At 32.7% G+C, this 106393-nt stretch overlaps 16 protein-coding genes, 1 non-coding gene and 2 pseudogenes across 29 annotated transcripts; 8 read left to right on the top strand and 11 right to left on the bottom strand.

Moving 5' to 3' along the window:
• Positions 1-2825: 2825 nt before the first annotated feature.
• LOC137812739 (centromere protein C) lies at positions 2826-8116 on the bottom strand. Of its 2 annotated transcripts, XM_068614912.2 has the most exons (10): positions 6056-6437; positions 5727-5944; positions 5554-5642; positions 5343-5457; positions 5086-5237; positions 4424-4942; positions 4233-4342; positions 3507-3603; positions 3321-3428; positions 2826-3105 (listed from the first exon to the last, which is right to left on the bottom strand). In XM_068614912.2, the coding sequence occupies exons 1-10, from the start codon at positions 6197-6199 to the stop codon at positions 2981-2983; spliced, it is 1677 nt and encodes a 558-aa protein (XP_068471013.1). In that variant the 5' UTR covers positions 6200-6437; the 3' UTR covers positions 2826-2980. The 2 variants fall into 2 exon arrangements, with proteins under 2 accessions (XP_068471013.1, XP_090155268.1); XM_090299142.1 differs by lacking the exons at positions 4424-4942; positions 5086-5237; positions 5343-5457; ... (1 more) ...; positions 5727-5944; positions 6056-6437 and adding exons at positions 7621-7693; positions 7801-8116.
• A 914-nt stretch (positions 8117-9030) lies between these two features.
• Positions 9031-11397, bottom strand: LOC150029200 (uncharacterized). The gene is made up of 3 exons (XM_090297967.1): positions 11316-11397; positions 10040-10894; positions 9031-9972 (listed from the first exon to the last, which is right to left on the bottom strand). Exons 1-3 carry the CDS (start codon positions 11395-11397, stop codon positions 9071-9073), a joined length of 1839 nt encoding a protein of 612 aa, XP_090154093.1. The 3' UTR covers positions 9031-9070.
• Positions 11398-12518: 1121 nt separating this feature from the next.
• On the top strand, positions 12519-14443 carry LOC137812738 (calcineurin B-like protein 8). The gene is made up of 8 exons (XM_068614911.2): positions 12519-12609; positions 12937-13019; positions 13211-13270; positions 13584-13692; positions 13794-13846; positions 13952-14032; positions 14129-14241; positions 14316-14443. Exons 1-8 carry the CDS (start codon positions 12519-12521, stop codon positions 14368-14370), a joined length of 645 nt encoding a protein of 214 aa, XP_068471012.1. The 3' UTR covers positions 14371-14443.
• Positions 14444-16084: 1641 nt separating this feature from the next.
• Positions 16085-18784, top strand: LOC137809818 (calcineurin B-like protein 7). Of its 3 annotated transcripts, none has more exons than XM_090299139.1 (8): positions 16085-16213; positions 16314-16396; positions 16708-16767; positions 16930-17038; positions 17119-17171; positions 17252-17332; positions 17444-17556; positions 18377-18784. In XM_090299139.1, exons 1-8 carry the CDS (start codon positions 16144-16146, stop codon positions 18531-18533), a joined length of 726 nt encoding a protein of 241 aa, XP_090155265.1. In that variant the 5' UTR covers positions 16085-16143; the 3' UTR covers positions 18534-18784. The 3 variants fall into 3 exon arrangements, with proteins under 3 accessions (XP_090155265.1, XP_090155266.1, XP_090155267.1); XM_090299140.1 differs by having other exon boundaries at positions 18361-18523; XM_090299141.1 differs by lacking the exon at positions 16085-16213 and having other exon boundaries at positions 16682-16767.
• Positions 18785-19956: 1172 nt separating this feature from the next.
• LOC137812735 (patatin-like protein 3) lies at positions 19957-21893 on the bottom strand (annotated as a pseudogene). The gene is made up of 6 exons (XR_016518304.1): positions 21517-21893; positions 21230-21410; positions 21067-21129; positions 20845-20956; positions 20279-20723; positions 19957-20187 (listed from the first exon to the last, which is right to left on the bottom strand). The product of XR_016518304.1 is annotated as a patatin-like protein 3 (transcript).
• Positions 21894-23333: 1440 nt separating this feature from the next.
• On the bottom strand, positions 23334-29927 carry LOC137812736 (putative RNA 3'-terminal phosphate cyclase-like protein; annotated as a pseudogene). The gene is made up of 7 exons (XR_016518868.1): positions 29650-29927; positions 29169-29458; positions 28928-29069; positions 28649-28827; positions 28398-28573; positions 28068-28274; positions 23334-27960 (listed from the first exon to the last, which is right to left on the bottom strand). The product of XR_016518868.1 is annotated as a putative RNA 3'-terminal phosphate cyclase-like protein (transcript).
• A 2903-nt stretch (positions 29928-32830) lies between these two features.
• On the top strand, positions 32831-35764 carry LOC137812734 (phosphatidylinositol 4-kinase gamma 4). The gene is made up of 2 exons (XM_068614910.2): positions 32831-34652; positions 35160-35764. Exons 1-2 carry the CDS (start codon positions 33318-33320, stop codon positions 35535-35537), a joined length of 1713 nt encoding a protein of 570 aa, XP_068471011.1. The 5' UTR covers positions 32831-33317; the 3' UTR covers positions 35538-35764.
• Positions 35765-39933: 4169 nt separating this feature from the next.
• LOC137809544 (uncharacterized) lies at positions 39934-40740 on the top strand (the record flags this gene model as incomplete). Its single annotated transcript, XM_068610651.1, has 1 exon — positions 39934-40740. A coding segment is annotated over one exon (678 nt), but the record flags the coding sequence as incomplete, so codon positions are not given.
• Positions 40741-43468: 2728 nt separating this feature from the next.
• LOC137812733 (GDSL esterase/lipase At4g10955) lies at positions 43469-45674 on the bottom strand. Of its 2 annotated transcripts, none has more exons than XM_068614907.1 (3): positions 45417-45674; positions 45202-45331; positions 43469-44575 (listed from the first exon to the last, which is right to left on the bottom strand). In XM_068614907.1, exons 2-3 carry the CDS (start codon positions 45261-45263, stop codon positions 43606-43608), a joined length of 1032 nt encoding a protein of 343 aa, XP_068471008.1. In that variant the 5' UTR covers positions 45264-45331; positions 45417-45674; the 3' UTR covers positions 43469-43605. The 2 variants fall into 2 exon arrangements, with proteins under 2 accessions (XP_068471008.1, XP_068471009.1); XM_068614908.1 differs by having other exon boundaries at positions 43469-44592; positions 45417-45608.
• Positions 45675-47055: 1381 nt separating this feature from the next.
• On the bottom strand, positions 47056-53946 carry LOC137812732 (dynamin-related protein 5A). Its single transcript, XM_068614906.1, has 16 exons — positions 53555-53946; positions 53406-53469; positions 53216-53323; positions 52938-53039; positions 52786-52836; positions 52618-52679; positions 52226-52316; positions 50825-50889; positions 50136-50330; positions 49930-50049; positions 49620-49690; positions 49279-49504; positions 48958-49008; positions 47842-48070; positions 47591-47730; positions 47056-47377 (listed from the first exon to the last, which is right to left on the bottom strand). The coding sequence occupies exons 1-16, from the start codon at positions 53681-53683 to the stop codon at positions 47249-47251; spliced, it is 1833 nt and encodes a 610-aa protein (XP_068471007.1). The 5' UTR covers positions 53684-53946; the 3' UTR covers positions 47056-47248.
• A 3717-nt stretch (positions 53947-57663) lies between these two features.
• Positions 57664-58301, top strand: LOC137809543 (uncharacterized). Its single transcript, XM_068610650.2, has one exon. It carries the CDS (start codon positions 57776-57778, stop codon positions 58169-58171), a length of 396 nt encoding a protein of 131 aa, XP_068466751.1. The 5' UTR covers positions 57664-57775; the 3' UTR covers positions 58172-58301.
• A 1973-nt stretch (positions 58302-60274) lies between these two features.
• On the bottom strand, positions 60275-65088 carry LOC137812730 (UDP-glucose 4-epimerase GEPI48). The gene is made up of 9 exons (XM_068614905.2): positions 64533-65088; positions 63894-63943; positions 63608-63743; positions 63015-63116; positions 62609-62836; positions 62060-62138; positions 61667-61749; positions 60927-61018; positions 60275-60649 (listed from the first exon to the last, which is right to left on the bottom strand). Exons 1-9 carry the CDS (start codon positions 64710-64712, stop codon positions 60553-60555), a joined length of 1047 nt encoding a protein of 348 aa, XP_068471006.1. The 5' UTR covers positions 64713-65088; the 3' UTR covers positions 60275-60552.
• Positions 65089-72196: 7108 nt separating this feature from the next.
• On the bottom strand, positions 72197-78415 carry LOC137812729 (Pentatricopeptide repeat (PPR) superfamily protein). Of its 4 annotated transcripts, none has more exons than XM_090299130.1 (12): positions 77787-78415; positions 77545-77705; positions 77318-77395; positions 76548-76627; positions 76181-76287; positions 75038-75457; positions 74505-74612; positions 73669-73736; positions 73429-73516; positions 73230-73301; positions 73088-73141; positions 72197-72743 (listed from the first exon to the last, which is right to left on the bottom strand). In XM_090299130.1, exons 5-12 carry the CDS (start codon positions 76262-76264, stop codon positions 72663-72665), a joined length of 975 nt encoding a protein of 324 aa, XP_090155256.1. In that variant the 5' UTR covers positions 76265-76287; positions 76548-76627; positions 77318-77395; positions 77545-77705; positions 77787-78415; the 3' UTR covers positions 72197-72662. The 4 variants fall into 4 exon arrangements, with proteins under 4 accessions (XP_090155256.1, XP_068471005.1, XP_090155257.1 ...); XM_068614904.1 differs by having other exon boundaries at positions 76181-76265; positions 77787-78371; XM_090299131.1 differs by having other exon boundaries at positions 77326-77395; positions 77787-78336.
• Positions 78416-78652: 237 nt separating this feature from the next.
• Positions 78653-78725, bottom strand: TRNAA-CGC (transfer RNA alanine (anticodon CGC)). The gene has a single exon. It is a non-coding gene; the product is annotated as a tRNA-Ala (tRNA).
• Positions 78726-79118: 393 nt separating this feature from the next.
• LOC137812728 (RING-H2 finger protein ATL20) lies at positions 79119-83231 on the bottom strand. The gene is made up of 2 exons (XM_068614903.2): positions 82107-83231; positions 79119-79665 (listed from the first exon to the last, which is right to left on the bottom strand). Exons 1-2 carry the CDS (start codon positions 82861-82863, stop codon positions 79208-79210), a joined length of 1215 nt encoding a protein of 404 aa, XP_068471004.1. The 5' UTR covers positions 82864-83231; the 3' UTR covers positions 79119-79207.
• Positions 83232-86756: 3525 nt separating this feature from the next.
• Positions 86757-87494, bottom strand: LOC137809541 (uncharacterized). The gene has a single exon (XM_068610649.2). The coding sequence runs from the start codon at positions 87285-87287 to the stop codon at positions 86883-86885; it is 405 nt and encodes a 134-aa protein (XP_068466750.1). The 5' UTR covers positions 87288-87494; the 3' UTR covers positions 86757-86882.
• Positions 87495-91993: 4499 nt separating this feature from the next.
• LOC137812727 (uncharacterized) lies at positions 91994-94053 on the top strand. Its single transcript, XM_068614902.1, has 3 exons — positions 91994-92180; positions 93193-93344; positions 93807-94053. Exons 1-3 carry the CDS (start codon positions 92105-92107, stop codon positions 93822-93824), a joined length of 246 nt encoding a protein of 81 aa, XP_068471003.1. The 5' UTR covers positions 91994-92104; the 3' UTR covers positions 93825-94053.
• Positions 94054-97481: 3428 nt separating this feature from the next.
• LOC137812726 (uncharacterized) lies at positions 97482-100605 on the top strand. Of its 4 annotated transcripts, none has more exons than XM_068614901.2 (9): positions 97482-97710; positions 97806-97902; positions 98502-98863; positions 98970-99078; positions 99166-99248; positions 99656-99719; positions 99828-99945; positions 100039-100193; positions 100374-100605. In XM_068614901.2, the coding sequence occupies exons 3-9, from the start codon at positions 98736-98738 to the stop codon at positions 100491-100493; spliced, it is 777 nt and encodes a 258-aa protein (XP_068471002.2). In that variant the 5' UTR covers positions 97482-97710; positions 97806-97902; positions 98502-98735; the 3' UTR covers positions 100494-100605. The 4 variants fall into 4 exon arrangements, 3 of the variants coding, with proteins under 3 accessions (XP_068471002.2, XP_090155262.1, XP_090155263.1); XR_016518867.1 differs by having other exon boundaries at positions 97554-97710; positions 100025-100193; XM_090299136.1 differs by having other exon boundaries at positions 97554-97710; positions 99039-99078.
• A 1851-nt stretch (positions 100606-102456) lies between these two features.
• On the top strand, positions 102457-105521 carry LOC150029199 (nucleoside diphosphate kinase III, chloroplastic/mitochondrial-like). Its single transcript, XM_090299138.1, has 7 exons — positions 102457-102760; positions 103014-103154; positions 104106-104143; positions 104254-104304; positions 104650-104817; positions 104913-105025; positions 105135-105521. Exons 1-7 carry the CDS (start codon positions 102679-102681, stop codon positions 105256-105258), a joined length of 717 nt encoding a protein of 238 aa, XP_090155264.1. The 5' UTR covers positions 102457-102678; the 3' UTR covers positions 105259-105521.
• The last annotated feature ends 872 nt before the right edge of the window (positions 105522-106393 follow it).

Raw genomic sequence — 106393 nt, 5'->3', positions numbered from 1 at the left:
TAGAAGGTCCTATTCCGGCGTCCGCGGCTACTTCAACCTCTAAGTGAGGGATAGGCTCCACAACTTCATTTTCGGTTTCTGGAACTTCATTCTCAAAACGAGGAGTTGAGCCTCCAGCCTGATTAAACAGCTTAGAAAAATACGCACGATCCTTCGGTTTCGTCGCCGCCATTAAACCTGAACATCACCAACAGATTCAGCAAAGTTAAAATTCTATTATTACTAAAAGAGAGAATCCAAAAGAATCACATACCCATGAAATCTTTTTGGGGTTTATGAGAAACATATAGCCGAAGCAGAGCACGAGTTGGAATCTTATGGGAGAAGTGACCTAGAACCGCAATAACATGCTTCTCTTCGGTAGTCATGGAATGATAAGAACAAGAGTTAAATCTCACAGGAGCACGGGTCCAGTAGAAAGGGAATTTTGGAATATCACCATCAAAGAAGTACTTTCTCCCGGTTTCCTCAATTAGAATTTTAAAGAAACCTCCTTTGAAGTTTTTATACGAAGAAGTAAATGGAGAAAGAAAACACACTTTCGTCTTACTGATCAGGGACAACCAACTAGGTTTCTTACCGGGCCGAGAGCTATAGTAATATAAAAAAGTTTTCGGACTCGGAATTAAAGAAAGGTATCTACACAAAATACTGAAAGCTTGCATATAAGCCCAACCGTTGGGGTGAAGTTGGGTAGGAGCAATATTAAGAAAACGCAGGACACCCATCTGAAATTCACTTAAAGGAAACCGAATATGGAGATCAGTAAAGAGACATTCATAAAAATAAAAAAATTCGTGTTCGTCGCCTTCACGGCCATGGCAAACATTATCAATAGCACAAGTTCGCCGAAAAGAAATGATTTCCTCAGTGGCATCAGGAGAATACACATAAATTTGAGAAAGGAAATTACGAAGGGTTGAGCTAAATTGGTACCGAGAGAAATATTCTCAAACTTTCGGATTAACCCATTCGTACTCGCCCCGAAGGCTTAATTTTTGTTCGGCTATTTCTTCTCTTTCCTCGGCCTCAACATCTACGACATCCTTGCTTGATGAATTCAGACACGAGACCGTTTCAGGTGACAAAGCGGGGTCGGCATTCTTATTGGTCTCAATCACTCTCCCAGTAGATTCATTACTCGTGCTCGAAAATTCCGTAAACTCAGAAGAAACGGAAACAGAACTCGATGAAGACATTATACCTTCCACGAATATTTGCTTCAGCTTTTATATATAATGAGAGGAGAAACTGTGAAATAAGGTGAATAGAAATGAAGATTTATAAAGGTGGAAGAGTGGTGATATACGAAGCGTCACGGCGTAGTGACCATCAGATTTAATTACATCCAATGGTTGCAACTGCTAGCTTGTCCTGTCAAGCAGTCCCATCAACAAGAAGCGCGTAAAACGAAAAGGTCTTTTCGCAGTTAATACACCACTCAGGTTTTCTTTCTTTCTTTCAAAATTCATTTTTCCCCCCAAAATACAAGAGAGGTAACCTTCTATCTTCTCATAGACATTTCGTCGTCTACACCTCCTTATGCCTGGGGGGCTTAGTGTACTGGGCCGAAAGTTTGGACCGAGGGATTGGACCGAAAGCAATGCGAAGACTAAGCCGAGAGCTCAACCCGAAAGTAAACTAAATAAGGAAAGAAATAAAATAGTGTACTTGGCCGAAAGTTTGGACCGAGGGATTGGACCGAAAGCAATGCGAAGACTAAGCCGAGAGCTCAACCTGAAAGTAAACTAAATAAGGAAAGAAATAAAATAGAACGGAAATTATTATTAAGCAAAAGCCCATAAAACTGGGCCCAACTGGGCCCAAATATGCGGGTGTATGTAGTAAATGTCTGATACAAAGAGAAAACGTCCAAATAACTTCTGGGCCCAATAAAAGAGTAGTATAAATACAGGGTCATCCTGAGAGGTAAAAGTAAGTGGAATTCGCTCTTATATCTTGTAAAACTGAATCTAACTTTCGCATCGGAGCACCTTTCAGGTACGCACACCCGTCCGTGAGAGGAAACCGAGACTAGAAACCGAAAGATTAATTGGAGTGAGTTAGAAGTTGACTGGGAAGTCTCCGTCAGGCAATCTAATAAAACGTGGAGGGTAAGGGGAGCCCGAAAGATCACACCGAGAAGGGAGTCCGAAAGCGAAGGCCAAGAGGTCAACGGGTGGAAGGCGAAGGAAGTTTGTTTCTAGGTCCTTGTAAGAACATTTACTATTTTAAAATTTATAAATAATTACATTTATATAAAACACAGCCTAATATCTTTGTTTTATATAAATTTAAATATAAATTATTTAATAATTAAAAAGCATTTATTAACTTTTGAGAATGTGGGAAGCTAAATTATGAACCAATTGAACTTGAAATTCATTTACTGTTTAAGTTTTGAAAAGTGAACCAATTCATTATCTTGTTTGACTTTTTAAGGTTAACAAAACTGAATCAATACGCCACCTACTTTTACCGTTACTCTCACTTCATTATACAGGAATTTCTCTTAATTTATATACTCAGGAATTTCTCTTAATTTATATACTCTGTTTGACCTTTTAGATTCAATATACTAAAACAAATTCAGTTTCACTGTTATTTTCCCCTTTATTTTATATGAATTTCTCTTACTTTTATGAATCCCCTAATAAAAATAGTGGAACAGTTATCTCTCCTAACTCCACTAAGTAACATAACAAGGATTACTTTTAAGTGCATGAACTAATGTAGTTTTTTAACTTCAACAAAATTCACTCTTTTTTTTTGTTGGTACTAGTTAAGAAGACTTAGATTAATTTATGAGTAAATAACAACATAAGGGACTTAACACAATTAATTAATCACTTTAGTTGTCTGGTCACTTTACTGACTATAGCTACAGACAATGTAGTACAATAGCACTGAATAATCCATGGGCAGTGATGTGATAAGAATCGATGTTACAGAAAACAAATCTGAGGAACTTATTTTATATTCAATATAGAGATGCCAACTCGAAAAGCTCTTTGTGTAGATCTGATACATAGGACTTCACTTTCATAGTCGGTTTTCCATCAGTTCCTGGAGACATGCACTTCACCCCAATGACAGTAGCCAAACCTGCAAACATGGCAAGTACAATTCTCTTAATCCTGTGTCCATAATAAAGAACTTCACAATCAAAGTTAAACTTGAGAAAACGGAAGAAACTCCCACTTAAATGGTAGAATTTAAGCTACTGTTACCCTTCAACCAAAAGTTATCAATAAGGGAAAATAGTTGTTATATAACAGTGTGGTCAACAATGACTGATAGAGCAAAATGATTTTACTTACTTTGGTGTACGCGGCCATACACCGGTCTTTCCCCTTTCCAGTATTCCAATGGCCTTGTCCTGATCCTGGTGCTTCTCCTTAATCCATCATTCCATGATGTACCGGAATCTGGGAACAGAGATTAATTATTTCACAACAAAAGGAGTTCTTGAAAATAAATGGATGAGATAAATGACAAGTAGAAACCTGCAAGGCTCTTGCGTTTCGAAACATTTTTTTTCGCACGAGATTTAACTCTCTTTTTTTGATTTTTAACAGGCTCCATAGAATCGTCTGTCTTTTCCTGTATCAGAAGTCACACAGTCAATTCTTTAAAAACCAAACTAGCCTTAAAATTTTGAGATGGTGATTAATCAGACTTGTGTGGAATCATGCCAGGGAAGCTAATCCAAAACTAGTTTAATAAAATAGTAATACAGAAACCAATTTTAAACACGAATATTTGTAAATTTCTAATTATAATTCAATTCTGCACCATCTGTTTACTATCTGAATTGTATGGTTAACTTAATTTTACCTTTTTCTAGTAGGATAGTCAGGAAACTGAAAGTGCATCGATAATTAAGTATGGCTGCCTTCCACCAAGTGATCTAACAAATTACGTTTTATCACATTCAAAGTATGGTAAATTATTCCTACAATAATTTTTTTATCACACGTATTAACAATTTACTGATCCTCTATCTCTATCACATTATGCATCTGTTCTCTTCTTTATGTCATTTATAAATAATAAAAAATATTGAATAAATTAGTTGTATTACTATAATTTTTCTGTATAAAGCACCTTGACTGTTCCCATATCAATTTTCACCATTTAAATTGCTGATATATGATAAAATGATTGAATTATGGCACAAGTAATTTAAACATCGAGACACGTAAGAAAAATAAATGGACAAATCTTGTAACCTGTACAATATAGGCTTGATATTCAGTGGGATTTGATTGATCATCTTCTGATCTGCTGGCTCGTTTATCCACAGCACTGGCTTGATATCCAGCAGGATCGGATTGATCAGCTAAGGCAAACCACAACAGAGTTAGTATGTATGTATCATAAAAGGTACATTAAGGCTAGTCCAAAACCGTACTGGTCTTACCAACTGCAACAACATGTTCAATCATGCGAGTATTCATTTCATTCGGCCTCCCAGAAACCAGATTGGGTTCTGAATTATCCATACTGATTTCATCAAGTGAAAAAGAATCCAGTGATTGCCTTGACCTTGAAATGTGCTTCTGCAGTGACAAAATTGAAGCAAATGGACTTCTTGGAGGGGTGGGTGAAGATAACTGCTGCACAGTGAACTGTTCAGACTTTTTAAGAGGTGTCTTCTTATTCGTAATTATTCCTTTCAACAAATTATCTATGTCGGATAAAGCCTTCCTTGGCTTTGACTTGTTCCCTTGCAATGACTTGTTCCTTTGCAATGATTTCAGATCAGTCACTTGACTATCTGGGAAGATCGGAAAAGAAAATTTATCTACAGCTACGAGTTTAATCTGTAACCTCTCTTGCAAAAGACTAATTGCCCCATCCCCCTCTAGATCCTCAGAATTGCAAGAAAGCAATCCATCCAACAACTCATCAAACTCGTTCCCTTTAATGGCAGATGAATCTGGAGCAAAAATACATAATCAGTGCGTTTGAAGTATTGAAAAAAAGGGGAAGTAAAAGCGCACTGAATAGTCCGATTTTAGGAGGACAAAAATCAGGCCTGCCAGCACACTCATATAGTAGAATAGGGTTGCATTCACTCACCCATTACTTCTTTTTCCGAGGATATCATATAGGCTTCATCTACGTCAATTTTCTCAGCCAGGGGATCAAGAGTCTGAGACCCAAGCGCATCCTGGGAGGACAGAACACTTTCAGAGGTTTCTCGGGGATAACGATGCTTGTATCTGATTGGCCTGGCCATTATGACATTAAGCTCGAGTTAAACAACAGATAAAAGAAATACAAACATCACAGAGAACACAATTTAGACAGGGTATCGTAGTATTATGAGAGGGTACAATTGATCATTCCGCAAAAGCCCAGGTCGACGTTGTCGTGGTCTAGTGGACAAGCTATCTTGATCAGACTCAAACGAGGCACCACCCAGCTGCTTCTGTATCTCCCTTTTAGCATCTAGCCATCAAATGCAAACCCAATAAGACAAGAACAAGCCTCGGAGAACTGAATCTCGTTCACATGAAGAGAAACAAGAAACAAACAGAAACTTACTCTCCAACCGTTCATGGGCCAAGAAGAATTCCGCCGGATCTTTCAAGCTATCAAGGTCCAAAGTTGGAAGCAAACTCTCAACAGAGGGCCTGTAACAAAAATCCAAGTCAACAAAACAATCAAACGCAAAAGACATTAACCGATAAAGTGGTGGTCCGGGCTATAAGCATCACTTTTTAGTAGGCTTCATAGAGAAGCGTGGACGTTTGAGCCCCAACCCAGGTCTCTGTTCCCGACGAAATTCTCCATCCTCTCCTGCATCATTTGTTGTTTGAGAAATTGATGTTGTTTGAGAAATTGAGTCTCGAAAAATCTCAGAGTCGAACAGATTAGGGTCATCATCCAAAGCAAGCTTGGCCTCCTGCACCAGTTTCGCGGGACTTCGCAAGGCCTGTGCAAACACGGTAGCATGAAATGGAAGGCAGTGCTAGAATTAAAGCTAAACGCAAGTGAACTAGTTTGAAACGATAGAAGAGGAAAAAGGGTTACGATAAGAACTCACCATGGATTTGAGGTGAGAGTGGATGGTGTGAAGGTCTAAGTCTGAGTTGTAGGGTTGGGAAGGTGGAAGAGACGGCGAAGTGAAGAGGGAAATTCCCCAATAATTGGCGAGAGGATCCACTAATGCATCACCTTCTTCCTCCATCAAGCATTGGTTTTGGAGAATCGAACAACCAAACCCTAGGTTCGTGTTTTGGTTTTTTCTTTCGATTCAAAATTTGAAAGCTAACGGTGAGCGGGGAGTATAAAAAAAATATATAATAAAAAAAGTTAAAACTTCATATTAAAAACGTGGACGGCAGGATTCGAACCGCCAACCAAACTTGCTCGATTAACATCGCAAAGTATTGGCCGACCGAACGCCTGCTTGCTCGATTAACATCGCAAGTATTTGCCGAACGATTGCCCGCCTGTTCGAATAACATCGCAAGTGCCGGCCGAACGCTCACCAAATTTGCTCGATTAACATCGCAAGTGCCGGCCGATCTCCAACCAAACTTGCTCGATTAACATCGCAAAGTATTGGCCGACCTACTGCCCGCTTGCTCGACTATCATCGCAAGTAATGGTCGGCTGCCGACTACACTTGCTCGATTAACATCGCAAGTACCGGTCGACCGCAACCTACACTTTCTCGATTAACTTCCCAAGTAAGCTGGCCACCTATCCTTAGTTGTTCGATTAAAGATCACAATTAAATGGCCGATCACAATTAAAGATCACAATTACATACATACAGAGTTAGTATGTATGTATCATAAAAGGTACATTAAGGCTAGTTTAAAGAAATATTTTCGGCTGATTTCATAGATCAAGGGCAACTTAAGAGGAGAGTTCAAGACTGTGACATGAATCAATGGGAGGGGTAAACTACAACGATCAAGTCATTTTCATTGAGATATTCCATAAATATATGTTTTGGCAGAGCATTTTCGGGCTTTGCATTCACTAAAAGTATAAGCTGCTCCAAATAGCCTCTACAGTATCACTATTTTCAGGGGTTATGTTCATTAAAAAATCTACATTTGATAATAGAAGCTCTTCTATGACTGTGCTTAGCCTGCCCTCAGCTCTAAACTTCTTTTAAGGAGAAGACAAAACATTTAAGTAGTCTTATATTGCACGTTCTGGAAACTCCCGTGTTGGTTTCTGTTACATTTACGGTAAATGGTAAGAAAGATATAAAATTTACTACGAAATGATCAAATACAACTGCACTCTGAGCAGAGATCAGGAACATGACATCATAGCTTCAGCCTTCAAGTCAGAGAAGCATTAATGCATGCGCACAATTTACCCAGAGATGCAGGTTGAAAGAACTCTCTGCATAACCTTTTAGCAGAAATGCATATCCTAAGCCAACAGATTTTCAATGCAATAAACTAGCCTTGCATATGACAGTGGTGCCCATGTACACACCAAATGCCACTGTTCTTTTTTCTTTTATTTTGGTAATCATGCAAAATGAAGCATTTTGCAGGGAAATACATTCTGAACGTGTTTAGGCATTCTGCTTTCAGTTATTTATTCTGAATATAACTCAGAAGCAGGTGAATATATACATACCTGGTGAACTGACCATGTTGAGATTTGTATCATCAGTTGGAATGGAAGTTGTAAATGTCTGCATATTTCCTGCCTGTGTCAATCAGAACACAAAAGATTGATTAAGATTTTCATTGTTACAACTCTGCAAAAGCCAACTACTTAATTTATGACACTAATTTTTTTCAAAATGAAACATACTTTGTCCTTGGATTGACAGGATTCATTTGCCTCAATATTGAACCTGTCCTCAACGTCATCCATAACCCTTTCACCCATACCACTGCTTTCAACATTTATGTATGTGTCCAATACTGTACTTGGCTTGATAACAGCAACAACATCTTCAACCATCTGTGCATCAATATCCAAACTGTCCTCAATGTCATCCATAACCCTTTCGCCCATATCACTGCCTCCAACATCTACATCCATGTGAACAAGAGGTTCATATGAATCAACATTATCATCAAACCTGAGTTCCCTTGAATTATCCACAATGGACTTTTGAGGAGCACTTGAAAAATTTCTGGCAGTGTCCTCGGCCAAACTTGTCCTACCAACTGTCTTTAATTGAGGACACAATCAGATCATTTGATGACTTCTCATAACTCTCCTCCTTGGAAATATCAGAAGCATGGGTGCAATTTATGTCTGTGTCTAAAACTGTACTTGTCTTTATCCCTAAGGAGGGTTTTCTACCGAGAAGGTTTTAACGAGGCACTTTAAATTACCTACCTTGGTCAGAAATCCAATTATTAAGTAACCGTTCATTCGGTCGGAATTATATAACTACAGTTATCCGAATAATAACTTAAACGTTATTCACCAACCTTGGTCAGAAATCCAATTATTAATTAACCGTTCATTCGGTCGGAATTATATAACTACAGTTATCCGAATAATAACTTACACGTTATTCACCAACCTTGGTCAGAAATCAAATTATTAATCAACCGTCGACTCGGTCGGAATTATATAACTACAGCTATCCGAATCATAACTTCAACGTTATTCACCAATCTTGGTCAGAAATTCAATCATTAATTACCCGGTCATCCGGCCAGAATACATAAATTATAACTTAAACGTTATTAACCAACCTTGGTCAAAACATGACTAATAACCTAAGTGGTTAGCCGTTCGTTCGCACACCTTGGTCAGAAATTAAACATGACTAATAACCTAAGTGGTTAGCCGTTCGTTCGCCAACCTTGGTCAGAAATTAATAATTAAATTATTACTCAACCATTCGTGCGGTCAAAGCATATGACTTGGGTTATATAAGTTAAACGTTATCTACCAAGCTTGGTCAGAACATACAATTGGTAACTTAAGTGTTGTCCGAGCGCATGACTTCGAATACTGACATGATATGTTCAACAACAATAGAAGTGTGCGGAAAAAAGCAAAAACTAAAAGCAGTAAATTGTTCAAACGCCCACAACCCGGGTCCAGATATTTTCACAAATTATACTATTTCGATGGCTTCATCCTGCTGCGGGCCCTCCGACACAGTTTCATCACGATTCTGACATTCTTCCTCCGCCCCCTCTACCTCCTCACCCTCTTCGCCTCCAAGAGGTACTAGGCGGCCATCCACCACATCCATACCCAGGTCGTAACGGCTATCATTAGTCGGCACACCATGGAAGAAAGCTACCTGACGAACGCCCTGGTTAAAACTCTCTTCACTTACACGCAGCATAAAACCTTGGCATTGTTCAATCTCGGCGGTCAAAGACTCCTTTTCAGCCATCAGACCATCTTTTTCTTTCTTTAAAAGATTTCGTTCGGTCGTCATTTCAGCCAAGGCGGTTTTTAATGCTTCTTGCTCTTCCTTCGCAAGCCGGCTATCCTTCTCCCTCTCCCTTTGGCATTCTTCAACAGACTCCAAAGCTCTCTTCAAAGACGTGGCCGAGTCGTCAAGCTTACGCTTCAACTTGGGAATCACGACCGACTCAGCCCTCTTCAACTCCTCACCAATAGCATGGCTTACGACCGCTGCCCGACACTGAAGTTCTACCATTTCCGTAATAAGGTCCAAAGTCGGGACGGCAGCCAATACCCCCTCGTCCTCTGGTCGCAGATCAAATTGCATGGTGGGGGCAACTCGTATCCCAATTCCCAGCATGCTGAGGGGTTTGCCTCCAGAAGAAGGGCCCGCCTCGATTCTCGGTACCTTGGTCGGGCGGCCCCTCTTCTTATTTGCAATAGGAGCAACAATAGCAGTCTCGGTCGGCTCCTCCTCGATAACAGCAATTGGGGATTTCGATTTCACACCAGCAATGGCAGCAACCTTGCTCTTCTTCGCTTGTCTTTTCAAGCTGTTCATGAATTTACTCAAACTCGGATCCATTGTTACGACAATATCTGCATAACACACAGTTAAATAAATGTCAAGTATCAAATCGAATTACCGAAGGGCAAAGAGGCTCACCGTTCAGATCTGCCCATTGCTTGGACGATCCATAGAGAGCTATCAGTTCCCGAGTGGGAAGTCTACACGGCAATTGGTTTATAATCATCAAAATCTCCTGATCAATAGGGGATAAGGATTCCCAAAATCGATTTTCAAGCGTGGCAGGTTTCTCGGTCCAATGAAAGGGAAATTTGGTAGTCCCATCAGCGTTATAGAAAAGATCTCGCCCGTTCGGCTCCACTAAAACTTTAAAATAATAGTCTTTGAAATTTTTGTAAGAGGAGCTAAACGCAGCAAAACGCACATTACCCGGACGACTAGATAGGGATAACCAACCCACCGAATGGCTAGGATGAGTATTATAGTAGTACAAGAAAGACTCAGGAGTTGGCGTAAGGCCAAAAATTTGACAGATAATCCGGAAGGCTTGTAAAATGGCCCACGAGTTTGGGTGTAGCTGGGTTGGTGCAACATTAAGTATCCGAAGGATACTCATAGTAAAATCATCAAAGGGGAAAGATACATACAAATGAGAAAATAAAGTGCTATACACAAAGAAAAATTCGTGCGGAGCATTTTCCCGGCCGTGACACACACGGTCGGTGACACCACATATATCGACGTATAACGCCTCTGCCGGACAATCTGGTGTTAAAAAGTTTTTATGGACAGCAAGAAATTCATCTAATTTATCAGAGGACTTTATTTTACTAGGAATCCTAAGAACAGCAGGATCGACCCAGTCGTACGTTGGGCCTTCCGATGCCTGACTCGCACCGCGAGTCAAAGACGAACCCACAACACTAGAAGACCCCTCGGAAGAAGGCATGACTAACCTTGAGTTGAAGAAGACACCAGCAACAAACTCAACACCTAGCAAACAGAGCAAGCGACGTGAAACTCAGAGCAAGAGAAACAGAAAACCCTCAACTTCACGAATGAAGCACTATTTATAGGAGAAGCAAAACCCCTGCGTTCGTCTACCACCATTAGATCAATTCTAATCTAACGATCATACGCGCTCGGCACACGAAACGGCGCGTAATCCCTACCATTCAATCGATCTAGATGTGACAGCATCCCCAAACGGCGACTCTGCCATGCGTCACATCTCTGCCACACATTAATGATGCCAGCTATCATGCATTGTCTCAAAAACCCCTGCGTCTTATATGACTCTTCGTCCTTCCATGACCTCGAGCCTGGGGGGCAAGTGTACCGGTCGGGACCGGACGACCGCATGGTTCAAATTAAAATTTTCTAAGTAATTAACGTGGTTACACATGGGACTAACGGTTACAATTTCCACTGAGCAACAAATACACGTAAGCAATCCCTGGATTTTCGGGAACATCCCCTAGATCCCAGGAAACCATCTAACACGACCCCAGAACCACAAAACACGTCGCGAACCACTAACAATCCAGAGGGCCCAAGCCCAAGAGGAACATACAAAAGAAGAGAAAGAGAGAGAAAAAGGTATGTTTTTGTTATATGATAAGAGATCCTCACTGAGAGAGATTACTGACTTGAGCGTCGGAGCAGAATCGCAGGTACCCCACTGGTCGACCGAGGACAGCGAAGAAGAAGGAAACTCGAAGGACAGGACAATTAAGAGTGAAGCAGACACCTTGTATCGACGTGGACCAACATTACTCAGTCCCCAATATCCATACAGGTACAGATTCCTTTCACTTTTATAATTTTCTCAGAAGAGTGTGGCAGCAGAGACTCGATTGTTTTACAAACCAATAATTATCTAAAGGAGAAAAAAAATGGTCAAAGATATAAAGTTTACACCATTTTTGTGGTGTATAGATGGGAAGAGAGATAAAAAGGACAAAATAAAGAGTGGAAAAGTGATAGATGACCTGAAAGGAATTAAAGAGATAAATAGAACAGAAAATTGAAAATGGATGTATGAAAATAAATCGTTTTGTTATACACTAAGGTTAACAATATTTGAACTTGTAATTGTACACTGCCTATACATTTAACCGGGTTGACAATTGAATATTTTCTCTTCTTGATTGTAATCAAAAGATTTTTCGACCGTATAGTTAATATAGTGATTAAACTTATCTTATTATTATATAAGAGATTTGTTTATTTATAAAATTTATAATGTACTCTGTCTTTGATTGAACATATTTAATGTGTATCGTAACTTGAATGAAATTATTTTTTGTTGCATATTTTTTATAATATCTTGGTGCATTAACTCTTACCGGTCAAACGGTGTTTGATACCGGATGATTCTGGTGCTGGTTCTGGTTTGTCCTACCGGTAAAGAACTTAAAAATTTTCATAAATTACACGGACTCCCCACTAGAGTTTGCATCAATTGGCGGAAAAAGAGTTCTGGCACATTAGCAAAGTCTTCTAATGATTAATCATGAACTTATACATTTTTTTTATTTTTGATGCAGGCAGGTGCAATCTGTTTCAAAGTGGTGTCTCCGATAGAATTATGTCCTACAATTCTTAAACTGAAATTATGTCCAAGTCTATGAGGTGCTTTTGCTTGAAGAAAGCTAGACCAAAGACTAAGCTAGAGCTATCCACCCTTCTTGCTTCGGAAACATCTTGTGAGTAGAACACACTATTTATTATTTTGAACTCTATTTCTTGGATTTTTCATGAAATGTACCACGATCTTGCTATCATTATCAATATGGTCATTGCCTTTATGTTATAGTTTTTGGCATGCTGCTAGTCAATAGACCTAACTAGCATATACCTCATTCTGTAAGCAGGATTCCATTTGAGGTGTTAGTTCTTGGTTTTACAACTTGTCACAACATTTTGGCAGCATGTGTTATGCACACATGAATTACTCTTGCCAAACATTTGAGGGGATACACATGTGAGTTTTCTTATAGTTTAACTCTCAAATGTCCTTTACTCTTTGACAGTTACTGTGAATGAGATTGAGGCTTTGCTTTGCACGTTTAAGAAACTAAGTAGTGCAATTGTTGATGATGACTTCCTTCACAAGGTATTTCCATTTAAGCTTGTTCTAGTAATAAGGATTCCATATTTTTTTCCTCGTTAATTAAATGAGCTAATATTACCCTGCTCTTCTACTACCACGATCCTTTACATTGCTGAATTGTCATCATGATTTTCTGAGCATTTTGATAGAACGAAAGTTAGAAGTGTTAAATTCTTGAAAAAATTTATCTGCAGGAGGAGTTCCATCTTGCACTTTTTAATAATGGTAGCAAGCAGAATCTATTTGCAGATAGGGTGCGTCCTTGTACATTTTTATTTTATTTTCTTACATCCTGTTAAGTGCGCCAACATGTATCCAAGAAAAATGTGAATAGTACCAGAATGTTAATTACTTTTTACAAAATAGCATTTCTGTTTATATAATTGTAATGATGGATAAAGATATCAACAAGTTTTTGAATGGATCACCCAATATCTAAAAATTTAATTTGTGTATGAAAGTAATCACTTAGGTTTGTATTTCTGTGCATATTAAATGAAGACATGACTCCAGAACTTGCCAAAAATTAGTGCCGAAAATGTCATTATTTTTATCAGCAAAATGCAGGTATTTGATATGTTTGACATCAAGCGTGATGGAGTAATTAGCTTTGGGGAGTTTGTTCGCTCGCTGAGTATCTTTCATCCAAATACCTCTGAAGAGAAGAAAATCGAATGTACGAAATCATTTGTTTATTACATGAATCAAACGTTATTTGGCTAGTATGTTATTTTGGTTATGTGAATTGAGCATAGTGCCAATTTTTCTTTCTAACAGTTGCATTTAGATTGTTTGACCTTACACAGAGTGGATACATTGAGCATCACGAGGTGAGTACGCTAGCTTTCTCTGTGGTCTTTCGTTTACATTTTTTGCTATAACCACTTTAATAGTTTATGCTTCGTTCTTATTCTGTGCTTAATGGTATACTCAAGTTGAAGGAAATGGTGTTGGCTACTCTCACTGAATCAGATGTTACAGTTCCCGATGATGTTGTTGAAGCAATTGTGGACAAGGTTATCTGCTCTCCAATTTCTCTATTTTTTCACTAATCCGCTATTCCAATTCTTTTCCCTTTATTGGTTATTTTCTTCTTGGCTTAATCTCTTCAGACAATGACGGAGGTTGATTCAAAAGGAGATGGAAAGATAGATAACGAAGAGTGGAGAGATTATGTCACAAAAAACCCTTCTCTTCTCAAGATCATGACTCTACCCTATCTAAAGTGAGTTACTTTGGTGGACACTGAAACTTTGACACTTTTTTTTTAGTGTTTGACTCTATGATTTTGTTTATCAGGGATATAACTCTGGCATTTCCCAGCTTTATTTTGCACTCTGAGGTGGAAGACTAGCTACACTAGGCAGCATACAATTGCTCCCTGAATACATTGTATAATATGTTGAAAACACCATTAACCAGTCTAGTGTTCCATGCTTCAATAACACAAATTATACATTACTCTCAAATATTTTCATATTTGTTAAGAAGTTAAATCTAACTCAATTTCAAAAAATCCACTTATAAAGTGAAGTTTGCACTCACTTATAAAGAATGTAATATCTAGTTAATGTTCACGTCGAAGCTATCAACTCGTACGTGAAAATATATATTATGGATGATTCGATAACGACTCGATAACGGGTGGCATGATAGGTCAACAAACTATCGCTATGATAAGTCCGACAAACTTTCGTTATGATAGGCTTTAAATGACTTTGATATTATGTTAAGAAGTGAACTTTAAATCGATTTTATAAGGTTGAGTTAGGTTTGAAATTCATTTCTTAATAATAGTGATATCAAAATCCCTAAACTAGTGAGTTGTATCTTAATTTGTTGTTGAAAAACTATCATGATTTTGTACATGCAATGTACTTCTTGGAGGCCAGAATAAGACCAAATTTCAAGGTGAGCTTGACGGTTGAGAGTAAAATATTGGCTGGTTAAGGTTATTGGATTCCTCCTAGGTAAGCTTTTTTTTTATTATCGTACAAAAAGAATAAATTTTCTTTGCGTCTGCGGAGAATGCTTGTTTGGGAACATAGGAATTTGAATTAGATTCGCGCCTTATTACTGAATTGGGTGCCATTCCACACTGTCGGCGCCACCCATATTTCTTTAAGATGATTCCTTTTAATAAAACAGAATAATTTCATATTTTAATAAAACAGAATAAATTATTTATTTAAAGTGACATGATTTTACTGTGAAAAAAGTTAAGTAAGAGTAGAATCACAATATCATATTATCTTCAAAGAATTAAAGAACGCACGTTTAATTATACTCCAATAAAAAAGTTATAAACAACTGTTACCAATTTATTGTTTTATACATTTTTAATTTAGACTTGATTATAATATATAATAATATTTGTGAAAATAGTATTTTTCATTTTTTTAACAAGAGTTTCCTTATGCGAGCAATTCAAATCTGTTTAAGCAATTTCATTATTATGTAAATACTTCCCAACAATAAAATTGCTTGAAGTAACTCTAAATTTATCTTCTATGGAAGATGTTGTCTTGTAATTTTCCTAACATCAAGCTATTCATTGTGTTTATTTTTCTCTGTCCCACAAATTCCACACATGTTTGGTTGATATCTTTATTTCAAAGTGGTTTTTTTAATAGAAAAAAAAAGAGTGTTCTTACAAAGAGTCTTATCTTGCATTTGGATTAAAAAAATTATAATTTTCATAAAATTCAAATATATTAAATTTAAATTGTTTCACTTTTTTTATTGTTTAACTGGAATTAATTGAAAAGTAGTCTTGACAAATTTGATAGAAAAAAATTGACTAACTTGATTAATAAATAATGTAGTCTTACATTAAAGAAAAATAATTTTAAAAATATGAACCGAAAAATAATTATCAACATCGATGGAAAAAACTCTAATTTATATTGGTCCAAAAATAGTATTAGTGTTTGTGAAAGAACCCATAGGTTCAAAATTAGTTTTGTTAATGTTGACAAAAAAAGTCCTTATACTTTTTTATTTATTATTAATACAAAAATATTCCTATTGTTCCCTGCAGATTATATTTATAGTAATATTTAGTTAAGTGCGTATCAAATTCTCGACCCCTTGCAGAGTGTGGAAACACAGAAAAAAAGTTGAATTGATGGGGTGTTGCTGCACCAAAGAGCGACTTGATCATGAAGATCCACCATTTCTTGCTTCCCAAACCTATTGTAAGCATTCTTTCTAATTTTGGCATCCCTTTTGTATTCTGAGATTTCATGTTCAGCTTTGATTAATCATTTTCTTATTCCTCTGGTTATGCTTGTGCAGTTAAAGTTTCTGACATTGAAGCATTGCATGTTCTGTACAAGAAATTAAGCAGCTCCATGGTGGACGACGGGGTTATCAGCAAAGTAATTAAATTAAGCTCATGAGTTCAGGCTCAACACTAATTAAACACTTCTTGTAATCTCTTGAAATTTCACGCATACCTCTACTCTTCAACGTGTTTGATTATATTCTGCTTCGAACAATTTAAGGAGTTTGTATCAAACACATTATATATATTTCAAATAATTAAAGGAATTGCTGTTCACAACACATGACACACAAGTATAACTCGAAAGAAATTTCAAGAAAGTGGTGTAGTTTACCTTTATTCTACTGTATTTGACATTGTGCCACTTAATTATCAACAGGGTTATATATCTTGAATTTTATGCAGGAAGAGTTTCAGCTTGGCGTACTTGGAAGCAGCAAGAAACAAAGCTTCTTTACTGACAGGGTCAGTTTCTTCATATTTAGCCTTTAGAATTTAGAAAACATATGCATCATGTTACTGTGATAATAAAATATAGGATGATGGTGGCCACTGACCTGTGCTACAATCTTTTTGTGTTCCTTTTTGGAATGAGACAGTGATTCTGTGTACTAAATGTGTTCACAGTTATTTCAATTATTTGACTCAAATAAAGATGGGGTGATAGAATTTGGAGAGTTCATTCGAGGTCTAAGTGTCTTCCACCCATCAGCACCACAGGCACAAAAAGCAGACTGTAAGATTTCCTCTGAAAAGTGTGTGAGTCTGCATACTTTACAGTATTTATATTGAAGTCTTTGGTGTCTAATGTGGCAGTTGCATTTCGACTCTATGATATATGTCAAAGAGGCTTTATGGAACGTGACGAGGTAAACAAAATACTGAGATGATTAAGAAATAAATTAGCATAAACTAGAAGTAACTCTGATGAACATTTTTCAAATGGAAGGTAAGAGAGATGGTATTGGCACTACTGAATGAGTCAGATCTGGTTCTGTCTCATGACATTATTGAGGTCGTAATTGATAAGGTATGATCACTTTCCTTTTTCCTCTCTTTAATTAATATCCCTTAATTAATTATATTTGTGTAAAACATGTGATTAAATATCTAACTCTACCCCTCTTGTATTGTTGCACAGACCTTCGAAGAAGCAGACTCAAAAGGAGATGGAAGAATTGATCCAGAGGAGTGGCAAGATTTTGTTGGTCGAAAACCAATCTTATTGAGAAATATGAATATTCCCTATTTGAAGTAATATGCTCTTGTCCCTTCCCTTTTCATAGCTTTTTATCCTCATATAAACTGAAAGCTTGTCCCAGGTAACAAATTATCAGCAACTTATTGCACAAACCTTTTTGCTAAATAGACTACCACTAATGGAATGGACAATTTAGTTTTTGGTTATGATATATTTTTAACCTCTATATATCATGGGCAATTTTTAATTTGATGTTCACCATATGTTAATATTATAATATTGCAGAATTGAATTTATATATTTCTATATTTATACATCAATATCCTATAATATTCCATTTGATATTTCTGTCATTATATCTAATCGTGAAATGTCAATGTGTCATGCATATATAGTAATAGTAAATGTTAAAATTGGTAATAGTATTTATTTTTTAATTGAAAGAGATACCTACCATAATTTCTAATAAGTGGATAATGGAATATATATATATATATATACATACTCGAAATGTATTAAAATCAAACATTCTATAATTTACATACATGAAACTTCATGAGCTTAATTTTAAACTATTATTGTTTACCAATTTCTATAATATCAACACGTTAAAACTCATCTTAATTATGAGTTTTTAAAGTAATCATCACAAAATTTAGCAACTCTACCATGCAGTTTAAAGTTTTTTTCTGGTAATGTTTTTCTTTATCCACTTCCTTTGTTACTATCAGCCTAAAAATAAGCTTGATTATTGAAAAGATGTTGCCAAGAATATGAAATTATAATTACTCTAGAAAAATATCAGAACTTGCTTTTGCTCCTCAGAGATGATCCAAATTAGTTATAAAACAGCACAGTTACTTATCATTGCAGGGATCTGAATAGACAGTTTCCCTGCTTTAAACAAACATCAGGCATTGAAGACTATACAAGCAGCTCATCCCCTGAGAAAGACAACAGTAGCTCCTTAGAAGGACAATCTCAACAGTGTCAACATCAATATTACGCAAATAAAAGAGATAACCTTTGAACAACATATTTCAAATGTTGTATTTGCCAATTCAGCTTCAATCTCTTTCAAATGTTGCATATGCGCCAGGGCTCCCAGATCAACCCTCTGATATGGACCAATAGGAATCATACTTTTGTTGGTAGAAAAAAACTATTCATGTTATCTGAAAATTGCACAGTAAAAGATTCTGGTTACAATTGTGTCACAATATAATTTTAGAATTGCTTCATCTCTTTACATATATCCATTTTTCAGCAAAATTTTATTTCTATGATGTTCATAAGCCCACACCTTCTTGCATTTAGGAGATCCCAAATTCAATCGGCTCCAGGTATTTTCATGTTAAATTTTGTCTCAAAATCTTTATCAGATAATTTATGTTTATAGTTTATGAAATTTGAGGTTAATTTACTGCTGGTTCTTCAAATTTACAAACAGTTCTTTTGAGTCTTCGAAATTTGAAAAATATGATTTTAGTTTTTAAATGCTTGATTTAAAACAATATATAGTATAGACGACTTAATGAATTGGTTTTAAAATAAAATCTAACACTTTTAGTCTCCGCACAATAAAATTATTATTTTTTAATTTGAAGAACAAAATAAGATATATCCTAAGTTTTAGAAAACAGAAATATAATTAAGCCATAATTTTATCTCAGATTTTATAACTAAATAGAATTTTTATTGAGATAACCTGTATAATATTAATGAAATAATAAGTGAAAATTGTACTGACATGCTGACGTGTCTCGGACACTCTGACCGAAGTGATTAAGACACCACGCACTACCGACAAGAAAACCATTAAATAAAAATTAATTTTAATAATAAAATATAATTAATTATTATATTAATTAAATTAAAGATCATTTTAAAAATTAATTTTTTTAATTTCTAAATTAATTTATATTATTGATAAATAATTTATAAATTTAATCTAATTAGCTATCAAAAATTTTACTACCAAATTTAGAATATAAATAATTAGATAATTGGTAGTTAAAACTTTCTTCAATCCAACCTACTCCTAAAATAAACCCACTGATAAATCTTCATCAATTCTTTCTCTCATGCTAAAATTAATGTTTATTTATTTAATTATGGTATATATGATGTTGATAATAATTTTTTTATAACATTGATTTAAGGTAATTGAAGGTTTATTGATTACCCGGATCAGTCAACAAGTTCTTTTGCTTTGGATCCAGTCATATCTCAAATCTAGGAATGTATACATCATAATTGATTTAAACCTTCATGCATATATATATATAAGGAATTATATAGTCTTTGGTTTTCTATTCTAATAGTTTGTTATATGATTAGTATAATTTTGTTTTACTTTTACTTTTGATTTTGTTTTAGGGTAAATAACAATAAGACGAGGAATTAATCAATAAAGAATTTATATTATATCAGTTTATTAAATAAAGACAAAAGTATAATAATAAAGTAGCCCCTGAATTGAAGTTACATCGTATTCAACAAAATGAATTGAATTAAGAAATGTACAGAAGAAAGTTAAGAGAAAAATAAATAAATAAATATATATATATATATATATAAATATATAGAATGATTAAGAGAACTAGAAGACAACGGGGTTCTTAGTAGTGTGTGGGGATCTCATCTCTCGGAGCCTCCTCTCCTGAGAGAGTATTTTCGCAAACCTGAAATCAAACCACTAATTACAATATATTCAATTAATATAATAATTCTATTAATTAAACCAAAACTAATTAGAGTAATTAAAAAATAAACCTTGTGAGAGCTTGTTGATTAGTTTCCCCGTTGGCGAGTGGCTCAAAGACACCATTCACTAAATTGACCCTAGAAACTGATTTCTTCAACAGATTTTGACCAATCTCACAAAGCTTCTGCAGATTCTCCTTCGTAGCAATGTCGACTGAAGAATCCGTTCCATTCAAGGTATCATCCTGAATTCGAAGGTAATTATCTTCAGAGTGAAGTGCTTGAGTCACAGCAGATAAATGGAAATCAACCATGTATGCACTCGATTGCGTGAAAACGTCTGTCAATGGAGTACTGCCATTGTAGGTTAGCCAATCCAATAACCCCCATTTTGCTGCAATTTGACCATTGATTTTTTCTTCATTTTTTGCTGTTCCAGTGCCTATTGAAATTATCAGGAATCTGAATTTTGCTTCATGATTTGCTTTGTAACTTCGTTCATGGCAACTAGGGTCTGCCTCATCAATTTCCCAGAACAAAACAAGTCAATCATAATATCATTCATCATTATCATTAATTAGTCAAATAAAAGTTTTGAAACAAGAATCAATTTTAGTTTATGCATATATATTTACCGGGTTATTTGCACAGACGCCGCCATCAATGAGATTGAATTGGTGTAGGTTCCCTTGGGAGTCTTGGTTAGTGAAAGTGTGTGCAGAGTTTAGCATCCATGTAAGAACATTTCTTCATCTGCATCAATTCATTTCAAACCTTCCTGTTACTTTCTTTCTCATTCTTTTCATTTAAGAAGTGATGAAAAGAAAAAAAAAAAAAACAGAGGGAGGAAAGTTAACCTGATAAGGAGAAAAAAGAAAGGGTTGCATAGACTTGTTGCTATTATAGTTCCACCAAGCCCACTGCAACAACGCAAAGTATGCTATATATTAACTCATAATTTCTCAAAATGAATGAATGCATGCATGATTTGATCTAGATAGAACATTATGAATGAATTACCTGTGGTGTGGGAAAATCTTAAGACCGTGTTCCAAGTAAAAGGGCTTGATGTCTTTGGCAGCAAAAAGTGGTCGATGGTTGTTGTCTGAGCAGTTAGCATGGCTGTTACAAGACCTCCCGTGCTTGTTCCTGAAATCACGTCAAAGTAATCTGCAAGCCTTGCCTCTGGACCATCCAACTCCTACATCATTTTCATTATCAGTGTTCCATAGTACTACGTATTTAACATGTCTCTTCATCAATGGAATTGGTCAATGAATGAAGTAGGTTTTGGAGCATTGAAATACCTGAAGCTGAGACTCAAGGAAATCAAGAATGGTGGCGGGGATGATGCCCCTGATGCCACCTCCATCGATGCTCAGAATGGTCACTAAGTTTCCGTAAGTTGGAGGCTGAATTTGTTCAACCGATGATTTTGATATCTCCATTGCTAATTTGTTTGTGGACAAAAACTTTGAGAAAATACGGTGTAGTTTGTTTGTGAAGAGAAAGCAATGTGTAAGAAGGAGTAATGGTATGTTTGAATTGTTGGCATGGTGGTGGTGAAATTTATAGTGGGAACTCGACCAATAGATATTGATATTATATTGCAGAGGTTAATAGATCACATTATATTGCATAGGTTAATTGATGAGAATATATTTATTATAATTAAAAAAATATTGATTAAAAAAATATTCATAAACATATATTATTGAATTATAATAATAAATAAATATGTTATTTTAATTAATATTTTTATAATTGAATTTATTTGGATCTTCCTTATTAACAAAAAAAATTATTATTTTTATTAATTTTTGTTTTTAAAGTAAATTATGCAGAGAAATCATCTATCTTTTTTAATAGGTCAAATATGCAAAAATTTAAGTTGTTTCTTAACTAAAACAGAAAATTAATTTCGAAAAGAAAAAAAAGAAAATAAAATTTATAATATATCAAATAAAATTAGAAGCAAATTTTCTAAAAAATACAAGATTTTTTTATTATAATTTTTTTTCCTAATTTTATTTTTTCTTAGCTAACTTGTATTTTCTTCTTATTAGTTTTTATTTATTATAATCTAAAAAAAGAAAATTAAAAAAATATAATATTCAAGATATTCTTTTATCATATCTGATTTTTTTTTTATATTATCATTATCTTATTTTGATTTTATTTTCTCATATCCTTTGTTTTAATTTTACTTTGATTTACTTTTATTTGTATCTTATTTTCATTTTTATTTACTTTTATTTTATTTATTTATATCTGTTATTTTTATCATGTTTTGATTTGTTTTTATATCTTTTATTTTGATTTGTCTTTATTTTATATCTTTTTTTTAACTCCTTTTTTGCCATTTTTTTTTATGTTTTTGGTTTTATTTTTATTGTTATTGTTTTTATTTCCTATATTTTATTTATTTTATTTTATTTTATTTTTACATTTTTTATAACTATTTATTTAGTATTAACTGTAACATTTGCATTATTTTTTTTTAGGATTTTGCATTTTGAGTAGACACTTCAGTTGCTACTCTTTAATTTTTTGAAATTGAAAGCAATTAAGGAAAGACTTGATTTTTAAGTTTGTCTATATGTGATTCACCTCTCTTTCTTAGTAGTTTACTTGATTTGCTTTTAAATTAAAAAAAAAAAATTGCTCTAAGGCGTCTAATAGGTGTTTAAGGCGTCTAATAGGTGTTGGTGTCCATAATATATATCTCCTGTTTTAAAATCTAAAATGGAACCTAAATTAGCTGAAGAAACGCATCTTCGTTGGACTTGTCTATGTGAAAAGGGAACATTCAAAACAATGGAAGTGTTGAAATGATTGTGTAATTTAAATCTTCATCATAAAGCAGACAAGTTCGTGTAACTTACTGGATCCATGTTACCCTCAACCCCGAAAAGATATCTCTTGATTATTCACATTGAGTCAAGAAGAAAGCAAAATGATTCTACTAGGAGTCAGAAAAAGATAATGAAAACCATGTGGTCTGATTATGATTCATTATAGTATACAACAAAAGTTCTTCAAACTCAGTTTGTTCCATAGTAATTTTGCCAATTGCTAATCAACTTTTATGTTGTCTTGTTGGAAAACAAAGCTTGCATAAGCATAGTAATAAAATATGATGAAGCTTTATCAGAGTATTAAGTTTTGGATAATCATAGACACAAACAGTTGCATGGTTGTTATAAACAGAGATTTCTTGTATAACATCGATAATGGAGAAGTGTTTGCTATTCAGGACAAGAGAAATGCTAAAAGAAATAAAATCTATATGTGAAAAATGCTAAAACTGGGTTACAATTGAAACTGAATTGAACTTCACCTCTTCTTTCATTTGGAAAAGAGTACATCATGTGTTGGGTTTGGGCTCACTTCCTATGTGGAGACCCAACTGTGAGTTGAAATTAGGTTAATTTTTATTTGCTTCTAATTTTTCATTGTGTGATAGATTGCAGTCAAGGAGGAATAGAGAGAGCTATCTAGAGACACTCTTGGAAGGAGTCATCAGCAAGGCAGAAACAGCTTGAGTGTGTGCCATCTATAAAGAGTGAAATAGAGATTGAGAGTGAAACAGAGAAAAAGAAGTTAGTTTCGTCAACAACTTTCGACCGTCGTCGCTTTGTTCACCGTTGGATCGGGCTGAAACTTTGACAGCAGGTTCAAAAAGTGAGGTACAACAATCTAACCGTTCGGATATTTGAGAAGTTGATTGAGCAGTGAGAAATCAGTCTCACACCGCAACAACGTTTTTCTTGATAACGAGAATTTTCGGATCGTCGCTGCTTCATCCACCGTTGGATCGAGCTGAAATTTTGACAGCAAATTCACAACTCGTGGATCTTTAATTGGGCCGTTCATATTGGTGAAAAGTCAACGAAACAATGAGTTGTAGGCCGCGTACGGTAACTGCTGTTTATGAATTTTCTGGATTCCTATTCTATAATATTTGGTTGATTATTGAGCACGAGTTGTGCTGTAATTTGAGACTCTCTGTGTAACCTAATTTGATCATAGAGGAGTTTGACTGACTGGCTTGTGCCCGTGGTTTTTACTTCTCACATTGAGAAGGTTTTCCACGTTAAAATTCTTGTGTCTTCCTGAAGTGTATTTTTGTTGCTGCGAATATTTGTTATTTCTCCTCACAGATTCTTGCGAGTTGGGGAAATTATTATCCGCTTCTTATTAACTCTGGTTGAATTGAGTTTTATTGTGTTGAATTTACCATCAGAGTGGTATCAGAGCTCTTTGGTTGGAGCTATTGAACTGCTTGAATGATGGAGGCAAAAACAAATAAGATGGTTTGTTTGAACGACACTAATTATCACTTGTGGAAGGGAAAAATGAAGGATCTGTTATTTGTGAAGAAATTACATCTTCCTGTGTTTGCTACTGAAAAGCCAAAAGATAAGAGTGATGAGGATTGGAAGTTTGAGCATCAGCAGGTCTGTGGTTTTATTCGTCAGTATGTTGAAGACAATGTTTATAATCACATTGCTAATGAGGAAGACGCAAAATCCTTGTGGAAAAAGATTGAGACTTTGTATGCCTCTAGTACAGGGAACAATAAATTATACTTATTGAATTCCTTGATGAATTTGAGGTACAAGGAGAGCACTTCTATTTCAGATCACTTAAATGATTTTCAGGGGCTCTGAGATCAATTGTCAGAAAATGGGCATCAAGTTTGATGACGAAGTTTTGGGATTATGGTTGCTGAATACTCTACCAGATTCTTGGGAAACATTTCGGGTTTCAATTACAAACTCATCCCCGGATGGTGTTGTCTCCTTAGAAAGAGTCAAAGGTAGTGTTCTTAATAAGGATATGAGAAGGAAGGCACATGGTACTTCATCTCATTCCGAAGTACTTGTCACTGCAAATAGGGGGAGAAGCCAGAGAAAGGAACTGAAAGGGAGTAGACAGAACAACATATGTAAATCCAAGTCTAGATACAAGAATGTGGAGTGTCATTATTGTCACAAAACAAGGCACATTCAGAGAAACTGTTTTGTATGGAAAAGGGAGAACAAGGATAAGAAAGGGAAGCAGAAGGAGAAATATCATGACAATGATGATCATGTTTCTACTGCTACCTATGATGATGATCTTGTTATTCTCCGTGATCATGATTCAGTTAATCTTGTATCAGATGAGAGCATGTTACACCAAGGAAGGAGTTCTTCACATTTTACACTTATGGTGATTTTGGAGTGTTGAAGATGGATAATGATGGTGTGTCCAAGGTAATTGTTATAGGTGATGTTGCTAAGAGGAATACAGTTGTTGCTAAGAGGAGTCAAACATGCTCAAAATATTCGCTTTAATTTGCTTTCTGTGCAGATGCTTGATGATAGTGGTTTTGAAAATCACTTTGGTTCAAGAAAGTGGAAACTCTTTAGAGGTAATCTCATCGTGGTCAAAAGGGAGAGAATCAGTAAATTGTATTGGACAAAAGCATTGGTTTCTAAAGATAATGTGAATGTCATGGATATGGACGCTTCTTTGTGGCACTGAAGGCTTAGTCATATCAGTGAGAAGGGGCTAAATTGTTTAGCCAAAAAGGATGTGCTTCCGAGATTGAAGAGTGCAGAGCTGGAGAAATGTTCTCATTGCATGGCTAGTAAGCATACCAGGGTATCCTTCAAGAAGCATCCTCCCTCAAAAAAGTCAGAGTTGCTTGAACTAGTGCATTTTGATGTTTGTGGCCCATAAGGTAAAGTCATATAGTGGTGCATTTTACTTTGCTACCTTTATTGATGATTGTTCTAGGAAGCTTTGGGTTTATGTTTTGAAGACAAAAAGACCAAGTACTAGAAAAATTCAAAGAATTCCATATTTTGGTTGAGAGACAGTCAGGCAAGAAGCTGAAATGCATTCGTACTGACAATGGTGGTGAGTATTGTGGACCGTTCGATGCTTATTGCAAGCAACACGGTATCAGACATGGGACTCCTCCTAAAACTCCTCAGTTGAATGGCTTAGCAGAAAGAATGAACAGGACACTGATAGAAAAGTCAGGTGTATGCTTTCTAAAGCAAAGTTGCATAAGCACTTTTGGAGTGAGGCATTGTACACTGCAGTGCATGATATTAATTTGAGTCCTGCAGTTGCTTTGAATGCTGAGGTGGCAGACAAGATTTGGTTTGGCAAGAATGTTAAGTATGATCATTTGTGAGTCTTCGGTTGTAAAGCATATGAGCATGTTCCTAAGGATGAGAGATCCAAGTTGGACACAAAGACAAGGCAGTGCATCTTCATTGGTTATAGTCAGGATGAATTTGGCTACAAGTTCTTTGATTCTGTAGAGAAGAAGGCACTGAGAAGCCGTGAAGTTCAGTAGCAAACACAAGAAGATGCAATTTCTTCACAAATAACAGATCCTTCATTTTTTTCTTACACAAGTAATAATTAGTGTCGTTCAAACAAACCATCTTATTTGTTTTTGCCTTCATCATTCAAGCAGTCCAACCGCTCCAACCAAAGAGCTCTGATACCACTCTGATGGGAAATTCAACAGAACAAAACTCAATTCAACCAGAGTTAATAAGAAGTGGATAATAATTTCCCCAACTCGCAATAATCTGAGGAGCAATAACAAATAATCGTAGCAACAAAAATACACTTCAGGAAGACACAAGAATTTTAACGTGGAAAACCTTCTGAATGTGAGAAGTAAAAATCACGAGCACAAGCCAGTCAATCAAACTCCACTATGATCAAATTAGATTACACAAAGAGTCTCAAATTACAGCACAACTCGTGCTCAATAATCAGCCAAATACAACAGAATAAGAATCCAGAAAGTTCATAAACGGCAGTTACCGTACGCAGCCTATAACTCATTGTTCCGGTGACTTTTCACCGATCCGAACGGTCCAATTGAAGCTCCACAAGTTGTGAACCTACTGTCAAAATTTCAGCCTGATCCAACGGTAGATGAAGCAGCAGCGGCGATCCAAAAATTCTCGTTATCAAGAAAAACGCAGAAAACGTTGTTACAGTGTGAACGGTTAGATTGTTGTACCTCACGTTGTGAACCTGCTGTCAAAGTTTCAGCCCAATCCAACGGTGAACAAAGCGACGGCGATCGAAAGTTGCTGACGAAACTAACTTCTTTTCTCTGTTTCACTCTCACTCTCTATTTCACCTCTATAGATGGCACACTCCTGGCACACAATTGACTGTTCTGCTGATGGCTCTCTCCTAAAGTGTTTCTAGATAACTCTCTTTACTCTCTCTATGCCTCCTTGACTGCACTATATCACACAATTGAAAAATTAGAAGCAAATGAAAACTAACCTAATTTCACAATGGGTTGGGCCTCCACATAAGAAGTGAGCCAAAACCCAACACATGATGTACCCTTCTCCCAAATAAAAGAAGAGGTGAAGTTCAGTTTCAATTGTAACCCAGTTTTGGTAGCTATATATATATAAATTTTAGCGTTTTTCACATATAGATTTTATTTCTTTTAGCATTTCTCTTGTCCTGAATAGCAAACACTTATCCATTACCGCGCGCTTTATAATACCTTTCGAGAAAGGTTTTTCAGGCCATAACCAACACACTTGAGAAAAACTGACTGTGAGTTCGGCTCTGGTTTTGATAATGAACTTCAAATTTAGAAAATCCCTAATGTTTCTAAGAGTTTCAACCCTGTACTGGGAAAGTTTTCCAACACGAACCTTGGAAACATCTTGAGGGCATAGTGCACAAAGAAGAAATAGCAAGCCCTATAAACCAAAACAATAAAAAGAAAATATTAGGGGAATCCTTTCTAGTATCCATCACTTGACACAAAAACATTAAAAGGGCAGAAAGAAACAGCTGACATACTAACCTGATGTGCTGAATCTACCACTCCACTTTGAGCTATCTCACCAAGTAAAGCATTGGTAGTCCCCACGCCGGAGGCATCAGGTCTCTTTTCGCATCATCTGCAAGGCTAGAAGTATCATCGTCCCTCGCATGAAAAACAGCAGTGTTTGCGAAGATGAAGCAACCAGATGTAGTTTCCGCAACCAGCGAAATCCCAAAACCAGGAGAGCTGCACCAGCAAATGTCCAACAAAAGGAGTTACAACACTATGACTCTTCCTATTTCAACCAAATATATTTTCAAAACTGAAATTCAATATTCAACAAATTTCACTGAATGGAAGGAATCATACTTTCCAGCCTGAGGACCTGATCTGTGATCAGAGAAAATGTGCACATCAGAAACGAGCGGATTGATTATTCCACGGGTTGCTTTAATCATGCTATTTTCAAACTGAACAGACACTCTGGTTGAAAAGGTAGTTCCTCTAATTTTCTTCACAAAACCTTCATCAATCCAACTAACAGCCTGTGAGGAAGTACACATAAGATAACAAACAAATTTAAATACAAGTCGAAATCATCAAAAGAATCAGAAACTTACAGCCAGACTCTGAACAACAGGAAGTGATAAAATAACTTCGCCGCCACCATTGGGAGGTAATCCGCGACTCTCTACTTTAAGCTCCAAGCTTTCAGAGGGAACTCCAAAGCGCTTCAATATGGGTAAAGCAGTAGACTTGAAGGTATCAACCGATGGATCCTTAGAATCATTTGTAATCCCTGATAAACAATATCCCAAACAGTTCTAATTCAAATCATTTTAATACGGTCCTTCTGACATAGGTTTCAAAGAAAAATCAAATTATTATAACTACTATACCTTTGAGCCTACTGTTTGGGAAACAAACACAACACAGTGAGTGGCTCCAGAAAATAGCCAATGGCGGGCGAGACGCCACAATCATGAGCACTGTGTTGCCTGCCACCGATAATAGTTCCAGGTTTGTATTTTAATTTGGTACCTGTTCAACCCAGATAAAATGAACAATCAATCCCTTGGTGGTGGTGGTACTGCAACTAAACTTCATTCATAAAAAAAAAATGAAATTGAAAAGAAATACCTGTTTCGTTGATTTCGACGTGGCAATCGTCGCAGACAGTTTCGAAGAGACGGAGGAGTGAAATCTCATGGTCGCGGAGACCTGGCCAAGTTTCGTCGGCACGAATATCTTCGATGAGAATGGGAGTGGAAGAGAGAGTGGCGAGAAGAAGCCGCTGCCGGAAGTTCTGGCTTCCCAGCAACCTCTTGTACGCCGTTTTCCCCATTCTATGAATACACCGCAGATTTCGATGCCCGGTATCGGAATGCAGAACGGAGGAGTACGGAGGAGTTGCTTGCAAGAGACGTATCCTACAAAAAGAGACGAAGCCAGTTAACTCAGTAATAAACTCGGTTTTTAAGTAAACTCGAAAGAATCGGAGTGAACTCGGTGAACTCGCTCAAACTCGCGAGTCTACTCTTAGATGGCGAGTGCAACTGGGTTTTCGTTTTAACCAAAACGGTGTTCATCTGAATGGGAAAAATAAATGAAATAAACTGACCTTCAAAGTTTCGCGTTTCGTTTTCGTTTTGGTTTCACTTTGCGTCTTCTGTGGAGTGTGCGGAGGTGGTGTGTCTTCTCTAAATGAGTACGGCGGTGGTAGCGATCGAGCGGAGTGTTCGCGCGGTGGTGACGGTTAGGTCGCAGGGTGATGGCGGTTCGTGCGTTCGTGCGGCGATTGCGGTGGTCGCGGGTTGCAGGTCGACGGTGGTGTCGGAGGTGCCGATGGTAGTTTGGTCCATTGTTACGTGGTCTGATCTAGGGAATTAGGGTTCTGTTATTATTTTATTGGGCTGCACAAGATGGGCTCCAAATTGATTTTTTTTATTTAATTGAGGTGTAGATTTTTTTTTTGTTTGGAATGCTTTTTTTTTTAATTGAGAAAACTTGCTGCAAATTTTATTTGTTTTTGACAAAAATTGAAATTGGAGCAGTATATTTTTTTAAATATTTTTTAAAACAACTTGATATAAAAATATAAAAATATTTTTAAAAAAAAAATTAGAATTAAAATAATTTTTAAATTAAAACAAAAATATTGTAATTTGTTAATATATAAAATAATTATATTTTTAAATGATAATATATTAAATTTATTTTCTTTATATTAAAATTAAAATTAATTAGATTTCTTTATTTATTATTTTAATGTTAATTTAATTAATTGTTTATAAATATAATTATTAATAAAAAATAATTATTAATTAAAATTATATAACATATAACTATAATATAATATTTAAAAACATATATGTAATGAATTATTTATCTAAATATGATATTATTTTTATACATAATTTACTACATTATCACATATAATTGATTATATATTATTTTTTATCTACCGAATTTTAGAAAATAAGTAATAACATTTTCTTTCTCAAATTGATAATTTTTATTTTTTATTTTCTCTTTAAATTTTCTTACAAAGTACATACATGCAGTAAAATAAGTAACCAACATGAATCAGTTAACATGGGGTCGACTGCCCTAGCTACCATGTGACCTCAATAAGCTCCTTTATGTTTACTGTGCACTTTAGAAAAGGTAGAAACTCTTATAATAATCATTATTCTCTAAAATTAATATATACTCAAACACCCATTTTAATCAATCATAACAAACATAGTACTAAATTTTTAACTGCAAAATGAAAAAAAAAAATACTTACAATAGGTTTAATGATATGAAAACTATTTAACTCAATTAAAAAGTAATAATTGACAGATGTGGGACACGTTTGGGTGAAAGAGCATGTGAGGAGGAATCATGAGTTCCGGAAACATACATGAATATAAATAAAAAGTTGAATTATGTTGGGAAAAATGAAATTCATTAACCTCTTTTCCATTACTTGAGTGCATTGTTAGTAATAATGTAGATCTCAAAATCATGGGACACCAAATCCCATATTCCTATAGACATAGCTGAATTTTGATGACATTAATTTGCTTATAACAAAAGCTAAACCTATAGTTTAATTTACAAGTTCAAAGTGTTGTTCAATGAATAGGAATGTTTAAGGACCAAAATGAGTGCATCTGAAATTCAGGTGGTGGAGACAAAATAAAACAAGTATCTATGTATCTTTGCATCCTGTTTTTTCTCAATCTGAACCACAACTTTAATTCTAGGGTTTAGGGTTTATCACTTCTTCTAACAACTGATATTTAAACATAATTACAAATTAATATCAAAACTAAACTTCTTATAACAAATTCACATATTATAATAACAATAATAATTATGAATACTGTTAGACATTCATTATCTAAAAACAGTATTAGTATAATATGTGATTTTAGTTTAATTGGCTTTCACAAGAAAGAAAAAAAAAACTGAACAAAACCTTGCAAAAATATTCAATTTTCTGATGATTTCCTTTTTTTTGGCAGATTACAATTAGGTTGCTTAAACATTCCAGCAAAATATGCATTTAAATTTTAAAATTACTACTCTACTCCATTAGCAAAACTTAATTTATTGTTATTTTCTATTATAAAACAGACAAAGAGAACCCTATAAAGAGGTTTAACACTGATTTTGATTTTTTTTTCTAAGAGGAACAATTTTTTTTTGTTAAAGTAATAAAAACCCTTATTTGATAACGCAGTAAAAAATGTTGTATAAGTAAATTATGTTAAAAAGTTATGAAAGTTTATTATACCTAAATATCCTTATTTATATATAAAATGGTAAATATATTTCAAAAAATAGTGTTCGAACATTAAACCAATTATACAACCTTAATTATGTTAACTATTTCTTTTAATTTTCTATTTATATCAACATTGAACTAATTACACGTCATGATCATAGAAATTTCTTTTTAAATTTCTATGAGTTAATTTCTATAGATTAAAAAATGATTATATATTCGAAAAGGAAATTGACCAAGTCAAAATAAATTCTGACACGTGTACGGTCTACAGTACTTGCAAATGCAATGTTTGTAGGATGATCATGTATCATACATAAACTACTGCACTCTCTCTCTGTTTCCACTTTCCAAATTCCAATTCAATATTTTTGTACTAATATACATGTATTTTATCGGTTTTACAATAGTAATAAATTTATTAATTTTATAATAATTATCTTCTTGCTTTCGAAATTCACTAAAAAGTCTTGATGTAGTTTTGCAACAATTAATTGTTTTTGTGAATTTAAATAGTTTTTTAACTAATTTAGATAAATTACGAAAGTTAATTTATTTAATTAATAACATTAAATTTTCTTAAAAAGTTATATTATTTTTCAATTACTAAAAATGATCATTCAAAGGTAGCAATTAATGAAATCAACGTAGAAATTTGTCAATGTCATCATTGCACTTCTAACATAATTTCTAATACATTTAAATTTCATTAAGATGCAGTGCAGTGTTATTAAGATGAAGAAGACTGATTAATTTATTGGTAATATATAAATAAGAATCTCAAATGCAGAAAAATTTGAAACAGAAAAAGTGTTAATATTGCTCTTAATTTGTATAGATTTACACTATACAAAATTTACAATGTGGATTAATAATGGTCATTAAACTCTTAATCGCCGTTAAGGTTGACGGAAGAGGTAGGTTAGAAAGAAAAGAAAAAGATCACGAAAGAATACGACGTTAAGTCTCCGTTATAGCAGCTGGGTCAAAACTGTATAAAAAAGCAACGGCTACGATGCCGTTTATATCACACACTCTTCGTCTTCTCTGCAACATCACTGGTTTATCGGAGCAAAAAAATCGGTTCCTCACTCTGTGTTGTGGTGTGGTAATAACACATAACACACCACAAACATCAATATCGGAAAATGCCAGAATCACATTATTCCTCTCAATTCATCACCCTCTCTGCAACCACCCTTTCCTTTTAAGTTCTTCATTCTCTCACTTTTTCCTTTGGTTCTTTCCTTTTGGTAAGAGGCCCCTCTCGCTCGCTTTCCTTCCACCATTCATTCGAGAGCTATTGTTGTTGTTATTACCATTATTCTTCATTTCATCATCCATTCCCACAACACAATCGAAGTAGATTCCTTTTCGTTTTTGTTTGAGTCCCATTGTATTATATCATAAATAAAAAAAAATTTGGAGTAAAGCAAAAAAAGGGTAAGATAAGGTAAGGCCAATTTGGAACCCGGAAAAAAAAAAGGGTAAAAAGTGATTGACTTTGAAAGATGTCAATTGCTGAGTTTGCGTTGAATACAGTTATCAAAGAGAAAGGGCAATGGGAAGGACAACCGGGACATTGTTCTGATGAGCCAATCTTGATTTATCTCACGGTGGATGGCGCTGTGACCCCAATGCGCGTGTTGGAGTCTGATTCCATTGCTTCGGTGAAACTGAGGATTCAGCAGTGCAAAGGCTTCGTGGTGAAAAAGCAGAAGTTGGTTTTTGGTGGCAGAGAGCTAGCTCGCAGTGGCACGCTTATCAAGGAGTATGGTGTCGCTGATGGCAATGTTCTTCACATGGTTCTTCGCCTCTCTGATCTTCTTTTCATTGTCGTGAGGACCGTTTCTGGGAAGAAGTATGAGTTCCACATCGATAGACACCGAAATGTGGGTTATCTGAAGCAACGCATTAGAAAAAAAGGGGATGGTTTCATTGATCTTGAGGATGATCAAGAGCTTTTCTGCAATGATGAGAAGCTCGATGACCAGAGCGTCTTCCATGACATATGCAAGAGTGACGACGATGTGATTCATTTGATAATTAAGAAATCGGCCAAGGTTAAGGCCACACCGATTCGCAAGGATTTGAAGCTCTCCGTGAAGGCATCAGGTGAGAGAATAAAACTTAATAGGGACAAACATGTTCAGATAGCAAATGTGCCACCAGATGTATGTTTCTGGTTGGAACCAATTATTCTGAATCCCAAGATCAATTTTCTTCCTTTCCTTTGGGATATGATACGCTCCACATTTGAAGGTTTGAAGAGAGGAAATGACCCTATTAGGTCCTCTGAGGGCACTGGAGGGACTTACTTCATGCAAGATTCAACAGGTCAGGAGTATGTTTCTGTTTTTAAGCCAATGGATGAGGAACCGATGGCTGTGAACAACCCAAGAGGTCTTCCAAGTTCATCCAATGGCGAAGGTTTGAAAATAGGGACAAAGGTTGGTGAAGGAGCCTTGAGGGAAGTTGCAGCATACTTGTTGGATCATCCAAAGAGTGGGCCACGTTTGTTGTCAGGTGAAGAAGTAGGGTTTTCTGGTGTTCCCCCTACTGTAATGGTGCAGTGCCTGCACAAAAAGTTTAACCACCCAAATGGATTTTCTTGCTCCTCAAAAGATGTTAAGATCGGGTCACTGCAGAAGTTCACTAGTAATGATGGTAACTGTGAGGACTTTGGACCCTGGGCTTTCCCAGTGGAGGAAGTGCATAAGATTACTGTGCTTGATATAAGACTGGCCAATGCAGACAGGCATGGTGGGAATATATTGATCAGAAAGGAGGAAGGTGGCCAGATAAAGCTCATTCCTATTGATCATGGCTACTGTCTACCAGATAAAGTAAGCATTTATTTTCCTAAAAACTTCAGGTTTCGATTCATGACCAATCATGCTGAAATACTGGCCAATATGATTTTAGATTAATACTCACATGTTTGGTGCTAGGTCGAGGAATTAGTTCTGAGTCCAACATCAAATTTAAATTGAAACAACTTTAGAAAACTTTGTGCTGATGATAAAAAAAATTATATTGGATTTTACTAGCAGCTTGATTTCATAATAAAAAATTCTATCAGAAATCATTTTGACCATAATCAATTTTGTAAATGCTCAACCAAACACATAACCCCTTTTGGCATCCACAGAGCACATCATACCTTACATGTGACACAATGCAGATAAATTATTTACTTTTTGTGACATGATTAATTCATTGAAATATGGAGGAGCATAATTTACCAGTGATCTGTGACTTATTGTTTATGCAAGCTATGTGTGTAGAATAACTATATGTAATTGTTTCTGAAATTGATTGAATATGGAGTAACTTGATTATTGTTTCTGCAGTTTGAAGATTGCACATTTGATTGGCTTTACTGGCCGCAAGCGCGTAAGCCTTTCTCTCCTGAGACAGTTGAATATATAAATTCTCTGGATGCTGAAAAAGACTTGGAGCTTTTGAAATGTTATGGTTGGGATATTCCGCTTCAGTGTGCTAGAACACTTCGCATTTCCACAATGTTGCTGAAGAGAGGGGTTGAGAGAGGCCTTACTCCCTATGAAATTGGAAGCATTATGTGTCGGGAAAATTTGAACAAGGAATCTGTGATTGAAGAGATTATCATGGAAGCCCAAGATTCCTTGCTTCCTGGCATGGAGGAACCAGATTTTCTTGAAGCCATCTCGCGGAGCATGGATTCCCACCTTGATAAGCTTGCAAACTAGACTCTTTTTCTGAGTTATAGGTGTATTTGTATGTATTCAGTGAATGAGTCCATTTTGGGATGGACTGCAGGTTGCATAAACTGTGATATGGCTTCATGTGTTCTTCACATTGGCCTCATCATGTTCTTGTCTATTTTTGGATTCTTTGAACTGTTTTTCAGGATTGCATTGCCGTGCTGAACAGAAAGCAAAGGTCTAAATAAGATGTATTATATACTACAGTTTCATATATCATAGTAGAATTGTACGAGGTGTGACAAAGAACTGGATCTGTCACGTGTACATAATAAATGTTACATGTTAGGTGTCACCCCCTAAAAATGTAACATCTTAGGGGGTTTATGAAATGTATCTTTTACCCATTGCCCGCATCTTCGTTGGACTTGTCTCTGTATGAAAAGGGAACATTCAAAAACATGCAAGTATTGATATGATTGTGCAAATTAAATCTTCATCATAAAGCAGACATTTTTGTACGTGTAACTTACTGGATTCATGTTACCCTCACCCCCACAAAAAAAATCTCTTGATGATTGTGTGGTGGTAGGCATTGGCAATTTGACATCATGATATGACATTGAGTCAAGAAGAAAGCAAAATGATTCTACTAGGACTCAGAAAAAGATAATGACAACCATGTGGTCTGATTATGAGCACAGATTGTGCATAGGAAAGGAGAGACACCAATGAAAGTTTGTTAAGTTACGAAGTACTTGTTATTGCTGTTGTTGTTCGTTAATGGTTGGGATTTCGCCAATGAGAGGAGAATGTGAACATCAAAACACTTGGATAGAAGGTTAATCATACTTTGGAAAAATTTGTTTTGACGCAATATAAGAAAATCTTTAAATAGACATTAATTTTTAAAATTAAAATAATTAATTGTTATTTAATTAAATTAAAAATATTTTATAAACTACAAAAATATTGATATTTAAAATAATTTATATTATTAATAAAAAATTATAAAAAAAATTAAATTAATATTTAATCATTAATTACTAATATTTTAACTATTTACTATTTTATATTCTAAATTAATCTTAGAGTAGAGACTAATTTAAATTCTGAAATATCAAGAGTTAAAATGTTGTAAGTACTTAAATATTAATTTATAAGCTATTTTTTAAATTTATATTAATAATATAAACTATTTTAAATTTTAATAATTTTTTAATCTCTAAAGTAATATTTAATTTAATCCATATATATATAGTGACTAATTATTTTTAATTTTTAAATTTGATTATTATTTAGTGATTGATTTGATTATAACAAAGGTCTCGATAATTTCTTAAATAATTATATTAATTTTTAATTTTGATAATCAATTTAATGGTTAGCATTTTTTTGGTCTCACGTAAACCACTCATAAAATTAGTTGTTTGGCTATTGGAAAGATATTTGGTTGAAGATTGAGAAAGTGAATTAGATAGAAGTTTAGAAATGAAAACACAGTGATTAAAGAAGGTTAACCTTATTTTACAGCCTTTGAATTGAAAAAATAGATATGAAAATAACTAAATTACATCTATATTTATTTGTTTAATATTAAAATGATGAAAAAAAAAATTAAAAGTATTTAATTTTAATGACATTTTTTCTAAGTAAATTTCCTGTGTGAATAGTACTTCTTTGTTTCACACTCTTAATAGCAAAATAATTTTATTTAACAATTTCTTGTAATAATATAATAACATTTTAAATTAAAAAATAAAATAAATATAGTTAAAATATCAATTTATTGAATGTGTTTATTACTAGGAGTGTCAAAGCATCAACACTAAAAGATAAGATATATGTAAGTAACTTTTATTTTATCGATAGTATTTTGTAATACTTATATTTTGTTTTTCTATATTAATGTTAAACTCTTGTCATTTAAATATTAAACATTATATACAAAACTGTATTGGAAATGTAATAATTAAATTAAATAGTATAAAATTAAATGATAACATTATTTATTAGCACAATGCTAAGATAAAGTTAAGAAAATAATAATACATTATATATACGCGTATACTATAAGCTATACTGAAAACTTATTTACTGACACCTCTATTTTAAACAAATTATAAGTTAGTTAAATCCACTCATTGTTATAACTTATCTCCATTTCTTCTACTTATAAATTTTAATAAAAAATAACCTTTAATAGTATATTGTTTATTTTAATTTTCAGTAAGTTTAAAATTAGCTAAAAATCTAAAACTATAATTACCTAAAAGTATACGTCTATCTGTTTCTAACATAAAAATATAACTTATATAAAATAATAATCTTAATAATATTTTTATGACATTTTATTCTTATATTACTTCATTCATCTACTAATTTGACTAAATTTACCAATTTTCACATTTTTCAAAACTTTCACTTAACTTATTAATTATTATTTTTGGCATATATATACTTATAAAGTCTATTAAATAAAATGCATTGTTTATTTGAAAATTTACACAAAATCAATGTAAAAGTGATCAAACAAAAAAGAAAAATGTGTTTTAATGTTAACATTGAATATGATTTTTATACCTTTTTAAATTGAATTTTGTCTCTCAATATAAAAAAAAAAATCACTTTTCAATATTTGTTGTCATTAAGTTTAGAACAAAATAGAATGAGCCCTAAGATTAATTACTATTGTATCAGATACTTTTCAGTTTTTAACATACAAAGAACTCTTTAATTATTATAATTTCATTTGCTAAACTTTTACTTGTACGAAAAAAAAATCAATTATAAAGGTATTTTTTAAAATCAAAGTATGTAAAATATTATAAGCGGTAAATGATAGAAGTGATTAAATATAAAAGTTATAATTATAAGAAAAGAGAAAGTGTTCCAATTATTTGTCAATCTCCTACCTTTCCCTCCATCATTTTCCCGCCACCAATCCACTTTTCCGGTAATAAAAAATTAAACTAAATTGTTTAAAAGAATGCAATTTATAAAATTTAAAATAGAATAGCAAAACAAAATAAAAAAAAAATGATATTGAAGTCAAGTAATGTATAACAGCTAGATTGGGCTTTTGGTACAATTGCTGCCCAATTGTGAAACTCCCAATGTTATACGACTTTGCACACTCTTCAAAAACTATCATATTAAAATATACTCACATTTAACTATTAACCGTTTACCACTTTCATAACTATGATAAGATATAAAGAACTATTAAAATTTTCGTTTTTCTCATTTGGTTGTTAGGATTTCACTGGATCATTTTCGTTTTTGTGATTCTCCTTCGACTCTCAATCTTGGGTGAATGACAAATAAAAAATTTATTTATAAAATGCATAGTAAAACGGGTGATCGACACTCGAATAAGTGCACAGTGATAAATAACGTACATTTATCTTTAAAAATTACATTATCTATATTATTTTAATAGACTTACCTTATTGGATTTGATTAGTGAAATGGATCGTACTTATAACTGCATTACTTAATTCTTAATGACATTAATTTCACTGACCTTAGTTTGACCATGATGATTTGTCTCGATCAGATTTTCTTGAGTTCGATAAGAATGACCAAATCTCGGTCATACCCATACTAGTAAATATGATAATTATATAAATTAAATCTAAATTAGCATATATCTCCAGAAAAATTTGAATGATTTTTTTTTAATTGACATATTCTATACACAACTTCAAAACTGACCCCGTTAAGAATTGCCATGTGTTTACAACATGAATTTCGTTAATTAAACATTATTTCAACATTATAGACTAGATCTAGAATAATTCGTGATTGATAATATTGATAAAATATCTTAATTTGGTAAAGGGTAACCAAGCAGTTTAAAACTAAATTTACATGTTTTTTTTTTTTAAATTTGAAATAGTGAAGGTTGACAGAAATTGCAGAAAGACGCAGTTGGTTATTAATTGAAAAGAATATTAGTGCGGCAAAGGGACCACCACCACCCTCATAGTCAACAACACTGTCCACTTCAAGACAAAAATCTCTTTATTTCTATTAATATTACCAATCCTTCTATTTTTTATTAATCAAAATTTTAAATTCATTATAATTTGTTATCTGTTTCGTTTTGCAATTATAATCCCACTTCACTTAATAATATTTTATATTAAAAGAATACTAATAATTATATTATTTATAAATTAGTGGGAGAAATTGTGTTTTATATTTTGAAGAAAATGAAACGAATGAAAATTGGTACTTTAGGAAGAAGAGGTGGAAATACTAGTAATAGAGCACTTGAGAAATTGAAAAGTAATGTTGGGTTTTCTTGTTTTGCATTTTGCAACAATTTTTATTTTATTTTTTCTCAAATCATGTGGGGTTTTTGTTTTGGTCGCATCCTTAAATTATGCGCATAGGCATCTTTTTCCTCATCCTTTTCCTGCCTTCAACGTAACCAACAACACCCACTTCCACTCTGGCTCTCCCTCTACCACCGCAGGCCGCGGCCGCCGGAGCTGCTCCGCCCCATGTCGCACCGAGGCCGAAACGGCCGCGTCCACCGTCGGGGCGCACCAACCTCGCTTCCTGCGTAGTCGCCACCATCTTCCTAGTCTTCATCATCATCGTCATCCTCATTGTGTACTACACTGTGTTCAAACCCCAGGACCCCAAGATCGCCGTCAACGCCGTCCAGCTCCCCACGTTCTCCGTCGCTAACGGCACCGTCAACTTCACGTTCTCCCAATACGCCGCCGTCCGGAACCCTAACCGCGCCGCCTTCTCCCACTACGACAGCTCGCTCCAGCTCCTCTACTCCGGCAGCCAGGTCGGGTTCATGTTCATCCCAGCCGGCGAGATCGACGCCGGGCGGACGCAGTACATGGCCGCCACCTTCTCCGTCCAGTCCTTCCCCCTCTCCGCGCCCGGCAGAGTGGGCCCCACTCTGGCGAACGGCGACGGAGTGGGCTTCAACTATGGGCTTAGGATTGAGCCCACTTTGGAAATCGAATCCAAGTTAGAGATGGTGGGCCGCGTGAAAGTGTTGCACTTCTTCACCCATCATGTTTACGCGAAAGCCGGTTGCAGGGTCGCCATTGCCGTAACCGATGGATCCGTGTTAGGTTTTCACTGCTAATTCTTTTTTTCTTTTTCTCGTAACTCTAGACTTTACCACTAAAGTAACTATATAATCACTGTAACTGTTAGTCACCTTGAGTAACCAAGGGTTCACGGTTAAAATTGTAAAGACCCTTTTTCCTTTTCATTTTTCCTTCTCCAATTGCGAAAGTTTTGAGGCAAGAAATAATATTATTCATCTAGAGGGGAATGGGGCATTTAATTTATAATGTAGCACTATTTTGGAAAGAAAAAAGTATATAAATTTGAAGTGATAGATTATAATAGAAGAAAGTGTAGTTAGAGGAGTAATATGGGTTAAGAAATGTGAAGATTATGTGTAATGGGTGGGGCTAGAAAGTGGGGTTATTTATGTGTTACTTTATTGGGATAAGTTAAAGGTTAAGTAAAGCGTTGTAGGAGGAGGCAGAAAGTGGAGGCGAATGATGAGTTTGAAAGAGAACTTCTTTTGGCTTTTGTGATGGTAATTAATTGTGGGTTAAGCAAAGTTGGATACCATTCTTGATAGTGATACTAGTTTGACCAATGGTGTGAAAATTGGAATGAAGTGAATGAGGTTTTGGTGAAAAAAGGGAATGGGTTCATTTGTGTTGCTTGATATCAAGTAATTATATATTTCCCTATGTTGACAATCTTTTCTTGCAGTTAAAAATTGTTACAAATATCAACACTGCTAGTACAAGAAAAATATTTGTTATTATTATTTTCATATTATAATAATAGAATTTTAATAAATAACGTAATTTTTTTGGTTATGAGATCATTTGTATTGATGCTCCATTTAAAGTTTTTTTAAACAATATTGACGATAAAATAAAATAAAATGTTCAAAACGCCAAGGACCAAATTTGAAAAAAAAAAAAAAGCTTACAAGAACTAAAATAAAAAAGATGTTAAATTTAAAAAAAAGGAAAATTCATATTTAAGTAATAGTTATGTTTAATTACATTATTCACTAATTCAAGGAATATATATCAACTTGTAACAACATAAATGTGAGTGTCTCCTTAACAAACTTTTAAATTAAAAGTATGAAATGAAACTAACAATTAATCTATATTTATGAGTTTTATCTAAGTTAATATTGTTCTGGTCTCAAATTTACCATATTTAAGATTATCACATTTTAAATATTATTTGTTATATTATTTGTTTTGCTGTTTGGTGGTGAGTTAAAGAACGGAAATATTTATAAATCTTTAGTTTGAATACTAAGTGTGTGAGACATTTTAAATACATTGAGACTAAAAATAAACGTGATCACCTAAACTCTCAATATAACTCTATCGTAAATTTACTACTAGTGTTACAGTACTAACATATGAAACATTATTCACTTTGAACATTGGTAATTCTATCATAAAATAATAAAGTTTAGTTCAATAAATTTCTAAATACAAAAGGAATTCCTTAAGTGAAATTGATTCCTAAGTAGATTTTAAAGTCTGTCATTTGCTTTAATGTTAGTTTAATGAAAATAATTAATCCTTTATCTTTAATTTTCATCTCTTCAAAATTTTACTTTTACTGCAAAGAGATTTCTATGAAGACAGAAAATAAGGATTATTATTGATTATGAAGATCAAGAAATAACATTTATCATAAATTACTCACATTATTACATTATAAAAGAAGAGGATGATAAATGTTTCAGCAGAGACTGGATTGACTGAGTTTTCTGAATGTGAATAATGTATTTTATAAGTCTTAGTTACTTATTATGATGTCCTTCCAATCTTAACTAATATTACTTAATATTTAAAGTTGTTCTTTTTTTTCAACTACCATATTTTCATAATTTTTATTTAAGATTCTTGATAGTTTTATTGAATCTCTCTATTATTCGTTAAAAAAAGACGACAATCAAACCAATAAGATAAATTTTATTTCTTCTTAGTAGGAGATTAGACTAATTAACAATATACACAATTTTTGAACCTTGAGTCAGACTAGGTGACAAAACTTTAAAAAATAGACATGGTTTAATTTTTTAATGTTCGATCTATCCATGACGTACATAAAAAATCTTATATAAAATAAAATGTTCATTACATTTCTTAGTTGCTTCAACTTTCTCACACAAACAAATAACAAATGTCTAATATTTGCTTTGATGACATGTGTTCTATCTTTATTAGTGTCCTAGTGCGAATGTCATGCTTGTTTATAGAGTAGATATTAAACTAGTTTTTCCTTACATTAGCCTGACTATTAAAGTTTTGGCAACTGCACACACTTCCTTACTACTACTGAATTTTGCGTAAAAATTAACTATACTCAAGAAAAAATGTAATGGAACGTGTACTCACCATGCAATATCAATGTATAAGTTATAACTTTTTGTAGTAGAAATGAGTGAAACATTGGTTAGCCTCGACACATGATCCTGTCTGAGATTAGGGGCTATGTATTTCCAGAGCCCCGTTGACATGAAATAAAAAGTAAGATAAAGAAGTAGATGAGGTATTCATTAAGACATGCCCTAGTGTGATACTTAGCCCTTTTTTGGTAAGGCTGGGATATTTTGTATACTTATGAGGTTATAGCATGCTGTTAAGTGATAAGAGAAGCAGTGGTTTCTGACATGATCATAACGTGAGGAACAAAAACAGGAAAAATAATTGAATGTGAAAAAAGTTCAAATGGGTTACAAATGCAAGTTCCTAAGCATTATGACAATAAGTTTTCAGCCAAAACCTCTCTATTATATAACATTATAAGCATTAAAGAACAAAGAACAAGCCAGTTCAAAGCCAACAGTTGTTTCGTTTTTCAACAGTAATAACACATAATTTTTGTTCTAGTAAACGAAAGTTACTTAAGGCAGAGAAGGTTTCCTCCATGCAAAATGGTCATTTTATAGACAGGGCAATTCAATCATTATCATTTACCTTGCTCATTAGTCACTCCTAATGGATTTTTTTTCAGTCTGTACAAGAAAATCAGAACCAACAGCTCCCAATGCATCACAATAAATAGATATCTACAGGAACTACTTATAATTGTAGAGCTTGTTTTCTACCTGCAAGTCAGCTTTCCACCACTGGTGAATACCATGAGCTTCTTTGAAATCGCGCGAAGGGGTAATGTTTACTGTCAGAGAAGCTGAAGGAATGAGGTGGAGGGCTTCAGATTCCTTCCCAAATGCACCCATCAATAGGCCACCCAGTGAATTTTGAGTTGCTAACCTTTCAATCATTCCTGCTCCAATCTCATCCATTTTTCTTCTATGTTCAAAATACCCAATGTATTCTGAGCAGATATGATCAGATGGATTCACAAACAAACCAGGAACCCAGGCAGCCAAAGCAACAAATGGATCAACAGATAAATCCTTCGGCTTCTTGGCTTGCATAGCAATGGTGAGTCCAGCAGTTATCACACTGCCAGCAAATCGAATCCCATGTTTCACCCTCTCATCCTTAATTCTCTCAATTGGAGCAGATACAAATGGGGGGTTGAAAAGAAAAGATTCAATAAACATGCCATTCTTGGCCATTGTTTTCCCAGTGAGCATTGCCATTGCTGATCCCAGGGAGTGTCCAGCCAACCAAACATTTGAATCACCTACAGTTGCTACCATGTTTCGAACAGCCTGAATAGCTATTTCAGAGCGAGAAGTTCGATGAAGCCCTTGTTTGATCAAGTGGATATCCAACTCAATATCACGTGAAACTGAGTGTGATTTGGTCAGAGTTCCTCTGAAGGCAATCACATAACGTGGACTTGTATATATAGTATCGTTACACTGAGATGATGAAGGCCTGAACTCATATATTGCTCCGAAGATAGACGAATCAACATCGTCTACAAGCGGACGGAGCAGCTGAAACTGAAAGAATGTCCACCAAGGAGGTGCAAGGGCATTTGAACCTTCACGTTTTTCTTGCCGATCCCTTTCTAGAATGTAAACACCTTGTACCAAACTAGCAGCAACTGCCATTCGATGATACGCGGTATCCCTGAATCAGATGGTACACTACTTTGTATTAGCCAAATACTTCAAATAGAGCACCAAAAGACACAAATCCTACTATACAATACAACTACTGCATTCAAAAGAATTTCCAATATTCAAGCTCCATGGAAAAGGAATATCCTATGTGTATCAGGCTTTTAACTAACAGAGTTTCTGGTAAAATTATTAAGAAATGGACTTGCAATTATAAGAGAGGGTTTACAACCACATAAAGAATGAAAAGTCGATATAGAATCTCCAATAATAACCACCCATAAAAATACATAGAATCTTTCCGAAAATGGTATAAATTCATATGGTATTAGTTTCAGCATGCTATGTAGTGGGGTCATACTCATATTATAAACTGATCTATTATATCGTATGTCAAAAATTAAGGGGATAATTTGCAATTACACGTGTATATTATTAAGAAAAAAAAATTAAAACTTTGTGTATTGCCCCACCAAGTAGATACCTCTCTGCAATTGAGTACAATCACGCAAATGATAATCATATCAGCCATTCTAAATCAGACATGGTGGATAAGAGATAAACAATGTAAACTAAATGTAGAGAAATACCCCCAAAAAATATTTAAAGCGGAGTAATTGGTTTCATAGATCTTACCAAGAGACATGAGTTAGATGCAAAGGTCCTGAGAGGTCAAAACTTTCCCTCTCAGATTCCATGGCTTCCTTCTAATTGCAACTTAAGAAATTGTCAGAAACTGTGAGCAACTCAAAATCAATTAATTGCCCTGCATGATGATATTCAATCAAATGAAATCCATGTTTGACAATATGATTTACAGTGTCGGAGAAGAAAAAACAATTAGATTTTACAAGAATATTGCGGCGCATTCCACAGTGGAGATTCTTGAATAGAATTAAATGAAGATTTGAAATTCGCATGGCATTTGTACGAGAAGAAAAAGGAGCATATTCGCATCTAAGCCAAGAGAATTGAGAACGGAAAAGAGATTGTTGTTTGTTGCTGACGTTATTCTCGAATCTGAGGAACTCCGCTTCAATCGCAATCGGAACGCAACCAACGCTCTTTTTTAAAGTACAGTTTTGTCCACCACCTCCTAATTACATTTTAAGAAAATTTTAAAACAATACCAGTATATTTAAAATATGAGCATAAAATATAAATAAATGTATTCAATATTAAATTAAACAGGCTATTTTTACTAGGGGACGCACATTTTCTTTTGAAAATATTATAATTATTAAAATAAAAATATATTTTCTGATTTTATTGTAGATATTTTTTTTATTATGTTGGTGAATTTAAAAAAGAATTACTTAAAGAATAAAATCATAAGGAGATTTTCCTGAAGAGTAATTATAAAAATAAATATTTTTTATGATTTTATTGTAAGTATTGTTAAAGTGCAGAATCCTTTATTAATATTAGAAAAAAAAATATGTATGTATATTCACGTTTTTATTACATTAAATGTGAATAATTAATTAAAAAATAATATAATAATAATTTAAAATATATATACAAATATAATTTTATGAAAATAATATTAAAAACATTTATGAGAGGATAAAATTATCCCATTAAAAATGACACCAAAAGAAGTTAAGAATAATATGCTGATAAAAAAAAGTTAAGAATAATATATTATTTTTCTGTAATAGTATAAATAATGGTATGAATAATTATTAAAATAAAAGATATTATCAATTATAAATAATTTTATGAAATCAAATAACCAAACTTTCAGATAAATTAACAAAATCCTTGAGAGAGAACCTAGAATCAAATATGTGTTGAGAAGGAGTGTTAGAATAAATTATCTTAAGTAATTTATTGTAAAATTGCCATGTGTTTTATTCTGTAACTAATTCCTAGATATATTATTTCATATTTTCTTCATTTTCCTCTCATTATATGATGTATTCAAGTTATTATAAATGACAACCCGAAAGAGAAAAATTCACTCTCTCAAAATCATTCTCTTTACTTTCTTTTTTTCTTCCTAAAGTGTTATGATATGATATTATATTTAATGCATATCAATTAACAAATAACATAAATATAACTTACATGAAAGTATTACACTATTCAACAACTTTATATAAAATTTAATTTTAACCAATTACCCACATAACTGTAAATATATATTGGCTTTATTATAAATATATAAAGTTTATAAAAAACAATAAGAAATAATGATTTATATTTGAATATATTAATAAGAAAAATATAAAGCTAATTTGAATTATATAAATGAAATATTAAGTAATTTTAAGCCAATATAATTTCTTTATATATAATTCATATAATAAATTTGACATGAATAGCGGCTTATCATTAAAAACAAGTAATTAAATTCAATAGTGTAAGCAAAGTTGTAATTTGGAGATGGAAAGACTCACAGTTGCTGTAAAAGGAAAGGACAAAGTATAGAAAATAGAAGGGAAAAAGTGGGTGTCAAGTGTCAAAGTATCAGCACTCCAACAAAAATGAAAGATCTATAATCACTCCATTATATAACACAAAAAAATCAATTTTCTCCCTTTTCATAATCGTCTCATCTATTTAAGATGACAATATAAATGGATAATAAGATGAGAATAAAAAATGAGTATGAATATTGAACTGGAAATAGCAATACTACTAACTCTAGCATTGTTACAAACGTGATGGATATACATATCTACTTGGACCAAGCAACTGCGTCTATTTCAGCTTGTGCACTCCGGTACAACTCTAGTCTCTTTGCAAGAGCACTACGTCGTTCCATAATTGCAGGATCCTCATTCAGCAAGGAGGACAAACGCTTGGTCTGCCAAAAGGATTTATGCAGTCCAATATTAAAACCAAATGAAATACAAGCTAATATAAATAAATTTATCTTTCTTGAATGATTAAAATTAAAAGATAAATGCACATGATTTTTTAAACAAGAATAAATTTAGATCATTAAATATTATTTGCAAGATCAAGATTAAAAAAGAAATGTAACTCAAAACTTTGGAAGAAAACCGTTAATTCTTACCTCCATTTTGCCTAGGTCTGTGAAAAAGTGATCAAGTAAACTACGTTTTGCCTCCCGCACTTGACAGTAGACAATGGACTTGGGAATCGAATTCCGCAGTGTAGCACAGACCATATTGACATACGATAAAATTGTTGTTCCTGTTTATAAGTGAGTGAGTCGTCCATTTGAAACATAATGATGAACACACACATCAAACTAGAAGAAAAAGTTGTAATATAACAAGTGGACCTGCAAAGAGTAAGACTTACCAATTCGCCTTAAATATGAATCATTATATCTATCAAAAATTGAATGTGTGGGATTGCCACCCTTGTCAACATCTTGAGGAAGCTTCCGAAAAAAATCAACAGTCAGGTAGCCACATTCCATATCAACTAGCTGCAGTGTTGCTCTTTTGCTTTCGTCCCTCATTCTTTCTAGTGAATCAACAGCTGCAGCCCCAACCTCAACCCGGAGGCCTGGATACTGCTTCAAATCCTGTAAATCAGCCAGGTTATGTATTAGCTGGGGAAATTGTGAACCCGAATAACTTGGATTAGTGGAAAGAAAAGATTAAAAGTATATGTAAAGTAGAAGCGGGTAAAATTCCAGATAAATTATTATAAAAAGGCATGAAAAGGACAAGTGTCATCAGTCCCCACATTGAAGTCTGTCTCCATTACTTTGGAAATTCCAACATAAAAGCATCAGCATTCACAAAACCTATACAAATTTCATCGAATAAGGAAAGGCAGTTTTATTGATATGTCAAAAATATCAGAAATAACTGTGGCCAAGTCTTTTGAAGCCCTCTTCACTATGTATTTAGATGGAAAACCAGGCGGTGGGGAGGAATAGTAGACAATAGTATGCCAAGACAATGTGTACACAAATATTGATGACTGTTGTTGTGCAACTATTAAGAAAAAAGATGTCAAAAAAATCAATTAAGGTGGTTTGAACTAGTGCATCTACTAAAGGCACGGGTGAGAAGAGTAGACTACATGGTTTCTAAACCAGGAAACAGGGTGGTAGATTGAGTATGAGAGAGAAATTATTAAAAGTATTACCAAGTGAATAATATCTTACAAATTTGTTTTTTAGATGAACCCGAAAGCATAGTCTGATACATAAAGCTAACTTTAGCTACTGGGATAAAGCTATTGTTATTGTTGAAAATGATATTAAAACATGAACTTTGTCACCGGAATACTCGAGAAAACATCAGAGCACTGACAAGTACGAGAACTTGTCACTCACAGATACAGCAGAAAAATTAAATAAGTACCGCTAGGAAGATGCTAAAGTTCACAATAGCTTTGTGAACATCAAATATAGTTAAAAGAAATACACCACATGTTAAATATGTACAGCCAGAAACATACCACGGTCTCACTGATAGATTTGTGAATCAGGTCCTTTAACAGGGAATGAACCTGGAAGCATTTAAAATGACACTAGTGAGCATGAAGTGGACCGTGTAAATAAATCAATCAAGAAAAAAAAAAAACACAATACAACAAAATATTAATTTTGAAAAAAAATTCATCAATTTACAAACTTTTGAGAAGAGGCTAATTTGTCAGCTCAGACCAATAAGAAAAAGGAGGCCCTTCAATCAATAAAACATTTTTCTGGCCAAATAACTTCCATTCAGGAGTGATTATCAGCAATGAAAATTAGATGACTCAAATATGAAATCATACAGCATCAACAGCTGCCTCCGCAGGGCCCCTAATAGTTATTAGAGAAGATTCAATGAGACGGCGGTATCCTTGTTCTGGAGCTATTAGATGAGGCTGGTACCCATCAGCTTCTGTAATAAGCTTCCTTATATTTTCCATTGAAAGCTGCTTATCAAACTGCAACCTTTTTAAAGCAGCAGGGAGCTGATTGTCAAAGACATTATAAATTTTATCACCTCCAGGCCGCCTGTAGGAGATCGGAGAAATTATTCAAGTTAGTTTGAAACCAAAAACGAATGCAGCATGGAGATAATTTTGAAGCAAAAAAATTGCACACTAGGTTACAAAAATGAAGCACATACACGCCATCAAGATGATCTTTAAATATTTGATCAAATGAGCGGCATATTTCCATGATTGAGTACAACTTGCCCTGCATGTGATGGGTAATGAGTCATTAAAAACTTTCAAACACCAAGCTAGAATGCCTGAAAGTGTCATGCTATCTTCTCATCACCACAGCTACCATGAATGAATAAATGAAAATTGTCCAACATATTGTGGGAATAGATATTTACAGACTTATGCACAATGATAGAAGTTTAGAACGACAAGGCCTTTTGACCAATGAACACATGAAATAACAACGGATTTTAAAAAGAGATAACTTACCCCAGCATCAGCGGCAACAGGCTTCCCTAAACGAGTTTGTTCAGCTTCAAGTTCAGCTATTGTTTTGTTAATAAGAGATTGAATGCCAGGAATTTTGGACTTGATTACTGTTTCCAAGTGCTGAGATATAAAACAAGAATTTTGTAAGTACAAAAACAATACATTTAATTTAAGTCAAACGATGCTACAAATTCTTATCTTTATACCTTTGAGAGCATCTTTGCCAGATGCTCAGAACCCATTCTGTGTGCAAGGTGTTTATATTCAGGGGTACTATTGAAGTACTCACGTTCTCTACGCCTAGCAGCAATCATGTCAACATTCTTGTTTATGTCTTGTTGAGATCTATTCACAACACCAATCCAGGGAAACTTTAACCTATATGCTCTTCCTTCCAACATCTGAGAATATATGCCATACACATCAGTACTTATGAGGTAAGTAATGAGACATGCTCAATTCCTAGTAGAAAGAATAATTTAACTTGTAAAATCATGAGCCTAGTAGACACTGCATCAACCTCCTAATCAATATGAAACAGACTAGAGTCCATTGAAATCAAATAATTCTGTTAAAATAATATACATGAATTCAGTTTCAATTGAAACCAAACTCATTTTTGTCAACTAAGGAAAGCTCACAGTCAATTCTTGTGATTGATGGATAATTGACAGTCTTGATGTTCCAGTAAAAGAAGGTCAATCTTGAGAAAGAAGGAAACTAGTAGTGCAGCATTTAGGAGGGAGGTATCAAAATCTAAATATTTCATAGATAATAACAGTATAAAAAAAATGTCTTGATACACCTTTTCCATAGTTATGAGAATCCTTAATCTTGCAATGAATTATCACCGTGTCATTATATTGGTATTGGATATTATAGTTGTTTGACTTACATCAACAGCATCAGTACCCTTGTCCATAAGATCAATCTTTGTCAAAACTCCAATGGTCCTATCCCCTAAAAATTTGAAATGAATAAACCAAGAATTAGAACAACAACTTACTTTCTTTAAGCTGATCACTTCAATAAAACGTTTATAATCAACAATTTAAACAATTAGAATCACAATGAGAATTTGGCCCCGCTAAAGTAAAGGGGGTTCACTTCAAAGGATAATGTGTTGTCATAACTATTGTTTTCTTGATAAATATATGCATATATCAAACTGTTAATCAAACTCTAATTTTATAATTATCATTTAATTTCTTAATTGAGTTTGCGATAAATATACACTGCTAGTGCTATGAGATTTTTCCTATTATGAAATTTGATTTTGGAATAAAGTTTGAATAGTGGTGTGTTGTTATCGTTGCAAATTTTATCTTAGCTAACTTAAATTTCAAAATAAATCTAATGGCAGGTTATAGGTTTTATGAATTTCAAATTGGCTATAGAAGATTGTTGGTACAAAGATAAACCTCTTTTTCACCATAATTCTCTTATCTCCATTGATAGATTAACCAAAAGTCAAGCTAGGAAATGGTAAAATTGTACAAGCTAAAGGAAAGGGGTAAATTCTATATCAAACAGGGAAAAGTGTGATAATTGTCACAAATGTTCTCTACATGCCAGAAACATTTAATATTGCACAAATGCTAAGAAATGGATTTAAAGTTTTTTTTTTTTGTTTTATCATTGGTGAATGCAGAGCTATGACTGACAATATTGAATGATTCGAAATAGTTTTTAGTTGAAGTTGGATTTAGCTGAAGATCAGGAATTTAGACAAAATTGATGAGATTTATTGGGCAACTTGTTAACATAATGTCTTAAGCACTTAGGATATGAAGTTTGAAGTTCATGTAGCTCAAACTTGGCCTTTCTACGTCAAATCACAAAGTTGAGCGTTAAAATTATGATATTTTGCCTTATCTAAAATTAGATTTTAGAATAAGGTATACACAGTATTTTGTTATTGTTGCAGATTTAGTCCTTAATGTTTTATTTTAGTTAGTTAATTTAAATTTAAAATAAATCTAATCAAAAGTTAAATATTTTAAGAATTTTAAATTGATTGTTAGTCTATAAACAGATATCTTCATTTATAAATTTCAATGGCCACTTTTCTTCAATTTTAGTCTCTCTATTTTCTCTACAAATTCCAATATTTTATATTTTATTTTTAAAATATATTCTAACATATGCATATATAAATATATATATATATAGCTTTATAATTGAACAAATTATAGCATTGGTTATGAATACACAATAACAAATGAAAAACTTCAACAAGAACATGCAACATGAAGAGTATTCAAAGATGAATGAAAATGAATTATTTTGAAATTACCGGTAGGATCCACTTCACGGGAAATTTTAATTGCATCAGATGTTGCGAGATCTTGATTGGCAGGAGAAATAGCCAAAATTATACAGTTTGGCTGCAAATTAACGTCAAATTCAGCACAATAAATTTACCACATGGAAATATTTTTTCAAAAATGTCTACTATGAACGTAGTGATCAGAAAAAAAATAAAACACTAGCATGATTTTTGCACAATCAGCTAATTTTCCAAGTTAGGTTTTTCAGATATATAAATTATGATTGCAAAAATCATAAATAAATTATGATAGCAAAAATAATATATAAATTATGATTGCAAAAATAATATATAAATTATGATTGCTTACGATGTTCCTTACTTAAAGGAGATATTTGTAGTTACAAACTAAACCATACCTTCTCAATGTAGGAGCGAACCATATCCTCGATGTCTTTCACAATACTATCCGGTTGCCCCTCTATATTTTTTTGAAAAAGACCAGTTAGTATGTTAGCATCATAAAATTTAACAACTCTCTCCACCTGTAATCATCGATAGTAAATGTGTGTCAATAAGTTGCTTACCGACAGCTACTTTAGTAAGTCCGGGAAGATCAATGAGGGTCAAGTTAACAACTGCAAAAGTCCAAGAAGTCGCTCAAAGTCAAAGAAACAGATTATGAGATTGATCTACTAGGCATTGGCATTGTTACAGAAAAACAAAATTCAAAACCCACCATTAGGAGAGTATATACTAAGATGAATCGGAACAGTAGAAATTTGTTTGCTTCGTCCAGTCTCTCTATCAGTTTCATCTTGAATCTCCTTCCTCACAGCAACTACACAAATTAAAGATCATCATTACTAATAGCAGTCCTACATAAACTGAAATCGGTCGACAACATTGAATAACCTTGGAAAGGACATATACGTACAAACCATTTATTTATTTATTAACGAGCAATAGTAAAGAATAAAGAGGTTGTAAATTGTAACTTTGAGAATAGAAAAGTACCAAAATCGGTGAACCTCTTCCTCGGGAGGTGTAGGAACTCAGCGTACTCTCTGCTTCCCTCGTCAATCTTGTGAAGCTGCAAAACCAGAGGTCGCCGCGTAACAATCCCTGCAAGACGATTCGCACGCGTGAGTTTCAAATCAGAAGCATCGATTTAAGGAATACATAGAGAGAAACGAACGAGGATGACCTGATCCACGAGGTAAGAAATCTTTGCCGACAACGCTCTCCAAGACGGAGGACTTTCCTGAGCTCTGAAAGGGAAAGAAACACGATTCGTCATGATTCGTTGCGAAATGAAAAGAGAAGCGAATAAGAGAAAGGGATCGGAGGTGTGACCTGGCCTCCGACAACGGCGATGGCGGGAAGAGAGTCCCACAGTGTGGGGAGTGCAGTGTTTTCGCCGTGGTCACCTAAGGCGGTGCAAGCTCTCTGGATTTTGTTAACCAAAGAGATGAGATTCTCCATTTCGATTTCGTGAGATCTGTTCGCTGGATCGGATTCAGATCGCCGGTGACGGTTACGGAGAGAAGAGAGAGCGCGAGGTTCGCGTTTGGTGCTGTGTCGATTGTGGTGGAAGGGTTCGAAAGGGCAAACGCGGAGTCTTTTTGTAAGGAGTGTGAATTGGTTTGAAAAGGGACGTGATGCCAACGGGATACTATCTTTTACGGCCCTGTAAGAATGTACTAGAAACGCATTTTACTGCTTAGTCGGTCACTGTTTTTACCGCTAGATTCTTGTTATGCTGTGTTCTCTCTGTAATACTATTTTACTTTCTTGTTAACAAAATTAATCCACATTTATTAACGTTTAGACGGATAACAAATGTTTCTACTATCTTCATATATGTAATTACACCTGTTAAATCTTAGTGAATTTGACTATTTTTCTTGTGTGGCATTGTTTTTTCTTTTGTTTAAAATAAAACCCAATTATTTTTTAAATAAAACAATACAATACTAGAGTTTGGTGTGTGAGCATTTTTTTTTGTCTAGTTTTGATTCATATATTTTAAAAATGGACATAATTTTTTATTTGTTTATTACAGGAGAGAGTGGAGAAAGATAAGAACTATTATGAAAATAAAATTTTATCCATAGAATTAGATTCATTTTCTATAGTTTAGTGAGTGAACCATTTTTGTCACCATAGTTTTAATGGTTGAATCTTAATTCATATATTTGAAAAAATAGACGATTTTAATTGTTTAACTTTAATTTATATATTTTTTCAAATGAATTTTAACCTTGTAGTTTTAATCGCTCCGTTTTATTTACTCATGAGAAATCTCTTGTTTTGACAAAATAACAATTGTTAGAGTTAAAATAAACAGTAAAATACAAATCAATATCTAAAAAAACAGTAATACAGGAATAATAAAATTCCGTCTTATTCAAAAAGGGTAAAAAAGACAAATTTGATAGATGTTTTGAAGATAATAAATAAATAAAATATAAAAAGTAATATTTAATATTTCGTTTCAAAGAAGCGTTATTTTAATGTATAAACAAACAAATAAAAGCACTTCTTCTTCTTTTTATCAAATATTAATACAATATAATATCCCCAAAGTATGAACATACTTTAAAATTAGTAATATGATAAAACAAGCCACTTCTTTTGATTCTTTTTTATAACCTGCTAGGGAAAAAGAAAGGCCCTGATTTTTCTATCCGATTTTTTTTCATGCTATTTATTTTATTGAGTTAAAATTTATGTATTTTATATATTAACGTTTACTTTAATTTTGAATTTAATATATGTTTACTTATAGGTTATTTTGTTTTGATTTAAAATATTATTTAAAATATTTAAATCTAAAATAAATAAATAAAATTGAATTAAGAACCAATAAGATACGAGAGAATAGAAAAGAGAAAAGAAAATAAATAAAATAATTTCACATAAATTAAAAGATATACTAGAAAGTAAAATGTGGATATATATATATATATATACACATATATATAGTTAAACCTGACTATATTTTTTATTACTTTTTTTTTTCACTTAACCAAGTTAACATGTAACTTCTTTCAAAATGAAAATTCCCAAATAGCTTTTTAAGAATTAATTAATTGATGAAATGGAAAAAGCTTACCTGACCAGGGTCTTCAAGGAGTCAAATTCTTCTCACACTCAATCTTATAAACCTGCACCTACATAGTTTAAAATTTTCAAAAATACACTTCATTTTAAATATGAAAATCTGGAAAAATATTATTATGTTTCAGAAATAAAAATAAAAATCTCATTCTGTATTAAAAAAAAATCCGAAACATATTAAAAAAAGATTCAAAATGTATTTTTTATGTACCCATTTTGTATAAGGGCATTTTCGTCATTTGATACTAAAATTGGGAGCAGGTTCAGGAAGTAATTGCGCTTCAAGGAATATATAATTTTTCTATCCACAACGCCATCTTCCAGCTGTACCTACAATTTTTGAGTTAGTTCCTAATTTAACTATAACAATTTTATAAATAAATGAAAAAATATCTAAATTTAGCACTTAAATAAAGGTTAATATGTTGCTTAGTAATTTGACGGCTACCATGCAATTTTGTTGTGTAAGGTAAGTTCTAGAAAAGCTAAGGAAAATTCAAACAGTGATATACATCACCTTTCCTTCATTGATAAGTTCTTGAAAAGCTTCTAACTACTCAAAGAACGCTACATTGGGTCTCCATTTTGAAGGATCGTGAGAAAGATTAAAAATCAACAGCGCAAAAGATTTAGCTTTCAGATTCAAGATACTAATAGGAGAATAGTTGAAACTTGTTTGTTTGTATATGTAAAAATACAACACAGTTTTGGACTTGATAGATGAAATCAAATTTCCTAGAAGACCAAATGAATCTTGTTTTGATGACAGTGTGGTGCTGACAAATGTTATTTTCTTTAAGGGATTTCAAGAGTGGTGTGATGTAATTTTGGTGCTTGAATTACATCATTTTAATTGTATTTAATGGTTGATTTGTTGTTTGGCTATTGTGTATGTGATTCACATGTGAACTAGTAAAAACTCATAAAAAAGATAGTGCAATGTGATTATTATAAGGTTTACAATTCAGATTCGATTTATGATCAATTTGAACCAATATAATTAGAACATGACCACTGTTAACATTAGATACTAACTATGGTTTGGAAACATAATGAAATTGAATTGGTCCCAGCTTAGTCTAATTTCAATCCAAAGCGCGTTGCATAATTTCTCCACGACTCATTCTTCCTATCACTTTCTAAGATACCGTGATATGGAATTCAGCAGAGACTCAATAAGAATGCTAAGGAAAAACTTTTAATTTTCATCACGCGTTTGCTTAAAATAGTTTGACCCTTGGGTTTTGATAATCCAGTAAGTTACTCATTACTAACTTACCTTCTTATTGTTGCATGCTGCATACCCCTTACAAGGTGCCTCAATGAAACAATGAGTTCTTATATTCATACTTATCTAACATAAATACGTATAATTTCTAAAATATATAATAAAATAACACAGATCTATATATTATATAATTATAAATTATATAAATTAACAATAAAGATTTATGTAAATAAATATTGTTTAAATTCTTTTTTTATCATAAAAATATTTTTCATGAGTGGTTCAAAAAAATTTTATTTATTTTTGTAATCATAATAAAAATTTATACAATAAGTTTGAGTTTTAAAATATTAATATATTTTTTTTAAAATTGTGTTAGAATCGTGTTAAAATTGTCAGAAATTCAACAAATATTTTTTAAATTGGACACTTTAACGATATGTGTCATATGAATGTTGCACGAGTGTTGATGTCAGATACGTGAGAAACCATTTAAGAGGTTTGTCCTAGTATGATAGATACATACTTAAGAATTGTTTTACACCTATAATAATAAAGTCATTGTTATTTTAAACAATCCAATTTTTTTTTCCAATGTATACAACAGTTTTAAAATGTTTCTAAATCAGACTCCGCAATTGATCCCGTTTTTTTATATTTATTTTTTCATTCTAAATCAGGTGTCTTGGAAGATAACTCTTGAAGCTTCAAATTTGGCAATCTAAAAAAAAATGGTTGTCTCGTTTCCAATGGACAGAAAAAGTGCTGCTTTCTTGAAGGGGTCACGAGCTGTAGAAGTGGCCAAGGTGTGTGTATTCAGATCATGTCTAACATGCCAAAAAAGCCCTCGGTGGTGTATCTGTATATATAATTGACCCTTTCAAAAATGAGAATATAGTATCTTGAAGTTCAGTATGCAGAAGATGCACAAAAGAGAAACATCCCATTTGACAGTCAATCACCTGAAGCTTGACTAATACTATAGATACTAAATTTCTTTGGAAGACTCATTGGCTAAGAAAATTTCCATGGAAACTAACACCTTTTACTATTATTTTCTTTGTTTGCCCAATTGACACTTCAAACTTCTGCTAGACCAACCCTAGAAGATCATTGCTATAAAATCACTCTTCCGTGGTCCTTTTGCTCAGTACACTTCAAAGCTCCCATTCTCTAACTGCATCTGCCATTTCATAAAACTGATAACTCATTCTCTTTAACTAAGAATGATTCGCACCATATTTGCATGCTTCAGTGGGAAAGTGTCACATAAAAAAGCAAAAGTAGAGGCAGTGGAAGAGAGAAAGGATGTTTACAGAGATGAGTTGACAGAAAAAAAGAGGGCGAGGAGGGCAGTGAAGAAAAGGGTGAGGTTTGCAGAGGTAGAAGCTACGATCATGGGAGAAGAAAATGAAAAGGAGTTTGAGAAAAGAAGGTGTGAGAGTGGTGAGGAGGTGGGAGAAAAAGAAGGGATGAGAGTGAGGATTAGACTGACAAAGGAGGAAGCTGCAAGGTTGCTATCAAAATGCAACAAAGAAGGACCTCTTCAATTCAACGACGTTGCTCATCAACTTCTCTTCATCCCTGCTCACCGTCTTTCCATTCTTTCAGACACTCTCTAGTGCTCACAACCTTCTGCATATTTCTCATCACTTCATCGTTCCAATCCTTCTCTTTCTCCTGTAATTAATTCTTACAATTTTGCTTTTGTAAAATTCTTTTACATATATTAATACAATTATTTTTGCATGATTTTCATGTCTACAAAAACGAAACACACTAATGAACAACCTAGCTTAATTTAGAATAACGGGAATCAGTCACAACAAACAATCACACGAGAGACTGGCATATAACTTAGCCTAACATGGTATTATGTGTATATAAACCTGCTTCTGTGCCCTACTTAAATCAAGCTTCATCACTTCTTACAAAAAAAATACATGGTTTGATAAGAATATAGTATGGAAAATTGGATTTGGAAATAGAGTCAGGTTTTGGGAGGATAAATGATTGGGTGGTACCAATCTCATGCATAGGTATCCTCGGTTGTATTCTATCTGGTTTGGCCAAAATAAACCAGTAGGAGAAATAGCTCTTAGGAGTGATAGTGGTTGGGAGTGACAACTACTATCCTGGAGAAAGAGTAGATTCAGTTGGGAAGCTGCAGAGGAACTAGAACTGCTGGAGGAGATTAATAGGGTGAATCCAAACATGGATAACTAGGATAGGTGGACATGGCTAGGAGAATTAGGAGAGTACACAGTTAAGTCTGCATATGCTCACTTGTTGAACTCTAATACATCAGTTAGGCTTGCTGATTTTAGTACTTTCTGGTCGGTTAAAGCATTACCCAATGCCCAAACATTGGCGTGGATGGCTATTCTCGGAAAGGTGGCAAAGGGAACTAATTTAGTCAGAAGAGGGGTAGTTCAAAGTAGCAAGATCTGTCCTTTGTGCCTTCAACACGATGAAACAGTCCAACATCTATTTTTGGTCTGTGACATATTGTCTAGGGTCTGTAGTGCATGTAGTAAGTGGGTAGATATTCAATTTGTCCAACACCACAATCTAATGACACACTTCAAGCACTTTCACCTTTTCCAATTAAATCAAAAACAAAATCTCGGATGGAAAGTTCTATGGATTGAAATTGTATGGAGCATTTGGGAGCGTAGGAATAAGGTGGTATTCAAAAGAAGGGAGGGTAGATGTTGATGAGATTCTTTATATGGCTCAATTAAAATCGTGGATTTGGATGAAAAATAAAATACCAAGGTTAATTATTCTTTCACAGATTGGAATCTATGCCCAATTCATTGCTTGACAAGTATTAGGTAATATCACTTGGGAAGAGGCTGGTTAACTTGATGTATTAACCACTTTTGGATGTAGATAGATGATAATTAAGCAAGTGGTATATTTGTTGGTTGAAAGGTACCACAATGTGATAGGCAATAGTAGGCTATAAGGTATCTCTATAAGATTGCTCAGTGTCAAAGGGTTTTGTAGAAATGTGCAAGGCTAGATTGAATTATGAGTTCTAACATGTGGTACAAGACATCATTTCTCTGTTGTGTTAATCTGTCACATGAACATGTAACTTTGCATGGTTACACTAGTTGATTTGATTAATGAACGAATTAATTTTCGTCTTCATATGTGAACCTTTATTGTGTTTGACTTGGCCCTTGAGGGACATCTTTATTATGGTCCCAAAGATAAATCACCTTGAGCTATATGTGGTCTCAATGAGAAGGCTGGGAAAGATTTTTGTTGATTGTGCAGGAAACAAAAGGTGTTTTATGATACAACTGCTTAGCCAGGGTCTGTAAAGAGACACTATGGCTGCCACTGTAGGCATGAACTTGTTGCAGAATACTCTCTTACATTCTGCAGATACCTTCTCTAACAGTTTAATGTTTGAAAGATTTAAAAGGCAACTCTCCATGGCAAGAGGACGAGTATTAAGAAAAACCAAAAATTATTACCTCTCATTATTTAGGAGAATTTGCTTATAAATGACAGATGTTCTAAGTTGCTTTGCGTGTGTGAATTGCATTAAACATCAATTCGAAAGTTCTATTATTTTACTTCCTACGAGTTCCTCTTCAATGGCAGGAATAGAAGAAAATCAGAAAAAAAAGAGCATGAAAATCAAAACATATAATGCTAAGTAAGAGTTTATTATGAATGAGGTAAGGTATGATTTTACTCGTTAGTCATACTCTATAATGTGTGGTTTAGATTTATAAATAGGATGCAGTCATGTTCTTGAAGATCATGAGAATGCTCATTCAATAACTAACCTGTAAGCTGGAACCGAAAATAATCATTAAAGTAAACTAAACCACTACTTATTTACCACGTTATTGAAATTCATAATTAGAAAGGATTTTCTACCTTAGAATGGCTAAACAAAAACTTTAGGGACCTATTGGGTGACAGGGTTCAAAAAGACCCCAAAAGAAAACATATATACTTAATCTAACAATCATAAACATCAGTTGGAGGAATCTCCAGATCTACCATAGCCATAAGGGTTTTTGCTAGCCCAGTTCCATTGATCCCGACACATATCATCGATGCCATGTTTAGCCCTGCAATCACAATAAATTTGTGAGAAAAAATAAAAAGGGGGAGGAAATAACAATTCGTGAAACCTTGCCCAATATTTTTTACCAAAGGATGAAAACACTTGTATATTAGCTGCAGTTTGAAAGAACAAAAAGATTTTTGAATAGACGTGAAATTATTCGGTCATTTAATATCACGGCGGTGATATTCAGAACGTGTTAAGGCAAAAAAACTGATCCTTAAAAGTGAGAAAAAAAAAGGCGGCAATTGTTGTTCACTTTGAAGCAAATCAATACTTACTTCCAATTGAGTTCTCTTTCCGCTTTCTTCGTTGAAGCATAAACAATTTCAGCATCTCCAGGTCTACGGCCACCCATTGCAAGTGGAATTTTCTGAACAGTAATAAATGGTAAAATTAAATTAGCCATGTACTGAAGAGTAGCTTATTCCAGATATATTATAAAAGAGTTGGTTCAAGATGTTTTTGGTTTATCTACTTAAAGACGAGAAATTCAACAGATTTGTTGTATATAATGGGCAGATGTTTGATTTCTAAAACTTTTGTTGCTCATTGAGTCTGTAGTAGTCAATCACAGAGATCGTGGATAAGAAGCTGTGTTAGTTGTAGTTTCAGTTTAAAAGTTACTGGTCAGTTATAGAATTAGCCAGAATAAGCTCTCAATAAATAAGAGCCTCAAATGTATCTCTTGCTACTGAGTTTGATCTTATGCCCTTTAATCCATGAATTTGTAACAGTCAAAGAGAGATAAATATGTACTTGAGATTTAAAAGAATCAAAGGGATGACAGTCCAATAACTACACAGTTGAAGCTTGCTTCACATCTCTTCTATTTCATTGTATCTTAACAGAATGCAACTAATTAAGAGACACTAGGCATGTCAAATGAATGGTTACGCTGCCAAATTTGAAGTCCGGGGACAAAAGAAAGAAAAAAATTGCATTTATATAAAAATGACAAAAAGTTGTGCCAAGGTCTATATTACATACAAAAACATAAATAAAAGGATCACTCTGTTACCTTTCCAGAGGCCTGTTCAAAAGCCTTTACCATCTCCAAAACTGATGTTCCCTTTCCTGTTCCCAAGTTATAAACTTCACAACCTGCATAAACAATCAATAAAATTTGACAAGGTAACATCACGACAACAATAAAAGCCTCATCCTATTCGCTGAAGTGGCAACCTAGATCATATGACAGTATTTGGCTTGGTTAAAGACCAAGGTTTCAGCAATATTATTTAACAAAGTAACATAGCATAAAGAGAAAATCCAAAACAAGATGGGCCAATAGGAAAAGTTATCATTGCCTCATACAGATAAAAAATCATTTCACATTCACAATCTTTCAGAGTTTACCAAATCGAAAACACTAGTAAATTGTTAGAAGAAAATAATAAGTTGGGAATAATACCTATTTTAGCATCATCCAGTTTACGCAAAGCAGCAATGTGCCCTTCTGCTAAGTCAAGAACATGAATGTAATCACGAATCTGAGAAAAAAAGATACATTCTGTAAGATCCTTGAAGAAATCAAAGGCAGCTCTTCAGAAATGGGAATGTATGCTTGTTTGTAAGAAGTTGCCTAACTGAAACTATGGTAGATCAGAATGTCCAAAATCATCAAAGGGAAAAGGTGTATGGTTACAGGATATTAGTCAACTGTTAGTAGTATTAGCTAGATGGACTTTGTTAGTAAGTTAGGTTGTTATATATGTGTATTAGTTGTTAATTACATCTCTAATAAGCCCTTTGTATCTTTACCCATATCAATCCAATTAATGGGAATATTTCTATGGAAGTTTTATATTATTATTTGAGCTATATGATTTGTGGCCTCGTCAACTTAAGGTAACTTGTTTCTCTTCTCAATTTTTTTATAGGAGGGGGTGGGGGGTGAAGATTGCATGCAATCTTTCAAGGAAAAAGTTCACTAAACCAAGTAAAAAAAGTGAGAACATACTCCAGTGCCGTCACTGGTTTTATAATCGTTTCCAAAAATTGTCAGTGAAGTGAGTCTGCCAACTGCCACTTGTTGAACAAAGGGCATGAGATTGTTCGGAATTCCACGAGGATCCTCACCAATAGAACCACTAGGATGTGCACCAACTGGGTTGAAGTATCTCAACAGTATAATTTTCCAATCTGAATCTGAACAGTAGAGATCACGACAAATCTCTTCGATGATAAGCTGAAAAAACAAGCCTCTCATCAGATATCATTGTTAGTTTCCAAGACAAACCTTAGTACATTGCTATCAGTAATACTCAGAAACTATAAAATTAAAAAAAAAAACTTTTTTTTCTTTTTGTAAGCAGCCATCATTAGAGCATCTTCGTTTTCACTGTCCAACAATCTCCTAGTCATACCTTGGTCCGTCCATATGGGTTTGTCACTGACAAAGGGAATTCTTCAGTACATGGAACCTCCTTTGGCCAGCCATATACAGTTGCTGAAGATGAGAACACAAGCTGACATCATCCAAGAAATATAAAATCAGTCAAATAATCAGATTGCACCATCAATAAAATATATGCGCAATAAATTCCACAAGAAACTTCAAGATAGCAGGGGACGGTAAAAAGAAAAGGTTTAGACTTCCTCTTAAGATGTAGCTTCTAATTAATATTTGTTTAACAAACAACTGTAATTTAGTGTGGAAAAGGATTGGTGAACATCAATATGTAGTTAACCCCTAGATATGAAAACAGAGGGGTACAACAGGTGATATGATCTGATAGAAACAGAAAAAAATAGAGAAAAATGAGTGGTGTTGATGGAATGTATGGTATGTAAAGGAGCCACTTGTCATCAGTCTTTAATGGTGGGCACTTCCGCTGATTCTGGTCTCACAGATTGATGCAATGGAAGTGTGACGATATTCATCATTGTAGTTGCATTTCTCCTTGCAGTTGAAGCCAATCAAAACGGACCAAAAAGATCAAAACCAAATTGAACATACCTTTTTACATCCATGGGCAGCCATGACTTGAAATAAAATGATTGTCCCAATCAAGTTGTTATCAAAGTAGAGTAGTGGTTTCCGCACACTTTCACCCACTGCTTTCAGCCCAGCAAAATGTATGACAGCATCAAACCTGCAGGTGAAAAGAGTCATACATGACAAACAGCTATTATTTACAGATCAGTTATCAAGTAAAACTACAAGAGAACGTGAAGCACCGACAGAAAATGAACAATCATTTTTTTTCCTTTTCTCAGTTACAAAATTTCTGTCTAATCCTTACTTTGCGGTTGTAAAAACTTTCTCGAGCGCAGCTCTGTTCCGCAAGTCTAACTGCAGCAGGAAAAATATAACGAAGAGTCAATCAACACCACAATAAAGAATCAATAATTAAGAACGTCTAAATAAACAAAACAAGAATCTGCTCCAAAACAGACAATAATTTGGCTTAAAATTGAACTTTAGAGAGAGACAACACAATACACGACAGAATAAAATTCTTATTGTTAATCAAATTGTACATCATGGAAAGCAATAGAACAAATCATAATTAAAACACACATCACATAAAAACTAGTGTGTACTTGTCGCACTAATTGCGAGTTAGTTCCAAATTGTAATGAAACACACATAAACATAAATTCGAACTTGTCACCGTCTGCGTTTAGTATTTACTGAACTATGGAATAAAGCGCATCGCAACACTTTTGTTTTCACCCGTCAGTGGGGCCCACCACAATTTGCAAGCCCGGTGAAAAACTCAAAAATTACAGAAACTAAACACGGAGAACCAAAAATGCAAAAAAGAAATCGTTAAATCGAAATCAAGAACGAAAAAAAAAAACACAAAAGCATCATATTCTGAGGAGCATGCAACAATCTAGATTGAGTATTGTTTTTGAAATAGAAGAGAAAACGGTACCTCGACGAAGGAAAGGTTATTTGCGAATTTTCCAGCAAGTTCCTTGACTCTGATGATGGCGACTGCGCTGGAGTTGTCGAAGTTGTCGACGGCGAAGACATTGTAACCGGCGAGGAGAAGCTGGAGGACGGTGTGGCTACCGATGTATCCGGCACCACCGGTAACCAGAATCGTTGGCATAGTGAACGCGTTTGGCAGGAGAGAAAAAAACGGAAGAATACAAGAGAATGAGTAAACAGAAGAGCGAAAGAAAAGGGTGAATTATATATGTGGCAGTGGAAAAACTTCAGAGTTTGTTACGCGCCAGGGCGTTTTCGGAGAAGGCGAGAATTCTGTGACTAACACGTTCACAACTAAGTCATCTCATTTTTTTGAATCTAAACTCCTAAGTGCCCACTTTCCTTTAAATACCCAAAAAATTTACCTTATTTTTTTCAAATATTTATACCAGGTCATCCACATGGTGTTCCACTATGTGTTTGCTTCGGATTTTGTCTTTGCCGCTTCCCATTCCTTCCACGCCAGTCACTGCAATTTCGCATTTGCTACTCATTTCATCTTCTTTTTCTAACAATAAATTAATATTTTAGTCTTATTTAATTTAATAAATTAATATTTTAATCTTACTTAATTTAATAAATTAATATTTTAATCTTACTTAATTTAATAAATTAATATTTTAATCTTACTTAATTTAATAAATTAATATTTTAATCTTATTTAATTTAATAAATTAATATTTTAATCTTATTTAATTTAATAATAATGATACATTCAAAACCTATATTTTTTATACATTTAACAATCTCTAATACTATTATTTTTAATATTTTTTAAATATTATTTAATTACAAATTTACTATTTATTATATATATATATATATATTTTATAGTTATATATTTCATATTATGAAAACATCATTTTCATTAATTTAAAATTGTTCCAACTTAGTTGAAAAGATACCATTTTAAGAGTCAATTATCGCATTAGTATTATTCGTTCCATTACGATTTTGTCATTAAAATAATATTTTTATAGATTAAAGAAAAAAATAATATATAATTTTTTATTGATCTTGACTTAGATGTAAAAATATATTGAAGTGACTTGAATATATTGAATGTAAAAAATAAAAATATTATTATATTATTATAGATGTGATATGAAAAGTAAATTTTTTTCAAATTTTAACGAAAGAAAAAATATTAGTAAATTATGATTTGGCTAATATAATGTTAACGAAAGAAATAATATTATTTTGATAATTACATATTAAAATATTAGTTTATAATTATAATTTGATTAATATAATTTAAAAATAATAATAATAAAATATTATTTTGTTCAATAATTTAGTGTAAAGTTGTCATCAACACTTTTACACTTTCTAGTTGGAGTTTTTATTTGTTGATCAGTGGCTATTAGAAAATTTAATTATGGGATTATGTTCACTAATTTCCTAAGATAGTATTCTTTTCAGCATTATTGTGCTTTAAAGATGGAATAATGTATTAACATCGTTTTGAAAGTGTAATCTTTTTTTTGTTGTGTTGGTATTTAAATAGGGATTTTCTTGGTTTATTCCTTTTGAAAGGGATTTTATTGCTAAATGGGATTTATTTGTAATAAAACAGGATTATTAGCTATTAAGTGTCTCTAATGAGATTTTTCCTTATCTAACCAAAATCAGGATTGTTACCATAAACATTCATATTTGACTTTTATGCTTCGTATAATGGATCTGGAGCATTTAAATTTAATTAATAGTGGAGGAATGCTTAACTTAGGTTCAACTCCATTATTTAATGACTTTAATTTTTCTACTTTACTTAACCTTAACTCCATTATTTAATTACTTTAAATTTGGATTTTGTTAATTCAACTTATTCAATTAATAGATCAAAATTACTGTGTTAACTAATGACTCAACCTCTGAACTAACCTCAAATTAGTTCAACTAATCGTTAGCCTTAAAATAATGAGAAATTCGGTTTCCTATGATAAAGTTTAATAACATTAATCTTCATAAATTTATCCTTTAAAAAAATACTAGATTAAAAGTTAACGTATATTTTATTTGCTAGAATATGATTTTTTTTAGTCAATACATTATATAGTCTTTATTGTTTTTGTCATGATATTTTTTTAGTCTAACCAAATAATTAATAAGGTCCGTTTTAGTTATAAATATTTTAAAATATAAATATATAATTGGATGGAAATTTATTTAATAAATATTCATTGTCATGGAATTTTATTTAATAAATATTCATTGTCATGGAATTTTATTTAATAAATATTCATTGTCATGGAAATTTATTTAATAAATATTTGGATAAAAATGTATAAAGAAATAATAACTATAAATATCAATCTTTTTATCAATAATTATAAATCCTAGAAAATTAAAAAATCTGTTACAAATATTCAGATAAAAAAGATAGGAATGATAAAAAAAGTGTACAAAAATAATTATAGAAACAACAATCTTTATTAATAGTTATAGATAACTCATCTTTGTATTTTTTTTATGAATTTTAAAACTATAACATAACTTATTTAATTAAACACAACTTTTTCAGTAACTATTTGAATAAATACAATTATTAAGTTATGTAAAACAAAATGATAATAAAATATGTGAAAACTTATACTACTATTAACTATGTAATTGCTTTTATTGTTTTAAACTATTTGATCTTTTAAATTGTTTTTATTGTATATTTTATCATTTTTAATATTTTTTAAAAAGTAAAATTATGACTAAAATTGAAAATTAATTATATCTAAATTGCTTTAATCCGTATTTATATTTTAAGGCCAAACCATTAAGATGATGAGAAAGAAAATAAAAATGAAGCTAATGGATGTGATGATTTTTTTTTCTCAAAGAGATCATGGTATACTGTTCTGGTAAATAAATACATACATTATTTTTTTCCTTTATCTTATTGTAATATTATTTAGTCCTTAGAAAACATAGAGTTACGATAGAGTAAATATAATTTTTAAATAAAGAATAAATAACCAATAGCATCTTTTGAAACTGTGATTCAACGATAATACAGAAACGAAGAAACAAAAGTTAGAACGAACCGATAAAATAAGCATATAATATATGAGGTTCAACACTGAAAGCATGTTGTCATGAACATATAAAGTGAAAATATTTACGTATTTTTGTCACATGCATCAAGCCTTTCTTTAGAAGGGAGCAAGCATGTAAGCATGTGAACATTAACCTCTCCCATAATTACTACCTCTCATTTCGTTCGGTGTAGATAACTGAATCCAAACACACTTACCGGACCGGGTTAATATTCGATTAGGACTGACCGACACGATTAAAGGCACTACATCTAAATAGAAAATTAATGAGACTAATCAATTATCAAATATAAGGTAATATATTCTAAATTACAATCTAAATTCTTAATTTGATCAATAACAAATGGTATAGATAATTATATAAATAGATACAATTCCAATAATCAGATACGTCATCATCAAGTACTAATTACATCGAGTACCGAGTACAAAAATTTTACTTAAACTTTAAAATGTCTTTTGTAGGTATCATTCGAATTTAGAGTTCACAAAGATGATGAACAGAGAAAATGAGAAAGTATGAAGAGATAATTTGAGTCACAGAAAAAAAAAAAAAGGTAATCGACCAACAAAAAAGAATGACAATCGCTCTTTTGATTTTAACTCTATTGAAGTGATTTCAACTCTTAGAAGAATAGTGAATATTAGAACAATAAAAAAAATATTTATTTGACATCCATGCTCTACCATACACCCTAATAAATATTAATATTTTAATCATTTATAAAAATTTATAATTTTTTCAATTTTGAAACATTTTACATTTTACTTATATTTTTATTAAAAAGATTTTTTTAATTATAAATATTAATATTTATTGTGGTATAAGATGAAAAAGAGTGTAACCTTATAACAATATAGAAATAGAAGGGAAGTGTAGTCCCAAATAGGAAAGGAAAGGAAAAAAGGTTTTTGTAATATGTGGACAGCATGAACATGTGATGGGATGTGCAAATGTTTCTGAATACTACACAAATTATATCCTCAGATTTTGACTCTTTACCTTCCCTTCAAATATCACTACCCATTTTTGCTGTTCAAATACAATCACTTTTTCTTTTCTATAAATTTTTTTTTTTTGGACAACTTGTTATTATTATTACTATTATTATATAAACCAAGATTAAAATTATATAAATTTATTTTTTCTTTTCTTTTCTCTTTTCATTAAGTTATTAATTATATAATTAGTTATCTATACATTTTTAATTCACATTGATTTGGAATTAAAAATTATATTAACGTTTAGATTATATAAAATAGATGAATAAAATTGGATGTCAAAGTTTAATTTAACATTAGTGTCATTATGTTTGTATCATTCTAAATCTTAATATAATTTCTAAAATTCAGACTCAAGACTTATATATATATATATATATATATATATATATATATATTATCAGTATTTATCAAGCATTAAATACAATGAAGATTTGTTATATTTTATCTTATCATGCTTTATCTAATCTGGCCAATCATATTTTAATAACGTTAGGTAGGTACGTTTATTATATATATATTATTAGATAAGCTTCATTAGGTGTTGATGTAACAATTTGATTCTTGTATAATCTTGCATTATCTAATACATTATCCTAAAGCATATAATCTTAAGTAAATATATAATATATTCACTTAAATTTTGAGATATAAGATCTATTTTTTGCAATATCTACTAAAGAAATATTTAAAATTTAGAGCATGAAAAGAGGGTTTTTTTAAGAAGAAATCTCAAAAAATATTTGTTTATATTCCTTTATCATAAAAATTAAATTACGAGACTAATAAAATTACACTTAAAATCTTAAAATGTGATTTACCATTAGATAAAAATTAGATGAGATCTTACATTTTATACGACACAATAAAACCTATAAAAAACAGCACATGATCTCATAATAAACCCTTATATTAAATATACTCTAAAAAAACTTATGTCCCATAAAAGAAATGCCTATAGTTTGAATAGTAATAAATCAATATGTTTATCTTCTCACCTTTAAAAAAAATAAAATCAACATGTTTCTTAAGTTTAAATACAACAAAAGCGTAGTAGAAGAATGAAGAAGTTCTTTAACAAAAAATAATTGATTGCTTTAACTATAATGAATTAAATTTATGCATACGCGTTCTCTAATAACTTTATATATGCGTACGTTATGCTATTTTATTCACTAATCAATATCTACCTTTGACTCCAGATATTGACTTAACAGGTTACAAGTTTCATCTTTCAAAGTCAACATATAAAACATAAACAAACTTTAACAACATTTTTCCTTTTGTATATCTCAACCAAATTTTAATCTCGTTTTCTCCTTTATTATGTCAGATGATAAAAATCATTTTTATAAACTATACAACTTTTATACCCATTATTTTATAAAATTTCACGACAATTTAAAATATAGCTATTTTTTTTTCTTTTTTCAGTTTTAGAGGCTATTATTTTTAAAGGAATATATGGAGCCTTTATTTATCAAGCAAAACCATCAATAGCAATCAACATGTCAAATTGATGATTAAGATACTTCTTAACCCAATACATTTGATGATAGCCTAACAAACCCAATTTAATGTGATGTGTAATTTATTATTAAACAAATGTTAATCAACATTTTATGAACAGTGATTAACAAAACTTTTTTAATGGTTTAAATTTTGTGTGGCTTGTAGGACCTTTTAGGGTCCTTGATTTGTGCGTTGGTATGCATAGAAGAAGAATCAGAATCTGAAGTTGTCCTTCTTAATGTAGCCTTTGGAGAGTAAAACAAAAGTAGGAACAAGAATAACCCAAAAGGGAATACAACACAAAATAATATGGAATCATCCTACATTCTACTCTCACATGATGGGGTCATAAAATAATTAACATAGCATTTATAATTTGTTTATGGCTCACAGGACATATAGTTAGCATTATTCTTCCAGGAAAAGGTTCTAAAAAACTAAACCAACTTATTTTAACTTGTTAGTTTTTTTTTTCTCTCCATTATTGCATTAAAATGTTTCAATCTTTTGAATTTATTTTTTAGAATCTCTTCTTAATTTTGTGGGAGGTCATGATCAATGAATATTGATTATTATCAATTAAGTATATTCAATGATAATTATTGTAGTATTGAAATTATATCTCTATGGAAGATTATGAAATCCAACCTTGAAAGTTGAAGATAGTATTTTCAAGGTATCTTGAAAATATGATAAACATTAATTATCCATTATCTCTTTATTAACAAGTTTTTCTCTCATTCTTTATACAAAAAGAACTTGTGGGAAAGAGTAAGACAGACAAAGGATAAGAACAACATAGAGAGAAATGAGAAAATAGATATCCACCACAGTGTGAGATTATAAATCATAGTAAGAGAAACTACTATTGTAATCCTACTCTCATAGTGAAAAACATTTACTCGACTAGTTCCCCTGAGTTTTACTTTTCAAATTGAGAAAGTTTTCTTACATTAAAAATTCTTGATATCATTATTCTATTTTGTTCTTTTATTTGATTTGCTTATAGCTTCCGCAAGTACCTATTTTGTATATACACAAAATTAATTATGATTTTCCCTAACATTTATTTGGATGATTTTGAAAAAAAAAATAGCAATTCATCTTCAATAAGATGATTTTATTATAAAAAAAAAATCATAATTCCACTTCATTATGTAAAAGTCGTTATTCCGCTCACCATTTTGTTTTGTCTTTTATTATATTTTACTGAAGAAAGAAAAGACCCCATTTTTTTACATGTACTATATAAAATTTCCAAGATGGGCAACTCATTGAATTTTTATAAATTTCAAAACTAATTTGCTATCCCCTTATCAAATCTTCCTAAAAGGATGCATGCAGCAGAGGATCCTTTATATTTGTTTCCTAAAAAAATGTTTATATATTTCTTGATTTAGACATTGTTCTGCTGTTTTGTGATGGGTCGGAGTTTCAGGCTCATGATTTATTTGGACCACTTTTTTTCATAACTACCCAAAGAAAAAAGAAAGTAAGAAAAAAAGGAAATATTTTTTTTATAAATAAATGTACGAGTTAAAATAATAAAATTTTTAAGACTAGTTTTAATTTGTAAGAAAACTAATTTTATTTTACTACCTCATAAGTATTTATAGGAAAACTCTCAGTATCTGTTTGGTCTTCAAGATACCATGGGATAAGATATAGCAACTGCAACTACCATATTTGATTATAATATGTTTTTTTACGTGACAACATAATATAATAATGTTACTTTATTATCAACTTTACTTTTAAATTATTTCCTCCTTTTTTCCACAATGATCATCTACAAAAAAAATAAAAAATCATGCATCTTCGTACCAAAACATATACTAACAACATCTTTACTATTTGATTTTCCCTATTTATTAAATAGAAAACTTAAAGCAACATAATGTCAATAAAATACGATAATTTTTAATGAAAGGTCATGTTACTCCAAAAATTTAATCTTACGTCCTCGTTCTTCATTTATTTTAGTATAAGAATTAAAAGTTAACCATCAGAATCCTTAAATTAAAAGAAATAAAACCCCTCCTTTGTCAATCAAAATCAAATTTCACTTATGTGAAATAAAAAAGATTTTAAAAGACAACATAAATCCGGAGATTATGGACAACACCCAGTTAGAAGTGTTGGCCCTCCAATCCTGATCTGGGATCGATTAAGAAAAATCAAATGATAATGTTTTCACAAGATATACACGTTCCTTAAAATATAACCACAATACAAAGAATTTACACTACGTTGGGCAGTCATCTCCTTTGACTTCGAGAACTGTTGAGAGCGGCTTTCAATTGCAGCAAATATTTGCATTAGATGCCAGGAGATTCCCATATACAATGCAATTCTTCCGGTGATGTTATAAGATACAAAATTTCAATACTTGTCTGCTGAAAGACACTGGTGAGTGGATGTTGCTCTTTTGCTCAATCAAGAAAAGATCATTGAGCTGGGTGTTGAAGCTAGACATGAGCACACAAATCAGATGCGTCCATAGAGCGTCAAACTTCGTCCAGAGGCATGGGCTGGGAACTAAGAAGTCTTTCAGCCTCATCATTGGCTTCTGCTTGGATTTTCCATCCCTGCGTGCAAAAAAAGTAAAATGAGAACACAGTTACAAAAACAAAGCCAAGACCACCAATGCTAAAAGGACCAAATTGTTTCTATCACATTAGATGTCCTGATTAGGACCAACCCCGTTTTAAGTTTTCATTAGATCGGCACAACAGATATATGACATTTTTCATCTACCATACAGGTCAACACGTCTGAGGCCTTTAATCCCAAATCACAGGAACGAGGGAGAATGACCGCGCTAGATATTTAAAAGAAAGAAAAATCTACGATAGAAATTATATCACTGCAAGGCTTTCTACTTCCTAGTCTAAGAAGTTGACGATGATTCTGGGAGGAATAAAAAACAAACCTCCTCCAAATTTTCAAGCTCCATGATTTGCTCTATCTGTTCTGAGATACTGTCCTGCAATGCATGGACCCTCGCCTAAGTATAAAAACATTTTATATCAAGATGTCATCATCCAAAAGAACATATGTTTAAGTGGTTTTACTATGTTACTAGCAGTTTCAGCAGCAAGAACATCAGTCTCCATCTCCACTTCGATTTCAATCATTGAGGAAATCTGACCAAAGAGTATCACAGTATTATATACATTTATTGCGTTCAGTATTACGAAAGCAACAACAAGAACTTGTTCTTTTGTAATTCTCAGGAGAGCAGATATTATCACACTTTTAAAGAAAACATACCCTAGCATAGCTGTCAATCAGTTCAATCCGTCCTCTAAGGGAGTTTTGCAGGCTCTCTCGCACCCTCTTGACTTTACTTCTCCGAGTCCTGGACATAATAAACAAAATGATAAATGGCAACTATAGACTAGAAGAAAAAGGTAAAGACCCAAAACTAATCTCGAGACATTAACAAATTCGATCATGGGGGGTAAACAAGTATTTCTATAATTAGAGAGGTGTGATGCTATAGCAATTTACCGATAAGCAGGTTCTCCAACAGCTGAAATTTTGTTCTCAAGTTGGCACATTCGAGCTAGCATCCAAACCTACAAAAGTATAAATCAAATTCATATAACTCAAGCTACAGGTACATTTTCAAGGAAGGAGAGAAAATAATCTATTATCTTACTCATTCTGGGATATTAGATGTAAAATACAATAAATGAACTTTGCATAGATAAATTTCAGAATGTACTAACATCTGTAAGTAACTAATAATTAAGTTAGTAGTATACAATCTAAATGCTCCAATCAATTATCAAATTGTCTTGCATTATTTTCAGTCAGGCTGACTTTTCCACGAAGTAGCATTTTGCACAAGACATTCATGGCAATCAGAATTAGATATCACACTGGCTTTCCCTTCTTTCTTATTATAGAAAGTATATAGAGCTATATTTATGTGAAAATGCAGGATGGTTCCAAGTTTTCCTTTCCTTTCTTTCTTCTTATTATGGAAAGTATATAGAGCTATACTTGTGTGAAAATGCAGGATGGTTCCAGGTGGATCAGATATCAATATTATCTTTTATTAATGTATTTTAGTTGTCAGTTAAAGGACAATATTCTGTAAAAGTTTTCAACTTTCGTTTTAAACATGCAACATTTATTAAACGAAAAATCAACCCAAAGGGGACTTTGCTAGTACGAAAGCTCATGTTTGAGGCAAAGTAAATTGCAGCTATCCCTCCTTTGAATGGTGAACTTGACATCCAAAAGATTGTTGTGATTAGAAGTGCTGGAATTCCTTTGCTCTTCAAAATAAATAAGGTTGATATCATCCCTGCTAATCACAAATAATGCAAGTAGCAAACCTCTTTTTCAGCAGCTTCTTTGAGGTCATTGATGCGAGACAGAAGAACATCATATTGAGATAGAAGTCGTTGTTTGATCGCAACTGCATCTACTGACTTCTGTGGAAGCTGAAACCATGAATAAAACCAGATTACTTATTATATCGTTCATAATTGATTTATTGTGAGCAATGAATACAGGGGCCAGCTGGTCATAATAGGGTAGGAAAGGAATTATAATTTTAAAGAATCTAAAACATTTTCCTATTTCTTGCATTCAATTTAAAAAAGGATGTGCAGTAATAAAACAAATTACAAACTCTTCATCATTGTAAACAGGAGTTTCATTTTTTTTGGCCATGAGGAAATTCAAATCACAGGTAGTATAGTAGCAACTGAAAAACAACTATCTCTTTGGAGTTGGTTTTTTTATGGAAGAAACAAAATTATATGGTATCACCAGCAGAAAATTGATATTGTTGAGAATTAAAATTGATTGGGTGAAAGAAATATATGAGCCTCCCTCAACGAGAAAAAAATGATGAATCCAGTACCTGATTAAACTGGGGAAGAACAACAGTGTTCAACGTAGACCCAACAACAAGGGTTGAAACTGCAACAACTGATAGTAACTGGGGAAGGCCAGGGTCAACAAGTCCAGAGGCGGCATCCCCAGTGGCCAACAAAGCGATAAGTGGAAAAAGGAAGGAGGGTTTCAGCAATGATGAATTTTCCTCTTTTCTTGGGGCTCTTAACAGTAGTGACTCCCGCCCATCTTTGTGGTTTGTTATGCACATAGCTTCACCGGGATAGAAATCAGGATTCCTTGGACTGAATTTAAAAGGGCCTACCTTTCTATATACGTTTGATGGAGCTGCCACAGCAATAGTTACCCTTTCTCCTTCTTGTGCTGGCAGATCAACTGTTTCAGTTGCAAATCTATGAGTGCGAGCCATACCAGACGGGGTCTGCACCTAAACAGAAAGAGAAAAAAAGGATAGATGTTAAGAGGTTATAGATGTGAGACTTCAAAAGATGAAGCATTAGGTAAGGATACCAGTAATTGACATGAGGTGATTTCAGTAACAAATTAAAATCAAAAAGAAAAGAAAAAACTTAGAAACGAACTCTCAAAATCTATAATAAAACATAAACTGCTAAAAGGTATTCACTTGTAGAACAAATCAACAAGCTGAAACAATCAATCAAGACCGGAACTGGTAATCAAATCTCACAATAGAAAAAAAGAAATTGACAACAGGCTTACAACATCATATAAACTATATGAACACAAAAAATGGATGAAATGAGTTAAAGCAGGTAATGATACCTTTACCCATTGAAGTCACCTCCATTGAGGTCCTGGCTAGGGAGATATCACAGCAGAACTACTTCCAGCATTTAGTAGGTAGGACTAAACTTTGGATTATAAAAGTTTAGTTTGGAAGGTCACAAATATGTATTTTCATTTTGCAGCGAAATTTTCTACTTGTAGTAGAGCTATATAAGGATGGGCATGTATTTGTAGAAATAAAAAAGTAGATATCTAAAAAGGTTAATGCATCAAAAGGTATTCCTCGTTTCACTAGCAGCTAACTAACCAATTTCAATACAATTTATATAAAGATTCTCAACAACAACTATTTTCAGAAGACAACCTAACAATCAGATGTTGAAGGTGAGTGGAGAGAGCATACCACAATAGAATGAACAGCAGAGGGAATGCTTTGCTTCCTCAGTTTAATGTATCTTAACCCCCTTTCCCACGCTGTTATGTCCATGCTGCGTTCGGCAGGAGGAGATCCTTAGAAAAAGTAAATACTCGATGATCAACACCATACACATTTTTTATGTATCAACAAAAAGACAAGCATTGGTTACAAGTTACAAAAAAATAAAGTGGGGGAGGGGAGAGCAAACACTGGAACAACTTATGTATGGTGCTTTCCATGGAAAACATAAAATCTATTGATTAGTGGAAATTTAAAAATCAAACATTAAAAATGTTTTTTTATGTTAAGTGAACAGATCTAAGAAAAGAATAGACTGATATGACTAACCAACCTGATTTCTTCTGATTCAATGCTGACTATGTCACCTGAAACAAGTTCGTATTGGTAGCGACACTTGGAACAAGATACTATCTGCAGTAGAAATGTTTAACTATCAAATAATCACAAATAATTCACAAGGGTAAATACGTCTGAGATCATCATGAGATGAGAGACCTATCCAGAGTTTCATTCAGAAATAGGTGTCAAAGATAACCAATAAAAAGAATAGCTTCATGAATCTCAACAATGGACAATAGCAGGAAATTACTTCCAACACTCAACAAAAACAAAAAGTCATTTCTAGTTCTGTACACGCCAGAAGATTAACCCTCATTGACAACAATCCATCAAGGAATTGTGCATAAGACAAAAAAAAATCAGAAATAGTCGTGTCAAAATTTACACCAAGAAACATTGAAGCAGAATGAAAGAGTTAGTGGTGGAATAAAGCTAGAGCCCAAAGAGCTTGAGACTTCTTTTTTTCAAAATCAACCTCCAATCAACAAAATTCAACATTAATATATCTTCTTTAGAAGTTTGGCAATGATGTATTTGAGTTATTATTTGATCAATAATGCCCAAGGGGAATAAGGTCAAATGCAAGAGGGAAATATACACAGTAAACTGCGCACTAAATTGATATCGATGAAGGATAAGCTTACACTCATCTCCCAATGACTCACGGTTTAAAAGATGTCCACGGAGAAGGAGAAACAGAGTACATAATAATAAAAGTAATAATAATAGAATTAAAGTTCGGCACAGGCAAGGGAGGAATACCTGAATACCTTGTTGTGGCTGTGCAACACCAACAGCAATCTGACAACTAGGACATTTCACTATCTTCCCAAAACGTACCTGCAACAATCAAGACCGTTAACATTGGGGTCAGAAACAAGTCTAATCTTAGTAACACCATTGACCACGAAATATCTAAAAGTCAAATCCACCACAACATATACACATAATGATCCAATTCAATGCAATGTCATTAATTCGAACGGTACCTCCTCGCCAGGGGAAACGCCAACCTCACAAATATACTTAATCACTCTAAGAGCGTCAGAAACCCTTAACACAGCCGCTAAACCCTGAATCAACAGAGCATAAACATTTGCATTTGGCCGCGACCACTTCCATCTCGCAGCCAAAGAACCACTCTCGTCAACTACTCACACCACACAAACACAGCGTCATCAAATCGTAATGATGTTTAACACAACGTGAGCTAGCTGAAGAGAGAAATAACCTGGATGAAAACTGGCGCGCATGGCGTAGAAGATGGAGAGAGCGAGTTCAGGATTGTTGCGGTTAAGCGCAGCGGAGATAACGGAGCAGCAGTCGGAGGTGGAAACGACGCCGTCGTTCCGGGAGGAGTTGTCGGCGATAATCTGCAAGGCCTCATCGGCGTCTTTGGCGTTGGCAGCGACTTGGAGGAGGAGCTGTTGGTCGAGTATGTTAGCGGTATCGTCGGAGGTTTCATTGTGGCTCTCGCTGACGGAGGCTTTGGAATTTAGGAATGGCGAAAGGTTGGAAAGAGAGGGAGTGGTGAAAAATAGAGAGGGAAAAGGAGAGGTGGTGTTGGCGGCGTGGTTGACACAGGTTTCGGAGAGTTTGGGGAGAGAAGAAAAAGGGTGGTGGAGTAGGCGAGAGAAGCATGGAGTGCAAAGGTTTAGCGTCATAGCAGAAACGGGAGAAAGCGTGCGAAGCAGTGAAATTGTACCAGTGGCGTCGGGGAATGGCTATTACACTGTTTGTTTGGGGGGAGAGGGAAAGGAGATTAGGAATGAGCGGTGGTTAGGAGAAAGAGGTGAATCCAAATCCAGACTTGTAGGGGCCACTGTGAACAACTACCGGTTAACTTTATAGAATTTGGCCGTTGATTTGCCTCGGGATTTGTAAAAATATAAGAAATTAATGGTGTGGATTGGTTTATAAATAAAAATATATATAATGGAGATGTGGAGAATCGAACCCCGTGCCTCTCGCATGCAAAGCGAGCGCTCTACCATATGAGCTACATCCCCGATGTTAATATATAAGTTACATTCCCGATCTTATTAATTGATTTATTTTTATTTTCAAAAAGAATTAATTCTATGAGTTTTTATAAAATGGAGGTGCGGGGAATCGAACCCCGTGCCTCTCGCATGCGAAGCGAGCGCTCTACCATATGAGCTACACCCCCGATGTTGTTAAAATTGTATAGAATACCAAAATAAATATAATGAGAAACTTATTAACTACCTTAATTATATAGACAGACACATTATACTACGTTGGTGGTTATATTAATCCGTAGCTACTTGAACGGACAATTCAATATTTTATCTTTTGGATTATGCATTGTTTTTTATTGTTGAGATATTTGGTTTTTATAATATATTCATAATCCACATTTTTCATACAATTTACATCATATTTATAATATTTTAATATTTTTTATATTATTTAATTTTAATTTTATATTTATTTCTAAATCTATGACGTGCATAAGTGAAAGTATATTTTGATGGCCCCTTTCGTTCCTAATAAGATGACCAAATCTTCAATTAAAATGTTATAAAAAAATGACATGCGGTTAAAGAATAGTAAAAAGAGCTTGAATAATACTCAGTGAAAAAAATGTTGAGAAAATGTATTATTGAGAAGCAAAGGGTATATATATAGCTAGTGTGGAGAGGAGAACGAGGAGGAAGTGGGAGAGAAAGAAGAAGAAGGTGTAGAAGTGTCGGGGGAATTCCTGCAGAGGGGGCAGGTGGCGTTCAACTTCAGCCACTCGTCTATGCAATCTGCGTGAAAATAATGGTCACATTCCGGAATGCTCCTTAGCGTCTCTTTGGGTTGATATTCAGAGAGGCAAATTGCGCAGGTGTTGTCGTTCGCCTTCAATAACCGACCACTCTCTCCGATCAGAGTTTTCGGATACTTTTCAATTGTGGCGCCGTCAAGACCCGCTACAAAAGGAACGGGTTCTAGGGAAATGGTGATGGGAAGATGTGAGCGACGGCGACGGTGGCTCAGCATCCTAACCTTGCCGCACACAAAGCAAGAAATTCCGATGAAGCATAACAGACCTGGTATTCCCACTCCAATGGCTAACCCATACTTCGCACTCCTCGAAAGACCTGTGTTTGTCATGTAAACCAATACCTCTCAGTATTCATTCATATATTCACTGCAGACACAAAGAGACTCAACACTTCACTACCATGCTTTTTCTCATAACTTCATCATCGTGAAGGATCCTAATCAATATTAAAATAATAAAGATATTAAAATAATAGTATTGGAAGTTGTATAAAAAATTAGAGTCGTTATCTAAGTAGAAAATGATACTTTGACTACTCTTAATATATGATAATTTAAAAATAAATATATATAATAAATGATAAATTTATAATTAAATTATATAAAAAAATAAATAAAATAATAGTATTTAAAGTAGTAATGTGATTAAAAAATAAGAGTTGTGAATTTATCATTACCAATCATATTCTTCACACTATCTTGTATAACACCTCTTTGAAATTGCTACTTCAAACACATTCTATAAAGTTCTCAACACTCAAATCATATTAACATCTTTTAATAAAATTGTTTTTTATATGATTATATATGATTTAATAACAAAATTTCATAAATTTTTGTCTTATTTCAAGTTGGTTTTACGGTATTATATTATTTTCAAGACTCTTTTTTTTTATAAGTTTTATTCTAATACAAGATACAAAGTATTGTGAGACTCACATTTTTATAATTTTCATTTATATTCTAATTTTTTACCTGGATTAGAAGTGACTAATGAAATATTTTTTATACTAATTGATTTACTTAAACTAATAATAAAGACATATTTAATTATTTAATATTGACTTGAAAAGGGGTAGTTCTAAATTTTATTTACAAATCTAATTCATAAATAATAGCAAAGTGACTAACTCAGTTAATAACAATAAATTTATTCTAAATTTATGGTATTTTTAAAAATGATATTCATCTCTCTTCTAAATATATATCAATACAACCTCTCCTTGCTGAAAAAAAATTCAATACAACCTCACTAATTTTAAATTTAATCTAAAAATAACTAATACAAAACACATTATGATTTGAATCTTATAGGGAAAAAACAAACATCATTTATAGTTAGGTCCTACGTACAAAATATATTATGTCCAGTAGTTTCAGTTTTCATATTTTAATTTTTTGAATTATTATCATCTCAAGAATTAGAATGCAATTTTGTAACTTTTATTCTCATTTTAAAAAATTATTAAATAAAAAGAGACAATATGAATGAATGAATATAATAATTTTAATAAATAAACAAATGATGATATTCTATTGTTGACTAATACTATAGTTTAATAACTCTTCAAATAAGTTTTCATGATAACTTAACAAATAATAATAATATCCACCAAAAAAAAAAGCAAAGACTAACTTCAAATAAATAAATATGTATATATAACTTTCACAGGATTTTATTTTTAATTTTAGATGTCAATTCATAAGTTTGTTGAGGCTTGCATCCAAACTCATCACAGCTCCTCCTTTGCAGAACACACTCGAACAGAACGTTGACAACTTACTAATATTAGTTTATAATCTAAGATAGTTGCAATGCATGATGACTCATCTCTAATTCTTCCTACCTATTTCTCATATTTTCAATTTACCATCAATCATGCCTCCTAATTTCTTTTTCTATGGAAATTATTTTCATCAATTCAAAGTCAAATTACCCTATAATTTCATCAAGTTGGCTAGTTCTTGTTAATTCTGGTTTTAGTTCGCTCACTTCCATTAAAAAATTTCTTTATTCAAAGTTCGGCAACAAAATAAATTCAGTCGTTTCAAACTTGGGAAAAAACTAAATTCAGTCGCTCTCACTGCTTTTTTATTTATTTCCGACACGTCTTCTGTTTATAAAATAGTTTTGTTTAAAAAACTAAAAACAAACCGCGTTCATCATGATGTGAAAATTTAATCTTGTTCTTTAGAAAAACATTTTAAATAATGAAATTGTGTTATCTGAAGTAAGAACACGTTATTTGAATTTTTTACATCATTGAAAATTTTCATTATTCATTAGTGCAAACTTCATCTCAAAAATCGATTTTATAAGGTTGTGTTAAATTTAAATTTCATTTTTTAATATAGTATCAAAATCATTTAAAATCTATCCTATCAAAAGTTTGTTCTACTTATTATGTTACCCGTTATCGGATCATTATCGAAATACCTTATCACGTAACTCGACGGGATAGGTTAGAAATCCTATATCTACTATCAACTAGATTTGAACTAGACTTAAATCCATATATTTTCAACTTCTAGCACACCCATCATTTCTGAGGTTGGCATTAAACCTGAAGTTGACAAAGAGTTGCTTGAGTTTACCCACCAAACTAGAAATTGGACAAACAACCTCAACCAACTAAACTGTTAACGTCAAAGGGCGCATGTTGTTGTGAATCAACGAATGCCACAAAAAATGAGAATTTGAAGAGCAAAGTAATGAATGAAAAGGCCCAGAAGAAAAGTCTAACACACGCAAGCATACCTTTGCCGGAGTCCCTAGGAAAGCACCCAACTCGAAGACTTCGATTACTCTGACTGGAGAAGCCACAAAGTTGACCAGTGAGTGCACAATGGCTGCACCTGGGTTCGGTCCACACCAGTTCAAGGTTTGTGTTGAGATCGGACCAGAAGGGCCACTTGGACACGTCCAACACCGGGACAGGAACAAGAGCATGAGCCATTACTCGGCACCGTTCCGACATGACCGTTGACGACTCAATGGGCCGTGACCACGAAGCTATCACCGAATAGTTCGGGTTGTCGCTCAGGCACGAAACCGGCCTTAACGGGAATCCAGGGGAGGCCGTGACGTTGGAAGAGCAACGCGTGAAAGTGAGGTTAAAGGGAGAGGGTCCATAAATCAAGGGGTTCAAAGTGAAAGGTGAATCCGAAAGGTTCCAGGGGTGTAAGAACCGCTTTGGAAGGCAGCCATTGGGGTCGTTGACTTTGATGCTTTGGGAGTCGTAATCGATGTTTTTGACGACGAAGTTCCCGAAACCTGGGAGCTCTATAACTGTTTGTGTTCGATTGATGCAAGAAAGTTGGAAAGTTGGAACTGGGAAATACCTGCAGCGAGGATCTTGGTCGGAGTGTTTCAGACCGAAAGGAAACTGAATGTCTAAATTGCCGCATCTCAAGCTTTTACAAATAGCCTGTTGCTGTTGGTTGTTATTCCCTCTTGTGGTTTGGAGATGGAAAAGAAGGAGACAGAAAGCACAAAAAATGGCTGAGGTAGCCATTGATTTGAGAGGGTGAGAGGAATAAGGGTTATTAGGGTGGGTGTGGGTGTGGTTGTTTCTTTAATTCAGAACCTCAACTCATTTTTTTGTGTGTGTAATTGTCAACAATGGTCAATTCAAAGAATACAATTCTAGCGTGGCATTCTCATTCAACTCAATAGCAAAAGAGAAGTGTAAAAAACAACAAAGCATGCAGCTGAAGTCGCTTCTGATTCTCACCACTCTGCTTCCAATGCCTTGTAAACACTTTGCACTTTCACGCCAAAGTTCAGTCTTACTAGTCAAAAACGGGAAAATTCAGTGTTTCCACGTTAGTTAGAAATATGAGAGTTAAAAAACTTCAAATTTACGACTTAAAACTACACACAAAACTTTGATAATATTTTTATGGTCTATAAGCAAAATGAATCCCCTTGTCATCAACCAAATTGACACGGCAACTCGTTTGATTGATCTTTTTCACTAGTAAAGTTAAGTTAATTAAGGGACCGTCTATTCCCATTAGTTAGACATTCACACATTCCACCAACTTTTTATATTCAATAATAATAAAATAATTTAATTTAATTAGAGAATAATTTATAATTAAAAATATATAGTAGTTCAAATCTTAATAATATTAACTAATTTCAGATACCAATTTAAAAACTATTTTATAAAAATGTATTATTAATATAAATTATTTTAAATACTACTAAATTTTTAATTTATAAAATAATATTTAATTTAATTAATTTTCATAACTAATTATTTTTTATTTTTAAATTAATTATTGTTTAATAATTTTTTTGTAATAGATTTTTGTAATATTTACTTGCTCTCATGATACTAATCATTATCTTTTTAATAATAATCACTATTCTTTAGAGTTTTATTTTAGTTCTTAAAAATCAAGCGATAATTCAACTTTATGATGTTTATTTTGGAGGAGAAAATGTTTCTTAAGCGACACGTGTTTCCATCTCCTAAATCTTGTATCAATTTTTCAATCTTTGTGTTTAGTTCTTATTTTATTTTGTAATTTTGTTTTTCCTTTGTTACTTTAATTCCGTCAAAGTATTATTTTCATGATTGTTATGATGTTTGGTCTTAATTTTATTTCTTATATGTTCTGTTTATCCTTTTATAATTGTTTTCACTCTTCATATGAGCTTGTTGTTGGAATCACTATGTATCCTTGTTTTCAATAATAAAAAATCCGAATCAGTACTATAATGAAAAAGTCATGGACTAAATATAATACCATGATAGCGAAAGCATAACTTAAAAGGAAAGACTAAATAAATAATAGTAGCAAGATTTTTACAAGAGTTCCTACATAGAAGGGACGAATGCTTCCACCTCTTTTGAAGTTAATGCTTAAAATAATAGTGATAAAAAAATAATACTTTGTTTGCCACATAATAGGTTGTTATTTTCTATTTAGAAAAATGTTCAAATTAAAGGAAGATCTGTCAAAACATTTGTAGAAATTTACAGATTTGTTTTGTTTTGTTTTAAGAATTGAATGTATGAATTGGTAAAGTATTTTTAAGAGTAATTGTAGAAAAAGGACATTTTCAACCATATAAAATTTATGATGTTTGAATATAATGATATAATTTTCTGTGTGATATAAATTTGCTGGGCGGAAGCTACTTTAACTTGTAACCTTGTCCAATTTAATGGTCTTTATTTTGGAATAAAATTAAGTGGGTATTATATTTTACTCTTGTTTAGGTTTGAATGAGTCTTATTCATTAGGGTCTTCATATCTTTACATCTACGTGACAAATTTCCTCTTGACAACTACGTGGAAAAAAATATTTTTTTAATAAATTGTGAGTTCTGAATGATTTTTTAAAAATTGGGGGCATTTGTGCAGGAAAATTTAAATTTGGGTTTGTTCTATGTTTATTTTTATTGTCCATGTTTTTTTCATTTGATTCTCCCTCCAGTTTTTCAATTTTGTCTGGACAAAAAAAAAAGCAATGGTCCTAATAAATTAGTTAATACCATTCTACAAGACTTGTCATTTCTAAAAAATCTGGAACAATATCTATATAATCACTTTTACAAGACTTATCTTTTCAATGATATTATATATATAATCAATTTTACAATTATAATATGGAACAATATTTAATAAATGTGTCATGCATAAATAATTTTAGCTTTAGTAAATATTTTTAAAAAATATAAATAAATTTTGAAATTAGGGAAAAGATATACATTTTAGTATCACCAAGAAGAAAATATATGTATATCTTTTTTAGGATTTAGTTTAACGTTGTCAAGATAGAGTAATCCAGTCATGGCTTTTACTTTCTCCACCCCTTTTTAGAACTTGCACACTCATAATTTCAAAATAACAATTTTATCCTTCTTTAGAGCGACTTTTGGATTACCTGTTTTTTTGAAACTTTTCCATATCACACTTCCTTGAATTCATGGAATACATTATAGAACATGTTTCCTGGAATACGATAAGGTTTTCAAATTAAATTTTTTCGAACACATTTAAATACATTTTAGAACAAACTTTACGTAACAAAATTTTCAAAACAAAAGCGATGATATGCAACAACGACAATAATGGTGGTGACAACAAGTAGAATGAGAAAGAAACGAACATGAAAATCTGGTCATTTAATCCAATTGAGGAGGTGCAAGTTCAGATATTGGGGTGGAGGAAGTAAAAGCCTCAAATCATGAATTTTCAAAATTTCTTTTCATTCTAGAATTGAAAATTTAGAATTACAAAATACATTTTGAAAAAAAGGAATTTCAGATTAGATTTATGTGTTCCAAAAATACGTTTCCAAAATATCTTTCATGAAATATACTTTGATCCGCACACACCTCTTATTTAAATAAAAAAATAAAAAAATTATCATTTCACATATTGAAAAACTTCAAAAGGACATTTATAAAATATTGGATGCAAGTTCAAATTTGTTAGTTGCAACATTTTAGCCCACATTTTAAACAGACCAATCCAACCCACCGAAATAAGAAAACAAAAATAATAACAACAAACAAAAAAGGTGGTATACACAGGGGTGATGGAACGTTCTTCATTTTGTGGCAGGAAACTGTAATTTACTGTAGATAAATGAGGAAGCTTCATTTAAGTAGGGCACAGAAGCAGGTGTGTATATACACATGACATTTAATGCAATTTTATCTCTTAATTATTAAATAGATAATTTATTTTAAAAATAAATAATTTTTTATTTTTTTAAAAATAAGTAAAAGTTTTAAAATAAGTAAAGGTTTTAAAATAGTAAAATAAGTAAGTCCTATTGTCATGAATTTAATTAAAATATACTAAAGTTATTTCATATTGAAACTAGTTATCTTATTTTTATTATTTTTTTTAACGTAATTAAGAGATAATACATAGTCTCTCTTATGATTGTCTGTTATGACCTATGAGACTCAGACCCTCACACTCCTCTTAAATGATGTGTCCGTGTCGAACACACGTATTGGACACCAACTCTTACATGACACTCGTAGGACACGTATCAGTGAAATATTCAATTCAAAAAATATATGTTGAATTTCTAACAATTCCTAGCACGATTTTAACCCAATTTAAAAAAACACTAATTTTCTAAAAATTCAAACTTTTATTGTATAAATTTTTAGTATGATTATGCCATAAAAAAAAATTTTGTACTAAAAAAAAGCTAAAACATACTTATGTACATAAATTTTTATTGTTATTATATATAATTCATAATTATATCATATATAAATTTGTGTTCCCGTATCCTACATTTTAAAGATTATACATATCTTTGTGTCTGTGTTCGTGTCATATCAGTGTCTGGCAGACTGATTCCGTTATTCTAAATTAAGTTAGGTTGTTCATTAGTGTGTTTCCTTTTTGTAGACATGAAAATCATGCAAAAATAATTGTATTAATATATGTAAAAGAATTTTACAAAAGCAAAATTGTAACAATTAATTACATGAGAAGAGAAGGATTGGAACGATGAAGTAATGAAGAAATATGCAGAAGGTTGTGAGCACTAGAGAGTGTCTGTGGGATGTGACAGAATAGAAAGACGGTGAGCAGGGATGAAGAGAAGTTGATGAGCAACGTCGTTGAATTGAAGAGGTCCTTCTTTGTTGCATTTTGATAGCAACCTTGCAGCTTCCTCCTTTGTCAGTCTAATCCTCACTCTCATCCCTTCTTTTTCTCCCACCTCCTCACCACTCTCACACCTTCTTTTCTCAAACTCCTTTTCATTTTCTTCTCCCATGATCGTAGCTTCTACCTCTGCAAACCTCACCCTTTTCTTCACTGCCCTCCTCGCCCTCTTTTTTTCTGTCAACTCATCTCTGTAAACATCCTTTCTCTCTTCCACTGCCTCTACTTTTGCTTTTTTATGTGACACTTTCCCACTGAAGCATGCAAATATGGTGCGAATCATTCTTAGTTAAAGAGAATGAGTTATCAGTTTTATGAAATGGCAGATGCAGTTAGAGAATGGGAAGCTTTGAAGTGTACTGAGCAAAAGGACCACGGAAGAGTGAATTTATAGCAATGATCTTCTAGGGTTGGTCTAGCAGAAGTTTGAAGTGTCAATTGGGCAAACAAAGAAAATAATAGTAAAAGGTGTTAGTTTCCACGGAAATTTTCTTAGCCAATGAGAGACCCAGGCGTGAAAGTGGTCATGCTTAGAAATGTTATAGTCAAGATTCAAGTGATTGAATGAGATAAGCTTTGTTTTTATTCTCTTTAACCATGCAACTTTTGCTTCTCTTTTGTGCTTAAGCGCAAACCACTGTACTCATGGTTGAAAGGGTCTATAGGGCTTTAGTAGTATTTTTCCATGTTCACTGAATTGACATGTGGGCCATCTCTACAAGCTCTAGAGAAGTTTGTTTTAAAACTTTTATGTAAAATATACTTCAATTTTATAAAACTAAAACTAATTTATAAAGTCAGGTTTGAATGTGTTTAATACACATCTTATCAACTCATAAGATTATATTATAAATGGTCCGATAAGAATTCTATAACGAGTGACCTGATAAAATTAACAAACAATCTTTAGAATAACTCGAGATGATTCGGATACCATATTAAAAAATGAACTTTAAACCTAAGTCAATCTCATAAAATCAATTTATAAAATAAGGTTTGCACTCACTCATATATTAAAAAATTAAACCTCACTCATATATTAAAAAATATGTTAATCTTTAGTCGATATGAAATTTCAAAAAACCAATATGTTATAGACAAAATTTTTTTACTTAATTTTAGGGCAATGGTTTTTCTTTAAATATTTTCTAATTACTTTATACAAGTTAATTTTAAATAAAAAAAATCATTTTACATTAAATATTTATAGGAAACAAGTACTACAACATGTCTTAGATGAAGTGACAAGTAATTTGATTGTTGGTTTTACATTAACTATCGTTATTATTGATGACAGAGATTAAAACTGTTAAGAGAATGGGTAAGACGAATTAAAATTTTGATTAAAACTCAAGATAAAAACCCAAAAATGTTTAAAGGGAGAAAGAAAGAAATCAAGCCTTTTAATTTATTTATTTTCACCAGCATCCTTCTTTCATTGAAAATTCTAATTTTAAATTAATCATATTAGAGAAAATTAATCTCAGCCACTGTACCTGGATTTCTTCTTCTTGGTCAAACAATTCAAGAAATGGCGTATTGAAAATGGAAAGTTGTTCTTAATTCATCAATGGGGTTTAATTTCTGTTTTTAACTTGAAAAAAAGGAAATCATATTCACTCTTTTTCCATTGCTTTCTTTTTCAGTCTCTAATGATGTGATGGCTTCTTAGAAAGTGATTCGAGGAATTGGTCGTAGAGAAATTAAGCAACGCGCTTTTGATTAAAATTACACTAAGTTGGAATAGGTCAATCTGATTATGTTTCCAAACACTGGGAGGCTTTTGTTACCCACTTGTGTTACTATGAATTGGTTAACTGTGAGAGAAAATTGTTTTCAGATTTAAAATATGTAGAAAATTTAAGACTACGATTTGATTTGGATTGGTGTCATGTCTCGGTTTTATTATTGGGTCGACGAGGTAAAAGTCCATGTCCATAAGGTTGATCGAAAACACAAGTTCAATTATATTTAATCAATGTCAGCGAAACTAATATGTGATTAGGAGTTAGGTAATGTAGTTCTAAACGCGACCCAACTTCTTAACCTGGTCCATTAAGGAAAATTCACCAAAAGTAATATAAATAACACACATTTTAAGAATCAGATATGTCATCATATACAGTGCTATGAGAATAGAGTATCGAACGTTTTTGTTGACTTGAGCGTCACAGTGTCTTTTGCATATACCTTTCGAGTCTGAATTACGAGAAGACTGAGAGCCAAAATTAAGAAGGAAGGAAGTTGAAGGACAGATGACCAATCGATAGAATGAGATAAAAGAATCTCTCAATAGTTCTCTAGGTCCTAACCCTAACACTTTTTAATTCTCATAAACAATTGTAAAATATCATTAATTTTTGTTTTTCTTTTCTTATTTTCAAAAGATTTAGAAAAGAAACGGAAAAAGAAAATATTTTATAAATTTTCTTTAAAAAAATTTGGGTTATACTAAGAGTGTGTACTAAATTAACTATCATTTCATTAAACTAATTTATAAATTAATTTTGACCAACACAATAATGTTATGTAGATATTATCTTTATATCAATTTACGTATATAAGTGAAAATAATTATCATTTATAAAGATGAATTAAACTTAAATTTATTTTTTAATATGATATAAAACAACTTATTTTCTAAAGATGTAAAAGTAAGAGTTTCTCATATTGAAATTAGATTTAACTTTTGATATTTAAAGCAATAAAGTAGTAAAAGACGTTAACTGTAAAGATATTAAACTATTTATTTCCTTCTTGTTGTTTTTTTTCTTCTTCAAAAATACCAATATTATATTATCAGTATCATCATCTACTGCACTAAGCTACTTACACTATTTTTCAAAGATACTAAACTCATTTTCTTAAAATTATTTTGGGCTGAGATTTCAAAATATTTAATATAAATTATGGATAAAATTAGTTTACCCATGTTTTATATACTTTTTTTTAATAATTTTAACTCTTTTAAATAAGCTACATATATTAATGATTCAAAATAATTTATCCGAACTATACTTATATTTTATTATTCCACCTCTTAAAGTAATAGTAGAAGACTTTAACATCCAAGATCATTATGAATTTTGGATAATTGTTGTATTGTTACATTTTTATTATTAATTTAATAGTACACTTGTTTATTATTGTTTTAATTATTAAATTATTTATTATTTTGAGATATGATAACTAATTTAAATCATAAATAAAAAATACGTATTTTTTTAAAAAAGTTAAATATATTTTAAAATTATATATTTTTTATAAAACAATTTTAAACAAATTATATATATGTGATTATTAAAAACATGTATTTAACTAATATCAATATTTATTTCGACAATATCATTTTACAACTTCCAGCAAATGTGGATGGTGAAGTTTTACCAACAAATTATAGTTTATTTTTTCATAACCTTTAACTTTTCAACTTTAAGCTATCTTTTCAGTTAAATTTACCAAACATAGCATCCTCTATATAAAAATAAAATAATGTGATATTCAGTCAATGTTTTTAAATATTAAAAAAAATTATGGCACTCGATCAAAGATTATTATAACATTTTTCGAGCATAATAAAACTTGGTGCATTTAATCAAGATTTTAAAAAATAAAAAAATTACCTGATATTCAAAATTATGTAAATTTCAATACATTACTTTGTTGATTACATTATTATAAATTTTATGTGACTTTTTTTTATATCTAAATATAAAACTTATAAAACAATTTTATTCAAATATGTAAAATTGCATATTTCCATTTAGACTTTTTTTTTTCTCAATGTCAACTATAACAACGATCCGATTCTCTTTTCCAACTTCAATGTTTTTTCTTGTCATTAAATTGATCAAATTTTTTTTTCTAGTTGTTACAGAGAGTGTTTAAATGTGGACGTTATAATTTCTTTATTTTATATATGTGTAATAATAAATTAAGATTGTCAATAAATCCATCGAATAAGATTTTACTTTTATTTTTGTAATTAATAAATAATGGACTGGAGTAATTGGAGTATTGGAATATGTTAAGATACTAAGAAAATCATATTACATATTTATGTGAAAATAGTTTAGTTAATAGTAAACATAAATTAAAATATAAAAAAAAAGGAAAAACCGTGTAGCATAGATAAACGAAACTTTATAAAGGGGAAACAATGTGTAGTACTTGAGACAATAAGCATATAATCCTTTAAATGCATAGAGTTCCACAACCCCTTATAAAACAAGTGAGGAGGGTGTGAAGAGAAAAAGAGGAGGTGCAAATGAGTTACAGAATGTTCAATTGAAGATTGTTTCTTCCTTCACCTCCATATTTTATTGTGTCACCCCATACAAAACGTGAAAATGTATTTTTATTCTTCTTGTGTCATCCACATAAATTTATAAATTCCAAAAGAAATTTAAAAAAATTATATACATTACAGATTATATAATCTAAAAGCTGATATCGGATTTAAAAATAGCTTTCAGGTTATGTTATTCATAATATATTTAAAAAAAAATGGTATTATGAATTACATAATTTAGAAATAGTTTATGGATTATATAATTCAAAATATATTTTTAGAAAAATAGTATTATGAATTATATAATCCGAAAGTCTTTTATGGATTTGAAAGTAACTTCTGGATTATGTAATCCATAATATATTTGGATTACATAATCCGAAAGTTACTCTCAAATCAATGTTTTTTTACAGATTATATAATACGGAAACTAATCATGCATATAAAAAAGGTTTATAGATTATATAATTCAAAAGTTAATATTATCTTAGAAAAAATTTATGAATTAGGTAATCTAAAAACTAATCATGCATATTAAAAAAAATACCGGATTACCTAATCCAAAAACTAATTATGAATTTAGAAAAATTCTTATAGATTATATAATCCAGAATATTATAGAAGGATATTTTTGAAATACAAAAATTTATGGAGGTGAGAGGAGAACATATGAGGTGCAGGAAGAAGCAGTCTTTATTGGATATTGGGTGTAACAGTGAGGCCCAAACAATGGACACGCTTTACATGTGTGGCCAGATAATGGAGAATTGTGAATCAGAAAGTGAGTTTGCAGCTACACAGCGTGAGCGATGGGTGGAGCTCAGGCGTTGAAACGAATCCCTCGCATCAAGTTTCCGAACAGACATCCCAATTCCGCCGCTTCTGGTCGGTGCACTCTCTCTCTCTCTCCCCTTCACTTTTTCTCCATTTTCCACTTTCTCAGTATTTCATTCACTTCTTTGCCATTTTCCACCACAATCGATAAATAATCTAACCTTAACATCGGAAAGAAGCCAGATACTGAAGTTGATCAGAGTTAAGGGCAAAGTAATATGTTCCCAAATTGTAGGGTTGTGAATTCTTGTGTTTGAAGTCCCAAAATTTAGAAGACTATTTACTTCTCGAATATTCAATATTAGGAAGGATTAGTATGCTTTAATTAATTTTGTTTTTTTCCACAGTTTTTTATTTTATTTTGTCTTTAATCTAGGTTTTCAATTTGATGAGAGGAGTACAGAATGGATTTATTGAAAATACGGCTTTTGGTAGAGTCTACCAGAGTTGGCTCTTGATCTATGTAGATAGCTGACCAATCTAATGGGGCATGGCTAAGTGGTTGTTGTTTTAGTAAATGTTTTTTAAAAATTGGAACTGCTGTTTGGTCGCGATTAAACTGTAGTCGAATTAGTGATATTTTCATTGGAACCTGTACAAAAAGTGAATATTTTCATGTTCTTAGTTTAAGAAGTTCTACATTGTGTCAACCAATGAAAAGTCACGGTTGATATGACTTTTAAGAAACTTATCATGTCTTTCAACCGTTCGTAATTGGATAGCAGTGTAAAATTTCTTTACACCTTCAATGCTCGGCCTATTTACTATTTTAAGTAAAATTTTACATTAACATATAAAGATCATATTACATGTTTTATGAGATTAAAATTTGTAAGAAGTAGTTAAACAATTTGAAAAATTGCTCCGAAATTCGTGATTGGTTCATACCTGGTTTTGAACTATTGTTTGTTCCACTGGTTCTGTTTGGGCCAGCGGATCTATTTTGAAAATTATGGTTGTGATTGGTGATAGCTGGATCCACTAGACGAGTGATTATTTCCTCAATTATCTGTAGATTGACTGTTAGTTAAATTACTAATTCTATTGAAAATTTTCATTGCAGGTTCAGCATCTACGACTCAGGCTTCATCTTCAGCTAGTGATGCTAATTTATCATTCTTTTCAAGTTCAAATGCTTCCGCAACAGTGGGAGGGAAGGCCTCTCTTCAGCCCAAAAGAACTCCAGTGTCCAAGGAAGAAATTGAAGCAGTCTTGGTATGAAAGCCTCCTTCTTAGTGCTAGGTTTCTCACCTTTTCCGATTACACTTATAACTTTCGCTCATAACAAACACATTTATGGACTGACGAAGGGTTACTGGGTTAGGACCCTACTTACCCTTGCATGAGCTACTATTGAAGTTTGCTACTAGTCAGGCTTCTTAAGAACTTCCTCCAGGAGAAGGCCAACCGTTGGATGTGCATGGTTCCCACATTGGAACCTACACACCTGTACAGAAAGTGAATATTTTCATGGAGGAAGAACAGTTCTTCCTCCCAAAATATACGTGTTTTTCTTGTTTACTTATTTTTTGTAAATACTAATCATCTTTGGATTTAGCCTAGCTAGGTATTGGCTTAATTGACTGATCACTACTTGAAAACTGGGAATGAAAATAAATTTTCTTGCCCCTTGGTTTATTTCTGTTACTAATTTAAACTTGTGGACTTTTTTGGCAGTTGGGTGGCTGCTTCTAATCAAAAGTGTTCTGGAAAACGCATCTGTATCTTAAACTTCTGTGACTCTGATTCATCAAAGTTCTGACGATGGTTACTTTTTCCTTTTTGTTGTTCTAGTGCCCTGTCTACAGTTTACTACTGATTCAAATTGTCAATAATGGAATATGACCAGGTTTGAACTTTGAAATTGAGAACCATGTTGTCTTATGTTATTACTTCTATAACCAGCCAATTTACCTAGACAAAAGGTGCCTCAGTTGCTTTTTATATCTTTATTAACTGTGTAATACGTTTAATTAGTAAGGAAATGTTCAAAGTAAGAGAAGAAGAATGTGTGTTATGTACCATATTCCATAGGGGCTGTTGCTAGTTGCTGGTTGCAGCCATGAGTGGAAAGCTAGACGCTAGGATTGAATACATTCAATAGATAGTTGTTTGATTCCCTTGTGCCATGCAACTTTTAAAGTTGTCAAAATGCCCCAAAGGTTAGTCATCAGGCTATGGTATATGAGTGTACCCTATTTTGAGTTGAAAACCAAATGACCAATTACCAAAGCTGTCTCTGAACTCACCTCCACACGCAGCCGTGTTGTTGCACACTGATCCATCACTGTTACATTTCATTTAGCAGTAGTAAAACGAAAACCTGTCTCTTCTTCCTTCACCTCCATATGTTCTCACCTCCATAAATTTTTATATTCCAAAAATGTTTTTCTATAATATTTCAGATTACGAAATCCGAAAGTCTTTTTCCACAATTCGTAAATAACTTATGGATTATGTAATCTGGAATATATATAATTTTTTTAAATTAATTCCAGATTTTATAAATATACGGAATATATATAATTTTTTTAAATTGATTCCAGATTTTATAAATATAAGGGTGACATAAGAAGACTAAAAAGGAATTTTCACGTTTTTGTATGGGATGACACAAGTAAATATGGAGGTGCAGGAAGAAGCAGTCTCTGACTCAATGTAGGCCGACCTAATGAAGTTGGGCTGGACCAGAAAAGCCCAAATTCAATTCAAAGGCCTAATAAATGAAGTCCTGGCCCTGTAAAGGCCCGTGCGCTAAACTGGTATTTGACCATTGGGATCTAACTCAAACTTTGAAGTCCAAATCCAATTTGTCACCTCTCATTTCATCCGTCTAAATTAGGGTATTGCATTTCGGCACATTGTCCTATAAGGGAGATAGAATCTCTGACCAAGCATGTTTGTAAGCATAAACATGTATTAGTGTGCAGTTTTTTTTAATAGAGTTCGTTAAATTTTAAAACATGTATTTATCTAAACATCAAGAAATAAGGACAATCCGTTCGAAATTCAAGCAAAAAAATTATGGTTAGTTATCAAGAAACCGTAACCACCGCCTATATAGCACGAAAAGTTGGATTTATTATGACATTTTAATTTATGGCATTCCATTTTCTTAAAAAAATAGCTTACAAATACCTCATTGCGATCTCAAATATAAAACTTCACTGAGAATTTTTCTCCAAGAATAAAATGTGCTTACAATGGTTGACTATTAAAATTGTGATAGAACAAAAATATATTTGACAAATTGAAAATTAACCATACTATTAATCTTTGTGAATTTTATTAATATCTATTACTGTACTTACTAAGGGGTAGCAAAGCGGGTCAGCTCACCGCGCGCTTGGCCCGCAAAAATGTGGGTTGGGTTGGCCCGCACCGCAAAGTTATTGCGGGTTAGAATTCTCAACCCGCCCCACATAAGAATTGGCCCGCGGGTTTGTGGGTCAGCCCGCGTTTTTTTTCTAAAATTAAATATATATTTTTTTTACATTTTGTTCTTAAAAATTTGTCAAATTAAACCTATATATTTGTTATTATCAAACCTAAATTCTTTTTCTTCCTTTTCAAACATAATCAAACATCAAAACATTAAGATAAATATCAAATATCACTATTCTTCCACTTCCAAAACATTAAAAATACCTAATTCCAAAACATTAAACATAAATATTAATTAAAAAAAACATTAAATATAAACATTATTGACGCGATTGTGTTGTATTTCTTTCTTTGAAATTTTGTGAAAACCTAATTGTGTTGACTTGCTGCTGCTAAGTGCCAATTTTTTTTTTCTTGCGGGTTAGCGGGTCAGCCCGCCCCGCTGCTGGCCCGCACAGGTTGCGGGCTAATACGGGACGGGCTAATGTGGATTAGTGGGTTGAAAATGTCAGTCCGCCCCGCGTTTTTTAGTAGCGGACCAACCCGTACGGCCCGTCCCGCTTTGCCATCCCTAGTACTTACCATTTAAAAATATTTTTCTCATTTTAATGGAATCAAATCCTCAAATCTAATAGCATTACCAATAATTTATGCAACAAACAATAAATATATGCTACTTATTCTCAAAAATATATTTATTTCTGTTTATACAATACTCTCTTAATACTTCCATCCTATATAAATAATTTAATTTATATACATGTCACAGATTATTAATTTAGTTATATAAAAACTTTTTAAATTAGTTGTTATATGTAAATATTATTAGTTTAGCCCCTACGTCTTTTACACATTTTTAATCTAGTGTCTCTACAAAGTTGATTCTTAGACTGACCTTTACACGTGCGATGCATTTTAACGTTAATTTATGTAAAAACAAATAATGTGCTATATTACTTAACATTAGGATTTTACACCGCTTTTACAAACCAAATCAATATATGTACGAAAGCTAAATTAATAACATGTGAATATCGTAATGACATATATCATATGAATGATGTCAGCAGACACAGAGATTGCTTTAATTGAGAGTTTGCAACCTGTCTTTAAGACTAAATTCTATAATTAACCAAAACAAGTTATTTGTAATTTTTATAACTTTCATTTCAATTTTTTTTCTACATTAATTATATTTTAACCAAATTATTCTCAATTAATTTACGATAAATTATGTAATTTAATAGAATATATTGTCTTTTCAACGTTCGAAGATGATGATCTATGAAGTTTAAACACTTCTTTTAAATAACGTCGGTGTCGGATACTCATATTGGACACCGACACTCGTATGACACTTGTAGAATACATATCTGTGAAATGACAAATTCAAAAAGTATTTGTTAGATTTCTGACAATTCTAGTATTGTTTTAACACATTTTTTTTTTAAATACATAAATTTTCTAAAAACTCAAATTTATTGTATAAATTTTTATTATGATTATAAAAATAAGAAACAAATCTTTTTGAACTAATTATGAAACACATTTTTTTACTAAAAAAAATTTGAAACATACTTGTACAGATAAATATTTATTATCAATTTATATAATTCATAATTATATAATATATAGATCGGTACTCATGTCTTACATTTAAATATTATACTTATTTTTGTTTTCGTGTTCGCGTATCAGTGTCTGTGCTACATTATCTATGATAACATATATTCATCATTAATAATCACGATAATAACTTTTAAAACATTATATTATTTTCAATCATAACTTTTTTTTTAGTTTCAAAATAAAAAGAAAACCAGGGATTTTGTTTATATTATCCTGGTAAAGCTAGAATGGAGTCAAGGTGTGAAGGATTGCAGGTGGGCAAAAGTGTCTTTTCGCTATAACCGCAACAGCAAACGGAAGCGCGGTGTACGAAACAAACACCCGCGTCTTGGGCTTGGAGCCGCTTTCTGTTTCAATTTCCAGCGAAGAAAGTGTTCATCATCAAAAACCCTTCTCTGCTATATTCATAAAAAATTCAGTTTTAATAATTCTGCTCTGCCACTTCTAACTTGAAAGCAGTAGCTGTCGTGCCACATGTTCTCTTCGTTTGACCCATTATTTTATTTTATTTTCTTATTCTGAAGTTGAGTTTTTTTCTTTCGATCTTCGCTCAGTCTGGAATATTAGGGTTGGTAAATCTGCAACATGTGTTGATCTGGTTTCATAGTTCTGAGTTTCTGCTTGTTTCTTGCCTTGAGGTGTATTATTGTTCTTTGTTTTCAGACGTTTCTGTTCCCGTAAGTTGATGAATGTGGTTGAGGACTTTTGTCGATCACGTGGAGCGTTTGTATAGGTGAAGTCTTTTCCTCACACTATTCAGGTGAGCATCCGAGTCTTTTTTGGGTCATCGGTTTTTTGCTTTTAAAGAAGCATAATAATTTAGCGTTCATTATGCTGATCGCTTTGGACTTTGGAGTAATACACAACCGTAGTGGGATACTAAGCTGGAACTGTTCTCTCAACATGTTTTGTAATTTGATCTGCATAAAAGAGTTGCTTCTTTTACCTTGAGAGGGGGAAATAATGGAAAAGGGATAACGTAGGTTTGTTATGGCAGCTGGCAAACAAATGCCGTGATGAGTCAGTCTTGTATTTTCTCTAGAACTTGCATGTTTTTCTTGAGTTTTTGGTCCAATGTAATGGCAGTCGGCATTTTCCTTACAATTTTTCTGGATGCATGGATTTTATTTTCCACACCACTCTAATTGAAGATACCAGAACAGGCTTTTCTCTTCAATTTTAGTAGTTAAACCACAAGTATTCTGGGACTGCTTGTTTTGGCTGGTCTAGGGATTTGCTTACATTGTTTTCTTGTTAGCCCGTGTTAGTGCACAATGTGTTTTTTTTTTTTGTGGGGGTGGTAAAGATTGGATGTGGATGTTTTGTGTGTCGCTGAACTTTTGTTATTGTACATTTCAGGGCTGGCACCCATATCATATTCCTATTATTTGCTGAAATGACCTTTGGCTGCATACTGAGCGAAAGTCAAAAACTGGTTAGCAACTTATGAATCAGTCAAGGAAGTGATGAATTTTGTGCCGATTTAACATCTTGGTGTGGTTACTATTTGAAGATAAACCGTCCTTCACTCTTATGATGCTGTCATCCTCAAAATAGGATTGCCCTCCTTTCTTCTTGTTGAAGGTAAACTTAATGGATGATGGTCCTCCGAAACTAAAAATCATCCCTGATCACTTTCAAGTTCCAATATCAAGTTTAGAATCCCCTGAGAGCAGAACATCATCATTTATTACAGAGCCTGGAACTGATCAATCTTCAAGGTATGGTTTCCTGGTTAAAAATTGATAGAAGAAAGCACTAATAAAAACTGTTATTAAGAGACTTTCAATTTATTTGAAACAAGTCACTCAATCTAGCTTAGTTTAGGTCCTCACGTCATCAACGGACTCGAAGGAAATTAAGGACTGCTTTCATGTTGAACTTGTTTTCTCCCAGGCGACTGTCATGGGGTTCCACTACTGGAGGTCAAGAAAAGGTGTGATTTGAGAAGCTTTTATGCTGCAAATTTTGTCATCGGTCAAGGTTCTATTATATCCTACCAACAAAAATTTATATTCTGTAGGTTGAGCTAACAGTTGCAGAAGTAGAATCACTTCGATCAGAACTCTCTGATATAGAGGAGAGGGAAGCTCACTTCAAAGCTCAGTGAGTGATGTGATCCTCAACTTTATAATATTAATGATTTACTAATTAGCAGAATTCTTTAGGTCACAATTCTTGTATCCTCTAGGTGTACTGATCTCATTGATAGAAGCTGCACAGCAGAATAGATGCTGGCATATAAGTGTTAAAGTCTACATACGTCTGACTTTTTGGAGTATTAAGAATAAAAGGAGGACATCCTTTTACTTTCGTTGTTATCCATTTCACTCCTTACGAGTGATTCTTCTTGGTGTGCTAGACATAACTACTCTTTAGTCTTATTTGTAGTTGAAATTGCTTAATTGAGAAATCAGAGAAATTAACTGTTTAATACCTACCTACCTATTCCTCCCCCTTTGCTTTCTTATATAATGATTTGTTAAATTAATTTTGTTTAACAATTAACACAGGTTGGAACATATTGATGAAGTTTTGCGGTCCGCTCGTTTATCTGGATATTTATACATTCGAACTGTACTAACTGCCTGCCCTACACCAGTTTATCTTTCTTTAGTTTGAACTTCATTATTTATTTCACATAACAAGCTGAACTCATTTGCTTTTGCTCTTTATTTTATGAAGAGATGGGCAGCACTACCAGGAGAACCTGCACCTATAGACGATACTGAAGTAGATGATAGGCTTCCTCGTTTTGTCGTTCTCCACGGAGCATGTATATTTTTATATCTGTTGTGTACAGGTAATGCAGTAAGTCATGTTCTTTCCTACTAGTTGTAGCTCTCATTTTCAAGAACTACTTTGCTTTAATATTAATGTAGTTAACTCTGAGCAGATCTAAGCCCCCAGGACTCAACCCTTCTATCTGATATCATTGAAGTAGGGAGTTTACCATGTTTTAAGCAAGAAGATGATGAAATTCAATATGCCTTTTATATTTTAACTCGTCATGGATTGCGATATGAATGCTCAAGCAATTCTAAGTTTCAGGTGTGTCCACGTTAAGATAATATGATTCTTAGTAGGAGTTATTATATTTCAGTTTTACACTCTGAACTGATGTTAAACAATTTTCATCCTTGATATAATTTTGATCAACTTCTAAAGACAGTATTCAGTCACTTGTCACCATGTCAATGATGTAGTTTGCCTCCAATTTTCTTCTTTCAGGTGGACTCTTGGTTATTAGCTTTACAAAGCGAATGCAAGTTGGAACATGATACATTTTGTAAAGCTGACTGCAAACTGGAATCTGATACTTCAGTTCCCAATGGTTCGATTGAGATGTAATATAAGTAGACCTTCTTTGGTGAGTTTAAGTGGCTTTGTAAATCTTGGCTACTTTGTAAATGACGATGATATCTTGAGAGTAATTTAATAGAAAGTAGTGATTTATTTGTTACTTTTGACTCGAACCAGAACTTTAACGATCCATTAGGTTTAAACCTTGTAATTTTAATGACCTTTCTATATGTATGTAAACTAGAGTCGGTACATCTTTATAAAGAGAAGCATAACATTGAATGCTTATACCTGAATGGTGAATATTGTGCCATTTTGAGGTTTTAAAAAATGATAAAAACTCTGCAAGAAAGGGTGGTGGTTATGCTTTTGCGATCTCTTTTGTTCACGAGCAGCATTATGAGTTGTTAGTGTCCAACTTTCATTATCTTCCTGGGGAGATTCTGATAAGCTATAAATTGTACTGTAGGCATATAATTTTGGTGTAAGCATGGTTGATGGCTGAGAAACTAGTGGAGACCTTGAATATCATTAAAAGGGCACGACAATCTAAAAAGCTCGTATAACTGTTAGACCATTTCCAAAATTAAAATAATGATATAAAGAAGTGGGAGGAGGATTCAAACTTGACAGGTGGGTTACAAAACGATTTTCATTCTTTGTGGCTTATGTTTCATATCGGAACTTGTTCTTTCTCCTGTTTAGTTTGGTAAGGAAAAAAAATAGACGACAGTACAAAAGGAAGATGTGAAAAATAGATTTTTTGAATGGAAAGAAATAAGTGAAATATTTATTTATTATTATTAGTATTTTTTTTTTCATTAGTTATTACTATACATTATTTCGATTAAAAAAACAAAAAAATAGATTGACAGGTAGTTACTCAATTGATTATGAGGGGTTAAAATAATTTTGGAATACATTTTTGGGCCTAACATGCCGTATTGAAGAAAAAAATCCACGTTTTTGTGAAGAATCTTGAGAGAGAAGTTGATGGAGAGGGTTTCAATTTTTTTTTGGTTGTTTCTTCCTGTACCTAACAAATTTCTTCCTACACCCCGTTAGTTTCAAATAAAACTAAAACCGTTTTACTTCTTTTAAAAATAACTTTCGGATTGTTTTTTCCAAAATATTTTCAATCATATTCTCTGAAATACATTTTATTAATTCTGGATTTACCAATCTTGAAATAAAAAAATGTATTCCGGAATTTTACCATTAGAAACTCATTTATGAAAGAAAATGACTTGTAAATTATAGAATTGAGAAGTAAAGTTTGTATAATATATTTCAAAATATATAATTTGAATTCAAAAATACATTTTAAAATGTAAAACTTAAAATTATGTTTTGAGAGATAGTTTTCTCCTTTCAGTCTCATTCGGATGCAGGTTTAAATCCACGGGAAACTTGGTGGTGGATGCATTGTATTTGATTGTTATCTTGTATATCATGGTGTGAGTGAAGTTCAGAAGCGCTGTTACATTGAACCTTCTTCTCTAACATGTTAACCATAATCACTAAACTTAACACCCTCCTCTAACAAACTTTTCTTTCTTTCTTTTTGTCCAAATCAAACAGTCCCACGTAAAGTATTTGACAAAAGAGGAGGTTTCGTAATGATTTTCAAGGACACAAGAATCTATAAAAGATAATTGTACCCTTTCAACAACCTTATTATTACCACATCATCGTTTTCAACAATCATTTATGCATAAAAAAAACCTCTGTCTCATCTGCTGTTAATAATTTTACTTCAACTCTCACTCCCTGTGTTCTTGGACTATTTTTGTAACAGATATCCCCTGCAGTTACGAAATAACTTTAGGATCAGCACTTCAATCTCTCACCATCCATTTTTTAATTCTTTTTTCTATTAGCGGTATCCAAGGAGGCGCACATATATAGGGGAGGTAGTTGAAGAGGATCTGATTCCCAGCACGTGGACTCAAAAGGAGGGCTAACAGTAGTAAAATTAGTTAATTAACCCTTCAAACCTAACTCTAACCCTAAATTGACTACGTGCGCAGACACACACCACCCATTTCCAATTTACACATCCTACCAAAAAAACTACCCAAAAGTTAAAATAAACAGAAAACGAAGGACCAAATTGCAAAGGTAGGGGAAATAAAAGAAGCAATAGTCCTTCAGATCCTTCTTCATCCTCACATACTTGTGTGTTCTCTTCTTCTTCTCTGCCACTGAGAACATTCTAGTCCAAGCCAAGAACATGGCCTCACAGGTTTGCAAATCCGCTTCCAGAGCCGCGAGGTCCCTTCTCTCTGCTTCCAAAGCCTCTCGTTTCCACTCTCGTAACTACCTTCTATCCCTTTTTCTCATTATCACCATTTTTTTTCTTGTTTTTTTTTTATTTAAACCTTTCGTATCCCCTAACAACCATATCATGCCGCTAAAATTAAAACTCCATGATTCCGAGCTTTCTTTTTATTTTTTTGCACCGACATCTGTTTTTTATTTTTTGTGGCCTTTGGATTGGAAATGTGAACGAGTCGAATTTAGATTTTTGTGTTTCGCTGAGATGAAAATGAATATTCGCTTTTACAGAAGGACGTGCGGTTGGGGCTGCGGCGGCGGTTTCGTTGAGCGCCAAAGGGCCTCTTTTGTTCTCGAATTATGGGAGGGGCGGTTCTGGAAGTGGATCCGCATCGTCATGGATTTCAGGAGCCCTCGCTCTTCCTGCTGCAGGTTTGGTCACCAATAACTGTTGAAACAATGCATTCACTTTTTGACTACTGTGTGGGTTTGTCATCACAAAGTGACAAACCGATTCATATTATAATTGCTACGAATGGCCATTTATATCATATATATTTGTCTACAGTGAGTAGATCTACTCTATACCATTAATATAGATGGTTAAGATCTAAGATGTACAGATACAAAATGTGAATCCGATACAACAGAAAATGCAATTATTCTAAAAATATATATAATACAATTGTGTGAGATACATCATACATATCTAGTAATGTAATAGAATTTCATATAATTAAGATTGGATTTAACTAAAAAAGATAATTATCTTCTTCCTCAATATGCCCCTATTTCTTATTTGTAAAAGAAGATGCCAATTGGGTGTCAAGATAATAAAAAATAGATAATGCAAAGGAGGAGGAGCCTCTTCTAATCAATACCACTAGTTGGGGATCAAGTTAAGTTATTGGATTTGATATAGACTTGATTAATTTCCTTAGCATCCCCTACATTGGAAAATGATTTTAATCAAGTCTTTAAAGTTATAAATCCATGCTATTCCTTTCAGTTTGAATCAACTCCGGCTAGTTCTTGACGCATTACTCGATCTCCACCATGATCTGTAACTTAACATTGTGACAGATCAATCAATTGGAAAAACTATGAATGAACATTTGCCATTTTTTATTCCGTTTGGCATGTGTATCAATTCTCCTAAAAAATTCTTTGATTACACAGACTCTACATTATTTTAATATCCTAGTTTTTTTTATGACCTGGTTGCAACTTTAAAGTTTGAACAAACAAAGTCTTAACGATTTGCTTCTGTGCTTTGAATTAGTCGGTGGGATCTTAAAGTGGCGCAATATTAGTGCGGGCTTCCTTTAACTTGTTCTGCTACTAATTTATTTTATTTGTTTTGTCTTCTGTTGTGTCTTGAAGCTTACATGTTCCAAGATCAGGAGGTGCACGCAGCTGAGGTACGCCTGATATTTCTTTAACTAATTCTCGTTGTCTTTTTCACTCATATTGCTGGTTGCGTGCTGTTTTCCCTGACACGTTTATAACGTGTCTACTTTTTCTTACACAGCTGGAGCGCACTTTCATTGCCATCAAACCTGATGGGGTGCAGAGAGGGCTGGTAAAGTAAAATTTCATTTCTTGCACTTCTTTATGATCTGTTTGTGAAACAAAGTGAACAAGTAAGTGCAACTTTGTCCGCACGTGTCGCAATATGGTCCCACTTTGAGAAATTATTACGAATCTGGAAATACAGTCTCAACTAATCTTTACTTAATTAATATATATTAAAGTGTTATTAATTCTTTTTTCTATATTCGTTAATTGAACTGTGTCACACATATATTTGTTGAAACATGAACTCGTGATAATTTGGAACTACCTAATAATCTCTTGCACATTATCCTCATCCTCTCTGAGCTTTGTTCAGGTTTTCCTCACCATTTTTTGTTTTTCTCCTTTTCAGATTTCTGAGATTATATCTCGTTTTGAGCGAAAGGGGTACAAGCTTGTGGGAATTAAAGTAGTAATCCCTTCAAAGGAATTCGCCAAACAGCACTATCACGACCTGAAAGAAAGACCCTTCTTCGATGGGCTGTGTGATTTCCTAAGCTCTGGCCCTGTTATTGCAATGGTTAGAAAATAGAAATGACTCAATCTCTGATAACAGTAATCAAACAAGCCAGTGCCCTTAATTTTATTTTTTATTCCCAAAAATTCATGTCACAGGTGTGGGAAGGACAGGGAGTTATTACATATGGCAGAAAGCTAATTGGAGCCACAGATCCTCAGAAATCAGAACCTGGAACAATTAGGGGTGATCTGGCTGTTGTTGTTGGAAGGTAACTAATTGTTCTGCAAATAAATGTGCTACTTTTGGTTCTCTTCACATAATGCTTTCTACATTATTTGGTGATCACAAATTTGATTATAATTGTGCTGTGCTTACAGAAATATAATCCATGGGAGTGATGGTCCCGAGACTGCGAAGGATGAGATTAAGTTGTGGTTTAAGCCAGAGGAGTTGGTTCGTTTCAGTAGCACTGCAGAGAAGTGGATTTATGGTAGCAATTGATTCTTTCCCTCATGCCTTGGGTTTTCTACAAGCTCAGTGAGTTTTTTGGAATAAGTCATTTGTCAGCGGCTATACTGAACTCTAGAAGCCACAAATAAGCGCGATTGAGATTCGTAGCGTTAATATATTTTAACAGGAATTGCATTATTTTTTATCTGTAGTGCGACATTAATTATGTCGATGATTCTAAATGGGTCAATTGGCTTTTGAAAACACTGTTCATCTTATAATAGAAAACATGTATGAGACTTTAAATCTTCCAACAGTATTAGGTAGTCAATTTATAAATAATTTCTTTAAAATCTAGACACCTCCCATTTTCTTAAAAAAATATTTTTTTATCCCAAAGGTTGCTAAATAATTAGGCCTCTCTCAAGTTTGTAAAAAGGTTCAATTTCTTTCTTTGGATGAAGATAAATTTAGTTATAACAGACTAATTTATTATCATTAGTTGAGAAATATTTTTTGGTTTATAATTTTTTAATATTGTTTAATTAAAGACTATAAATTCTACCTATTCCTACTGAATTATGATTTGACCAAACTTGATCAATATTCAGTCTAACACAATGAGATGTATGAGATTCACATATTATTTGTAGATTAATATCTGATCATGTTTATACAATAACAATAAAATTTCGAGGTAATTTTTTGAATAAAAAATTATATATAAAATATGTTTCAATGTTGTAGTGAGAATATCATGTTATTTCACTATTTCTCAGCTTATTACTAAAGATTGTTAACATCTAATGTTGATTTATATATATAAAAAAAAAATAGGTAATGAAGAGCAAGTATCTATATTAAAAAAAAAACTCATCAACTAGAAATCCTATGTGAATTCAAAGTTCTTTTAAAGTAAGTACATACAATTCCTCAAAATATAAAAAATAATTAGACCTTCTCAAATACTATAGTCAATGTGTTAAATAACACAATAGTAAAGAGAGAACTTCTCATATAAAATATCATTTTTTATTATTAAAACCACAAGTTTTTTCATACACTTTTCTAAATATGAATGAAGGCATATTCATTTCTATGTTTGAGGTGATATATACTTTTAAGATTTTCCTTAAATAATGTAAAAACATATTATAAATATTATCTTTTTATTATTATTTTAATT

The sequence above is a fragment of the Phaseolus vulgaris genome, chromosome 2 (assembly GCF_051622355.1).
Source record: "Phaseolus vulgaris cultivar YP4 chromosome 2, ASM5162235v1, whole genome shotgun sequence".
In the NCBI taxonomy this organism is placed as follows: domain Eukaryota; kingdom Viridiplantae; phylum Streptophyta; class Magnoliopsida; order Fabales; family Fabaceae; genus Phaseolus; species Phaseolus vulgaris.
This window is presented reverse-complemented; position numbering and strand designations above follow the sequence as displayed.

Excerpts from the sequence above, each read along its gene's own strand:
- LOC137812734 (XM_068614910.2), top strand. The coding sequence starts at position 33,318 with ATGTCAATTGCTGAGTTTGCGTTGAATACAGTTATCAAAGAGAAAGGG. Across the intron at positions 34,653-35,159 it reads GCTACTGTCTACCAGATAAA|TTTGAAGATTGCACATTTGA; the intron begins GTAAGCATTTAT and ends TTGTTTCTGCAG.
- LOC137809541 (XM_068610649.2), bottom strand. The coding sequence starts at position 87,287 with ATGATTCGCACCATATTTGCATGCTTCAGTGGGAAAGTGTCACATAAA.
- LOC137812733 (XM_068614907.1), bottom strand. The coding sequence starts at position 45,263 with ATGGAATCTGAGAGGGAAAGTTTTGACCTCTCAGGACCTTTGCATCTA. Across the intron at positions 44,576-45,201 it reads CATCTAACTCATGTCTCTTG|GGATACCGCGTATCATCGAA; the intron begins GTAAGATCTATG and ends CATCTGATTCAG.
- LOC137812730 (XM_068614905.2), bottom strand. The coding sequence starts at position 64,712 with ATGCCAACGATTCTGGTTACCGGTGGTGCCGGATACATCGGTAGCCAC. Across the intron at positions 63,117-63,607 it reads CTGCCCATGGATGTAAAAAG|CTTGTGTTCTCATCTTCAGC; the intron begins GTATGTTCAATT and ends GGATGATGTCAG. Across the intron at positions 61,750-62,059 it reads ACTGGATGATGCTAAAATAG|GTTGTGAAGTTTATAACTTG; the intron begins GTATTATTCCCA and ends TTGTTTATGCAG.
- LOC137812739 (XM_068614912.2), bottom strand. The coding sequence starts at position 6,199 with ATGGAGGAAGAAGGTGATGCATTAGTGGATCCTCTCGCCAATTATTGG. Across the intron at positions 5,945-6,055 it reads ACTCTCACCTCAAATCCATG|GCCTTGCGAAGTCCCGCGAA; the intron begins GTGAGTTCTTAT and ends GTGTTTGCACAG. Across the intron at positions 5,643-5,726 it reads TCTATGAAGCCTACTAAAAA|GCCCTCTGTTGAGAGTTTGC; the intron begins GTGATGCTTATA and ends TTTTTGTTACAG.
- LOC137812732 (XM_068614906.1), bottom strand. The coding sequence starts at position 53,683 with ATGGAGAATCTCATCTCTTTGGTTAACAAAATCCAGAGAGCTTGCACC. Across the intron at positions 50,890-52,225 it reads CCGTGAAGTGGATCCTACCG|GGGATAGGACCATTGGAGTT; the intron begins GTAATTTCAAAA and ends TCAAATTTTTAG. Across the intron at positions 47,731-47,841 it reads TTCATATTTAAGGCGAATTG|GAACAACAATTTTATCGTAT; the intron begins GTAAGTCTTACT and ends ACTTATAAACAG.
- LOC150029199 (XM_090299138.1), top strand. The coding sequence starts at position 102,679 with ATGGCCTCACAGGTTTGCAAATCCGCTTCCAGAGCCGCGAGGTCCCTT. Across the intron at positions 103,155-104,105 it reads CCTCGCTCTTCCTGCTGCAG|CTTACATGTTCCAAGATCAG; the intron begins GTTTGGTCACCA and ends TGTGTCTTGAAG. Across the intron at positions 104,144-104,253 it reads AGGAGGTGCACGCAGCTGAG|CTGGAGCGCACTTTCATTGC; the intron begins GTACGCCTGATA and ends TTTCTTACACAG.
- LOC137809818 (XM_090299139.1), top strand. The coding sequence starts at position 16,144 with ATGGGGTGTTGCTGCACCAAAGAGCGACTTGATCATGAAGATCCACCA. Across the intron at positions 16,214-16,313 it reads TCTTGCTTCCCAAACCTATT|TTAAAGTTTCTGACATTGAA; the intron begins GTAAGCATTCTT and ends ATGCTTGTGCAG. Across the intron at positions 17,557-18,376 it reads ATGAATATTCCCTATTTGAA|GGATCTGAATAGACAGTTTC; the intron begins GTAATATGCTCT and ends TTATCATTGCAG.
- LOC137812738 (XM_068614911.2), top strand. The coding sequence starts at position 12,519 with ATGTCCAAGTCTATGAGGTGCTTTTGCTTGAAGAAAGCTAGACCAAAG. Across the intron at positions 13,271-13,583 it reads AGAATCTATTTGCAGATAGG|GTATTTGATATGTTTGACAT; the intron begins GTGCGTCCTTGT and ends AGCAAAATGCAG. Across the intron at positions 14,033-14,128 it reads TTGAAGCAATTGTGGACAAG|ACAATGACGGAGGTTGATTC; the intron begins GTTATCTGCTCT and ends TAATCTCTTCAG.
- LOC150029200 (XM_090297967.1), bottom strand. The coding sequence starts at position 11,397 with ATGGTTTCCTGGGATCTAGGGGATGTTCCCGAAAATCCAGGGATTGCT. Across the intron at positions 10,895-11,315 it reads GCTCAGTGGAAATTGTAACC|GTGTTGAGTTTGTTGCTGGT; the intron begins GTTAGTCCCATG and ends TCTGTTTGCTAG. Across the intron at positions 9,973-10,039 it reads GCAATGGGCAGATCTGAACG|ATATTGTCGTAACAATGGAT; the intron begins GTGAGCCTCTTT and ends TGTGTTATGCAG.
- LOC137812729 (XM_068614904.1), bottom strand. The coding sequence starts at position 78,219 with ATGACGCTAAACCTTTGCACTCCATGCTTCTCTCGCCTACTCCACCAC. Across the intron at positions 76,266-76,547 it reads ATTGAATCAGAAGAAATCAG|CATGGACATAACAGCGTGGG; the intron begins GTTGGTTAGTCA and ends TGCCGAACGCAG. Across the intron at positions 72,744-73,087 it reads AGCTTGAAAATTTGGAGGAG|GGATGGAAAATCCAAGCAGA; the intron begins GTTTGTTTTTTA and ends TTTTGCACGCAG.
- LOC137809543 (XM_068610650.2), top strand. The coding sequence starts at position 57,776 with ATGATTCGCACCATATTTGCATGCTTCAGTGGGAAAGTGTCACATAAA.
- LOC137812727 (XM_068614902.1), top strand. The coding sequence starts at position 92,105 with ATGGGTGGAGCTCAGGCGTTGAAACGAATCCCTCGCATCAAGTTTCCG. Across the intron at positions 92,181-93,192 it reads TCCCAATTCCGCCGCTTCTG|GTTCAGCATCTACGACTCAG; the intron begins GTCGGTGCACTC and ends TTTTCATTGCAG.
- LOC137812728 (XM_068614903.2), bottom strand. The coding sequence starts at position 82,863 with ATGGCTACCTCAGCCATTTTTTGTGCTTTCTGTCTCCTTCTTTTCCAT. Across the intron at positions 79,666-82,106 it reads TCCTAGGGACTCCGGCAAAG|GTCTTTCGAGGAGTGCGAAG; the intron begins GTATGCTTGCGT and ends TGACAAACACAG.
- LOC137812726 (XM_068614901.2), top strand. The coding sequence starts at position 98,736 with ATGGATGATGGTCCTCCGAAACTAAAAATCATCCCTGATCACTTTCAA. Across the intron at positions 99,249-99,655 it reads GAAGCTCACTTCAAAGCTCA|GTTGGAACATATTGATGAAG; the intron begins GTGAGTGATGTG and ends CAATTAACACAG. Across the intron at positions 99,946-100,038 it reads TTTATATCTGTTGTGTACAG|ATCTAAGCCCCCAGGACTCA; the intron begins GTAATGCAGTAA and ends AACTCTGAGCAG.